Source organism: Ambystoma mexicanum, chromosome 6q (genome assembly GCF_040938575.1).
Source record: "Ambystoma mexicanum isolate Mex_15411 chromosome 6q, UKY_AmexF1_1, whole genome shotgun sequence".
Classification (NCBI taxonomy): Eukaryota; Metazoa; Chordata; class Amphibia; order Caudata; family Ambystomatidae; genus Ambystoma; species Ambystoma mexicanum.
The window spans coordinates 591,911,722-592,055,900 of record NC_090937.1 but is presented as its reverse complement, the minus strand read 5'-3'; positions in this window follow the sequence as shown (position 1 = coordinate 592,055,900).

Genomic DNA, 144,179 nt, shown 5'->3' with positions numbered 1-144,179 from the left:
TTTTGCATGTGGGGACCAAATCACAACATACAGAAACTCAATGTCCTTTGGGGTGTAAGCTGAATTACCCAAAACCCGAAATGATGAAAACAATCCCAAATATACCAAATAATCAATGCACCATTTGCAAGGAAAACAAAATGTTATTACATGCAAAAAGTATCAGACAGTCCTGAAGAACCAAACAAACAGGGAGCTCGCCCCACCAAAAGGAGTTATATCTTTTATAGTGGAACACCACAAATTAAACTATATTTAATACAGATTCAATGAAAAAACGTTGTTAAAGGGACGTTATGGTTAAGTTGCACTAATAGAAACCTTTGAAATTCACTGAAAAAATGTTGTTAAAGGGACATTATGGTTAAGTTGGACTAATAAAAACCTATGAAATTCCCCCAAAAAAAAACCTTTGTTAAAGGGACATTATGGTTTCAAGTAAAACCGAAACCCCCCAGAAATTTGCCAGTAATTTTAAGCTAAACAACCATAACTCGCTCCACCACCTTGCACTGCTCAGACTAACACCCAGGACATCAAAGATGACATCACAAATGTCATTGATGACATCACAAATGACATCACATATCTGGGCCACTTGTATTTGTTCATTGACACCCGTTTTTTGCTTCTTGCAGCCATATCCCATCCCATCCTCATCACCCCTCACCTCCCCAGAGTTTATTTGATAAGTTTGACAAGTGCAATGTTGTATTTTTTCATATGTTTTTACCGCAAAGTCTGGGGACACTGGCTGATGTCTGCGAATCCAAGATGGCGGGCATTTCCAAAAATCTGACGCACTTCACGCTCTTCACAATCCAATCTGCGAACACATTGCATGTCCGCGGACATGACGCAAGCCGATTAACCAATCAGTGTCCTGTCCACGCAGCAAACAGGGAAGTGTGTCTGCAAAGCGGACATAGATATCACTAATTTTCTTTTTACATACTTTTTGGTCATTTAAAAAAAATAAACTACTGGACAGATTTTCACCAAATTTACTAAAGCACGCTTTCGGGACCAAGCTGCTGCTCCTGATGCAAATTTGGTGAAAATCCGTCCAGCGGTTTGGGCTGTAGGCGTGAGAAAAGTTTTTTCCCCATTCAGTCTATGGGAAAAAATACATTTTGGGACCCCCTATAACTTTGCCCCCCCTGGACCAAACCTTACCAATCTTTGCAGACAAATTCAAAGTGGGCAATACACTTTTTTGCAAAGGTTGGTGAGGATTCATCCAGGGGGAGCGAAGTTATAAACCGCCCAAAAAGTGCTCTTCCTATGGGATTAGCAATTTAACCATAACTACACGGCCACTACCGTGGGCCGTGTAATTAGAACATGATCCGGCACTTCCCAAGGCATATCACACATTATCTAAAACACATTCCCCCAAACAGGTGACCTGCTACGTCGTCATTGTGAAATTTAGGAGTTGAGTGACTACACACATTGTTACCATAATACATTTCTTTAACGAGAAAATATTTCGGACAATCAAGTGATGTGCACCCCTCTGTCGAAGCACGATCAAAGTGTGAAGAGCAGATCAACTATGCTTTGATAAAACAATGGGCATCCTCATTATACCAGACACTGTGGCATGCAAAGAGAGCTCCCTGCCTTTGTAGATACATTTATTGGTATCACCTTTGCTCCTCCCATCCCACATCATAGTACAGCTCTAGCCCATCTCCCCTTTATCTCTCTGGGAACCCAAGTGCCAATGAATGATGTGATCAATGCACCATTCTTATGCTTGGATTTATATTATTTATTAATCTCTAGATTGCTGTGCCTGCAGTGCAAATAGGATGACCGGTCTTCGGTAAGTGAAGTAGGGCTCTAAATGTTCACCAGGTCTCTTGGCATCACAGAACCCCATGCCCGGCTCCCATGAATTCAACCTTGTAAAGATGTATCCCTACCCTTCCTCCCTAGATGCCACATTCTTTAACCAGCTCCTCTGAGCTCAGCAGCTGGACTCAATTAACGGTTATCAGCAAAGCCTGTGGTCTTGACAGCATACATTCTACCTGATAGGATGCAAGTTTGACTTGTCTCAGGATCAACTGTACAGAGCCGCATCTGCACATTAGGCCTGTTTCTCATACTTTCACAAACTACATCCTGTAACAGTACTAAAATCCAACATGGCAGAACTCCTGCTACCTTAGTCCTTATAGCTTGCCTTACCACAGCACTTCTCGGACTCCTTCTCACATGCCTACCTATGTATGCTACCTACTTACACATCCTTTAAAATATAAAACTGTATAGTACTGCTAAATGCAAAATATATCACCTCATCTTTAACCTCTGCATCTGCAACGTGAATACATTTTTGATTTGTCTGTGTGACTATATGGTGTTTCTAATATGTCTCAAAGCTAACTACAAATGGACGAATGCACATTCTGCCGCACCCGAAATGTACTGCTAGCACCAGGCCGCCTGCTAGTATGTTTTGCCCAGTCTAAATCTCTCAAATCACAAGTTCAGGCCAATGGGGGCAATGAAACCTAAACTGTCCACTCATTCTAACTCTCTAAAAACAATGCAGACAGATCCTCCTTGATATCTCTGTTGCATTAAAAAATATCAGACAATACAATGGGCCTCATTACGAGGTTGCCGGTCGGACCGGTAACAACGGTACACGTATGCTTGCCGGTAACGTTGTTAATGGACCGGCAAACTCTGAGTTGTGCTCGCAGGGACCTTTAACTTTAATTCCGCCAGCTCTCCCCTGGTGGAATGAAAGGCACCCGCAAGCACAGCAAGCCTTTAGCACCGGCACCATTATGAACAGTGCCGGTGCTACAGGCATTCACCATTCCCATTGAGTCCTATGGGGCTGAAATGGGAATGTGGATATACCGGCACCGGCACCTGCAAAAGGGCAATTAGCGGGTCCAGCGGGGCCGGAATACCATGTCAATTTCCCATTCGTCGGTGCTGGATTTTCATGCCGGTATGGAGGTAGCCTTGCCGGTCGAACCGGCAAGGCTACCTCCAACCTTGTAATGAGGCCCATCGTTTTTAGTAAGAATGTTGTCACTGAAAGCATATAAAGCACTTGGCCCGGGGTGCAAAATATTAAATGTGTAGACGTTCCAGTCACTGTTAATGCAGTTAACACTACAACTGGTTCATACTCAGCCACCACAGATCAGGGCCCAACTGAAATCCACAGAACATTCAAACATGTTGTCCCTCATTCAAATGCATCAGCATTCTACCGCCATGCATAGGGACTCAGCCTGACAAAGACAGCAGACAACCAATCCATGCATTCACCCAAACATAGGACACTACAACCCTCCCTCATTTTTAGGCTTCAAAAATTGAGTCATATTCACATCTGGGGCCAGATTACAGAAACCTATCACCGGTGCAATTCAACACTTGCACAGTTTAGCGTTAGGGTAAAGTTTGCTCTATTTCTTCAAACACTGGCACATATTAGAACACCATTGCACCATGACAAGTGCAGTTTGGCATGGTATAAGCACCAAGGCAAAAATTGCCCTAGTGCAAAAAAGATACATTTATGATTAATTTTTGCAACAAGGACACATGTTCCCTAGTGCTAATACCATTCCGTATTATCCCTAGTGCTAACTTTGCCCTGGTGCAAAAATGCAGTGAATATGTATCGTTTTTGCACTAGGGAAATGTGTGCCATGGTGGTTATAACATGCCAAACTGCACTTGTCATGGTGCAATGGTTTTCTAATATTGTCCATGGTTTTAAAAATAGGGAAAACCTTTCCCTTGTGCTAATACCATGCCACTTTGCCCTTGCACCGGTGCAAAGTTACTGTAATTTGGCCCCTGATGTCCATAATAAATTGCACCTTTATATGACAACCAGCCTCTTAGCACGGCATCAGGATTAGAACCTGTGACTCTCTGCATCGTCTTGCTTCCAATTTTATACCAAAGGGGGCACTCGGATGTGGAACCTTCTGCACGTGTTGAAATAATAAACAGTAAAGAACTTTGATTAACACAAGAAAATCTGCTGCAGGTGATTATGCTGCTTGTATCCCTATGCACACTCGGGACACTGCAGCCTATTGAGTTAAATTAATGCACTATCACACTGCACTGATTAACATAAACGTGTTTATATATCAAAATGCACAGCCACAAACGACACGAGTTTCCATCTCACAATCTTTTTCCAGGCTGGATTACAAATACAACAATTTGAACCACAGTTTAAAGCAAAATTAATAACATGAATAACACTATATATAACATGCATAATTATATCAGGTTTGTGGCCAAAAATGGCCAATGACATTAACAACAAGAATGTATTAACCAATAAAAATTAATTAGATATGAAAAACCATGTTCATGCAATGGCAATGTTATGAACAAAATATAATGGAACCAGGACATACAATTCAGTTCGGTTCCAGAATGAGCAACCCAATAAAAAATGAAAAAAGAAGACATTTGAATAGAAATATATTACCACATGTGGGATGAAGAAGAGAAAACATGTTAAACATAGGGCACGTGACACACGCAATGATACAAAGACACAAACATGAAAAAAGGACAAGAAACACAAAAAGCAGCATTATTATGGCTCCATGGAAATTCATACATTCCTAGTTCCACTTCAAAAGGACCATCTGCCTTCCGGTTTATTGCCATACCCTTACGTGTCCATGCAGTTACATGATGTGTGTACCAAGGTACCTTACACCACCACTCAGTGCCTAGTGCCAACCCACTGAATTGACCCCGCTAAACTATATGTGTGCAACATAGTGTATATATAGTGAGCCAAACCCTGTTGCCAATCTGTTACAAAGAAACCTTTGGGACCAACCTCTACAATTACGTTACTAATAGCTTCCCAAAATACTTTAATTTTCATTATTCCGCAGTCTCCAAGTCTTCCATGACAAATGTGTTACCCCATACAATCATATGGCAGCACGCCCACACCACAACTATACTCAGTGTAGGGGTGAAATTAAGCACTGAGGAAAAAGATGGTGGGAGAGCGGGGGCAGTTCCTCACTGTCTTTCTGGGCACGCAGGGCCCCTTCTCTCCATCGCCATTGTTGGGGGCTCTGTACCACCAGGCCCCGGTCCCATATGCACCCATGCGCTGGGGCGGACCAGAGGGAGCACCCTCTGGTATCCGGATCACCAGATGCAATATTACCACATTACACGGCCGCGGGCGGCACCCCACGGGCTCCGCAGCTCGGGACACCAGAGCTGGTGAACCGCCAGCCCCGGTCCTGGGGGCACCCAGGCCGGGGCGCCACATTCGCCATGATCACGCGGCTCCATTAGTCACCAGAGACGGTGTTGCCCAGCAGGGGCACGGTCCTTGCGCCGGGCCACGTGGTGGGCCCAGGCACGCTGCGCAGCTCCAGCATGGTGCATGGATACACAGGAGTCAGGATGGCATCGACTGACTAGCCGGAAACGGCCAGTCTGTTTTATTAGGTTGGTCACGTGGCTACTGCCACGTGACCCATTACAACATCCTGGGAGCTACCATGCTCCTAGGAGGGGTGCCATGCAACAGTATTGAACATGGCTGTATTCGGGTTATGCTATCATATGTGTGAGTATTAGAACTGCATGAACAATTGCGCCATTTATACTCATGGGCATTTGGGAGAAAGGGGTAATCATAGGGAATCTAGTTAATAAGGGGTGACATATCCAGCGGGCGATTCATGGAAATAATGTGTGCTGAAATTTTCGGCGCAAGTGTGCGAAAGCGTGCGAATAGCAGTGCCAGTGCGAAAATCGCAGCAAAACCCGCGCACAGCGATTCATGGATGTCCATGCGCGAGGAAATTCCAGGATATGCGCCAAAATACTGCGTGGCGCACGCTGGCGCACACGTCTTCAAACCGTGTGCGCTAAGCGCACAGCGAAAGCGCACATAGCGCGGCGCACACAAATAAAGTAGGCATAACACGGGGCATGACACGCGGAATGGGGAACAACGCTAACAAAAAGGACATATATACAGCCATGATGAATGTCCCATACTGTGGCCCTCTAGGACAAATGACGTGCAAAGGGGTACGTGACAAACACTGACACCCGCTGTGTGAAAAATAGCGTGTGCGTTCATTTCTGGGGTGCGCGGGAAGTTTCACATGCGATAGGCCTTGGGCGAGCGGGGTCCGTGTATTTCAGGGGTTCGCATGAAGTTTCACACGCGATAGGCCTTGGGCGAGCAGGGTACGTGTATTTCAGGGGTTCGCGTGAAGTTTCACACGCGATTGGCCTTGGGCGAGCGGGGTATGTGTAAATCTGGGGTGCGTGGGAAGTTTCACACGCGATTGGCCTGGGTACGTGTATTTCAGGGGTGCGCGGGAAGTTTGAAACACAATTTTGCTGTCAGAGCGGGGAACGTGTATTTCGGGGGTGCGCAGGGAGTCCTACACGTGAATTGGCAGTGTGGGTCCCCCCAGGTGTCCCCTCTACCCTCTCCACGACCCCTGCAGGCAGCCCACACCACAGGGGACTACCCTGCACCCCTGGTCATGTCCCACAGGCAGCCCATCCACCATGGGCATGCCCCCCAGCCAAGGCACATGTCACCTTGCAATAGGATCAACAACTTATATCCCCCTGCACCCCCAACCCCCAGCAGTCAGGGGCACCTGTAAGCAGGCCCCCACTCATGTCCCCCTGCACCCCCACCCCCCAGCAGTCAGGAGCACCTACCAGCAGGCCCCCACTCATGTCCCACTCATGTCCCCCTGCACCCCCACCCCCCAGCAGTCAGGGGCACCTGCCAGCAGGCCCCCACTCATGTCGCACTCATGTCCCCCTGCACCCCCACCCCCTAGCACGGCAGGGCACCTGCCAGCAGGCCCCCACTCATGTCCCCCAGCACCCCCACGCCCCAGCAGTCAGGGGCACCTGCCAGCAGACCCCCAATCATGTCCCCTTGCACCCCACCCCCCAGAAGTCAGGGGCACCTGCCAGCAGGCCCCCATTCATGTCCCACTCATGTCCCCCTGCACTCCCACCCCCCAGCAGTCAGGCGCACCTGCCAGCAGGCCCCAACTCATGTCCCCTTGCACCCCCACCCCCCAGCAGTCAGAGGCCCCTGCCAGCAGGCCCCCACTCATGTCCCACTCACGTCCCCCTGCACCCTCACCCGCCAGCAGTGCAGGGGCACCATGTCCCCCAGCACCCCCACCCCCAGCAGTCAGGGGCACCTGCCAGCAGGCCCCCACTCATGTCCCCTTGCACCCCCACCCCCCAGCAGTCAGGGGCACCTGCTGTCAGGCCCCCACTCATGTCCCACTCATGTCCCCCTGCACCCCACCCCCCAGCAGTCAGGGGCACCTGCCAGCAGGCCCCCACTCATGTCCCCTTGCACCCCCACCCTCCAGCAGTCAGGGGCCCCTGCCAGCAGGCCCCCACTCATGTCCCCTTGCACCCCCACCCCCCAGCAGTCAGGGGCCCCTGGCAGCAGGCCCCCACTCATGTCCGACTCATGTCCCCCAGCACCCCCACCCCCCAGCAGTCAGGGGCCCCTGCCAGCAGGCCCCCAATCATGTCCCACTCATTTCCCCCTGCACCCCCACCCCCCAGCAGTCAGGGGCACCTGCCAGCAGGCCCCCACTTATGTCCCCTTGCACCCCCACCCCCCAGCAATCAGGGCCCCTGGCAGCAGGCCCCCACTCATGTCCCACTCATGTCTCCCTGCACCCCCACCCCCCAGCAGTCAGGGGCACCTGCCAGCAGGCCCCCACTCATTTCCCACTCATGTCCCCCTGCACCTCCACCCCCCAGCAGTGCAGGACCCCTGGCAGCAGGCCCCCACTCATGTCCCACTCATGTCCCCCTGCACCCCCACCCCCCAGCAGTCAGGGGCACCTGCCAGCAGGCCCCCACTCATGTCCCCTTGCACCCCCACCCCCTAGCAGTGAGGGGCACCTGCCAGCAGGCCCCAATCATGTCCCACTCATGTCCCCCTGCACCCCCATCCCCCAGCAGTCAGGGGCCCCTGCCAGCAGGCCCCCAATCATGTCCACTTGCACCCCCACACCCCAGCAGTCAGGGGCCCCTGCCAGCAGGCCCCACTCCTGTCCCCTTGCACCCCCACCCCCCAGCAGTCAGGGGCCCCTGGCAGCAGGCCCCCACTCATGTCCCACTCATGCCCCCAGCACCCACACCCCCCAGCAGTCAGGGGGCCCTGCCAGCAGGCCCCAACTCATGTCCCCTGCACCCCCACCCCCCAGCAGTCAGGGGCACCTGCCAGCAGGCCCCCACTCATGTCCCACTCATGTCGCCCTGCACCCCCAACCCCCAGCAGTGCAGGGCCCCTGGCAGCAGGCCCCCACTCATGTCCCACTCATGCCCCCAGCACCCACACCCCCCAGCAGTCAGGGGGCCCTGCCAGCAGGCCCAAACTCATGCCCCACTCATGTCCCCCTGCACCCCCACCCCCCAGCAGTCAGGGGCACCTGCCAGCAGGCCCCCACTCATGTCCCACTCATGTCGCCCTGCACCCCCACCCCCCAGCAGTGCAGGGCCCCTGGCAGCAGGCCCCCACTCATGTCCCACTCATGTCCCCCTGCATCGCCACCCCCCAGCAGTCAGGGGCACCTGGCAGCAGGCCCCCACTCATGTCCCACTCATGTCCCCCTGCACCCCACCCCCCAGCAGTCAGGGGCACCTGTCAGCAGGCCCCCACTCATGTCCCACTCATGTCCCCCTGCACCCGCACCCCCAGCAGTCAGGGGCACCTGCCAGCAGGCCCCCACTCATGTCCCAGTCATGTTCACCTCTACCCCCACCCCCCAGCAGTGCAGGGCCCCTGGCAGCAGGCCCCCACTCATGTCCCACTCATGTCGCCCTGCACCCCCACCCCCCAGCAGTGCAGGGCCCCTGGCAGCAGGCCCCCACTCATGTCCCACTCATGTCCCCCTGCATCCCCACCCCCCAGCAGTCAGGGGCACCTGGCAGCAGGCCCCCACTCATGTCCCACTCATGTCCCCCTGCACCCCCACCCCCCAGCAGTGCAGGGCAGCTGCCAGCAGGCCCCACTCATGTCCCCTTGCACCCCACCCCCAGCAGTCAGGGGTCCCTGCCAGCAGGCCCCCACTCATGTCCCCTTGCACCCCCACCTCCCAGCAGTCAGGGGCACCTGCCAGCAGGCCCCCACTCATGTCCCCCAGCACCCCCACCCCCCAGCAGTCAGGGGCCCCTGCCAGCAGGCCCCCACTCATGTCCCACTCATGTCCCCCTGCACCCCCACACCCCAGCAGTCAGGGGCTCCTGGCAGCAGGCCCCCACTCATGTCCCACTCATGTCCCCCTGCACCCCTACCCCCCAGCAGTCAGGGGCACCTGAAAGCAGGCCCCCACTCATGTCCCACTCATGTCCCCCTGCACCCCCACCCCCCAGCAGTCAGGGGCACCTGCCAGCAGGCCCCCACTCATGTCCCACTCATGTCCCCCTTCACCCCCTCCCCCCAGCAGTCAGGGGCACCTGCCAGCAGGCCCCCACTCATGTCCCCTTGCACCCCCACCCCCCAGCAGTCAGGGGCCCCTGTCAGCAGTCCTCCAAACATGTCTCCTTGAGCCCCCACCCCCAGCAGTCAGGGGCCCTGCCAGCAGGCCCTCACTCATGTCCCCCAGCACCCTCACCCGCCAGCGGCCCCTGGCAGCAGGCCCCCACTCATGTCCCACTCATGTCCCCCAGCACCCCCACCCCCCAGCAGTCAGGGGCCCCTGCCAGCAGGCCCCCACTCATGTCCCCCTGCACCCCCACACCCCAGCAGTCAGGGGCACCTGCCAGCAGGCCCCCACTCATGTCCCACTCATGTCCCCCAGCATCCCCACCCCCAGCAGTCAGGGGCCCCTGCCAGCAGGGCCCCACTCATGTCCCCCAGCACCCCCACCCCCCAGCAGTCAGGGGCCCCTGGCAGCAGGTCCCCCACTCATCCTCCAGCACTCCCACCCCCCAGCAGTCAGGGGCCCCTGCCAGCAGGCCCCCACTCATGTCCCAATCATGTCCCCCTGCACCCCCACCCCCCAGCAGTCAGGGGCACCTGCCAGCAGGCCCCCACTCATGTCGCACTCATGTCCCCCTTCACCCCCACCCCCCAGCTGTCAGCGGCCCCTGCCAGCAGGCCCCCACTCATTTCCCACTCATGTCCCTTTGCACCCCCACCCCCCAGCAGTGCAGGGCACCTGCCAGCAGGCCTCCACTCATGTCCCCCTGCACCCCCACCCCCAAGCAGTCAGGGGCACCTCCCAGCAGGCCCCTAATCATGTCCCACTCATGTCCCCCTGCACCCCCACCCCCCAGCAGTCAGGGGCACCTGCCAGCAGGCCCCCAATCATGTCCCCTTGCACCCCCACCCCCAGCAGTCAGGGGCCCCTGGCAGCAGGCCCCCACTCATGTCCCACTCATGCCTCCAGCACCCATACCCCCCAGCAGTCAGGGGGCCCTGCCAGCAGGCCACAACTCATGTCCCACTCATGTCCCCCTGCACCTCCACCCCCCAGCAGTCAGGGGCACCTGCCAGCAGGCCCCCACTCATGTCCCACTCATGTCCCCCTGCACCCCCACCCCCCAGCAGTCAGGGGCACCTGCAAGCAGGTCCCCACTCATGTCCCACTCATGTCCCCCTGCACCCCCACCCCCCAGCAGTCAGGGGCACCTGCCAGCAGGCCCCCACTCATGTCCCCCTGTACCCCCACCCCCCAGCAGTGCAGGGCACCTGCCAGCAGGCCCCACTCATGTCCCCTTGCACCCCCACCCCCAGCAGTCAGGGGTCCCTGCCAGCAGGCCCACACTCATGTCCCCTTGCACCCCCACCCCCCAGCAGTCAGGGGGACCTGCCAGCAGGCCCCCACTCATGTCCCACAGCACCTCCACCCCCCAGCTGTCAGGGGCCCCTGCCAGCAGGCCCCCACTCATTTCCCACTCATGTCCCCTTGCACCCCCACCCCCCAGCAGTGCACGGCACCTGCCAGCAGGCCTCCACTCATGTCCCCCTGCATCCCCACCCCCCAGCAGTCAGGGGCACCTGCCAGCAGGCCCCCACTCATGTCCCCTTGCACCCCCACCACCCAGCAGTGAGGGGCACCTGCCAGCAGGCCCCCAATCATGTCCCACTCATGTCCCCCTGCACCCCCACCCCCCAGCAGTCAGGGGCACCTGCCAGCAGGCCCCCAATCATGTCCCCTTGCACCCCCACCCCCAGCGGTCAGGGGCCCCTGGCAGCAGGCCCCCACTCATGTCCCACTCATGCCTCCAGCACCCATACCCCCTGGCAGTCAGGGGGCCCTGCCAGCAGGCCCCAACTCATGCCCCACTCATGTCCCCCTGCACCCCCACCCCCCAGCAGTCAGGGGCACCTGCCAGCAGGCCCCCACTCATGTCCCACTCATGTCCACCTGCACCCCCACCCCCCAGCAGTCAGGGGCACCTGGCAGCAGGCCCCCACTCATGTCCCACTCATGTCCCCCTGCACCCCACCCCCCAGCAGTCAGGGGCACCTGCCAGCAGGCCCCCACTCATGTCCCACTCATGTCCCCCTGCACCCCCACCCCCCAGCAGTCAGGGGCACCTGCAAGCAGGCCCCCACTCATGTCCCACTCATGTCCCCCTGCACCCCCACCCCCCAGCAGTCAGGGGCACCTGCAAGCAGGCCCCCACTCATGTCCCCCTGCACCCCCACCCCCCAGCAGTGCAGGGCACCTGCCAGCAGGCCCCACTCATGTCCCCTTTCACCCCCACCCCAGCAGTCAGGGGTCCCTGCCAGCAGGCCCCCACTCATGTCCCCTTGCACCCCCACCCCCCAGCAGTCAGGGGGACCTGCCAGCAGGTCCCCACTCATGTCCCACAGCACCCCCACCCACCCACCAGCAGTCAGGGGCCCCTGCCAACAGGCCCCCACTCATGTCCCACTCATGTCCCCCTGCACCCCACCCCCCAGTAGTCAGGGGTACCTGGCAGCAGGCACCCACTCATGTCCCCCTGCACCCCTACCCCCCAGCAGTCAGGGGCACCTGAAAGCAGGCCCCCACTCATGTCCCACTCATGTCCACCTGCACCCCCACCCCCCAGCAGGCCCCCACTCATGTCCCACTCATGTCCCCCTTCACCCCCTCCCCCCATTAGTCAGGGGTCCCTGCCAGCAGGCCCACACTCATGTCCCCTTGCACCCCCACCCCCCAGCAGTCAGGGGGACCTGCCAGCAGGCCCCCACTCATGTCCCACAGCACCCCCACCCCCCAGCTGTCAGGGGCCCCTGCCAGCAGGCCCCCACTCATTTCCCACTCATGTCCCCTTGCACCCCCACCCCCCAGCAGTGCACGGCACCTGCCAGCAGGCCTCCACTCATGTCCCCCTGCATCCCCACCCCCCAGCAGTCAGGGGCACTTGCCAGCAGGCCCCCACTCATGTCCCCTTGCACCCCCACCACCCAGCAGTGAGGGGCACCTGCCAGCAGGCCCCCAATCATGTCCCACTCATGTCCCCCTGCACCCCCACCCCCCAGCAGTCAGGGGCACCTGCCAGCAGGCCCCCACTCATGTCCCCTTGCACCCCCACCCCCAGCGGTCAGGGGCCCCTGGCAGCAGGCCCCCACTCATGTCCCACTCATGCCTCCAGCACCCATACCCCCTGGCAGTCAGGGGGCCCTGCCAGCAGGCCCCAACTCATGTCCCACTCATGTCCCCCTGCACCCCCACCAGTCAGGGGCACCTGCCAGCAGGCCCCCACTCATGTCCCACTCATGTCCACCTGCACCCCCACCCCCCAGCAGTCAGGGGCACCTGGCAGCAGGCCCCCACTCATGTCCCACTCATGTCCCCCTGCACCCCACCCCCCATCAGTCAGGGGCACCTGCCAGCAGGCCCCCACTCATGTCCCACTCATGTCCCCCTGCACCCCCACCCCCCAGCAGTCAGGGGCACCTGCAAGCAGGCCCCCACTCATGTCCCACTCATGTCCCCCTGCACCCCCACCCCCCAGCAGTCAGGGGCACCTGCCAGCAGGCCCCCACTCATGTCCCCCTGCACCCCCACCCCCCAGCAGTGCAGGGCACCTGCCAGCAGGCCCCACTCATGTCCCCTTTCACCCCCACCCCCAGCAGTCAGGGGGACCTGCCAGCAGGTCCCCACTCATGTCCCACAGCACCCCCACCCACCCACCAGCAGTCAGGGGCCCCTGCCAACAGGCCCCCACTCATGTCCCACTCATGTCCCCCTGCACCCCACCCCCCAGTAGTCAGGGGTACCTGGCAGCAGGCACCCACTCATGTCCCCCTGCACCCCTACCCCCCAGCAGTCAGGGGCACCTGAAAGCAGGCCCCCACTCATGTCCCACTCATGTCCACCTGCACCCCCACCCCCCAGCAGGCCCCCACTCATGTCCCACTCATGTCCCCCTTCACCCCCTCCCCCCATTAGTCAGTTGCACCTGCCAGCAGGCCCCCACTCATGTCCCCTTGCACCCCCACCCCCCAGCAGTCAGGGGCCCCTGCCAGCAGGCCTCCAATCATGTCCCGTTGAACCCCCCTACCCCCAGCAGTCAGGGGCCCTGGCAGCAGGCCCTCACTCATGTCCCCCAGCACCCCCACCCGCCAGCAGTCAGGGGCCCCTGGCAGCAGGCCCCCACTCATGTCCCACTCATGTCCCCCAGCACCCCCACCCCCCAGCAGTCAGGGGCCCCTGCCAGCAGGCCCCCACTCATGTCCCCCTGCACCCCCACCCCCCAGCAGTCAGGGGCACCTGCCAGCAGGCCCCCACTCATGTCCCACTCATGTCCCCCAGCATCCCCACCCCCAGCAGTCAGAGGCCCCTGCCAGCAGGGCCCCACTCAGGTCCCCCAGCACCCCCACCCCCAGCAGTCAGGGGCCCCTGGCAGCAGGTCACCCACTCATCCCTCAGCATCCCCACCCCCCAGCAGTCAGGGGCCCTGCCAGCAGGCCCCCACTCATGTCCCACTCATGTCCCCCTGCACCCCCACCCCCCAGCAGTCAGGGGCACCTGCCAGCAGGCCCCCACTCATGTCCCACTCATGTCCCCCTTCACCCCCACCCCCCAGCTGTCAGGGCCCCCTGCCAGCAGGCCCCCACTCATGTCCCACTCATGTCCCCTTGCACCCCCACCCCCCAGCAGTGCAGGGCACCTGCCAGCAGGCCTCCACTCATGTCCCATAGCACCCCACAGCAGTCAGGGGCCCCTGCCAGCAGGCCCCCACTCATGTCCCCCAGCACCCCCACCCCCAGCAGTCAGGGGCACCTGCCAGCAGGCCCCCACTCATGTCCCCCAGCACCCCCACCCCCAGCAGTGAAATGGCGATTCCATGACACAAACCAAAAGTCAACTATGTACATCAACACATGTCCGCCACACGAAGGCAGGCGGTAGCGTCCCTGCGCATTAAAAAATGTGCGTTATCAAAAAGCACGTATATACAGCTCTGATGAATTTCCCATACTGTGGCCCTCCAGGACAAATGACGTGCAAAGGGGTACGCGACAAACACGGACACCCGCTGTGTCAACAATAGCGTGTATTTCGTGGGTGCACGGGAAATTTCACACGTGATTGTGCCTGGGCGAGCGGTTACGTGTACTTCAGGGGCTCGCGGGACGTTGGGATCGCGGGAAGTTTGGCTCGCGGGAAGTTGGGCTCGCGTGACGTTTTACACGTGATTGGGCCTGTGAGAGCGGGGTACGTGTAAATCTTGGGTGGGCGGGGAAGTACAGGAGGCAAATGTGCGGAACGCCCACACGCACGCACCAAAAAAGACGCGCTAATCCGGAAACACGTACGCCAGCAGGAAGCAGGCGTACGTGGCACCGCGCAGCATAAAAGTGCGCGCAAACAACAAGCAAGCTCATACGCCACGATGAACATACCGTTCCTAGCAGCAGTAGTCGTGGGATACCGCAGGATGAGGATGAGGATAGCCAGGCCCAGAATTTTCACACCCAGAACTTTTTTGGCATGCCTGATGACCAGGTGTATGGGAGGTACAGGTTTCCACCTCACATAATACTCGACCTGGTCAGTGAGTGGGAGGATGACCTCACATCACCCACCCTCTGCTCCCAAGCACTCAGCCCCCTGGAGAAGGGCCTCAATGTACTGCACTTTTTGGCCACCGGATCATTTCAGTGTACAAGTGCCATAGTGGGGGGGGTGTCACAGGCCACACAGTCACGCTGCCTACACCAGGTCTTGGCCATCATGACTGCACGCCCATCAGTGTGCAGGCACATATACCTGCCCAGAACACCTGCAGAAAGGCATGCTTTCGTCCAGGATTTCTAAGGGGTGGCACAATTCCCCAAAGTCCTAGGTGCCATTGATTGCACCCTTGAGGCCCTACGTCCCCCCAGGGCATCAGAGCCCATCCATAGAAACCGCAAGCACTGGCATTCCATCAACGTGCAGGTAGTATGTGATGCCAAGGGAATCATCACCTCAGTATATGCCAACTATCCAGGGTCCACCCACGACAGTTTCATTTACAGAATGTCAACCCTAAACCGGGACCTAGAAGCTGGGCGAAATGGCGATACATGGCTGCTTGGTGAGTATAAATGCCACAGCACATGCATGCATGCCAGATACTGAGTAATGTCACAACCCCACTAATGATACCCATCACCACCTCCCCAGGGGACAGTGCCTACCCTCTGAGCACCCACATGATGACGCCAATTCGGAAACCCACCACGCCACCTGAGGTAAGATACAACACAGCCCATATTGCAGCCCGGGGCATAGTGGAGCGCACATTCGGAGTGCTCAAGTCACGCTTTCGCTCCCTTGACCGTTCTGGTGGGCAGCTGTTATACGTTCCCCAGTAGTGTGCAGGATCATAGTGGCAGCATGTGTCCTGCACAATGTTGCAACACGCCGGGGCCTGACGGTGGACATGGTGGTGCCCCCACATCCCCAACCACATGCACGCCTGCTGCGCATGGGAGGGGAAAGGGCACGGGGTGAGGCAGCACGAACACAGCTGGTGGCTAATTACTTCACTTAGAACCACACCCCTGTGGAGTGCACACAGCCCTGCCACATACCAGCTGACAATCAATGATGATGACATGAGGGACAGTCAACTGTCAGAACCATACCATCCTGAGATTGGTCACTTGGAAGTGTCACAATGTGTGCATCCCTACCTACAGACACACCACCAAAGCTGTGTCATCAAAAGACACATATGCTGCTAAATGCATGACCCCCTTGCAAAATACAACATGAGAACAGTACCATGTCACCCAACCCCTCCCGAGCACCGGCACCCAACACACCATGGCATGTCATGCTATGTGAGAGCAAAAAAGCAATCCCAAAAACCTGACACATGTGTCACAAAGTACAGTGTCCCTAATGGAAACTGGCCACACACAATATGCTCCTAGTAATGTTGAACTAACAACACACATGACCAAATACTTACCAACTAAACAATGCATCTAGACAAGTTCAAATATTTCTAAAACATGACAGTACTAAGTTAAAGTAGTCGTAGTCATACAACCTGAATATGCCACCACATCGCCTCCTTCAAACTGTAGTCTTGCAGCCATCAAAACTGGTCTGTGTACTGCATACAACATGAACTCCATCTCCAAAGTAGACGGCTGGGGAGTGGGGGTGCAGGTAGATATGAGTGGGACATGAGTTGGTGAAGACATGAGGAATGAACCTGCAAATTCAGAGGGAGACATGGAAGCAAAATCATACATTAATACACCATGCAGTGTACAATACAACTACAATATACACAAGGAATGTCTACACAGTATTGACTACAGACTGCCCACACAGCTCATGGGAGCCCAACGTCACTGTGTACATCACTGTCACTTGGTCACACCCTTTGCAAGCCCATGGAAATGGGAAGCAGGAGGGGTGTGTGTCTCATGAACCCAAGCATCTAACCCAAACTCAGGACAAGTATGCATGTGCCCAGACGGAATACAGTGGATGCCCACGGGAGCCACACAAGGCAACACACTGTCAAATTATTTTTTAAAAAAATCAAAAATCAAAAATCAAAAATGGCCATGTGGGGGCCAGGGGGCGGGGGGGAGGCCACCCAGGAGGTCCGAGGACAGGGTGCGCACCAACAGCCACTTGTGTGGTTGTTGGGAAAAAAAACACCTCCATGGGCTCATGGCCTGCATGGCTATGCCAATGTGGGAGAACTGCTGTTAGGGAGAATTCTCTGTTTAGGCTGAATTTCCTAACCTAGTGAGTCCCCCAGCAGCTTTGCTGGATTCCTGGAGTTTGTTTTTTTCCATCCTGCCAAGAGTGAGACTCTTTTCTCCCACTCTTGGACATGATTTGTGGTAGATTTCTTTGAAAATCAATGGGCCTCATTACGAGTCCGGCGTTAACCGAGGCGGTAAAACCGCCTGGTTAACGCCGGACTCGTATTACCATTCCGCCTCCGTGATTCCTGGAATTACCGGGGCATTACAACCCCGGTTTTCCGGGAATCACGGAGGCGGAATGGTGTAAATCCCCATTCCCATTGAGTCCTATGGGACTCGATGGAAATGGGGATCATGGAAACACCGGCAGCATCTCGTAATGCTGCCGGTGTTTCCTCGTCCGCCTGCATGCGGGAGGTGTTAAACCCGCCAGGTCAGACCTGGCGGGAACATCACCTCCCGCCTGCAGGGGTCGGACTCAGGCGGTCCGAAAACAACGGTGGCGGCGGGTTTACCGCCACCGTTATTTCCGGACCGCCTGGGTCGTAATGAGGCCCAATGTGTTCTATGGGCTATGGGGTCTTTTACTACATAGGGCCTCATGTGTTTTGCTATGTGTGTTACACAGCACCCTCCATGCCTTAACACTGGGGTGTCCTAGAGGATCCCCACCATAGACTCCATACCCTGGGACTGACTACTGTCTCCCAGGGCATGTAAAGTCACCATTGGCTTTACTAGACCTAAATTTACTAACAGAACTAGTACAAACCATCCTATTGTGGAAGTACTTGTAGGGGTAATTCGATTACCCCTGGGTCTGTTGTTCGAGGGTGCACTGTCCCGTCCCCCCTCGTCGAGTTTTGGCTGGTGGCAGTGGAAACTACTTTTTATATTCGAGCCCGAATATATTCCCATGGGATTCTTCCCATTGTTGGAGGCTAATACTTTTTCACGTTAGTCTCTAACATACCGCCGGTTTATTTATCTTAAATGAATCTACCAGTTGGTATTTTCTGCCAGAACTCGGTTTTTAAAATGGCGTATGTGTTCGCCACTGTAGCTCCGAACCAAAGGTTGAGCCCTTTGTTCCACTTTTGGCGGGTTTCTGCACAGAAGCCCTCCAAAGTGGTGCCATTCTGTCTGGGTACCACAGGGGGTGTGGGAGGGGGTTTAGGCACCCTGGACTGAGTTGCCTTGCCAACTCAAGTCGCACTCTGGTGTGATTGGCCCAAGTGGTGAGCCTCCCAGCTCACCACTTAGCGTGTTTTGATTGACAGCTAGGCTGAATGAATGGGGGTTTTCTGCATAAAAGCAGGGCTTTTGGGACTGGATCTTCAGAAGTCGCCACAGGACCTAAGAATCCGACGAGGGTAAAGCTGAGCTGACCTGCAACGACGACACCTCCGGTGGAGCCCTGCTGAACCGACTCACCACTTCCCGACGACAGAGGAGATCTCCCTGCTGGAGAGTCTCTTCCCCTGACTGGTGGGAACAACCAGTCCCCTTTGATTTTTCTTCGCTCCAGGACGCAGTGGTCGAATTGCTCGTGCAGAGCACCCCGGCAACCAGATAGCCACTACCCCTGTACCGTGACCAAAAGGTGGTGCCTTGTGATGGAGCACTCCGCGGCTGGTCTCTTCCCTGGTGGTGCACCAGACTTCACTTTCCTTCGACGACGAGATCATCTCTACTCTTGGCAAAGACCTGACGTGCATCCACCACCAGGAACAACTGCCCCCGCCGGAGCTGTCTCTCCACAAACAAGGTACCGTGTCCACCTGGCTTCCCTTTCTGCCAGATAGATTGAGGTGTCTTAATCCTCGCTTTTCCATTGGGTCGCCTCCAAGCTTTCTTTAACTTGCTGTTCTGAACTGGTCCAATCTTTCCATAACAATTTGCGATAAAGACTCGATGAGCATTTCCACTGAGATACTTTTTGGGACATATCGCCTTGCATCTCTCCGAGTGGGCCTGGCCTCTGAACTTTGTGATCTGCAGTAGACCCTGCCTTACTTGCCTTGCATTTGTCCGTAAAGTATTGGTACCAAGTTGATTTCATAACCTGCCTTATTTTTCTCTCCCGTCCTAACGAATACTAGAGTGCCATCTAGGTTAAAGCATACACCTCTGTCTGTAAATAAGTGATGGTGGTGAACCTAGACTTTTCGAACTATTGTTAGGGGGATTGATCTTTTTCTTCGTATAAGTAATTGTGATTGAAGTTGTTTGCCGTATTAGTGCCAGAGTGTTTTCCATAGATGCGTTGTTATAAATAAATACCTTTATATCTTTACACCGAAGCCTTGTTCCGTGTTCACTTGTTCTACTGTGTAGATTGCCCTATTTTGTATACTCCACATACTGCCTAACTCTTCTTGAGGGAAGTCTGACTGCTCAGCCACAGCTACCAAGTGAATCTGTGTGGTACAGACTGCTACCAAGTGGGTTTACTGCCAAACACCTGTAGTCCTAAATCTTTTGCAGTGGTCCCAGAGGGAACTGCACAGGTTTCCGCCTAACACACGCAACCCCTCGTAGACCACGTGCATGGAAAAACGAACCCGCACTACGCTGTGGCACCCAGAAAGACAAAAATAAGCGTACATGTAATACACGCAGCCTACAATGACCTCTGAAGGGGAGTGCGACACACGGGGCAAGCACAGTTGCTAAGTAAGTGCAGAACTCACCGTCTGCCTGCAATAAGAACGTGAAAAATACGTGCATGTGCACGTTGGCAACACCCCCGCCAAAAGAAGAATTGTACGCTGTCTGAGGAGACAGGACAAAAGGAGAAGTGAACACTGTTTGAGGAAACAGGCCCAAAAAAAGTAGAAAAATGAAAGCTGTCAGAGGTAACAGGGAGTACGAACTCGAAACGCTGTGAAGTAATCGCATGTGAACCGACAAGAAGTACAGAATTCACCCACTCGCTCTCCACGAAAAGCACGTACAAGAAAATGGCGTTCTACACATACCTTTTAAACCGGCCCACACGTACACGTCACTTACGCGTGTATGCGTCCTTTCCTCCAATTACACGCGCTGACACTCGGACGTGCAGCTTTTCCATGTGTGCTCTGTCATCACGTGCTATGAGGGAAACACCCGCGCGTGTCACGTCACAGACACGCTTAAGCACTAAGGGCCTTTGGTCCAATGAAATTGCGTACGTGTGCTGACACGCTTACCCGCTAAGGGCCTTTCCTCGAATTACATGCTGACATGCAAGATTTTCACGTGCCAAATCACTCCGTATCAAGCTGGCCACGCGTTCACACACAGAAGACCACGCTCCTGCCCAGAAGGCCTAATTACTGCCCCCCAGAGCCCCGAGCACGCTCCCACCTGCCACCTGCTGCTGCCTGATTGCCTGCTGCCCATGTGCCCTGCCATTTGCTGCCTGCACGTCAGCCAGGGGTGCTGTTGCTGTGACCACCCCTGCTGGAACCGAAGACTCCCGACTGCTATTCCATCGCTCCACAGCCCAGCCCCAGGACCCAGTTGCCCACCCACACCTGCCTCTGGGGTTGCCATGTCGGGCATTACACCATCTGGCACCACTGGCAACCCCCAGCCAGAGAGGCAGAGGGCAACCAGCTTCACTGCCACCGAAGATGGTGTCCTAGTGGAGCAAGTCCTGGGACAGTATGATGTCCTCTTCGGAAGATCGGCCGCCGACAAGGAAGGACGGACTCAGATCTGGATGGACATCGTGACTGCCATCAACGCGGAGGGGGTGGCAGTCCGCGACTTCCAACATGTCAAGAAGCGCTGGGAGGACTTCAGGTCCAGGACCCTCAACAAGGCTCGGCGCCTCTTGAAGGCAGCGGATGCTAAGGGGTGCCGGGGCCACCTGTCGGAACATCAGATGAGGGTCCTGGAACGCATATGCCCAGCGCCCCACGTCCAGGTCCTTGAGAGGTAGACCCGTCTGGAGTCGAGCGGTAAGTGTACATGCATACTGATTGGAAGCTGTGCGTGTGGTAGTGTGCCAGTAGTGTGCAGGTTGTACATGTGGTTTTGTAGGGCCATGTATGGATGTGTATGTACAGGGCTGTGAGGCTGACACATGCAAGTCCTTTCATGTGTGAGACACATGGATGGTGTATGTCTGGGTAGGCATGCAGGCCAAATGCAGATGTGTGAGCACACATGTTTGGATTACTGTGTATGTAAGTTGTCAAGGTTGTGGTGTCACACATGGATGTTGGTTCCAGCTGCATGTATCTGCACCGTGTACATGTGCATGTGTGTGTATTTGACATGGGTGCAACCGTGATGCAACATGGATGCATGTGAGACTGATATGTAGAAGACTGATTGCCAGATGTGACATGGATGCCAATCTCATCACTGTGACAGTTGGCGGAGGTGTACACATGCATGTAAGTGTGGTGGCGTGTGTGCATGTCTAGTGCACTCCCTGTGTTTCATGTGATGTCTGGCTCACCTTTGGCTGCTCATGCTGTTGTATGTGTATGGATGGTGCTGGCTGTTGCAATATGGCTGTGGAATAGCTCATGTGTGTGAGTTGCAATGACATGTGTGTTGGGGAATGTGATGCCATGTCTGAAGTTTGACAATGCCACTCATGTACAACTGTCATGTGTGTATGAGTCCATTGTACAGCGCCCTGATGCCTGTCTCCTATCTCTCCCTGTCTGCAGCGTCAACTGATGAAGAGGGCGGAGAAGGTGCTGTGGAGCACAGCAGCAGGGAATGCACCGCCAGCCGGAGACGCAAGGCCCGGCTCCCCTCCCAGGTTGTCATCTCGTCGGGGAGTGAGGAGTCCGGTGCTGCGTCCCAGGTCGCAGCTGCCGATGGGAGGTCCAAGAGGCGGAGGTTGGAGTTGGACTCCTTGGCAGCCGAAGGGGCAGCTGAGACCCCACAGGGCCCGATGGAGGAAGATGGCACAGAGTCATCCAGGTTGGTGGGGGGTTTGGTGGAGGAGGAGGCCATGCAAGGGACAGAGACGGGGTCTGGAGGTGGGGATTCCACTGGTGCTAGTGGTGCAGTGCAGGGGCAGGGACAGGAGGCAGCACCTGCCGCCGCGGAGGTGCCTGTGTGTAATCCTGTCCCCGATCCTGTGACTGCATCATCTTGCACCAGCAGGGATACCTACGTCCAGACCCATTATCAGGGAGGGGATTGGCTTACACCATGAACTGGCCTTCATCTCCCTGCGGATGTGGCTATCCGGCACCGGGTTGAGCCTGTCCTGGGTGGGGTGGCGTTGCATCAACGTGCCATGCGAGCTGACCTGTAGTCTTTTCATGAGGAGACTGCACGTCTTCTCACATGGCTCGTTGACCGCGTTGACCCACTGGGACAGCTCACCAGGACCGGATTCCTCCGTTTTCTGGACCTTGTTCTGACCCCCTCCTCAACTGAACCCCCTATGCGCCAGTCGTCCTCCGTGCCATCTTATCACCCATGTGTCACCTGGGTGCCCTGTGGAGCTGCCTCTGACCCTGCGGGCCAGGCTGGTGGAGGACACATCCCTGCCACAGTCGGGAGTCGGACGTCCAGCAGGGGTGGCCACCTCAACAACCGCACCCCAGCTGGAGGAGGATGTGCAGGCAGCAGGAGCCAGGGCACAGGTCGCGGCACAGCAGCAGCAGCAACAAGGTGGGAGCCATGATGGCTCGGGGCCTTCATCATCGGAGGGGCAGGCATCGGCTGGAGGGCAGGAGGACCCTGGAAGGGAAGTGTCTTCCTTGTGGCAGCGCTTGGGCCATGCGATAGATGCAGAGCGGCAGCGGGCGGAAGAGGCACGGCTCATGATGGTCAGGGCGGAGAACTCCATGCGTAGGACCCTGAGTCGGGCCGAGTGCCTCGAGGCCATTCGCAGGGACGTGGAGTTCCAGATGTCATCGTCCCTGCGAATCCTCAGGGCCATGAAAGAGGACCACCTCCGGGACATCGAGTAGGAGTTCGATGATGCCTGGCCCGGGACATCAACATGTGAGCCGTTGGACTTGCCCGCTGCCCTTGTAAATATTTAGATAGTGTTAGGTTTCCTTTGGTGTGTGTGTGTGACGGACATGTGTTCATTTACATACTTGCCATTGGGGTTGTATCATGTAATTGACTTTTCTATGTTGGTGGATGCAATACTTGGTTGGGTCTTTGGGCTGGGGAGGCTGGCCATAAGGGCCATGATTGAGGATCGTCATGATATGGGGGCAGGGGGACATGAGTGGGGGCCTGCTGGCAGGTGCCCTGCACTGCTGGGGGGTGGGGGTGCAAGAGGACATGAGTGGGGGCCTGTAGGCAGGGGCCCCCGACTGCTGGGGGGTGGGGGTGCAAGGGGACATGGGTGGGACATGAGTAGGAGCCTCCTGGCAGGTGCCCCTCAGTGCTGGGGGGTGGGGTGCAAGGAGACATGAGTGGGGGCCTGCTGGCAGGTGCCCTGCACTGCTGGGGGGCGGGGGTGCAAGGGGACATCAGTGGGGGCCTGCTGGCAGGTGCCCTGCACTGCTGGGGGGCGGGGGTGCAAGGGGACATGAGTGGGGGCCTGCTGGCAGGTGCCCTGCACTACTGGGGGATGGGGGTGCAAGCGGACATGAGTGGGGGCCTGCTGGCAGATGCCCTGCACTGCTGGGGGGTGGGGGTGCTGGGGGACATGAGTGGGGGCCTGCTGGCAGGTGCCCTGCACTGCTGGGGGTTGGGGGTGCAACGGGACATGAGTGGGGGCCTGCTGGCAGGTGCCCTGCAATGCTGGGGCATGGGGGGTGCAAGGGGACATGAGTGGGACATGAGCGGGGGCCTGCTGGCAGGTGCCTCGCACTGCTGGGGGTTGGGTGTGCAAGGGGACATGAGTGGGGGCCTGCTGGCAGATGCCCTGCACTGCTGGAGGGTGGGGGTGCAAGGGGACATGAGTGGGGGCCTGCTGGCAGGTGCCCTGCACTGCTGGGGGTGGGGTTGCAAGGGGACATGAGAGGGACATGAGTGGGGGCCTGCTGGCAGGTGCCCCTCACTGCTGGGGGGTGGGTGTGCAAGGGGACATGAGTGGGGGCCTGCTGGCAGGTGCCCTGCACTGCTTGGGGGGTGGGGGTGCAGGGGGACATGAGTTGGTGATCAGTGGTGCAAGCGGACATGTGGCTTGGCTGGGGGGGCATGCCTATGGTGGATGGGCTGCCTGTGGGACATGACCATGGGTGCAGGGTAGTCCCCTGTGGTGTGGTCTGCCTGCAGGGGCCGTGGAGGGTGTAGAGGGAACACCTGGGAGGACCCACACTGCCAATTCACGTGTAGGACTCCCCTGCACCCCCGAAATACACGTACCCCACTCGCACAAGGCCTATCGCGTGTGAAACTTGCCCGCACCCCAGTAATAGATGTACCCTGCTGAAATCGCGTGTGGAACTTCCCGCGCAACCCAGTAATACACGTACCCTGCTGAAATCGCGTGTTAAACTTGCACGCACCCCAGAAATACACGTACCCTGCTGAAATTGTGTGTGGAACTTCCCGCGCACCCCTGTAATACACGTACCCTGCTGAAATTGCGTGTTAAACTTCCCCGCACCCCAGAAATACACATACCCTGCTGAAATCGCGTGTGGAACTTCCTGCGCACCCCTGTAATACACGTACCCTGCTGAAATTGCATATTAAACTTCTCCGCACCCCAGAAATACACTTACTCTGCTGAAATCGCGTGTGGAACTTCCCGCGCACCCCAGTAATACATGTACCCTGCTGAAATTGCGTGTTAAACTTCCCCGCACCCCAGAAATACACGTACCCTGCTGAAATCGCGTGTGGAACTTCCCGCGAACCCCTGTAATACACGTACCCTGCTGAAATCGCATGTTAAACTTCCCCGCACCCCAGAAATACACCTACCTTCCTGAAATTGCGTGTGGAACTTCCCGTGCACCCCTGTAATACATGTACCCTGCTGAAATCGTGTGTTAAACTTCCCCGCACCCCAGAAATACACGTACCCTGCTGAAATCGCGTGTGGAACTTCCCGCGCACCCCTGTAATACACGTACCCTGCTGAAATCGCGTGTTAAACTTCCCCGCATCCCAGAAATACACGTACCCTGCTGAAATCGCATGTGGAACTTCCCGCACACCCCTGTAATGCATGTACCCTGCTGAAATCGCGTGTTAAACTTCCCCACACCCCAGAAATACACATACCCTGCTGAAATCGCATGTGGAACTTCCTGCGCACCCCAGTAATACACGTTCCCCGCTCGGCGTTTGCTGTTTGGCAGCCCTGTATACTGGTCCAGGGTTAGCGCAGCCCTTTGCGCTGAATTGGGAATTTTGATGGCTTTTCCTTGCGCGAGAGCGTTCTTGGGAGCGTAACTGGCGCTGCTGCAGGGTCGCTGCGCCACTCTGCTCCACGGCTGGTTTTGGAGGCTAAAATCCATGAACACGCTGTGCGCGGATATCGATTTTAGCGCACGCGGCTGGCGCAGACATTCGCACGCGCACACTGTGCGCCAGCCGCGTGCGCCACTTTTGTGTGAAATTCTATGAATTACCCTGCAGGTTAATCTCACTTTTACAGGTAGTACCTATACAAAGCTTCTATGCTACATATGAGCTAACATGAGATACGTACTGATATGACAGGCTAAACAAGCATGAATGGATTAGAGATGTCCTAAACTGATGTGCTCTCATGAACCTGATGGATTTTAATTCAGGTGATTGTTACTAATGGTTTTACATTCATTTCAGAACCCCACGATCAAATGGTATGTACAGAATTGAACGTCTATGTATTTTTGCGAAATAAAGAATTTTGAATGACTGATTGACTAATAGAGATTTGCAAAATGAAGTTTGAACAACAAAATATGAATAACATTTGCTTGCTCACATTACTGTTGAACAAGTAAACATGCCTAACTTCTGGAGCCGTTTTTTTCTGAATGAAAAAGAGACAATAACAACCCATTAAAACAAGTGCCGACAAGACAATGGACCGTAACGAGAAAAGAGGGTCACTAGAAACATCTGTTGGTAAAGTAGTACAAACAGGAAGCACAGCAGCAGCAGCACTTCCTTGCACGTATGTTTTATCACTTGTTCTTGTTTATTTTTATTGTCTACATTGTGTGTTTTATTAGCATGTTTACTGTATGTTTTATGGAAGTGCAAAATAACAGAGCTCACCTACCAGGAACAACAAATTATTTGTCATTGTTTTTATTTTTTTTATTTGTGTTTTAGTTATACATCATACCATTCACAACAAACACCTTTTATCAGTACAGCAAATATAAAAAGAAATACAGATTTAATTCATGAGTATCAATGGGCATAGTGTACAAAATGTAACAGTCTCAACCATAAAATACTATAAAACGGTTCAGAGCAGGTTCAAAGTGAAAGGTTCGAATACAAAAGGATCAAATGAAATACCTTGGAACCAAAAGGTCCCCCCTGAACCCATGTTTTTTTGGGGAAATACCACTAATTTTTCCTATACGAAACCAAAAAAAAAAAAAGACATAAAAAAAAGACATTCAATGATTTTTTTTCGATCGTTTTGTTTCGAATATATTGCATTTTGAAACTTTGTATTCGTAACTTTGACTGGACACCCTATAAAACATCATTATCTCTCGTATTTATACATATTTCCTTTGCATATTTTCATTTAAAAGCAAAAGAGGAAACAAAAAGAAAAAGAAGAACAATGGTACATCCCTATTCTACTATTTGATCTATTGATTTAAAACTTTCTATTAAGAACCTTACTAATGCTAATATTAAGGACACTTGTGTTCCATTCATAAGGCTTTCCCAAAGAGCTTGAGAACAACAAATTGACAATCCAGGACAAACTTAGGTTAATTGACGCCAACCTGCAACATGTCTATGCACAACACACACCTCAAGACCCCAGAGAGAGCAGGCTGAATCAAATCAGTGTCATGTCCTTTTGCCTTAAAGTGGCCCCAGGGAGGCTAAGCAATCTGCATCCTAATGCAGAATGATATGACAAAAATGCACGTATGCAGCAACAACAGACTGGAACTCAAACGGTTCTGTCCAGTACTTAAATCTATAAGGGTCCTCAGTATTCCCACATTTCTCTACTCCACAACCAACCGATTCACTTTTAAATATTCTACCAACTTACTCTACACAAATGCATACCACCTTGCACATGACAGCTTTCATTAACCAGATTGAGCTACACTGACTCTGACATCTTTACCTCTATTGATCACCCCAAAGCCAACACTGTCATTAATTAAATACTGACCTCTCCCATCTGAATAAAACACTTACCTATGATTAACCACCATAAACCACATATAATAAAACCAGCATTCATTCATGACTCAGGGACGTCCTGCCTGCACACATCAATATCTCAGTTTACACACCTGCCCTCTTTCCCAATAGTACACTAACCGGTCGCATTTGCTTGCTGAGCCACACCCAAAGAGCTCTAATGTACAAGAAGACTTCACATTAGACACCAAGTCTTTCACAGATACAACCAGAGGTGGAACCCGAGCTTTCTGTGCCTATAGTCCTAAGATCCACTTTTATGAAGCTGCCTAATATGGCCGAACAATATCTCTGGGTTACTTGAGGTCTCTTGCAGAAGGGATATAACCTAGCATATCAATCTGGACTACCACTGTGTAGATTGGACCAAGCCTGATTAGCAAATGTTGTTTCCCCATTCTTTAATGGTACAGCAGTATAGAAGCAATGATATGGAGGATTCCCCAGATAAATACCAGTTGTTATGATGCATTCAAAACCTTCCATCCATCACTCTTTTGTGTTGGAAATGAAAACGTAGTCATGGACATTTTGAATGTTAAAATGCAGAAATACCATATACATGGAAAAGGTTGTGTTAGTTAGGTAAGTAAAACACAGCATATTGATAAAAAGAACTAGTTGTACATGCACATTGTGTTGGGGGAGAATCACATAGCAACCATGGCTTAGTGAATAAGTCAATGTTCCCATTTCTGTGTATCACAATGCTCTGCATGACTTTACTCCAAATGCAGATGTTTTCCTCATGTCCGTTTTCATTGTCTACTCGAGGCTGCTCCTTTGGCAACCTTTGTTGTGCCTATTTCAGGGTTCCCTTCTCCTCACCAGTCACCTTGCTCCATTTGGACAAATGAAAACATAGGTGACACCCTGATAGGTTGCAGGAGCTGCGTACATGTTTTTAGAGGCTACATTACTGCTGAACGCGGACAACCTGCTTGAATGATTGTGGCTGTAACGTCTCAAATTGTATGTCTTGTTATTGCATTTTTGATATTTTACCAAGTTTTACAATATGATGTATTTCTTTAAATCTGTATAGCTTTTGCGTGTTGTCTTTTATGAAGTCCATGTACTTTGAAATCAAGATTATTTGAATTCATTGCTCTGTGTACAAGCAATGCAAGTATGTATGACCTCAGTTGCATAATCAATACTTTAGGGAAGGAGTTGCGATGTTCTACCATTTACATTGTGCATTGTTTGAGTAAAGATGCAATTACCCTCAAAGACTAACTTTCGCAATTGCCCTTTTGTAAATGCAGTCCTATATTTTTATTTTGGCTATCAGACTCACAGTTGAACAACTTCTTTAATTTTGGAACCAATGTGTGCTAATTTAATTGGTCTGTTTTTTAATGTGTCTGTGGTTTACAGTCTTTGACTATCTCATCTTATTTTTCAAGCATTTTGTATGTGCATTGTTTCTTCGCTGGCCAAAACAATGCAGCGAGTAATGGGAGCAGAAAGAGCGCTGCATAAGAAGTAGATGCGTTCGGTGTAGGAAGTGACTATGCTTGCTGACCAATATACACATTGCTATTTGTAGTTGGATTAGTGAATGTTTGCCCCTCATCAGGTGAGATTTCATGGGATGATAATTACATCAATGAAAAGGATTTGATAATTGGTTTGAATTCCATGCTTAGTGTTATCCAATAAAAATATGTTAGTGAGAGAAGAGCAGTGTATGATTGGATATTTGATTGACTTTGAGTGATGTGTCTTTGTATGTATGTGGTGGTCTTGCGAGACTTGGTGGATCGAGCTGTGGGTTTAGGTGATGCTAAACATGGACCACCATTCGTCTTTGACTATGCCCACTCTGGTCCAGCCAAGCCCCAATGCCTCTGGAGACCCTTTCTACAAAATGACCCCCACTATTTTTAAATCAGTCTCCCTAACGCATGGTCAACCTACAGTAGGTGATGGTCCAAAGGGTGAGTAAATGTCAACTAGACATTAACTAAATAAAGTGCAAGCACACTGTCACACCAGGCGCCTCACAAACATATCAGAAATAAGAACTAACATTCGAGATAAGTCATTACGTATGTTTTTTATATTGGAGCCATGATGACAAATTAATAAGGTGCTTTACAACCTAATCAGTGAATTGGTGAGAGTGTAAGTACACAAATTAATGAAATGCTAACAAATAAATTGCTCAATAAAGCCCTAACAAATGAAATGGTGGCACTGAATAGGTGTGTCCTAAACAATGAGATTAGGAAATAGAAGTTTACTAATTGCCTCTATCAAATTTGTATGCCCATCCGACAGGTGTTTCGAGCGTCTGCTCTTCCTCAACAATGAAATGTTGAGTGTTTTCCCAAACTGAGAAAATGAATACCATTTAAACCATACATATTAGTCAGAAAAATTAATTTCTATTAGGTGCAGTCGTCTGTGCATTTGGGGTTCCACACCTCACTGCCATATAGGAGTATATATTTGATTACAGAGCCAAATTACTTCAACCATAGTTCCACAGGGTGTGTAAGGGGTCCGGATTCATGTCATAGAACACTTCTATGGTCTTTAATTTCAGGTGTTTCATGGCTTTGGTGTTCAAAAATCATTACATTGCTGATATATCTACAAGTACAGACGTTGGTATTCCACTTTATGTTTTCCAAGGTCATTTACCTTTCTATCTCTCCCCCTCTTTCTCCAACTCTCTCTTCCACTCACACTCATTTATTGTTTCTCTACCTCTCTGTATTGTTTGTCCATTTCTTTGCTTCTGTCTACTTTATGTTTGTTTCTCTTTATTAATAATTATATATGCTAGCACACACATCTTGTCAATTTAATTTTCTATTGGTCTTTGTTTTACTGTGTCTATGGGCCTCATTACACGGTAGGCGGTGAGCCATGGCGCTATTAGCGCCATGGCTCATGCCGGTAAAATACCGGCACCGCCTTGGCGGAAAGGGGATTTACCGCCCCATTCCAAGGTTGCAGGGGTGGTAAATCACCCTTCCACCATTGCCCTTCCCCATTCCCATTTCTGCCCCAAAGGGCTCTATGGGAATGGGGAAGGCGCTAATTACGGCACCGCAATTTTGCGGTGCCGTAATTAGCTCCGAGGTCCCTTCGTGGGTTGGATTTTAACGCCTGCAAAAAGCAGGCCCGAAGAGCAGCACACGCTTCGCGTTATTCTGCATCCAGCAGCGTAACGCTCACTGTGCCTGCAAGTCTGCATCCAGTCTTCTGCAATGCCCGCCTCGAGTCTGGAGCTCCTAGAAAAAGGGAGAAAGAAGGAGAAAAGGTTAGAACAAGAGCAATACCTTTGATCCTTACCTGAATTCCCGATCCATCGCGCCATCGAGCTGGAAGAAAGAAGTTATTTTATGCGCGTTGCCTCGCCTGCTGCTGCGCGCGCTGAACTCACCGGCCTTCGCAGCATCTTCACATTCCACTGCATCCTTCTGCATGTTCCCGCCACACTCCGGCACCTAAGGGGAAGACAAGAACAGCAAGGTGAGCCAAGGGAATACACAGATGCAATATTAGTTACCCCCATAGACTTACCTGATTTTACTACCGGGGGTACTATTCTCCTCTTCACGGGTCAGAGCAGCTTCCACTGCATCCTCGCCAAACACCGGCCCCTAAGGGGAAACAAAAGGACAGCAAGGTGAAACAAAGGGACAAACAAGGGGAGACCTCCTCACCCCAATAGACTCACCTGATTTTACAGCCGGAGGCATTATTCCCCGAGACTTCATACTTTCTCTCAGCGCATGAATAAAGGAGAAAGCAACAGGTTACATATTGACATTATTTTATCGAACTGTGTTGGATATCCTTACCTGAATATTACCGGTTGCCATGAGGAACTCTTCGCTAGGGTCAAGCTGCAACCTGCAAGGAATCGGACAGAGTGAAAGTCAGGCATTTGAACTCTTACGAACTACATACTTACAGCGTCTTGCCACAAATCTCAAGTCAATATTGTTCTGGAACTCACCAATTCCTTCGAGCCAGTGAAGCAACTGGTTATCTACGCGCCCTTGCGCTCAATGCAGGATGGAGAGCTCATCTGTCCAAACCATCAGAAGAATATTCCTACGGGCCAAGCAAACGAAGCTAGGTGGGCCAGTCCATTCCGTCATCTCGGCACTACGCGTCACATTGGTGGAGACTGCAGCTGTCCAGTTCAGATCGATGCCCCTGTGGGAGCCAGGTGAGCGTAACAGGAGGTATGTGACCTAGCAGTTTGGGCTGGACTGCCCGTTTTGGGGTGGAACCAAGCCTTATTTGCATATGGTCTTTCCCCTTCTGTAATGGGTTGGCAGGCGAAGAACAATTGGTTTGCCAAGAGCAATGCCAGTGGTTAAGATTTATTCTAAACCTTCCAGGCATCACCTCTTTGTTTTTGCTCACATACACACATGCACCACAAAGCACACAAAGACCATCCCATCACAGAATGCATGTGAACTCTTGCACTACATGTCGACTGAAGAACTGAACACTCGCTCATACTATGCATACAGCCATACCCTGTGCATAAGCCAACTACATAAACCAAATCACTCCCACTCATTACACAATGCCTTTACAAGTGCCACATCTGTTGTTTTTGACAATGATTATTTTCTGCATATTCAATGAGCTAGTTCCAAGCAGTTTCATAGTGTTTTCCTTGGAGCCGGACGTTTGTTGTTCTTTGTTCTGCTATGTGCATCTGTTTCTATTATTAAATTGAAAATTAGCAACTGGGAGCGACACTTGAGAGCCCATCCAAGATGATCACTTTGAGGTATGCAGTTTAATAATGCATTTATTTGTTCTGTGACATACATGAAGATAAATAAAATGCTTGCGAGGTGACAGCGTGCAGGATGTTCTGGCTTTAACTAGAATGAATGCCACCATTGCGGACGTGTGATGTAAGCGAAACTAAGTGCCATCGAAGAGTGTTGGCTGCAATTTCACTGAGGCTGTCAGACTCTTTAAGATATATTTGCTCTCTGGTGGAATGGTACACATTGTTCGGGCATTCTGCTGGTGGGCCCGGCCTTTGATCCCACAGACTAATCAGAACTTTGATGGACTGTGCTGCAACCCGTTGAACCTGGGTTTCAGCTAGGAGTGGTCCTGCTACCCCCAAATAGTCAAATGACCCTACGAGTTCTATGATGAATTCAGTGTTTTCACTGGGACAGAATGTTCCTAAGAAGCATGACAAACGGCCTAAGTGAAGGATCATGATAACTTATATTCTGATCCAACATTTCATGTGGATCTCAGCCACCATTTTGCTTTAGATGAGATAGTTTCTAACTACCACTCACCACATACAACATTTACATTCTACTCTAATCTGATGCAAAGCTGATAGCGATTATGTGTAAACGGCTGAGGAGCAATGTTGATGTTGACATGACCGTGGCTGTGGGCAGAGGACAACATATTTTACGCTATTTTAGTAGACTCTGAATGTAGGGATCATGACTTACCTTGACAAATACCCTGGTACACACGTGTGTGCTTCAGACACAATAAACAGCGAACTCACTGAAACACAACATGTGCTGATGTGTCAGGGAGACCAATCCAGTTCTATTTTGTTGTTGTTGTTGTATGTACATGAGCAACATGATGTTTAGGTATTAAATATCACACAATCAAAAAATAGAAAAGGAGAACAAGTAATCAAAAATGAATGATATAAAATGTATTAATAGGATTCCAGTTACTTTTGCATTTCATACCGCATTTTTACCGCAACCACAATCCTCCTCGACATGTCATTCATTACCTTTCATGATTTGTTGCCATGTTTGCTGACAGCATCATTGCCCTTGCGCACTCTGCATCCACATAATGGTTTCTTGAATCTTTCAGGACCTCACATTGCAATATAAGATGTTACACCCCAAGATGTATTTTGGTATTTCACCAGGCAAGGGTATGTGCAGTTTATAATACCATGCACGAGCTTTAACACTTAATTTGATCAGATTCTGTTGGTTGTCAAACTCAACAAATGAAGGAGTTAATATACTTTTAATATCCACAGCAGTACATTTAAGAGGATCCGCCTAGAATGGAATTGTCATCCCAAAATACCTTCAGCTATCCCTCCGCAAATAACTCCCCTCTCGAGCTCTTTGCTCCTCTACCCCCAACTCCCTCAAGGTCAGTCGTTTTTCAAAGAAACGAGCTGGGGGTAGATCTCTGTCTTCAGCTGGGGCCTCCCTCTGGAACAGCCTCCCTGCCACTATAAAACTTGAGGAGAACCATCTCCGGTTCCGGAAGCACCTCAAGACCTTCCTATTTTCTTCTGTCTACTCTCCCCCTCTCCCCTGCTGATCTATTCTCTCTTGACACCGTGTACCTGGTCACCCTCTGTCCTTCGGGCCCAGGTACCTGCTCACTGTTGGGTATTTTGAGTAGATTTGGGTCCTGGCGGTATTTTCTTACCGCCGAAAAATAATTTAGCAACAATCACTCCTTGTATTCAGATTGGGCCATGTACAACAATAATACAGTGGACATGCATTATTTCAGCACACAGACATGCGTGGTTGGTATTCGTGATTGGTGGTATTTTGGTGAGCATAATTCCTTTGTTTTATTTGTGGCCCCAATACCCAGAACCCCTTATTTTTGTTTAGATTTTTCGTGTAATCACTAGAGAGACCTCAGGCTTGCATTTCAGGAACACCACATTTTCATTTTTAGTGTGCCACCATGGGCAATTTCTCTCTGTCTTATCTACGGCAGCGAGCTATCATGTGGTATTTTTCACTATCTTATATACAGTAGTGAACTATGTCCTGGGCCTCCCTTTCTGCCTACTCATAGACCTCCGGCAGACTACAACACACACAGTTAGTTATAATTGCTCATACTGAATGACATTGTGCACACAGCTGCAGTTAAATCTTATTTTTAGCTACCTTAAAAATGACAATTGCACTGTCTAAACATCTCCCCACATCATCAGCACTGTATTGGTAAATATAAAACACACCACCCGTCTGCTTTCAGATATTTTTGTGTATTATAAAAGTTGCATTTAAACACGATCTCACTCTTTACAGAAATAAATGAAATAGCACAGTAACAGCATTATTTGTGATACACTGAAAAGATAGTGGCGGAGACAAGAATTCAATTTGCAACATTAAACACGTGGGTAAAGCACAGGAATCTCCTTTCCTACACTGACTGAATATTCTCGTGCACACTCAGCCCCCACACCTCAGCGAGATAATTACAAGGCTTATTCAGCATGTAACTTCTTTGGCTGTTCGCCTTCTGGAGGGGTTCACCAAGCAAGGACAAGCATCTGCTGTCACTCGAACTGGGACTTGTTGACTGGAAAAGCCAGTCTCTGCAACCAACTTGAATCTGCTTTAGGAATCAGGCATCCCCAGCTGTCAACCCCGTCGTTCCTCGAGCTGTGTCCAGATGTCGCTGCCTTTCTTCCCCCAGATTCTGCAGCAAAGCACTAGTCACAGCCTCTAACATGATGCTTGATGTGACGTGCTCCAATCAGAATCAATCATGTTCTATCCTCCTACTTTTAAATAATGGTTCTTCTTGTACAGTTGCAACTGTAACAAGCTGATTTCCTGCTTATTCGAAGTCTTTGCTTCCTGCAGTTACTGTGGACAGAGCACAGAAAGGCAAAGAAAATAAAACAAAAAAAAACTTGAATGTGTGTTTAAAACTGATTTTCAGAGTCTGCCTCTTTTTGCAGTGAAGACACATTCTTTTATTAATGAGTTATAATTATTAGTCTTGTTAGTGAGATTAGTTTGTTAATTACCAAATGTGTCTCTTGCAACATAGGCATTTCAGATGAGAAATGGTGTGCATTTTGAAGGTACAGATGTGTGCTTTTAACTGTGAAAATTGTATTTGCATTTTATATGTAAAAATCATTTTTGACTGAATAACCTGCCCTTACTTATATGTCCATGTTACACTGGCAACACATAGCTTGAAACAACTGCATCATAGCAATGCACCAAACCCATGCAGTGGCGCCGCATAAAAATGCTCAATAACACATGTCTTGCTGTACCACATTATATCAATGCACCAAACCCATGCAGTGGCGCTGCACTTAAAAAAAAAAAACATGCTATACATTGATCCTGTGCAGTGGTGCTGTACTCTGTGCTCCCAAAACACGCTAAACACTCCTACATCACCCTGCCACGTTCCTGCACTGCCTCCGGGCCACCCCTTGCACTGGGGTCTGTATCTGTACCCATACAGCCCCCCTTTTTCTTCCTGCACTTATCAGACCTACCCTGTCTGCTGCCTTAAACCTAGCACTTGCAAATTGCTGGCTGCATTACCACTGTTTGTTGCCTTTATTATTTATTTATTGTTATTTATCTGGTTCTCCTCTGCTTCGCACTTTCCACTTCTCCCCCTTTCCATGCACTTTTCCCCTCCCCCCTCTCCCATGCACTTGCGCGTTCTCAATGTCACTGGGCCTAGTAAGATCGCTGTTTTGTTCTCCCCTGTCTGTTCCCCTCCCTTGCCTTGTCGTGACCTGAAACACTTGTGTACGAGCGCGATAGAAATAAAATATCAATCAATCAATCAATCCCAGGATTGATTTTACAGAATTTTGCCAATGTAGTTGAAGACAAAATTGGAACTGGACCTGCTAATGTGTGGTTTACTTGACATTGCAATGTGCCAGTAGTGGTTGGCATCCTAAAAGAAGAAGAAGAAGAAGGAGAAGGAGAAGGAGAAGGAGAAGAAGAAGAAGAAGAAGAAGAAGAAGAAGAAGAAGAAGAAGAAGAAGAAGAAGAAGAAGAAGAAGAAGAAGAAGAAGAAGAAAAAGAAGGAGAAGGAGAAGGAGAAGGAGAAGAAGAAGAAGAAGAAGAAGAAGAAGAAGAAGAAGAAGAAGAAGAAGAAGAAGAAGAAGAAGAAGAAGAAGAAGTAATCATACGTTGTGATCCAGTTCGTGATTAAAAGCTTAGCTCTCCTCTAAGATATTCACCTGGTAAAATGGAAGGGAGGTCTAGCAGCGGTTTTAAACATTTGCTCTCCAACCTATCCATGGGATTCATACGTTTTGGGGGCCATACCTTGCCACCAGGAAGAATGACTGCAGAGAACTTGAGTTGATATGATAATCTATGAACTCAAACTGAACTCTCCATGTTGTCGTAAATAGTGTTTGAACATTGATAGAAGATGGGAGCATTATCTAGTAAGTTGCTTGCTATGAATATTCCAAGTTGATGCTTGTTCAGGGGTAACACCAAGGTAGACAAAATATGTTACCACCTCTGTCAATCCACTGAGTATACTTTGATTTTTTTCTGGATGTTAATGATCATTATTTTGTTTTTGCTGATTTGATCTGCAGTCCATTTTGAGTGGAATACGTTTGAAACTCATTTAGGAGAGTCAAACGGTCTGAGGGAGTGCTTTCCAATAGTTTAATGTCATCTATGTATCCCAGCCATTTCACATTATTAGTTCCTGAATTGGCAGGCAATGTGAAACAGCTGTCCAACACAGCTGTAATATCAGCCAAGTACAAGGTACACAGAAGGGGAGGTAACACGCATTCCTGCTACAGCCCTACTTCTTAAATTATGGTTTGCTAAAACGGTCCGTACAGTCTAAATGGAAAGCCACAAAGGTATTCTCAGACAGTGCCATGATCATCTTAAGAAGGCCATCAGGTGTACTCCAACTATACAGTTTTCTTCCTAAAGGATTCGGGTGGACAGTGTTGAATGCTGCTCAGTAGTCGATAGGTCTGGCATACGCTGGTCTATTGTATATATACTTGGTCTGGCACATCCAGTTGTGTAAAGTGGTAACCGTACACAAATTTGACCTACAGAAATATTTCTGGCCATCATATTTGTATCAAGGCATTTGCGCCTTTTAAACTTCGGACACACACATTAACTCCATTATTGCAGTAAGACCTCAGATGAGATTACACCGACTGCTACTGTAACTACTGAAGTAGTCTGAATTTGTGTAGAGGCTTTCACTTTTAAGTAACCAGACTGCAAAAGATTAGCAATGCAACAGAAGCTTCAGACAGAGCCTCCTATAATTTTGTCTTTTTAACATCCTGAAATTCCTTCTGCACGTTAGTATTGTACAAGCATAGGAGTAGTGATATAATGGTAAATTAGGGGGTTCAAGAAGCAACGTAGTCATTAGAACAGTTTGTGCATCTTTATTTTGAGTACAGCTAAGCCCCTGCAATGAAGCAACGGCATCACATCTGGCAGGCTTAGCTTTTCAACCGCCACTGATGGAACGTCAACATGTAACAACAATAACACGCCAGCATCCACTCAATCATATTTGCACGAGACCACCAAGACACATTACAACATTTCTCCTTCCGTTAGGCTCACAATACAATACGCTACAACACACTTCCCCCTGTAAACCTAACAAAAACCAAACCAGAACCAACCCACACTGCAAATTCCTTTCACGAAACGTGTGGCCAGCATGTACATGAACAAATGCCCCTGTCACTTGATGACCCGCACAACCAAATACCGGCGTCCCACAATCAAAACCAACCAACCAGAAAGGACTTAAACTCTAAACACGGACCCATAATCAGTAGAATCGGTAAAACTGCTCTCCCACAGGCATACAGGAGCACCACACAAACCGCAGCACCTCCACTTCCAAACAGACAGGCACCACACCACGATCCCGTCCGAACTCACAAACCACAACAAACGTACAACCAAAGCCCAAAGAACCCAGATAACAGAACCTAACACTCAGTCAGGACCCCAGGCCCTTCGAGAACTCAAAAAAAAAATGAAAAACCACCTACTCTGAGCCGCCTCTCGTAACTAAGCCTGCCAAACCTAATCCTACCACACATTGACCAACTAACTTACCTAATCCCTAAGTGCACAAACTCCTTCCGCCCCAGGCTGCTGCCCGGGGCCTCAAGCCTGCCACACTTGAGCACAATGCCGCAAGGACACCCCCTCAGCCCCACCCCCCCGCCAAAGACCCGAAGCTGTCAAGGAGAGAGAGTCACAGATAATTTGAAAAACACCTACGCTGATTGATAGAACACCCACTCTCAAGTCCAAGTCTGTGTCCCCATCCACTCGGAAGGCGCCCCCACCCTCAAGTCTGTCCAAAAAACAGTATCGCACTCACCCCACCCGCAAGTCCAAATCCACCTGAAAAATACTGAAAAATAAAAATTAAAAGTCATCATAGTTAAATACATCCTGAGCAACACTGGTAAACAATAGGTACACAACTGGCCACAACATGAGCACCCACTCTGACAGACACATCAAACAGGCTCAACAACAACAAAACACAAACCAAGGCCACTACATAAACACTGCACTGCATGCACGCTGGCCTCACGCGTCATATGTATTGCTAGACTTCCGCTAAGGTAAGGTCATCCATGCTTTCTACAAAATCAAAAAGATCCGGATCAAACTCTTTAAAATTTTGTAGGATAGTCCAGCAACTGTCACAATAGTTCTTGCAACCATCAACCTCGGCATCACAGAGAAGGCACACAGACAAACACGCCCACTTGCCCCTGGTAGATGGAGGGTAATCGTTTTCGCCCTGTGCTCCTCCTATCCTCCTCTTTGCTGCAATCCGCCTTCCTTCTACAACCAGAGAACACTTGGCACCCACCAGTATCGCCTCGCCTCTCTTTGTTGTCACGATGACGCCGTCCGGAAAAAATGCCAGATCCCCAGAAACTGTGCTGCGTTCTAATACAACGCTCACTGCGGCGCGTTCCAACCTGGCATGTCAGGACTCCGCCTCCGGAGCAGGCAGCAGCGTTATTACTGGTATTACCGGCACCACTGAAGGACCCTGTCCATCATGCACACTGCCAGGCTGTCGCAATTGCCCTTCCATATCGCTCCTTAGAGTGGATGTGGCAGCCGTGCTCCCCGATAACCTGACGCGCACTTGCACATATCCATAATATAGCAGCACCTGAGCCTCCTGGCTGCCACTGCCGATTTAAAATCCCAGGAGCAGTCCTCAAACAGTTCACCCTCAGCAAACATTCGCCAACAGTCGTCACTTTCCGGCAGCCGATTCGCCAGCAGTTGTCACTCGCCGGCAGCCATCAGCTCCGCTGTCACTGTCCACCGTCCACAGGCACCACACTCGTCCTCAGTGCCACACTGTCGTAGTGGCCCAGCAAGCCCACGCAACTTCAATTGCTGGCCACCAAGGCACCCTATGAGGCTGGCAGCCCCATGCCCCGCCATATGGAACAGCGCACTGGAGGGCGGTGTCCTTGCTCGTGCTGTCGCACACTCAGCAGCGGCTCTGAATCCTTGTCGCCAGTGGTATAAGGGTAGATTATGGTGTTAAACTGTATTCATATAATACCACCTTGTTATGAATATTGGCCTAAGCCCATTCGCGTTGCACAGAAAACCACGCTCCAAATGCTTCGATTTCTGATCAATTTCGCCACCATTTTAAGAATCATCTGCCATTTTTATTTTGACTGCTGCTTTGTTTTCTAAAATGGTGGACTGTGTTTTCAACTTGCAGCCAAGCCGATCGACTTCTGAGTTTTGTTAATGTTTAGGCTGACCGAGAGCAGACTGTTTGTTCATTGCAAAGAAACCTTGTGACTCTAATGAACTGCAATCCAAGTGTTGTCTATGCTCACAAGCCTCATTCTCATATAAACAATGAGACAATGTAGAACAACCTCAGATTGTGTGCTTTTGCTGAACTGAATTGTAGTGACTCTTGAAACAAGGCTTACTGAGGATCAGAAACCAACAGCATCATTGTAACTTCATGGACATACAAACTTGTTTAATCCGTTGTACAATATTATAATATTTTACATGTGAACTGGGCACGAACCCTAGCATGTAACTTATTAGTTTGGAGAGAGGCTGGACAATGTTTGAAAAACTGTATAAAAGTGTCCGTGTTAAGATGTCCAGCACTCTCACCCCTCACTGTGTCTGCTGGTAAACACTGCGAGGTGTTGGGAGCCAGATAGCTATCTGTTTGCTTTGAAATCTGTACAGAATAAAAGATACTTGTATCTGTTCGACCCGTGATTGGCGTATTTCCTTTAATGGTACTAAGCCTTTATATTTCTTTGGTCTTTCAAGGGGTTCAAGAAGCACCGGAGCCATTAGTACAGTTTGTGAATCTTTATTCTGAGTACAGCTAAGTCCTGGCAAGGAAGAACTGGCATCCCATCCAGCAGGCTAAGCTTTACAACCACCACTGATTGAATGCCAACACATCACAACAATAACTCCCCTTATGCATGCAATGGTCCAACCTTCAATTGAGTCCACCAGTGATGGATTACAAAAAGATTTGAGGTTTTGATACAAGATCAGAGATGTCAAACAGAAGGTTACCTTGGTTCAAGCTCTGAATCTAAGGATCACAAAGATTAACAGTGGCCTGACAGAAACCTAGATGCACAAAAGGGATGACCTTAGCTGCAAAGCCAGCCTCGGGGAACCAAAGTTTAGCATGTAGTATCTTTCTTGTCCACCTTTTTTACCATAGTTGTTGGACTTCAAATTCATTACTACACAGAGTATGAAGAGAAGTCTAGCCTTCATACTCTTCTGCAAGCCTTTTACTTTGCCGGTGCTATGAGGTTTGATTAAAGGTTTTTTTTTACAAGAAGTGCTTACAAGTGCAAAAGAGTAGTGGCATTTCATGTGGAATTACAATAATATCTTCCTATTTTATGATATATAAAGATCGATGACAGATTTGAGGTGAGAGCACCTCTTGATAAAACCAGCATTGGAGTAGCAGAAAATTATTGTTTCCATTCATGTTTTTTCAGACCTGCATATAACAGCAAAACACTTGCTGCTACAATAAAAGTAACCAGTGATTCAATAAACAGTAGAAAGCGTGAAAAAATGAAGGCTAGAGCATTCAGGGATGTCTTTTCACCAAAATGCCTGGGGTAGCGGAAGTGACATCACATGACCCTTGACCGCTGATGACATCACAGGAAGTGATGTCATTTGACCCCCCCCTGAAGTGACATCACGGGAAGTGATGTAGCACAACCTTTCACCCCTTAACAAAACAGGAAGTGGCTTCACAGAGCATTGTTCCTAAATACACAAAGAAATATATGTTTACGATATCACTGTAATGTGATATACATGTCATACAAGAATGAATCACCATATATATCTTTAATACCAGTGTGTATAGGCCCATGTTACCAAATTACTGTGAATGTAAGCAATCGTCCAAGGCCAAATGATAAGGATGTGTTATTATGTAGCACTTACACTTAAGCGCTTTATATAGAACAAATATACATAAACTATCACCCAACCTGTGTTGGTAGTAATTTATAGACCTCAGAAGGATGAAAGGCTGAGTTGGCCTTGCTGGGATTTGAACCTGCAACCTACAGATCAGACACACATCGCAGCAGCGAGTGATCAACCCTCTGAGCTATCTTACCAGCTATAGCTATCTTACCAGCTATAGTAAAATGAGCAAATACAGGTCTGAATGTTCTCAAATTCAGAAAGTCAGAAAGCAAATTACACTCTGTAGTGGATACCAAGAAACTAGTAACTGAGATTTAAAAGCAGGCCAGTTCATCTGCAGGTGTGGTAAAAAGTTGGCCACATGTCAAGACTTCATGGATCTACTTTTCAGGCTTCAGAGGTTGGCAAAATACATACCATTGGGAGGGTTCATAACTGTCAATGAAAGAATGTATGGTAGCGCAGGAAAAGCAGTGCTCTCACGCGCATCCCGTACTCTGCGCACTTGTTACCTCATACATGCAAACAAACATCCTGAACAGCATGCCAGGGAGGTAGGAAAGATAGACATTACAACAAAGCATTAATTGTGGCACAATGAAATCAAGGGTCACATGATGTGCTATAGTTAAACATTTCTACATTGTACACAAGCGTTTAGGCATACGGATGTTATCAAGTGACTGAGGACACCGAGATGGAATGTCTTGAGATGATCATAACAGAGATGACAGCAGAAAAAAACATGCAATAACTGCAACTTGAAAAAAGCAAAATACATATAGTTGTTGTCTGCATTGTGAATTTGAGGTGTTAAGAACAGTCTAAATCAGGCTAAATCAGTGAATTGTGCCTAAAATAAACCTTTAATGAGTCTAGGAATTATTAACCAGAATTCCAGAATGACTATTTGTTATTCCTATTCTTTGTTATTTAGGGTCACTGCTCAAAGTGTTACACTTGTGGAACCCTCTGCATTTTTTAAGAGGCCTGAACAAGAAAGCCAGCCACTTGAGAAACAATGAGCCACATGGCTCTGGTTACAGCCCATGAGCTTCCATTAATAATAATAATAATAATAATAATAATAATAATAATAATAATAATACTAATAATAATAATAATAATAATAATAATAAACAATAAAGGGTTTTTTAGGGGTAGCAAGGGAGACCACAGGGGTAGCAAGAACCCTGGCAACTCCCAAATGAGGTCTGTGGGAGCATTGCAAGATAATAAGTGACTTTTTGTTGGTGACTGTTCTGATCATTTTGGGCCACCACATCAGAGGTTGATCTGCATGTACGTTGTCTTTGAGAGTCATTCTTATACTTGCTGATTATATTGTTAGAACATATTATCAATACTATAGAAAATGCGTACCAACAAAGTGGGCAGAATCCAACACATAATACAGACCATATATACTTTCTCACAATTTATTCCAGCTGTAGTTTTCTTTGTGAGGCCAGAATGTTCCACTCCCAGAGGCAGCTCATTTCTGGTATGTGGGCCTGTAATCTGGTAGTGCTGGAGCTGCAAATTATTTAAATTACCTCAATAGAATTGCTGTCTAGCCTCTCCAGTCATGCATCAAAACACCATATTGCGTTTATGGTGTACTGCTGAAATAAAGCAAAATGAATAAAATACAATTGAAGCAAGTAACATTTATAATTGTATGGGATGTAATGCTAGTAGGCAATACAACATAGTTTCTCCTTGTTCCCTAATTTCTTTGTTGATTACTTTGTTTTGATATTGTGTTTTGTCATATTAGAACTTTGTATTACTTTATTCTTCTCTCAGAGACAGTGTCCACCCTACTCTATTGTGTTGTGATTGTTGTAGCTCCAGTTACTCACCTAAAACAGCCAATTTACAAACCTGCGTGGTTTTATGAGGTATATAATGTTTATTAATTTGCTTTTTTCGCATCTGCACATGTTGCAATATCTTATTGATTACATCTTTGTGTCAAAGGCAATCCTTCTGGCTATAAAGAAATATGAAATTATTCCCATAGTAATATCCGGTCATGCATTTATCAGCACATCAATTGAACTCAAACACAGGCAGAAAGAGCTGAACAATTGGAGATTGACTAACGATTTAGTAGGTACTTCTATATACTCAGAGCTCGTGGGAAACACCAATAATTAGGTGTTTTTGTCTCAATGGTAGAGACAAGTCCCATAAACACATGGGAAACACATGGGAATAAGGCTTCACTGTGGGGAACCTCTATGCAATATGGGGATGAAAGGAAGTGGGGCATAGAGAGTGCAAGTACAGGTAAACTAAATTAAATCAAGAATTCTAAAGTTGAATACACCACAAACAGAAGTAGGAAGTTCCATATCTCTCTATGATGAAGGTCACGATGGAGTATAATATTCAGGCTACTGAGGGTGCTGGAAATACACTCTTCAATCTGAAGGGCAAGCATAATGGAGGGCCACTTATTCAGTAATTTCACATGGTTTGCAAGCAGGTATGCACAATTTATGCCATATTTCTAAAACTGCAGTACTTGAAATATTTATCCATTATAAAAATACTCACATAGAGTCTGCCCACTTAGATGCACAAAAATATGGTTTCCTAGCGGTTAAGGAAATAATAATATATAATACTATGCTATCTGCACTAGACAAGCCAACAACAGTAGACAATTTCAGGATTTATAGAAAGAAATGAAGCAAAGAGAAGTCCCCAGTGCAAAATGTTTTCTTTATCAATGTTTTCAAATACTTTGTTTAGGTTTTAGCAGCTCATCTGCTTATCCTTCATAACCATGTTCCTATGGTGCTTTCCTTGATGTGATGAACTCTATCCTACTAACATCTGGAAGGGATTCAAACTCTCTGAAAATTGTTATCTTCTAAGTCTTTAAAATAAAGTATATAGAATGTTTTTCAATACACTAGTTTTTCGAATGCAAGGAATAGTACAACCACTGTTCATTAAACCAGACCAGAGTGGGTTCATAATGTGGAGCCTTTGCTTCAGTGAATATGGGATTGTTTTGCTCAAAACTGTTTTAAGCTGAATTCGCTAACCAGAAGTGGGCACTAGTGGCATTTTGTCAATCTTAGACAAAAGTCTAGGGGGGTGTGGATCACTATGCCCCTCCCGCTCTTGTATCTCAGGGCCTTTGTGCACTGTGTTACTCCAAAATTATTCCTAAATTACTCCTATGGACACACTAACATAAGACACAAAGAAAACACATGAATTGATTCAACAATAGAAACACCTTTATTCATACATAGCAATGCATGATGCAAACACTGATATAATGCAAATCTCGAATTTGCACCTTTTATGCTTTTGGTGCAAATCTACTATCAATGCAATAACGATAAGCCTTACAGGCTCATAATGCAAGCAATCTAATAGCAACTCCAATCCACACCATTCCTCTTCATTCCACACCATACTTCACACTCTCTCTCTAAGACAAACTGTGTCTGATTACCCCATCTTAAATTGTCAGCCAAAACTCTGTGTGAGTGTCTGTTCTAACTCCCCATGCACGTGTCTTATCAACAATACTCCCCTTTTGCTCTGTGTTGCTTTGTCTCTCCTCTCCAGCTAACTCTGCAACCAGCCAGTCAATCAGGGCCTCTCCTTGGCCTCTCTCTGCCAGATCGATCTCATCAGCTCTCATCAGAATGCTTCCCCTTCTGCATACCAGCCAAATCCATCCAATTCTGCTGCATCCCAAAACCGCTTCCCGAAGTACATCCAATCACTCCCAAACGCCTCTCGAAGTCATCTCTCCTCTCTCAGAGTGTCAGTGTGTCATCTCCAACTCAAACTCCATCTCCAACAACTATCTTAGAACTAGCACCCAGAGAGCAGACCAGCAGTGAGCAGCAACCCAAATCTCAGAGCCTCACCTCTCATTATACTGTTCAATGACGTATTTACATGTCCATGGTTACATGTCTCTCTAAGCTAAAATGCCTCTGTCTCTGTCAGCATTTCTAAATGTGAGCAGTGCCTAAAAGTCTGTGATGCATGTCTTGTACTTTTCAATCACTGCATGTTCTGGTCAATCACTACGTGTTCTTGTCATCATGACATTTTCTACATATCTATACCATATCTTCTTCTGTCTGCTATACAAAACACCATCTCCTCATATTTCTCCATTTACTCCATTGAAATCCCTCTATCCTTGCATGTATCTGCGTGCGAAAGCACTCCCTCCATTGCCCCCACCTTCTTTCTGTCTCCAAAGCACAACTCAGGGCCTGATAATACCATGCCCTTCTCCATTCGGACAAGAGTTGCGTTATCTGTCTGCCAAGCAAATGTTTACGCATTCCTGGTTCACACTAACTCATAACAACTTTCGCACTCCGCAGCACTTCTGTGTGTCTCATTCAGGAAGTCTTAGGATCCAGCTACATGCTCTGTCTAGCGTTTACTCTTTCTCTCGCAAACCCAAGCGCTATCTATAATGCAGACTTAATGCATATTCTAAGTGCACACTCATGCATGTCTCTATATAATGCATACATAATACATAACAACATATCTCTACATGTGTCTACATGTCTCTACAAATATAACATGTGTCTCTACATGGCACTTCAAATATAACAGGCCTCACTCTATAGCAAATACAAATGCATACAAAGTGGCAGAATAATGTGGATAGTCTAATGTCACTACTCCATGTCACTACTAATCAGTACTAATCAGAATGAATGATGAATAACTGGATCCCTAAATGGGCAATGATTTTCAAACAAGGGGCAATGATTCCATACCAATGGGTAATGATTCTCTAATGATAACACACCAGGCTTCTTCATACAAACAGGCTTCACAATTTGGCACAGACCTAGAATGAGATCAATATATGAAAAGTTGTTTTGGCATCATTATTGTTCCTTGTAGGCCACTGTGTTTTTTCAACATATCTTGGATAATAAAAGGAGGCACCATACATAGCTATCTCCTTTCACCCTTACTATATCTATTTTTGCTGAAGCACCACTTAAAGGAAATATGAACTCTTGAAGGGTATTGTTTTAGGAAGGTACATCAAAGTTCATCATTTGAACATATGCTGACATATATATAAGCTGTCCCTATGACTTGGTGCCTTAATTCATAAATTCCACCAATATGTTAGAAGTGTAACGTCAAAAAGACAGAAGCCATGTCTATTTCCAAGCAAAGCACAAAGGAAGACTGTATACCAGCTGGGGTACTTTCACAACCAAATAAAATGTGGTGTCTCTGTAAATCCTTTGCTCTCTTTTGTAGTTCACTATTAAACTCTATAAATCAACTCTATTAACAAAGAATAACTGTTGGTAACTGGTCCCCTGTGACAATGGCATGGCTGTGAAGATTGGAGGCTATCAAAATTATCCTGTCACCAGTAATACTTTACAATGTTGCCCAAACCCCACAGTGAGGGCTTTATTTTCATTAGTGCATCCTAAAATGACACATTGTTTTTAATATAAAGGACCTTCAATCACTGTCCGCAACTTAAAGCTGGAAAAAGAGGATGGGGGAGGTGCAATTTCCTTACTTCAAAACCTATCATAACGTCTTGACATCAAAACTAGCCATGCTGTGGTTTTGTTGCTCTTTATGTGACCCAATGTAGTGTGACTGGAGGTTGGGAGATTCCCATCTCTCCCTTTACATTCTTAGTAGCTTCCTATAGAGAGTTCTGCTCAAACTAGCTTGAAACAATGTTACACTGGTTTAACAAGGTTGCCTTTAAAACCAAACTTTAACTTTTTGTGGTACAATAAGGACAATAGGATTGGTAGTATGTTTTTTGTGGTAAATGTGGCGTGACAATGGAATTAGGTATGCTTAACAACTGATGAGTAATGTGTTGTTAGATTTCTTCAACTTGAATATTAAGAACTTCTGCATTATGTTCTGCTGAGGGAGGTTTTGAGTTTCATTCTGACTGACCTGGTGGTGGATGCTCCCCACCATCTACTCCTACACATAAATAAGAAGTTTTACTGGGTGGGGAAATAGGCAGTTGGCATCTATAAATCAATAAAGGTGTCCACATACAAGGCCAACATTAGCTCCTCTCAGACTGATTGGAGTGATATCTGAATATAAACTTTGATGACAGAACATGGCGACAGGTATGTCCACCTACAGGTCAACCTCTGGATCTCAAACTATTTTTCCCTACGAGAGATGATGATACACTCCAGCTCCATTGGTTTATAGTGGGTCTTTCTGGTATTGGAAAATGTTGTCTTCCATCTCCCTATACAGTTTTGTTCATTTTAGAGCCTGCATATGTTTTTATATTTGGCGAAGATGTGCACACGTCATAATGCATACTTGCTGCAAACCCCCTTCCAGCATCATCTGCATCTATTTTCTTAGTGGTGTGTGGCAGTGAATACATCTGACAAAAGTAGCTGTGCCAAACACCTTGATATTGTCACCTAACTTTGTATTATCACTAACTGGAAAAGCCTTTTGAAGGTTACCTTTCATTGTTTGTGGAACAGTATTTTCAATACAAATTATATATAAAGACATGCAGACACATTCCTAATGAATGACAAAAACACAATATAATTTGCTCTCCCTTGGTTACATGTTTGTACAGCTGTGGTACACTGTCAAAAACACTCGTTCCCTAGAATCAGAGGTTCCAATTTCCCTCTTTTCTTGTAGCTTACATTCTCTGTTAATTACCTTTAAACATAAAGTAATAAATATATTAACATTATACAATTATACTATATGTATGATCGGGCAAATTGTTTTTATGTAGGGTTTGTTTATACATTGTTGAATAAATGAATGAACGGACATGAACAATTATGTGGAACTTTCTCAGACATAACCAACTGAGAGCCCGATTCTGAGGTGCATGCACTATAGGAAGGTGCTCTTCCATGAATGATGAAGACTTTCCTTAAAAGCATCATATTCTCTTAAAGTGATAATGTGATGCATGCCATCAAAGCCACAATGTTTTGTATGCGCCTGATGTTCTGCTTGTCAACAGCCATAGCATCCATGAGGAATGTAGGGCAGGCAGGCACTGCACTGCAAGGGGAGGCTCCTTTGAAAAGCACTGTTTTAGCACGTCATAAAAGGAGTTAAACAACAGAACCAGTGAGGGGGCCAATACACTCTACAGAACATGTTTCCACTTGTTTTTATAAAAACAGCATTTCCTAGAGAGCAGCACCACTTTTCTAGTTTAAGGAAAGATTAAGAAAACTTTCTTAAATTAGAAAACTGCCAGTCTTTTAAGAAATGCTCACAGCAGTGCCACTGGTGCACATGTTTCTATCAAAATGATAGATTTAAGCAGTTTTGCAATTATTCCACCCATCTTAATATGGTGGTGCTGGAAACTAGAGGGGAGAATGTCTGCTTTGTTCTCTACTTTTAACACAAGCTTGTAATTGTGTCCACAGTCTTAAGAACAGCATTCATCCATTCTTCAAGATCATATCATTTACCAGAACAGACAACATATTTTTAGAGCACAGCAAGAGGAAAGCAGTTTTGGACCACACTAGATATAAGGAGGTGATACATCCAATTAGAAGTGACTTAGTTTCCAAATCTGATTCCTCCTAAAATATTTTAGCATGCATGGTTAAACAACAAGTAGGTTGGCTTCAACAGAGTGGAGTGTTGTGGCTGAGATGAAGATAGCCAGTGCTGATTTGTAAAGTCCTTTAACAGTAAGACAGGTTAATTTAAAGCAACCCTCTTGTAGTGCTCTCCAGAAGAGGGAAACATGTACCTCCTATGCTCAAACACTAGTTTGACTGCGGCATTTTGTACCACCTGAATCCTTTGAATGAGGTTGCAGGTGATCTGGCATGTAGACCTTTTCAGTAGTCCAATAGAGTGTTAATTAGAGTATCAACCACAATAGCCATGCTCTATTTTTCTTTTAAAAAAGAACTGAACTAGAATTGTCAACTAATGAAGTTAAATGAAAACAGATTTAGTGGTAATGGGCTCTTAAGAGTACATGTTTAGATGCATGGCCAGAATACGTCTGTAGTTCATGACCTTATCTTTGGGGAGAAGATACAAAAGGACAAATCAAAAAGAACACCCTTGCCTGGAATGGAGATCAGGAACCCTCTCCCCCAGATAAATCAACTCTGTTTTGCCAGCATTATGATGGATCCAGCAATGTCTCATCCAGTCTTAACTGCACCCAAGTAAGGCCCTGGATTATAGATTTGTTCAGGGTTCCTATCCATTCTAAGACCTATCTGTAAATCGTTAGATTATGAATGGTAATCTAGGTCATTAAGAGCTTTTCTACTGAGAATGACAATGATTCCAATAACCTACTTTGTGGGATGTATTCCACCCACAAGGGTCTATCCTTTTACTCCGATATAGCCACTCTGAAACGCAAGTGTAGAGTTGCTGAATGGAAGTGGCAGACCTCGGGCTCATTCTCTGACAAACTGCCCTACCGCATGCTCCAAAAGCAAAACCGTCTATCCATCCACTCCAAAAAGAGGGTCCACATAAAGGCGCGTATCTCTGGAGCTAAAAACAACACAGCTGAACTCTTCAACATCTCTTCAAAATCTGCAAGAAACTATCCAATCATTCTGCAATCTCTTATTTACCCCGTCCTTCCCAGGCCCTTTGCACTGCTCTGGCCACCCACTTCACCTCTAAAACTCAGGATATTGTGATTAAGGATAAAGCCACTACTTACCCTTTTAATCCTGCAGGGCAGAGGTCATTTCATCACATATCTATAACTAGTCAATCAAAACCATCTGCCGTCAGTCGCTAGAGCTTTGTCAAAAAATGTGCGCATTTTGTGGGATGTCAGTATTGATTGATGTAGTATGGTGACTGCAGGCTCTTGAGTGGGATGCAGAACGTCAACATTTTGCAATGTCTTGCCCATGCAAGAACATGTGTCTTCCTACAATCTTCTGTCTCCAAAGGTACTGGTCGTGGTGGTGTCACTGGTGCTGTGACTGCAACATTCATATATTCTCCACTTTGACATCTGACAGGCTGTCTTTGAAAGATCAGATACAGTCCTCCCCACCTATCTGTGTATCTCTTATTTTCATAATACTTATTTCATCTGTAACACTGGTTTTCAAAGTCATGGGCAGAGTATTGGTCTTAGATGGCTTCAACTTTAACTTGGTAATACTCAACATTATCCTCTGGCTCATCATCAGGGCATGTGGTTGTGGAGGGAGAAGACACGGAACATCCAACAACTATCACCTCAACAATTGTTTCTCACGGCTGATTAGTGGATTCAATCTACAGGACCAGTACCTGACACTATTCGTGGAACCTCCATAGGATGGAAGTGCAGAATCTGGAAGGACTCACCATGTCCTAGAGCCCCCTGCATTGGGTCTCACAGCATCCTGAGTGCCAGAACAACCAGGATACCTCTTTTCACCACATTGAAACCATTGAGATGCATTCAAGTTGTGTTCTTTGCATTCAAACCACTCAATTTTACTTTGTGAATTATATTGTGTATTGTTAATATGAAAACATATACATAAAAGGGAATTCATGTTTACAGTTTCTCCTCCTCTTAGTCCATTATATCGTCACAATGTGTAGCAGAAAACTGAGTAAGAACTGTGCCATTTTTTATATTAATTTCATTACGTAGTATGATTTTAGGCTTGCAAAAATGTATTAGACTTAACATACAAAATCATTTAAACCCTTAGCATTCCCTTGTATCTTTCAGCTTCACATAGCCTTTCTTAAAATGTGTACTCCCCCCTTTGATTTGGGCCATGTTAACTTCTACATTCTAGTTTCCCATATATATATATATATATATATATATATATATATATATATATATATATATATATATATATATATATATATATATATATACACACTATCAAACAACGAAACAGGGAGACCGGATAACACAAAACTAAAGCTGTAAATAAATATCACACAATGTGTATTGACTTATACATTGAACTTGATTGGTCAATTAACCGCTCTAGGTGTGGACGATACAATTCCGTCAAATCGGCACTTAAGAAACTACTTCAGAAGAAAGATTGGGTGGATAATTTCAATTATATGAGCAAATTGCACAACTTTCAATATATTGAAGGAATAGTCTATACTTTCCTTTCAACCTAGACGTTCCTGTTACGTTCTCCAAACCCGATGGTACGAAGGTTTCGCCTCTTGATGAGGCTAAACCAACTGCCAGTGAGAGCCATACGTGCCACACTGTGGCAGTTATCAGTAAACAAACGATACTGTTGAATTTGTAAAAACAGGGCAAACCTGGAAACAGCTCAACACATTTTAACAGCATGTCCTTCCCTTGAATGTTACATATGAATATACATAGTCTCTATGCTTACCAGTCCACTTTCATAACACAAAACGTACTATCACCTCATGACTCAACTACAGTAATTAGCAAAACATACAAGTCTCAGTAGATCACTGATTTTACCATCGTCATGAAAACCCATAAAGGATCCCACCTTCTATTCACTTCTCTGTAGAGCTAGTGCTGCATTGTATTTGTGGAAAATAGCCTCCCCCCCTCTTGGTTATCCATATCCTATCTCTAATCTCTCTTACCCCAGTTTATCTCTAGGGATTTTCCCCAGGTCACTGCAAAATAAACCTCTATGTCCAATACCCTATATAATATTCTCTCATAGCTCGCCATTCATACCATGTCCTGATCTCAGGCCCTAGCTTGTGGTTCCTTAGCCGAGCCCCATAATCCTAGTATCCCCAATTTTAATAGCAGCAATGCTGTGGCCACCTACGTTACGTCTTGGTTGGCTATGCCTATTGGGTTGGATGTGTCATAGAGTATGAAAGTATTTGGTTCTTCAGATAGGTGTCTGGCCATTTCCATTGGAATCCCACCTAACTCGTTCAACCAACATCTCTTGAGCATTAGGCATGCTCAACGAACGTGAAGGATGTCACATGGTGAGGTCCGGCACCTCCAGCAAAGAGCATTCTATATTAAATTTGTATTGTGCATTTTCTTGGGTGGTCCAATACAACCGTACCCAAATTTAAAATGCAGCAGTCTAAGCCTATGTGATGTAGCTTTGTGTTCATAATTTACCGAGATGCTATCCATGGAGTAATCTGTTAAGGATTCCTCCAGGAGTATTTGCCATCTACCGCTTACTACCTCCTTTGTTTGTTCTTTGTATAGTGAGTTTATTATGGTGGCATATAGCTTCCCAACTAATTCTCTCCTATTTCCCCATGTTTGTGTAGCCTTGGTCAGTGGGGAGCTGGTGATTTGATTCCTAGATGTGTGTTGTACTGTGCAATTCTCCCTGGCATGTCTCCTTAATTTTTAACCATACCTGTGTTTTATGGACTAATTTCAGAATGACTTTCTTCAGTTGTGCAGCTAATATTTGTTCTAAACATTTGATATCTGAATTTATTAGAGTATTGAATGATAGCTGCTTCATAGGAGCGGGTCTCTCCAGGATTAAGGGATGACTGTGATAATTGCTCTATTGAATAAAGCCTGTATTCGCATTTCCTTATCAGCTTCATTAAACAGCTTTGTTAGCATTCCCACCACTTTGTTACCCCCTGATTTCCATCATGCTTATCTCGCTGATGTTTTTTTGGACCTCTTCCTCCTGGATGGTGCTCCCTTACATTTGATTTTTTTCTATCCCTAGTGTGGGAAATTGTAGTTTGCTCATAAAGGAGTTTTCTTCGACCTATTCCCTGGTTCTGTCCGAGTTATATAATGTTTCATAAAAGCTGCTAGACTCTTGTGCAGTAGCAACTGTGTCAATTATGTAAATGTCTGCCATTTTGCACTTGAACTTTGAAATTCCACCACAATCCACTCTCTGCTTCAATTGGGCAGCCAGCAGAAGGCCCACCTCTGTCCCTGCTCATATTGTGCAGTCTTTAATCTAAAAAATGCATACTCTGGCTTCTTTGAGAGGAATGCACTAAACTCAAATTTCACTTTCCTAAGTTACATTAAGTTGTGCTTACTCAGGCCTTGCTCGTATAAACACATCGGGTCTTAAACACACGTTTATAGCTCAGCCTGCAGTCTTCAATCTTCCCACTTGGTCTTGACTGACTTCTGAATTACAACCATCCCACTTACATATGCTTTACCCACTGCCCATAGAGCATCTTTTGTAGCAATTGGCCCCTTGTAGTTGGTCAGATGTTCTCCTATTGCTTGTGTAAGGTTCTCTTTGTCCTTGTGGTGCCTCAGGAGGCTGACATTCAACCTCCATCTGTTTGTTGCTGGCCACTTCAAGGAAATATGCAAATGTATGCCAATTGGACAGTGGTCTGATACCCCCCACCCCCAGAGTATCTCCCAGTGTGCAGCCGTATGTAGCAACAATCGGGATATCAGATAATAATATATGCATTATTCATTAATCTTTTGCAACACAGTTAATAATGGAGACCAGTCTCTAAGCATGGGATCTGGATTCAAACCTGTGTTGTTCTGCGTTGTCTTGTTCCAAGACATAATCATTGCTCCCAAGCTTTCCTCCCGGTCCATATATCCTTGTTTGCATTCCGTAGACACAGGAAGTGAACATGTATTCTCTATTTGTTGGGTTCATAAAACACTGTGGATCCACTAAACAAAAGTCCCCTGTCAAGTCTTTTAATATCTCTCGATCCCTTTTGTTCCCATCTATTAGCCTCCCTGATCTTTCTAAATATAGAAATATTGTCAGGTTCCTGTTCCCTTCCAAGATCATGGGCATTTTACGCATTTCTAACAAATCCTATTCATGTCTGAAAAGAAACATTGTTTATCACATGGAGCTGCATATAAGGAACCCACGTTGACCCATTCTTCACCCAATCCAAGTGTCACTGCCTCAAATCTCCCTTCTCCAGCTATCCATACCGTGCTCAACCTAACCGGCAGGAGTTTTCACAATAAAATGGCCACAACACATTTCTTACCATTTTACTGCACGACTATAATATCCCCTTCCTACCCAGTCCCCGTGCAGTTGAGCAGCTTTTTTGGAGATAGGTCTCTTGTGGTAGCACTAGGTCTGACTCTGTGAGGCAAGATATCACAGTATCTTCTTGCTCTTGAAAAAATGATTCAAGCCATTTACATTCATAGATAACACTTTGAATTCTAAAGTTGTTCTTCACTCTTCTGTGTATTCTCTATTTTGATACTCATCTTTTGTAGCCTTGTGCTACTGCTGCATTTCTTGCTAAATATGGTACTAAATATGATACCATAGAAGTACCTGAATCCAATGTTTTCGAGGAAGAAGTGATAAAATGTGTTTTTTATTTATTTACCCAAAAAAACCTTTTAAAATAAAATGTATGCTAGAGTGGGGTAAGGGATATAAATAAAGCTAGGGGGACGGAGAGGGTACTGTGGGGGCTATCCCCCCAATAAAAAAAAATCCTGTAATTTCAATCTTTTGAAAACATGGATTCAGTCAAATCACCCACATCCTACTAAAAGGCTGTTGGCCTCATCACGAGTTGGGCTCTAGCCCTTAAATACGGCAGTAATGCTTTTACTGCCGCATTCAATAGTCTGCCCAAACTAATTACGCTGAAAATGCCCCATGGGGAATGGGGAATGGGGAATACCCATTACCACCCAACCCTTGATCCGCCGCTAATAGCACTGGACCGGGTGGCAGTAATGGTATTAGCGGGGGTGGTAATCCGGCGGTAATACCACCGGGAGACCACCCAACTTGCGATGAGGCCCTGTAACCTTTTTGCCCTCTCCTTGGCGTGATTTTGTCTATGTGCTTGTTGTTCTTTAAAACCTTTTAACCAATGTAACCACCAACTCCTCCGCTCTCTCTGCCTCCCTCCTGCCAATTCCCCATTCTCTTATCTGAAGCCATTATCTTGCAATTAATTTATAAGCTCGGATCTCCAACTGGTGCTTTCTTGGGTGAAGTTCTATGGCTGCAGCCGTGTGCTGCTCTGCTATATTATCATTCATGACTCAGACTATGATCTCAGGCTCCTCCCCCATTGTCCAGAGCCATTCCTTTCCAATATTTTATATTGATATTGATTTTTCTAAGTGCCTTTCTGCCCCTTTCTCTTCTATTGCCATTACTTTCTTGTCCAGTATAAGTATGAGCAGGGAGTTGGGAGGGACGCCACCAGTGACATTTCACAGCCATTAGATCAGAGGGCCCCAGTGAATGACCTTTCCTTCCTAGATACACCCCCCATTTTTTTAGAAGGGGAAGTATCTGTCATGATGCCCGCTCCCGGGGAGCCGGTTCAAGCCCTGCGTCCCCGAAAGCGGACATCCAGTCCCCAAGGAAGGACCCAGTAACCCCATATAGGGGCCCTTTGGACAGTGTCCTGGTGCCTATTGCGCCAGGCTCATAAAAGACATCAGTCCTGGCGCCATAGGCGCCAGGCTCATTATGGAAGTGCTTGGGTGCACTTACCTGATGCAGACCATGCTGCAGGATCCCGGCCTCCTTGAGGCCTGAAAGGAACTACTTTACCTGTGGGACTAATTTACCATCCGGGCGTGGTCGGGGAAGGATACATACCTGATTGGAGGAAGGATACATACCTGGAACTTCTTCCAAGGCTATTTAAACCCCACCCGAACAGCCACACGTGCTTCGCGTTGTTCTGCATCTAGCAGCTGGACGCTCACCGTGTCTGCTCCTGCATCCTGACTTCTTCCACGCCTGCCAGTATCCTGGATCACCTGCAAAGGAAGAGAAGAAGAGAACAGAAGAAGGAAAAGTCCTTACCTGCTAAATCCGCATCCCAGAAACATCTCGCCGACAATCCTGAAAAGGAAGACTTTTATTTAAAAGCTCATCGCGTCGATCGCTGCAGCGCCGCATTCCACTCACCTTTACAGGGCGCCTCCATGTTCAGCAGCGATCATCCGGATTCACAGTCACGCCCCAGCGCCTAGGGAGAAAAAGACCAGAACAAAAGGTGAGAGAGAGAAGGGAATAAGGAAAGCTAAATCTCCATGTTAAGACTTACCTGTTGATTCATTCCCTCTTCATTTCGGGTCCGGGCCGCATCCTGGCATTTCCGGACCCCGGCCCCTAAGGGGAAAAAGAGACATCAGCGTTAATGAGCGAATGAAAAGACATTACCAAAAAACGCTCATTAAAGACTTACCTGATTTCTACAAGGATTTACCCTCTCATCTCGGGTCGGTGCCTGTTCCCCGGCATTCCGTACCCCGGCCCCTATGGGGAAAAAGACACTAGCATTAGTACATTAATGCATGGACACAAGGGGAACCTCTTATCAAAAAACGTACCTGGAAGCCAAGCAAGTTTGGTTCTCACCAATCCGAAAATCCAGTGAAGTAACTGGATACCAACACGCCCCTGCATCAGAAGCAGGATGGAGAGCTCGTCCTTCCAGACCCTAAGGTGAGACGCTACGAGGAATCACAGAAGGGTTTCGAGGAGGGTGAGAGGGGAAAGTGGGAGGCTGATTGCATTACCCCGCAGACAGTTAATCCCCTATTTTTGCCTACAGAAGGATACTTCTGCGAGCCAGACAAACCAGATTTGGGGGCCCGGTCCAGTCCGTCTTCCGAACCCTGCGCATCACCTTAGAAGAGGTCACAGCAGCACGAACCAGGCCAGCGCCTCCGAGGGAGTCTGGTGAGCGTTACAGTATCATTGCTAGCTATGTCCGAACATGTATTGTTGGAGTGGGGTGGAGGAAGCGGTTACATCAGCATAAACTCAATCAGCTCAGAGGGTGGTGGATGGGAGTGGTGGGGGATCCGGTTTGTTGGTTTCAATCAGAAATAAACTTACTGAACAAACTAAAAGTGTAAGAGCTATTATTATACTTTTGACAAACCTCCAGAGTCAGGGGCAAAGACAATCATGCGTATGCCGATTGTCCAGAGCCATTCCTTTCCAATATTTTATATTGATATTGATTTTTCTAAGTGCCTTTCTGCCCCTTTCTCTTCTATTAGTGCTGGGAAGATTCACTGCAATCACACGGTGAATGAACTGGGGCACAGCAATAGTCAACGCAGTTGCACTAATTAGATTCAATGTCAAAAAACATATGTTGTATGTATTCCTACTGAGATCATTCAAATAATTCAAACAATGTAGAGTAAACTTTCACTTTCTCAATTCATGTGAAGAACATATATGTGTATTTTACACCATACACAAGTTCAATTGATTCAACAAACTCTGTCAAAGATGAAAGATACAAACTTCTCCTTCACATGACAAATATACATTTGTATTCAACAACATCTTTTTCAATGAAAAAACTAATTCGTAACGAAATTCATGAAATGAGTCCCAATATTAGAGTTGACATAAATTGTTCGGTGTTAATGTGACAATTGTCCCCTCTTCTCAACTACATGTTTCAGGTGGTAAATGCCCTTCTTCAGGTTATAAATATTGGGTGATCGTTCTTTCTATCTCTCCTGCAATTAATTATAGAGAAAAATTCAATGAGTGTGGTAATTACAATTACGTGGATATCAGTACTGGATGACTTAAAGGTATATAGTGACACTAACCTTAGTGTTGGACCTGGAGTGTAGTCCAAATGTTTACATTCAGGTGGATTACGAAGTCACTGAAAAATATGTGTATATCAGTGTCAGACAAAAGTCAAAAGTCGTGTGGCTCAGGGGGAGAAAGCGCCAAAACCTAGCGCTTGGTCCCTCTGTCGCCACACGGAATTCAATTATATAGCAAGTAACTCAAAGAAAATAACCTGTTGCTTACCTAAAGTTACGTGACAGTAATCAGTCTGATTAAATCAGTAGTGAAGGCTCAGTAAAGTCCCGATGTACTGAGTAGTTATCCCATTCCCTTCCTGTAACATATATTATATGTATAATTCAGGGGTTGTTCATACTCAAAACTCAAATTCCAGGGCAGAAGAAAAGGGAATTTGACCCATAGAGAAAAACAGGCATTAGAACAACTTTGGCAAAATCCAGACATCATTCTGAAACCCGCTGACAAAGGGGGAGCCCTTGTCATTATGGACACCGAGAAATACAAGATGGAAGTATTACGTCAATTGGAAGACCACGATACTTACCTTGATATCTTTGAAGATCCAACGGAAAGAGTGAGAACAATAATTAACAGAACTTTGGATGAAGCTATGGAATCAGACATCATTACAGAAAAAACAAAAAGATTCTTGAATAATCTATATCCGATCCTGCCGGTGATTTATATATTACCAAAGATTCACAAGAACCTTTTAAACCCACCGGGCCGGCCTATCATTGCAGCAAACAACTGTCTTCTAGAACTGATTGCACAATACATAGACAAGGTTATTCAGCCATCTGTAGCACTTATATTCAAGACACCAATTATTTCCTAAGAAAATTGGAAACTGTTACCTTTAATCCAGAAACGACTTCAGAAAGGGTTGAAGTCCAGATCTGTGGTACCTACCGGTACAGCGTAGAAGCAGATAGCTTATGGTTACCAAATGCAAGAAGTACTGAAAGCTTGGTCTGTAGGCAATGTGGGCTGGGGGAATGTTGCTGGAGCGGTGGCATAGAGAGTCTCCTTCCAGTTCCGGACAAGGCCAGGCAGGGGCCTTAGTGAGGGCTTTGAGTTGGGCTGGCCCACACCTGCTGGCTCTCGATATCCTATAGGTACAGAGAGTGGCCAATCAGAGCATCAGCAGGGAGGGAAGTGGAGGTTCTTCTTTGCAGGACATGGCTGCGGCCATATTTGTATGATTACATTGAAGTTACCAGCCCTCAGCATTGCAGGGCTTCTCAGGAAGATGATCGTGTTGGATCACAGAGGAAAGCAACATTCATGCTTGTGGCAGTCCAGCTGCAAATGTTCCAGAAATCAGCATGAACGTGCTTGATATGAAAGTAAAAGCACTAAGCACATCAGTAAATTAAGCTTAAAGGAGGGCATTATACCTTCTAGTTCTGAAGGTGCTGATTTGGTCGTTTGCCTTGTGTCCCAGGAAAGAGATGCCTGCGACCATCAACAGTACATGCAGGGTGGGAGAATCAGGCTGAGGGGTCCTAGTGAGGGAGTTTGTGTTGGGCCGACCTAGGCCTGCTGGCTCCCAATACCCTGTAGGTGCAGAGATTGGCCAATCAGAGCATCAGCATGGCGGGAAGTGGAGGTTCTTCTTTGAGGGACATGGTGGCGGCCATATTTGGATGATTACAGCCACAAGAAGTTACCAGCCCTCAGTCAATGCAGGGCTTCTCATAAAAATGATCCTGTGTCGGATCACAGAAGAAAGCAATGTTGATGCTTGTGTCAGCCCAGCTGCAAATGTTCCGGCAATCAGAGCAAACTTGTTCCGGATGAAAGTAAAAGCACTAAGCACATCAATAAATGCAGTTGAAAGGAGGGTATTATACATTCTAGTTCTGAATTTGCTGGATTGGGCGTTTGCCTTGTGGTCCAGGAAAGAGATGCATGCAACCATCAGTAGTGCAAGCATGGTGGGAGAATGATGTAGAAGGAAGTGGCTCGAGGAGAAGGCGCTCATGGAATTCCTGCCAGCAGATAAGCCTCATGTAAGCATTCGGAGCGAGGGAAGAGGAGAAGCCTATCTGATGTCCAGAGTAGGAGGAACGCCAGCCACCCGCAACAACCAGAGAGAGCAAGCAGCGAAGACCGCAAGGAGCTCTGGAGTAACCGATCAAGGCCGGTGAGCCCATAGCAAGGAGCTGGGATACCGGGGTGCTTCAATCAGAGCATTGTGTAGAAAAGCAAATCACTAAGCAAGTGAGAGAAGAGGAGGGTGCCGCTCAGGATTTTGAGTCAGGTGCGATGCATGAAGGGGAAGAAGCAGACTCTCACATAGTCCGTGATGCCATCTGTGTGGGTGAGCCTGCTGATGCTTCCCTCACCATAACTGAAGCAATAAAACAGAAAGGGAAATAGAACGGCAATAAGAAAAGAAATAATAAAAGAAATGATTTTGGTGTTGAAGTTCTAATACCTATGAAGGGTGTGCCCTTGTACAACCTCTTTACTAAAAATCAAGAAAAGGAGCGGCTATTTAGGGACAAGGGAGACTCTCTTAATATATAACCTAATAAATGAAGCAATAAAATGTCAGGTCATTTTGGGAGAACTCCCGTCATTATTGTGGTCGAGATTCCCAAAGTGATTGAATTGTCAACCCCCCCAGTGTGTTGACAGGACTGGATCCCATCACTCAATGCCAGACATTGGTGGCTCAAAAAACGAGCTGACTGCTGGTGAGTTTCTTCCGACAATGGGACTGGCTCATGGAGTCAATCAGCAAATCGAACAACTTGATGGAGATTATCCTAAAAATAATTTGTTTCTAGAATCCATGCTAAGGAAGACACTCACAGACTTATTGGGGTTGCAACCTAAGCTCCCCACATTAGCGAGCATAGGTGTCATGACCCCGTATCAGTGCTGGTCATGGTTGTGCTGTTGGGGTGTGCGCCGTGTATCCTACCTGCAGTGATACCCTCCCAAGATGGCCGCCCATCCTATCCATTCCTTCAGGACATTGCTAGCACACTTCATTGTCAATGTCTCGCCCTGGCTGATTTCGAGTGCAGAATGTCAGCAGTGTAAGCCTGCTGCTCTACGCGTCACTACTGATGTATCTGACGCTCCAGAGTTCGTGTCTAGGTATCTTCTTGTTTTACTATTACCCTTTCTTATTCCTTTGTTCTATGCTAACTGAGACTTATCACACACTTTTCACATGCTTCCCCGTCTTCAGGGTTTCAACCTTACCCTTCGGAACGGATCCGATATCACGTTATCGCAAGACTGCCTTTTCAAAGCTTTCTGTTTCCAAGTCTTTGCAGAAGTCTCATTTACACCTATGGAACAGTAAGCGTCCTCCGTGCAAGCCTTCCGAGCTCCTCCCGCAGTTAGATCTCTGCTTACTGTTTCCTTTCTTTCAGCCTCTGCCTTCTTCACGTGTGAGCGCTCGCAAGACCGCTTTCCTTCACTCTGAGAATTCACAGCTAACCCACACTGTGGAAGTAGTAAGCAGGGATCTGAGTGCTGGGAGGAACTCGGAAAGCTTGCGCAGAGGACGCTTGCCATTCCTATTACCATACCTATTCTAAATGAGGGAGATCGGCCACAGAGTATTAGTAACCTCCCCCCTTTGGCTTTAGGACCTAAAGAGCAGGAGGGTTGGGCTGTGGACCCAGTGACTGCGCAATGGGGGCGTAAGCCCTTAAGGGAAATTACTCATATTGGTGCGATTGGCATACATCATCCTGGAGGATTGGATGGTCTGGGGAAGGTAATAAATCAGGAAGGGAGCCACTCTGTGGGGGTAGGTGGGGGTCAGGGCCCATAAGTCGGTATTTGATAGCAATTTCAGTAGTGTGCCCTGGAGACATCCGTGCTTCCCTGTTGATCCTAGCATTATTATACATTACATGTTCAGTTATGGAGGCCCGGATTCCCACAATAGATGGAGGGTATTGGCACTATTAAATGAAATCACAAGTTTACGTTTATTCACCTCGGCTGATCTGAAATTGGTGGACTTCATTCATCCGGACAAATACGATCATGTTTATTTAATTTTGGATTCTCGTACAGTGTACAAACTGTTATTGAGGGAGGTCAATCAATGTAATAAACTAGGGTATGATATCTTAAATTTTAGCTCTGGGTTCCAGAGTCCCCAACTAGAGAGACATCCTGAGAAATCTGAAAGAGGGTATCAGGAAAGTGCCTTGAATAACAGGGGCATTGGTTCCCAAGTTGGGGTGGAACCAGACATGAACTGGAGGGGGTTGGCTTTGAGCTTGTGGGCTTCAATTACATAGCTGCAAACACTCAAGACCAACCTTTAGCCAGACAAAGACACTCTCGCTAATATCATGGAACTCTAGAGGCTTTTGGCATCTCAGTAACTCCTGGGAACTTTGCTCCATCATCATCAAATATTGTATCATTTGTATTCAGGAGATGTGGTTAACTTCTCCCTGCTTCCTCAGAGGTTTCAATGTTTGCACAATACCAGCTACCAAGGGTTTGAGAGGTAGGCCCTCTCGGGGCATGTTGGTCGCTATAAGTAATGGTGTCATCTAATAAAAAGAGAAATTGTAACTGTCTTGGGCTGTTTTTTAGTTGTTTTGCTTAAATCAAAAGAGAGCTTCTCATTCCTGCTCACCCTCCTTATTAATATGTATTGGAATCCGGAATTGAATTTGAAAGATATAATAGATTAAATAAATTTCAAAATAGAGCTTGTGAACATTTCAGGTATGCAGATCATTATTTTGGGAGATCTTAATGCTGAAATTCCAAGGGGAGGGTTGAATGGGGGTGCAGATGAAAAAGGTCTAGGGCTCCTAATTTCTGTATGTGAGCATAAAAAAAGTTTGATTGGGGGCGGCCCACCTGGATGTTCCAGGAAGAGGCTGCAAGGCCAGATATGGAATGATTTATTTCAGAGTTGGGGATTGTTCCGAGTGAATGATTTATTGAATCCCAATGTCGACCACGCTACCTCGACGGACGGTTTCCGTTCCTCGATGATTGATTATATCTCCATGTCAAAGTTAATAATAGACATGGTGTCAGACTCCAATTTGAGGCAATCCCTATGTAGTGACCATCTAATGTTGGAAACCACTCTTTCGCTGAGGATCTGAAAGTCGCATATTGCTGCAGACAGTAAACCACTGATGATTAATAATGCCAAAAGTAGAATTTCATGGCACAAGGGGAATGTGCAGAAATCAAACACTGTATTCCTATCTGATTTTAATGCTTATAAGTTGGAAACTAAACTATTACATTGCTCTCATCAGCAATTTGGCCAATATGTGGACATACTTATAGGTGAATCAGTCAAGGGGGCATCTACTGCACTCAGGAATTTTCAACTTACCCATACTTTCAACAGCCATGTCCAAGTCCATAAAAGGCAGACACTTAAATGGTGAATATTATACTAAAATCAATGCTCACATGGGTTGCAAAGCTGCAAGAAGACAGAAAGGTGAACAATCTATCAAGAATGTGGGTAAGGGGTTACCGTGCAATTTTATACCAAGCCGATAGTGAGCAAATGTGCAAGGTATTGAAAGATGGAACGTCCAGACAATTCTGGATTTTGATTAATGCCATGGAATCCTATCAACGCTCTATACAAACCATGGGGATTTCTGAAGAGGCGTGGAAGAGACACTTTAGTTATCGATATGAGGACATTCAACACAATGTATACTTGATTGTATAAAACACTATCCATGAGACTTCCATTTTTCCATATTGAAAAAAAAATCGTATTGAGAAATCCAGCCCATCTAGAGCTGCAGGTCCTAACCAACTCTCTAATGCAATTCTGAAAGATAACTCAGAGTTATGGGCAAAAGCCTTGTATATTTTGTTCACTGATATTATTCTTACTAGATCTATACCTACTTCCTGGCATACCTCCTATGTCGTTCACATCTATAAAAAGGGGGATCGTTCTTGTCCCACTAACTGTAGACCCATGGCGTTATTAGACGCTGACTCAAAAATGTTTGCAGGACTAATATTATGATATGTAGAGGAGTGGAGAAGTTTAATATTTTGATGCTGCAACAAATTGGGTTCAGGAAAGTGTGGGTACTGACGTAGGAGGTACAGTGTTGACAACCAGGCATGAGAAGGCCTAGAAGGAAAATAGTCCCCCATCGATATTGCGGCCATGGACCTTTCCTTGGCGTTTCATTTAGTTTATCGAAACCTTTTGTGGTTGAAATTGATTGATCTAGAGATCCCCTTAGGTCTTGGTTCAATTTTGTTCCATCTCCATGATGGTTCTCTAGTTCAAATTCGCCTTAATAGAGAAGTCTCCTTTCTTGTTCTATAACTATTTCAAATGGCCCTCTGACAAGGATGTATTTTTGCTCCTATGCTTTTTAATCTATACATGGCAGATGTGGGGAGATATTTAGAGAATGCCACTCTTGCGCCCCCCAAAATTAGATATTAAACTATCCTGAATAGCATATGCAGATGATTTTCTGCTTATGGATCACACCCCGAGAGGTCTGCAATGCTTGCTAATTGCTTTAGTGAATACATCTTGAAGAATGGTCTCGAAATAAATTTCAAGAAGTTGGCTAGAATGAGGCTAAGTAGGCGTACCACAGCTTTGGTCTATGCGTGGTTCTTGAAATTAGCAATTAGCAATTAGATCCTATATGAGATACTTGGGGTTTCCAATCTTTCAGAACTCAAAACAAATTGCATTACCGTCAGTTCTTAGAAGGGAAGGTGAGTAAAACATAACACAAATGAAAAAAGTGGATTGTAAATATGTGAAATTTTCATTCATCATCTTACTCCATTTTTAGAAAAATAAGATTATTACCCAATTATGTTATGGCCTAGAACTATTCCCACTCTGGGCAAGGTCAGAACTATGTAAGTATGAGGCAAAAATATACTACTGTTTGCCCAAGTCAGTTCCGTATACAGCTATCCTATACGAATTGGACCTACAGTCAGTGAGACGGCTTATAGATTGGAGAAGACTTTCCCTTTGTAGTAAACTCCTTGTAGGCCCTATCAACACTTTGAATGCAATTTTAGGGAAGGGCTTAGGACAAGGTGCCCCAGAGGCAGGCTATTTGTCCACTCTAAAAGAGGAATGCTGTAATACTTTGGGAAAATTGGGATTAACCCTAGATTCCTTTATCTGTAACCCATTAAAAGTTAAAAAGCTACTGCAGTATGATGACAGGGCTAAGACAATGGAGGCTGTGTTGAATACTCAATTATACGCTCAGCTAGTGTCATATTATAGACGAATGGGCTGTCCCAAACCCTACCTTGACAGTTTCCCAAGAAGAGACGTAGATGTGATTTTATGAGGTTTTGTTTTAATGTCCTTAAAACGGGGGGGGGATTAAGGACATTATAGGTGGGTTGGGCTCAGGCTCATCTAACTGTAGATTTTGCCATCTGACTGTCTGCAAAGAAACACTGCATCACTTGTTAATAGATTGCTCAGCTTTAGTACCGGAATGCTTCTGCTATTTTAGTAAATACTTGAGGAATGCCCAAAGAGTTGATTTAGATATTCTTTGGTGAAAGATGTTGCACAATGGTTCAGTTTCGCTACACCTAGCTGTGGTAAAATTGCTCACAGATATGTGTAAACTATTTGAATACATTTAATGTGCACTGTCAGCCTGTAAAAGGATTGATGAGTAGTTTTAGATCATAACATTTTTGTATGTAGTATTAATTTTAACTAATTGAATTAATGGTATGATTTACAGACACGTGTAAAATATTTGAATAAGCTTAATGTGCACTGCCAGCCTGTAAACGGGTTGATATGTAGTTTTAGATCATACAATTGTTGTATGTAGTATTAATTTTAACTAATGGAATGAATTGTATTAATGCATGTATTCGCATTTTTATCTTGCATTTGATATCCATGTGAATATATGTATCTTAATGTTTTACTCCTTTGTACTGTATTCTATTTATTCATGTTTTAACAGAATTTTGTAAAGGTTATATTATAACCCAAATAAATAAATAAATAAATACATAAATACATTTTGTGCTGTATTGTGCTTTTTGGGGAAATTTGAATTTAGTTGTGATTTTTTTTTTACCCCTGCTGGGCCGCCTGATGAATTTGTGTCATGTCTTGGGGGAATGCTCAAGGCATGACACACATTCCCTCCTTCTATACCTCTTTCTTCCACCTCCATGCCACTTGCCACCTCCCCATCTACTCTAACTGTTACTCTATAACCTATCCTAAAAAGTTAAAAAAAGATCTCTTGGCCTCTAATCCGGGCCTACCTATTGCAGACTCCTATGTCAGCGTTACTTCCAGACAGACTATCACTGATAGACTCTTCTCTGTCTCATCTCAAGACTCCTCATCTGATTTCTACTCTCTCTCCTTTTTCCTCCTCACCCAGTAATGGTGGTACTAGATGGGAAGTACTCTTGTCTCATTGCTCATCCTCTAGGTGCATCATCAATGTCTATCATAATGGCACTGTTGTGGCTCAGGGTTCTCAACTCAATCTTCTCCTTTTCGACTGGCGCCTGCTGGCCCTCATTCTGCATCTGCATTCTGGTCGTCTGCATAATTGGTATAGGAGACACCCAGAATATCCAATTTGTCAAACAACGGCTTTGTGAAGATATTATACATGCAAGGCAAGACGCATGAACTGTGTGGAATGCTGCACGTTATGGAAATTGTGTCTGCTGAGTCTGAGGGGGAGAAGACTTGCATGGTTCTAATATTAAGGAACGATTGGACCCAGGCTATTGCGTCCTTAGAGAAGTGAGCCGCCAAGGCAAGGTGATTACATAAAACGTCATGATCCACCAAGTTAAAGGCGGCTGACAGGTCAAGGAGGAGTAGCATGGCAGTTTTTCCTTTGCCCATAAACTCCTCAATTTGGGTCTTTAGGTCAATTACGGCAGATTCAGTACCATGTAATGGTCTGAAGGCTAATTGGCGGACGCCTCGGAGGTGGTTTGTTTCAAGGTATTGCTGTATCTGGAGATTCTCAATTTTGTGAACTATCTGCAGAAGGAAAGGTACACTCGTAATGGGCCTATGGTTAGTAGGAATGGATGGGTTTAGTGTTTGCTTTTTGAGTAAAGGTATTACCCAAGACTCTTTCAAATTATTTGGCACAATGTTAGTTGAGAAAGATGCATTAATGAGTTTGGAAATAAATGGAGCCAGGTCTCTGGCTGCGTCTTTCATTAATTGTGCTGGGCAATTGTCGCCCTGGCATCTTGAAGGTTTCAATGACGAGATGATTTTCTCTACTTCAAGGGTAGTAACATTCAAGAATTTGAATTGTACGGGTCTATTAATCGGGTCCTCAAGGACTGGAGTTTGAATGTCCTCTTTAGGTAAAGAGGATTTCTTATTGGCTATCTTTGAGGAGTACTATTTTGTTAGCTAGTGTATTCTGTATGTTGGTACACCAGATTTTGTCTTTGACTATATTGTCAGCTGGTGGGATTGGAGCCTCCATTTCTCATAGGATGGTGAATAGCTCCTTTGTGATGGATCTAGCTTTGGAAATCCTGTATTTGTATAGGTCTTTCTTTGTGCGCATTATTTCTTTTTTATAGCTATCAGAGAATTTTGCTAAAGTAATTTTGTTTTCTTCAGAAGGGGTATGGCGCCATATGGCTTCCAATTTCCTCTTTTCCTGTCTGAGGGCTTTTAAATGTGGGGTGAACCACACATTCAAGTGAGCCCGAGGTTTGCTTTTACGTAGCTTAAGAGGTGCAATATGGTCTAAAGCTTTGGACATAGTGTTGTATACTTCGACTAGGATGTCAGGATCGGTTGTGGATGAGACTGAGTTCAATGTGAGGAGGATGTGAGGGAGTAGTCTGTCACTAGTGATATTTTTTTTGTTTCTTGTGCGCTGTGGAGGGGCTCTGACCAGATTAGGTTGTGGCTGTTTATTTATTGCCATGGTAAAGGTGATCACTTGGAGGTCAGTCCACGGTAGTGGAGTTGAGGCATTAATGGATAAATCACAGTTCATGTCAGTCACCCAATCGAGGGTCCTGCCTTTACTGTTAGTTGGCTGGGTCACTTTTTGGGAGAGTCCCTGTTCTGTGAGCATAGTGGTAATAGCCTTGGTAACTTTGTCAGTTAGGTTGTTAAGACCAAGGTTAAAGTCCCCCAATAGGAGTACCTGTGAGGTTTCTTTAGTATCATTGGATAGAATACTTGAGATGTCGTCCTCGAAGGAGCCAATGGGTCCTGGTGGTCTGTACACTAGATAGATTGCTAGGGTGCTGGAATTCGAGATGGGTACTTTGGCTGTGAGGATTTCACAGGATGAGATTGGAGGTGAGGGTACTAGTCTAATTTCTAGATGAGATTTAGCAATGAGGGCAATGCCGCCTCCTCTTGCATCCGATCTGTCTGCTCTGATCATTTGGAAACCTTCCGGGACTGCTAGCGCAAGGGCTGGTCCCGCTGAAGGGTATAACCATGTCACAGTGACTGCTAGGATGTCAAGGTTATTCATGGCAATTAGGTTTGCTATTTCTAGGGCATGTGCCACTAGGGATCTAGCAGTTTTAATTATCAAGAACTGTCTGGAAAATGGGCATTTATGCATTCAGGTGCTCTAGATTTGGTCTTGGGTAGTTTCGTATGGGTCTGTTTCTGTGTTGTTGGTGAGGATGCCTTGTTAAGGTAGTACTCTGGATTAATTTTGGAACGGTTGTTATTAAGAAATTGGCTGTGATTAGGTAGGTGGCTAGTTCGTGTTTCGTATAGGCACGGTAGTCTAGCTCGGAGTTTGTGATTTCTTGCAATGAGAGGACATATAGGGACAAGGAGTTATCTATAGTTGGTGAAGGTGAGCCTAACTGGAATCAGGCAATAAGGCAATTTGAAGCAGATGACTGTTGGAGAATCGTTGCTAGGGTGATTAGTATGATTCTGCTAGTCATATTGCAACGTGGCAAGAGTTAGGGTCAGCTAGCTTAATACAAATAAGTTGAGCAATCTTAGCGGCCTCAGTTAAGCACAATTACAGTTATATCAATCCAGATAGAATGTATGAGCAGCATTCGATTCGGAATACATTTCATGAAATGGTTCATTCAGTGTTCTACCATCTGGTCCAACTCACTCTGCCGGCTACACCTTGGATGATCTCATCTCTTCAGGCATCCCCTTCTCTAATCCTGTCACTACTCCTCTCTGCTCGACTGACCACTTCCTTCTCTCTTCTCAGTTGAAACTTCTTGTTCCTTTGTTAAAGGCCCTCCCAGCAATGCCACCTTCCTTCACGATCATTCGACCTATGAAGCGAGTGTCAGCGTTGCCTTTGCCTCCCCCTTCTCCCCTCCACCTTCTCCTGCGGCTGACACCCATCATGACACAGCCCTTTCCAAACTTCACCTTTCCATCTCTAAGACTCTGCATATCCGTGCCCCTTTTATGAGTATCTGCCTGAAGCCTACCACAAAGTGCAACTATTGGTATGAATCTGATTTCGTTTCAGTGAAGCACAAGTGCAGAGTAGCTGAGCAGAAGTGCCAAACTTCAGGTGCACCCTCTGACAAACTGGCCTGTCACCTGCTCCAAAGGCAATACAGACTCTCCATCTTCTCTAAGAAGAGAGTCCACATTGAAGCCTGCATATCTGTGACTTCTAACAAAAAAGCCATCCTTTTAAAATCTGCAAGGAGCTGGCCAATCCTACTGCAGTATTCCCCTCCTCTACACTCACCCAAGCCCTCTACATGGCTCTAGCTTCTCATGTCACAAATAAAACCCAGGACATCATGTCTGCACTATCTACCCCTTCTCCTTTATCTCCACCCACCCCTCTCAGGCCTGCCTTGGCCGCCACACTTCCTCTCATTCTCCCCTCCTTCTCTCCTGTACACCGGAAGATGTTTCCAGAAAAGTCTGGTCGATGAAAGCCTCATCTAAACAGGTGACCCCTGCTACTCCAGAACCATCAATGACAACATTGGTTCTCTCGCTCCAGAATTGGCCGATTTATGTAATCACTCCTTCGCCACTGGCACTTTCCCCTCTCTTCTCAAGCAGTCCCTTGTGCACCCCCTACTAAAAACACCTTCTGCTGACCCCTCCATTCCAGCAAACTATAACCTGATCTCTATCACTCCTTTCCTGAGCAAACTTCTGGAGAAGTTGGCTATCTCCCAGCTAACCCTCCACACTGAAATTGTTGGTTGTCTCCATGACCATCAGTATCGCTTCAGAGCAGCCAGAGGCATGGAAACTGCACTCCTGAGCACCTGTGAAGATCTGCTCTCATATCTCGATTTTAGCTCTCCTTCTGTCCACATTTTCCTCAAACTTTCTTCTGCTTTTGACAACATCCTGATTACTCATCTCCAGAAGACTCTTGGCATCACAGATCAGGCTCTGTCTTGGCTGACCTCCTTCCACTTGGACCGACCCTCCCATGTCCAGCTTAGTTATTTTTTTCCACCCCCTCTCTCGCTATGTGTGGTGTTCCTCAGGGCTCCATCCTCTCCCCCTGGGTCTTCAATATCTATCTGGCCCCTTTGGCCCTCCTGATCTCCACCTTCACCTCTAACTTGCAGTGTCATCCAGATGACAAGCAGCTCTCTTTAAGGCTACCCTCAGGCTCCTCCTCACTCATCCCTCACTGTCTATATGCTAATCAGTCATGGTGCACCTCTAACGATCTCTGACTGAATGCCAGCAAGACTGAGATCCTTCTCATTGCGACCCCTGCTCCCACTTTCCCTCTCTCACTCTGGCCACCCTCCTTGGGCCCTCTGCCCTCACCCTCTGGTGAGGCAAAAAAACCTTGTAGTAATCTTGGACTCCACACTCTCCTTCTCTCCACACATCACAGACCTTGCTCAAAACGCCCACTTCCAGCTGTACCTCCTCAAAGGTATTCTCCCTTTTCTCACCTTCCTCCAGAAGTTCACTGTCTCCGGAGCTCTGGTTTTCTCTAGGCTGGACTACTGCAACAGCCTCCTTCTTAATCTTCCTAACTTTACTCTTTGCCCTTTCCAACTCAGCCAGAACAGGACCGCAAGACTTATCCTTGAAGGTCTGCACTTGCACGATCTCAATGTCACCGGACCTAGCAGGATCGCTGTCTCTGTCTTCCCTCTGTTTCCCATCCCTTGCCTAGTTGCTACTTGAAACATTTGAGTATAGGCACGTTATAAATGCCATATCATATCATATCATATCCTTTGCCTCAAGCCCTTGGACCTCATCTCTGATCAAGTTTAAGACCCTCTCCATCGTCCACAAAGCTTTTTGGACAGTGGCCCTTGTAAACTTCAACTATCTCTTCCTAAGTATCTTCCTTCTAGAGGCCTTCACTCATCGACCTCTAACTCTCTGCGGGTGAGTGACTTCTCCAAGCAGAGATTAAATGGTAGAACTCTCTCCTCTGCAGGTGCCTCCCTCTAGAATGACCTCCCTGCTTCTCTCTGCCTTGAGATGGACCTCCTTAAGTTCTTGAAACTCAACAGAAGCTACCTTTTCTCCTCTTCTTTCTTGCTCCCTCTACCCTGCTAACCTTCCCTTGTTCCTGCTCCGTCTGCTGACTGGCTGCCTGGTTGTCTCTGAGGTTTGCAGGATAGCAGCCCCCAGCCCCTGACCAGTGCCTGCACTTTCTGCATTGCCCTACTTGCACTGCTTCCTGGCTAACCTTGCACTACCAGGCTGGGATTTCCCCTTGGAGTCCCAGCCTCCCAGCACTTAACTCAGGGCCCTGCTGCTTTTGGTGCACTTCTCCCTATAATAGTATACCCGGGGATGGGGGGTTGTTTCTATCAATAATTTAACAGGTCAGCAGATTAAATAGACTCTTCGTGCCAGCAATAATGGAGAACCCAGCCATACGTAGAATACACTGGTGTGCCTGGTGGTTGGCCAAACAGCGAGTTGCATCTCGCGTTTCTCATCCTTCAGGTTGCCATGCACATAGGGGACATGAGGGCCATTCCAGGGACCCTCTTTTCAGTTCCCCATTTGGTCGGCTTGTCGACCACGTCTCCAAACCTATTCACTTTCAACTTCCCCTAGATGCCCATAGATTCCTGCATGGTCATCCAAACTCATTGTCACGTAACAACAATCTCCTTCTGGGTTGAACCAACCAATTTTCCACAATATTCTTTGGAGTCGTCTGGGTCATCGAACACTACACCAGTCGGGAACAGTGAACACCCTGTTATCTGTGCTCTTAGGGTAACTCGAGCTACTAGTATCTTGTCATCTTCAAATGTCGTTTCTACCAGTACCTTCATGCCTATAGTTTTTTCTGTCGTTTTTGCCATTGTGTGATGCATATTCTGATGATGCATAGTGTTAGCAGCACTAGTACCAATGCTGTCATTAAAACTTTGAGCCTGTTGGCCATCCATGTTGATATCCATGAGAAGATGTATAATAGCAATCCTTCATCCTTCCCTGCATCTTTTGCTTCCATTCCATTTTGGCATGCATTTGCGATAATTGGTGACTACTTCAATTAGTGTCCTATTTGCTTCGTCATTTGCTGGAAAAAATGTACAGCAAGAAGACCTGATCTTGGCACATACTCCTCCTCTATTTCTGTGAGAAGGTCCACAACATATCTATTCTGGAAGGCCATTAGCATTACTGCTCAGAGTTCTTCTTTTATGGCGTTGAAGCCATTTACAGTCAAGTTTATTGTTTGTATCAGTTCTCATCTCGTGATCTGGAGTCATTTGGCGTTTGTGTATGTCTGGACTGCTGGAACAATGGATGCAAGGAATATTTCTGTCCTGCTGAACAATTGATGCTTGGGTGGTATGTTGTCTACGGATTCTTCCATTGTTGACGATATGTAGTTTCCTCTTTTCACCCTAGTTAGCTCTACAGATCTCTTCTTCTTTCTGTAAGTGTTCATTTTGGGAAATTTGCACATGGTGATGTCCTTTTGTGGCACTAATAATGCTGGTGTGTTGATGCGTACAAGTGAGCACACTCCTCCCCAGTTGAGTGGTAGTTTCTAGTATACCTTGGATCCGCAAGCCCAAAGGTGATCCATTAGTACTGCTGTTCCATCTTTCATGTCAGGAGCTTTTACTGTCTGCTTCCATTCCTTCTTCTCTCAAACCTTTACTGCTCTGTTGTTCTGGAAACATAATGCTGCTCCTTTCAGTGGTTTTATGGGAATGGGCCTGGCCTCTTTGTCTAGCCATGTTAGTAACTTTGCACTTGCTTCCCATTCTTATAGGCATGTGTCATTTTCTTCTTGTACTATAAAACTGGAACTGTTAGGAGTGTATGTGCTCTGCTCCCTACAACTCCTTCTTTCCATCCTTCAGCTGTGTATACTTCGCCATATACAAGCTTCTGTGTGTCTTTCCCAGCATCCTGGCTCTCCTCCTATTTCTGCTGGCCCCTTCTTGGGACAGGGTAACTCCTTTAATGTTATTGTCCTTGTCTCTTCCCTTTGCGGACCTTCAGTTATGTATTGTATAGCCTGGTCTTTTTTTTGAGTAATTGTCCATCACGTCTTGTTTTTCTAAATAGTTGTCTTCATAGGGGAAGGTTGTCTTAGACATCCATCTCAAGGTTGCCGTCTTCCCTTGGAACCTCCCTCGGGTAGTGCATATTGATAGGTACATAAGGCATTGTGCTCTTTCTTCTGGTATTTCAGTTGCCACAAACATTCTGGAGGAACTCATGGCGTAGGGGATGATAGAGTAGACTTAGCAGCTCTCTCCAGTGACTAGTTTTGTACCATATGTTATTGGATACTCGAGCAGTATCTGTAAGATAGGGATCAACCCCTCCTATATGTACATCAGCACTGTGTCTTCCTCTCCTGGCAGTGCCTACCTCCCGACCTGACATAGCAGCCCCACCTGCTGGAATTGGTGTTGTGTTAGTAGTGGTCACAGCTTTGTTTTTTTAATAGCAAGTGAAATCCGACAAAAAATTATGACAAATATAACTAGTGGGAAAAGAACACAAGTCAACATTATTACACTTTCAATAATGGCATTCATAATATACCCTGCTTCGGAACCCTGTGTGGCTTTTGAAGAAGTTGATGAACCGCCTGAAATGCGCTAGAAATGAGTTATTATGGTGTTAGTACATATTAGTTCAAGCTCCGTGGTCACAATGTTGTTTGCCTGCAATAAGGAATAATTGTTCCCACACATTGCGTATTCTAGGGTCACGAAGAACTTCAATTACTGAGGGACTTCCTCTATGAAGTCGTGACTATGTTTGGGACAAATAGACCAGGAAAACACAAACAAAAAAAATGGGAGAGGGCCTTCTTGCACGGTTGTGCCTCCAACCAAAATGGACAAATTGGCCTTGAATGGTCGTGGATTGAGGGTCTTGTGGATGCATAGGAAAGTGGAGAAATCACAGTCGCTACTTTCACGATGAATGCTGTCAGTGTTTGCGAAAAGAAACATATAAACAAACAGTGTATCCTCACTCAGTATGTGTAGGAATGCCTTTCCCTATCTCTCTTGCTCGGGAGCAAGTAATCATGGGCTGGCCTCTGTTGTGCTTTAGGGTGAAGTTCCGGAGGAGTACAGCATCTCCAGGGTAGAGTTGTGGTGGTTTGAGTTGTTCTTCATTTGTTTCTGTATCATTGCATTCTTCCTTTCGTTTGGGCCTCTCTGTCATGCCTCTCCATCATTAAGGCAGCGGTGTAATCATACATTTCCTGTCCTAAAACATTAGGCACTGTTTCTGAGTCTGTCAAAGCCCTAACGGAAGAAGCCAGGGGAAGTTGCATGCACCGCCCAGTTACCACCTCATGTGGGGTTAAGTGGTGGTCGCACCCTGGTTTGTTAGGTAATGCATATAATGCTAAAGGCAGACAGTGGAGCCAACTTTTATTTAAGGTTAATTTTATCTTGGTGATAGAGTCATTGAGCAGCCCGTTGAAATGGTTGAAGCTCCATTTGCCTGTGGGTTCTATGCACAAGAGAATTTGTGTTGAATTCCTAGCAAAGCTGCGATTTGATGTGACATCTCATTGGAGAGGGAAGGGCCGTTGTCAGACCGCAGGACCTCACTTACGCCCCACGTTGGGAACATTTCTCTAACCAGAAATGTTGCTGCGCAAAGGGCATCAGGATGGGAACAGGGAGCAGCTTCAATCCATCAGGAGAACGGGCATACAACCACTATCATGTAGCGGTAGCCCTGACATACTTGGAGCATGTCAACATAATCGACATGGAGGTATTGAAATGGACCCAGTGAGCGAGGTGTGGCTCCTCCCACTACCCTTAAAGTAAGACCTGCTGTAAAGCTTCAGCAAACAAGGCAGTTAGACATAAGCTCTGCCACATGCTCTGCCAGGTTGGGACAGAGACAATATTCTCCAATGTGAGCAGCACGTACATCCTTCCCCATATTTGTAGGATGGTGTAGTTGTGACAGTGCTTTGTGTAACAATGATAATGGCATTACTACCTTACCAGTGCTTTCCTTCCACCATAGGCCGTCTGAAGGTGATATAGAACACCCCCTTTTTATCCATAATTCCTTCTCCTCCTTGGCGCACTTCCCTGTAATTCCATTATTTTTGTCACTGGTAATATACTGTAGCCTTTCTTCAGTACCATTGTGCGTGCATAATTGCGTGCCCAAGAAGGGGTATCAATATCTAGGCTGTCCTCAGAATATTCTGGGCGTTTTGCTTCTGGTCTGCTGCCTCATTGCCCCTGGAGACGGATCCTCCCCCTTCATATGGGCCTGACATTTCACGACTGCTGTGGTTATTGGGAATTGGAGCACTTCTATCAGCCTGTCCAATAAGAGCATGTGTGGAACTGGCAAGTCATCAGCATTTGGAAGACCCTTCTTAGCCAGCGTGACAGTCTGCAGTACACTGTAGACATCACATTTGCAGAATCTGAATACACCGTCACTCCCTGGTTCTTGCTCTGTTCTAGTGCCAGTATGGGCCACTAGTTCTGCAGCTTGTGCTGAAAATCTTGATGGTAAGTGTGTGCTTAGTACCAGATCGCTCATCCCATACTCTCTTTTCTCACTACTGCTCTCCCAGTATGTCTTTTCTCTGTGGTCTGGTCTATAGTTGATGAACCATCAATGTAAAGTACCTTTCCCCCCTCACGTGCATTCTCTCTCACTCTCAGGATGATGTCATAGCTTTCAATATTTGTAGTGCAGTCGTGTACATAATCTCCCTCCTCTATGTGCTCGGTGACGAATATCTCCGGGTTCACTAAGGGCCTCTTGCTACTTCGATGGCTGGATTTGATAGTATCACCTCGTACCCTGAAGCCCTTTGTGTAGTCAGTGTACTTTTGGGTCATTCTAGTATTGCGAAGAGAGCATGCTCCACAAAAAGTGTGGTGCTGCATCCCATGGTAATACCTGATGATTTTTCCACTGCAAATGTGGCAGCAGCTAGTGCCTGCTCGCAAGAGTAGTGTCATCTCATTACTGGGTCTAGTTTCCCGCTGTAGTAAGCTAATGGATTTTGACCTTGTGACCCATGGTTGTCTTCTGTGTCAGTACTGCGGTCATTACTACACCGTTGGAGTGTGAGAATAAGTACAATTTGTCCTTATAGTCTGGGATTCCTAACACTGGAGCTGTGCATATTGCTATCATCAGCTCCTCAAATGCCCCTGTCATTTCTTTTGCCCATTGTAATGGGCCCTTCCTTCTTTGTGCTTCTTTTAGTGCGCTTAACAGAGGTCTTGTATATGTTTTCTAGTCGAAAACCCATGCTCCGCAGTAATTGCAGAGGCCTAGAAACTGCTGTATTTGTTTTATGGTCATGGGTTTTGGAGTCTTGTGAAATGCCTCTGCCCTTTCTGGTTTCATTTTTCGTCCCTCTTGTGATAATGACAATATTGTGGTTTGGCTTTGTCTACCTTATACCCCTTTTCTGCAAGCACAGTTAACATGTGTACTGAGTCATGTCTGCATTGCATTTATGTTTTACTGCAGATCAAGATGTTGTCTATGTACTGTATCACAGTACTTTCCAAGTGTGCATTGCCAAAGTCCATCTGGAGTTGAATATGGTAGGGGACTTGCAGTACCCTTGTGGGAGCCTACAGTGTTTTCACTTATTATTTTATATAGAATGAAGTCAAATCTTGTGAGTCTGGGTGGTGTGGTATAGAGAAGAAGGCATTCTCAGATCTATAACTGTGAAGTGGGTAGATTCTGTTGGAAAGCTACACAGAATTGTCACTGGATCTGGGACTAAAGGAAACTCTGCCTCGAAAATGTGTTTAAAAGGGTTTAAATCCCGTATAAAATGCCAAGACCCCCCGTTTGCCTCCTTCACAGGGTACACCACCGTTTTGCAGTGTGATTCTGACGGTATAAGGCTGCCTTGTTTAACTAGAGCCGGAATGGTCTCATAAATGCACTCATCTGCCTCCCTTGAGATAGGATATTGCTCCTGGTTTGAACTTTATCTTTACTGCTCCTATTCCCTTCAGAAGTCCCACGTCATAGATACTCATGGTCCATTGGTCCATAGGACACTGGGGACGTTGGCCAAATCTTCTTTGAGAAATGACAGCAGTGCTTGCAGCATCATCGCCATTCTATGTGGTACCTCCCTGTGGTGTATCTTCAACCAGTATGTAATACTATGTATATAATACTCATTTCAAGCACCATCTTGTGATCCAAGCAGTTCTTTCTGAACAATTCTTCATCAGTCATGGTAGTCAACCTGTAACCTTCCTCCCCTGCAATAACTATCCTTCATGCTCGTCCGGTGTCATCTGTCCCAAGCAAGGTTATCCTGTCTTCTCCCACTATTACTGCCTCTAGGTCTATCGGAATCACCATCCCTCTCGCTCTTCCAATGGTAACTCTAGTCTGAATATGTACTCATTTGGAAGATGCCATAGCTTCCACTGAATCCCCAGGAGCCAGGCTATTATAACTTCAACTCCATTCTGGAAAGTCTCCTCATCTGTGGGCATCCCTCTTTGTACTATGGGTCCGCAATAGGCCTAAATAATCTCCCTTATGTTTAGTAGGAGAATCCCAGGTGTGGAACACACTATCTCTTGGTCATTGAATGAGATGGTCATGATGAGTTTGCTCATAATGTCTCCCCAATAAATGTACTGGTGTCTGTTTGGAATACAATAATGGTACAGCTAAGTCATGTTCCCCTATATAAAGTGTAAGATCATCTGTAAAAGGAACCAAATATGCTGCCCCAGAAAATCCCTGTGCATTCATGGCATTGCCTGATATTGGATACTTTCCCTCCTTGATACAGGATCTAGTCTCCCCTGTGTCCACGAGAAAGGAAAATGTTGTATCACCTATTGTTACCCCTATACGTGGTTCCTATGCTGAGTTGGGTGTAATCAATAGGATGGAACACATCAGGTCCAGCTGTGGGCTGTCCTATTGTGGGTACAATGATATTCCGTTGCCTGTGAACGGGTTGCCCCCACCACAGTCACTCCTCCCAACTTCCGAATGGGAGGTATGTCCATAGAATCTGTGCATGCCAGTGTCCCGTCATGTTGTTCTGCTGCATCCAGTGACTGTATGTTACTCTGCATTTGCAGTGCAGGTGGTGTCTGTGAGTATGATTGTGCGGGCCCCTGCATCTGGGGTGTCTGTATCATGGGTTGGTATACCTGCGCGTGTGAGTACGGGCATGCCCTTGTTGCTGTATTTGGTCTTGATAATAATAATCAGTCTGTTCTCCCTGATATGTGGGCTGGTACTGCATTCCCCCATTCTGTTGCATCCCTCCCCTAATTATACACACTCATGAGATGTGACCCCTCTGTCCACAGACCCAGCAATGCGGTGGTCCTCCCATTGATCTCTGATAGCCCACCAAGAACACCTCTTGGACTTGCAGCATCTGACACCCATACCCTCTTCCTCTAGGTGCCCCCCTCTTCCTCTAAACCTGTGGTACGTGTCACCATGACCCATAAAACTTCCTCCCATGGGTGGATGTCTGTACTGCACATGTGGGGTACCTGATCCTTCCATGCTTGTTAACATCCCCCTTCCATTGTATACTTTGACAACTTCTTCTGCACTAACTTCGCCTCTTCCTGCTTTTTTCCTCAGGCTTTTTTCTTACGTTATCTTGCATTAGCCTACAATAGTCCACAATAGTGAGTTGGATTTCAGACCACGGTTTAGTCTCCATTCTCACCAAATTCTTCAGCTGCTTTTGCACCTGCTCCGGCAACCCTTGACATAATATATGATAAAGCAACCCCACTGTTTTGTCCCAAGGTTCTCGCATTTCAAGTCTCCATTTCTCTTGAGTAGCCTAGATATACTGCAAGGGGTCTTTGTCTTCCCTGCTTTTGCATGCCATAATCGCCATGATGTCTGAGGTGTCTGTGTACTGCATGCCACACGGCCACTCAACAGTTGTTAAACAGTGAAACATTGTGCGCAGTTACTCCTGGGTAGTCAAACCTTTTCCATACATTGGCGGAATTCTCCCCAAGAATGGCCAAAATACGCTTTTGATGTGATCCACCACTAATGTCATGCCTGCCATTAATCTTTCCACCTCATATATACAAATCCCAGCTCCCGCAGTCAACAAGGGCAACTTACGTCTCAAGTTGACTTTGCCAATATATTGCCATGGTATGTATTGAGGTCGCCCCCTCTCCCTTCTATAATAGTGGACATTTAGTCAGTCCAGTCTTCCTACTCTGTCTCCCTGTCTCTTTGGTGGCGGTAAACACCCTCAGCAATTCTCCCTTCCTTCGTGCTTGGAGGTCCCTGGTCCTTTCTTGTATGGTGTAACGCTGTCTGCACGATAGATCCATAGAGTGCTGTGATACTTCACCCCTGTTCTCCCTTAGTCCGTCCGTGCCCTTATCCTCTCCCCACACTATGTCTCGTCCCTGCTCTTCACTCATCCTCACTCTCTACTAAGTCATCATCGGATCCTATACCTCCAACTTCACTGTCAAAGTTGTCTTGGAAGCAAAGCCTCCTTAATTAACACTGCGCCTTCCTATCACCCGTCTTCTATGTTATTCACACTTCTGCATTCTACCCTCACAGAGGACACAATGTCTTCTCTACCTAGTTGCGGGGCCGCCCTGCTATGTCTCCTGCCTTTGGTTTGCTCTCGCCTGCCCTGTTCCTTTCCTTTTTCGTTGTTGCTAAAACGTGCTAAACTTAACTTCTTACAGCATGCTTATGTTCTTCCCTGCGCTGTCACTCTCTAAGGAGCCGCACCACTTCCAACTTCCTCTTGTTCTTCTTTATTTTCACTTGCCTTTCCCTTTCTTCTTCTGCCCTCCTTCTCGCCATATTTTCGAGCTCTGTCCTTCTCCGTGCCTCTCGCTCCTTGCGCTCTTGTGCTTCAGCCCTGTGTTTCTCTTTCACACTCCTCCTTTTCCTCTTTCTCTCACCTCTCTACTTCTTCAATTATCCCTCCCCATGCCATTGCTTCACTCGTGTCCTTGCAACCCATTACTTCTCAGGTAGGGTCTCCCATTTCTCCTGCTACCTTCACGCCTAGTTTGAGCAATATTTATCCCTCTACCCACTTGTTTATAATAATATTCTCTCTTCCCTCCTCTCTTCCCTCTATCCCGATGTCATTCTCTTTTAGGCATACATGTATCTCCCTGCGCTCTCTCTTTTTGCCTCCTGCACTTTCAGCACCCTCAAACACTTGTCTGGTTTTGTCCTACCCCTCCGTCTTGCTTTATGCTGGAGGTGCAAATATTGGATTTGTATACCCTGCTGCTGCTCTTAATTCCCTAACTTGATATAATCCCTGAACACCTGCTATTGTGCCACCGCTCTCGTGTTTGGGGTGAGGAGGGGTTGGGCCAAGGGTGTTTAGCCTGGGACGTCCTGTTGTTTCAGCATCCAGTGATGCTGTGCGCCATCCCCTCTGTCGTCCTCGAACATTTTCCACAACTCGAATATAGCCATTCACGTGCTCAACTTCTTCCCCTTGTAAGTCTTGTGTATAATGGTTGCTGCACACATTTGGAGAAGTCCCTCCTTTTGGTAATGGCTTATTCAGTTTAGTCTGTGCTTTGTGTCCATTCCACACTATATTTACAAATCCTGTCCTTATTGCGCGGAAGGGACTTGCACATGTGCTGTAGGAGTGTGGCCTCAAAGATGTTGCCACAATACATTTACTTGACCCCACGCCAGGGTTTTCAACACTTCTGCTGTAATCAAACAAGTTCACTTTATTTTTCCTCAATACAAAATGTTCAAATAACAGTTCAAGCCGCAAAAATCACAAGCCTTTACCAGTTCTCGATCGATGCCCTGGGAGTGCTCCGTGCACCACCCTTCTACAACTCTCCGTCTTCCTAGCCACATCCGCCAATCTTGTACATGCGCCTTCCATGCACTGCCACAAAACACAACAATTCTTTTAAACCTATATCGGTGCAAAGAAATGTGCACATCTCGTGCTCTCCAGGTCCTATACACAAACCTTACTGGTGATGTCACCTCTATACTTCATAAAAAGGAAGAAAGGATTGTCAACACCCACCCTCGCACAACATCATTTAGAACATTTCCCAAGTAGATCAGCACCCCAACAAGGATAAAGATGAAGAGGGAGTTGGGGCCCTAGTACTACCACTCCCCATACCAAGTTCATGACAAGACGGAGGTCCAGAAAACCCTGCAAACACCCACTCTATTTCAGACGAATCCCAAATACACCAATGATCGACAAATACCCTCTCAGTCAGCCATACAGCCCAAGTGCGGTACAAATCTACCCATATTTGGGAGAAGAACCAGAGGCTATGGTTAGAGACACCTATATGGACAGCCTGGACTAGACAACAAGGAGCCATGTTACTGGTGTCATTATAGACACTATGACATAGTAGCGTTAGACATGAAGCACATGTGCAGTACGCACTGCACCAAACAAACACACACCCGAATACACAAAAACATGAGTTCACAGTTATATTGTTAGAGGACAGATACATGTTCATAATTTCATTGCTTTTAGTATTTTTGTTTCATTAGCCAAATGCAGTAACACAGAAACCGCAAGGCACGAGAGATCCTGAGGGAGCTTGCTGATGCTTAAAGCCAATAATCACGTGGACATACAGGAGTTTACACAGAGCCTGATCAAACCATGTATTGCTAACCCATGGGGAATGTAGTATAACATGGAAAATGTAGAAACCGCAATATAAGGTTTAGGAAAATTACAGCAGGCCCCAAATCATTGTGCAGAAGATGAGGTGAGCCAATTCAGGCTGGACAGAGAGCAAGACTCGTGAGACAGGGCTCACAGCCAAGGTCAAGATATATAGAGAGACATTCTAATGCCCAGACGATAAAGGGACCTGCTGCAGAGAAACAGAAAGAAATCTCATAATTAGGAGCTGCAGAGCTCGATTTTGTGGTCTCTAAACATGTGGTACAGCCGAAGAGAACAATGGACATCCTTCCATGGTGAGAAAGAGAAGCCAGTCCCCAGAGGCAGATGGCTACAAGTGTTGCTATCATTAGGAGAATATTCCCATAAGGCAAAGGTGATGTACACAAGTTATAATAGAGACACATAATCGTTCACTTTACCTGGAAGAGGTGCATAATGAGCTGAGAACTTGTTTGAGTCCCAGGGCTGGGCGGATCAGCTCTATCCAATCACTGTTTAGTATTCTAGTGGTGGGTAGCAACAAACAAGAACTAATGGTAAGCCCACTACTCTGCAACAATGTTATAGAATTGGGGATGGGACAGGCAAGCCACCTGACATGTAAGAGCCAGTAAAATAACACATATAAGTGATCATATAGGTTATTAGACTCCCGATGGCCAATCCGATACACTGATAGATTTTTGGAGAAAGGCCCAAGTAATGACAGACTAGTGATGTAGATTTAGAATAAAACTGGCCTGGAAGCCAGGAGACACTGAGACGTACTGGAATACACTTGTGTTCTTAAATCGATCCCTGTTGGTTTTATTTGCAATAAACCGCAGTTTAAACTTGCCATTGACTGAGTACTCCATGTATACTATGGACCGATAATTATTTGGTGACATGTTCACTTTTAGCAGTCCGAGGGCAGCCTAAAACTTTGCCTGGCAGGATTTGGCGGCGTTGTTGGCGCACCGTTAATTTACAGGACTTTACTTCCTCTGTTAGAGCAAAGTGTATATCATCCACCCCGCCTTCACTTTCACTCTTGCCTGCTGCTTTTTAGGAAGCTGCTGATGTTGTGGCTCCTCTCTGATGCTTTCAACCTCGTAGGCTTCCATCAGATCCTTGGTTTTCAGAACAGTTGGAATCTGCCAGACTAAAACTCAGACAGTCGGGATGCAAATGGCGTATTAATTATGATCCTATGGATAAGACTCAGTATAAGGCCCGTCTAGCAGCTTACACAGCTGCTATTCTAGTGGCAGAAAAATCATATTTTGCTCAAAAAATTTAATCTGCCTTGCATCAGTCTAAAGCTCTTTTCTCAGTTGTTAAATCTCTTTCCTCTGCTACCAGATGTGCTCTTAGCGTTCAACCTACCGAGGAGCTGTGTGACTCCCTATCACCGTTTTTTTATAAAAAAAGATTGAGACCATCCGTGCAAAAATTCTACCCCCTTTGCTCCTATACTCAGTGATGCGATTGCCCATTATGTCAATGACGCGAGTGGCTGTCACTCTTGTTGGTCCTCCTACCCTCTTTTTTCTGAGGATGCGGTCCAAAATGCCTTGCTTCAGATTAAGTCTAGTACTCCTTCGGACGTGGTACCACTGGGAATTATGAAAGAGATTTCTGTTGACCTTCTAGGGGAGATTACGGCTGCTGTAAATTCCTCCTGCCAGTCTGGCTGTATACCCTCAGAGCTTAAGGCTGCTACTGTTATCCCACTTCTGAAGAAACCGTCATTGGATCCCTCATTACTATCTAATGTCTGACCTATTTCTCTTCTTCCCTTTCTGATGAAACTCTGGGAATCACTGGTCTCCCCTATTCTGTCTGTCTGTCTTCTTTTCTTGAATCCTCCGATCTTCTTGACCCAGTACAGTCAGGTTTTCTTCCTGGCAGGGGCACGGAGAGTGTCCTAGTTTCTGTCCAGGATGAAATGGCCAGGCTGGTGGACAGGGGTGGGGTCGGTGATTTTATTAGATCTGTCAGCGGCCTTTGACACTGTGTACCACCCTACCCTGCTCACCCACCTTGCTCAGACTGCTATATCGGGTCAGGTACTGACCTGCTTCTCTTCCATTCTGGCTGATAGGTCCCAATCTCTTTCTTTTCCTCCTTCCACATCTAATTCTTGTCACCTTAGTTGTGGTGTCCCACAGGGCTCCGCTCTGTCCCCTATTCTTTTCAGAATTTACATTTTTATGTTGTTGCATCTCATCCACTCCTTCGGCGTCAAGTGCTATTCTTATGCCGACGACACCCAGATCATGATCCGTTTACGTCTGGACACGTCCGAGGAGTTGTCGTGCCTGACGGCCGTTGGGAAATGGATGGGCCGCAACTGGTTGAAATTGAATGGAGACAAAGCGGAGGTGTTAGTGATTGGTCCCCCCCGACCCATCACTTTGGATTATTTCATTTTGGCCTGCTTCTTTGGGTTCTCTTCCGGTAACCTTGGCGAAGGTGAGGAACCTAGGGGTGATTATGTCTGCCACATTGTCTATGGGGGCCCATGTATCGGCTGTCTGCCAGTCTGGGCACTTCCATCTGAAAATCCTAAAAAAGGTCCTCCACCTGATCCCACTGGCATTACGTCTGCCGGTTGTGGCTGCTATGATATTAAGCCGGCTGGATTACTGTAACTCTCTTTATCTGACTCAGCCCAGGGGTCTGGTTAGCCAACTTCAGCGGCTTCAAAATCTGGCCACTCAGGTGGCAACAGGGTCCCCTTTTGGGGCCCATAATTCTCCAGTGTTGCTTTCCTCCAGTGGCTTCCAGTGGCTCGGCGTATACAATTTAAAGCACTGTGTACTGTCCACCGGGCACTACGTGTTCGGGGAGCAGAGTATCTTCGTACTAAGTTTGTTCGTTACTTCCCCAACCCCCACTGCATTCCACATCTGCTGGTCTGCTTTGTGTGCCTTCCTTCCAGCTTGCCCGTGTTGGCGGATGGGCTTTCTCCATCGCTGCAGCACAGCTGTGGAATGGTATCCCGCTTGAAATGAAAAATATGAAAAATCATTGGGTTTTTCGTAAAGCTCTAAAACATATCTATTTTGCTTATGCAGTTGATTGGCTTTGGCCTCTGTCACCTGGCTGTTTAGTTATTTGCTTCTCCAGCACCATGATGCCTTTGGGTGATCCTGCCCTATACTGCCCCCTCCCCAGTATGTTATACCATAACATACTGGGGAGGGAGTTGGGCTCTCCAAGTCCGCAGACTTCCAGCATTGCTCTAGAATGCCGGGAGTTTGTCCCAACAAGTTGGCAGCAGAGTTGATGGTTGGCTGTGCCAGCCCGGCACAAGGTCATCTCCTCTGCCACTGAATCTGAGAGCCTACAGGACCCTCGCATGTTCTGAGAAGATGGCGATGTGTACCTGCCGATAGGCTGTCAACTTGGGAATGATCCTGCCCGAAGTCAGAGAGGAGTCCAGGCAGACCATGTCGGTGAGTGGGCACTTTCTGGAGGACACAGCAGCCGAGCAGCGCCAACAGACCACAGAATGTAAGTATTGACCCAGTCGAGCTGCAACTGTGTGTGCGAAGGAGTGATGCAGAGTATTGTGGAGTATTGTTTTTTATCATCTAGTATTGTCAAAGTATTGTTTAGCATTGTCAAGGTTAGTAGGGACAGGAGCGGAGGCAGATGTCCTTTTTCTATGTTTAGGAAAGGGACAGAATAGGCATAGAGGCCTGGGGGGCGGCAGTAGATATGAGTTGAGGGATATCGACCTCTGCCTGAAACCTAACACAGACATGGCAACTAGGAGACTAAGTTTTGTAGATGACTTTTGCAGCAATATGGGCTCAGGGTCCGACGATAAAGGCCGGAACAGTGGCAACGAGAGGGGGGAGCCATGTCAGCTCCAGTCCACTGGGAAAGGGGCAGACAAGCAGGTGACATAGGAGCATGGCACACATTCAGAGGGAGCAGAAAGAGGAATCTGGCACAAAAAGGCACAGCTGGCGACTGACTTACACACCCACAATGACATCACTACATATGTGCACAGGCTTAGAGACCTCCCAGAATGAAGGAAGGGGGAGATAGCCATAGTTTGCTCAAGGGGAAGGGTAACGGGAGAACATGACGACAGTGTCCGGATACCCATACCAGAAACGATAGATGTGTACGTAGGCATCAAAAGCGAGAACAGGCAGGTCAGACTGACTAGAAGCACACCTGGGGAGGAAGGGTTTACACAGATGCCCTTACTGGAGAGGGAAGGGTGCAACCTCAATATATACCATGGAAACATGCTGACAAGGAGAACATGAGGTGTAGGTTGCCATCATTGAGTGCAGGTGCTGGGAAGTGGATTTATGAAATGGAAAGAATGACAGTGGACAGAGGTTTGCAGTGGGAGACGTAAAGGGGCTACTAGTGGCAATACTCTGGGATGCTGCTGATGATGTATGGAAGAGGCTGGGGTTCCCTATGCTGACAATCAAATACACAGTGCATGATGGTTTGCAAACTGCATAGCAGCATAGCAGCAGTTGGTGAGCATTAAGAACACAATACCCAGAAATATCAGACATTGGGTCAATTATGTCCAGGAAAATGAGGAAAGACGAAGACCCCCTACAGTACATTCAGGAGATTGAAGAGCTTTGGCGCCTTGAAATTCGACAGCCTTGGGATAAAACAGTGGCAATATTCTATCACATACTATGCAATGTGCTGCCAGAGCCCGTTCAGAAACACCTAAGGAAGTTGATAGGCATGGATGCAAAAGGTTGGCCTGAAATACAATTCATGGTAGTTCATTGTTGTAGGTAATGGCAGGAGAAGCTCATGAAAAAGGCAGAAGACAGAAAGATAGACGAAGCGAAACAAGTGCAGAAAAAACAGACTAAGTACGCAATGGAAGGGACGGTATAAACCAGCCCCACCACACAGGGGACGCAACAGCAGCAACAGCTGCAGCAGTTCACACCACCCCCGGGGGAGGGCTCATGGGGCAAGGGAACACACAGCAAGGATTTAAAGGAAGAGGGGGCAAACGAGAGGACACGGGTTCAGACCACAGTTGCATCACAACCAGGAGGGTTTTGGGGGTATGGGCAGCAGGTGCAGCAGGGCCCATGGGATTTTTCAGGGTTTTCCCAGGACAAGTCAAGGAATGACCCCAATGCTGGACGTGTGGGCAGATAGGACACATTTTGAGAGTGTGTAGGAACAGGGGGGTGTAGCAGAATTGGGGAACACAAAGCCAGCAGCCAAACCAAGGGGATCAGGACAACTACTACACACAAGACCAGCAGCAGCAAGTGCAGATCCAGGGCACACACCAACAGATGCCACAAGTGCAGGTACAAGCACCGCCGATGCAACCGCCAATACCACAGATGCAAGCCCCATTACCACAGTATTTGCAAGCACCACAGGCTTGTGGGAACACACAGCAATTGCCAAAGATACAGAGCAATGGCGCAGCAACACACATGGACTCCATGGCAATGGTTCCTATTAGACAAATGGGAGCAGTTACCATGGTGGAGAATGACCCCTTTACTGGGAATGGGATGTTGCTATACCCTCATTAGGACAGCACACAGATGTACTTGATGTGCCCCATCCTGTTGATCACACCCAACCCTGAGGAGGAACCTCGCATAGGGGTGGCGATAGGTAACAAGACATTTTCCTCTATAGTAGACACAGGGGTGACTAGGTCCTGCATTCGGGAAGGAGCATTCACATTGTCAGATTATGCCATGAACACTCAAGGATTCTCTGGGGCTCAGGAAGTTGTTCCTTTCACAGACAATATCTCACTTTCCATAGGAGAACATTATCTATCTCTGCCTTTACTTTACTATCGACAGACACCTGTAAATATGCTGGGACTAGACATTATGAGAAGACTAAACATGACAATGTCATTCACAGACAGGGGAATAGTGTGTTCCACTCCAGGAATACACAGAATATGATTTTATATGATATGGTATTTATAACAGGCCTATACACAAGTGTTTCAAAGGCTGTTTTAAGCAAGATTGTTCAAGCTTATTGTGGACGAAGGGTATAGAGGGGGGTGCCAGTAGACGAGGAGATGCTCCAGTACAGGTTTGACATAGCTATTGTATGGTTCCCAAGGATTGCAGGGAAAATGACGACTTCCAAACGAGTACCTATTCAGACCTACTATACCATTGGACAAGGAAGAGGGAACCATAGAGCCAATAGAAATTGAGGTAGTGGTAGCAAGAGAGGACTGGATAGCCGTACATGGAATGGACAAAACAGGATGAGCACAGAGAGCAGTGATCGCAGTGGCAGAAGGGTGAAGGTTGACCAGAGTGACAGACAAAGAGCTATTCAGGGAAGAGAGGTTTGAGACAGAGATGGTCTTCGAGATGAGTGTGACTTAATGGTTGAGGATACACTATAGGGAGGTACCACAGAGGATGGCAATGGCACCGAAGGCACCACCCCCATTCTGTGAGGAGGATCTGGCAAAGGTGCCCAGCACCCTATGGAAAACAAGTCCCTATGATGTGGGGCTCTTGAATAGCATAAGGGAAGTGAAGATAAAACTGAAACCAGGAACAATTTTACCACGGGTGAAACAGTTCCCACTCACAAAAGAGGCATATGTGGCCATTTATGAGACCATTACAGCACTGATAGAGATAGGCATTCTGGTGCCATCATAGTCCCCATGTAACACAGTGGTGTATCCAAAGAGAAAGGCAAAAGGGTGGTTGTGGCATTTTATCCAGGATTTAAGTCCTCTTAATCAAATTGTAGAAGCAGAGTATCCTCTGGTTGCAAATCCAGCGATAATCCGATGCAGCATTCCGGTGGAAGGTGCCTGTTTCTCAGTCATTGTGCATAATTACAAGTCTGGAAGTAACCCTGCCAGTTCTACCGGCGGGTTGCCGCCAGCCTTGCAATATTTACTGGCGCCTAGCTTGCCAGTAACACTGCAGCATTAGAACCCCAGCATTCCGGGAAGTCAGGCGCCGGTAAATTGTTAATACCCATTCCCATTTGAGTCCCATAGGACTCAATGGAAATGGGGACCACAGAAGCACTGGCACCGTTAATAATGGTGCCAGTGCTTCAGTGGTACTCTGCGGGTGGGTGCTGTTCTGCCTGCCAGGTCTGACCCTGGTGGGCGGGACGTCACCCGCCCGCAGAGTTGTACTGTGCCTGTCCGGTAACAACAGTGCTGGTAAGCCTTCCGGCACCATTGTTACCGGACCGGCACAGTCCTAATGAGGCCCATTGACTTGAAGAATGCATTCTTCTCAGTACCACTACACCCAAACTCACAAGATTTGACTTCCTTTATGTATAGAACTGGAAGTGGAAATATACAAGACTTCTTCAAGGGTACTGTGAGTCACCATCTATCTTTAACAGAGTGATACAGATGGACTTGTGCAACATACAGATGGAGAGCACAGTTTTACAGTACATAGATGACATTTTGATTTGCAGCAAGACAAAAGATCAGTGTAGGAAGGACTCAGTGCACATGTTGACTGTGTTAGCTGACAAAGGATACAAGGTGGACAAGGGCAAGCTACAATACTGTCAGAAAGTAGTGCTGTACATTGGACAGCAAATCTCACAAAATGGCTGACAGATTACCCCAGAAAGGGCAGAGACAATACACAAGACAGCTAAGCCCACGACAGTGAGAGAAATGCAGCAGTTCTTAGGGTTTTGTAACTACTGCATAGCATGGGTCTTTGACTACAGTACATACACAAGGCCTCTATTGGGCACCCTGAAGGAAGCACAGAAGGGACACAAGACACTAACATGGACCACAGAGATGACAGATGCATTTGATATCCTGAAGTAGGGAATATGCACCACACCCTTGTTAGGGATCCCAGACTACAAAAAGGAATGGTTCCTATTCTCAAACACTGACGGTGTGGTGATGAAAGCAGTACTGACACAGAAGACAAGCTTGGGACACAAACCCATAGTCTTCTACAGTGGGCAGCTTGATCCAGTAATGAGAGGGCATTATCAGTGCGAACAAGCTTTGTAAGCTGCCAAATTCACAGTGGAGAAGCCAGCAGCAATCACCATGGGGCGCACTGCCACTCTGTAAATGGAGCACGCCCTCTTTGCAATTGTGCAGAAGCCAAAGAGCACAATGATGACACAAAGAGCATCAGGGTAAGAAGTGATACTATCAAATGCCTCCCTGAAGATAGTGAGGTGCAGATTGGTCAACCCTGCAATTTTCTTAGCAGATGTCCCACAAGAAGGACACTATGCACACGACTGTGCAGAAAACATACAGGCATTCGATGAAACTTGCAAGGTAGTTGAGGATGAACTTGAGGGGGGAGACGTGTAGTATACTGACTGGTCAACCATTGAACAGACACATGGATTCAGGCATACAGGAACTGCACTAGTAAGGTTGAAAGAAGATGGGACGAGTGTGGTAGTGGCGCATGCACAACTACCATCCCATTATTCTGCACACGCAGCAGAACAGCGGGCCCTAATACTTGCATTGGAACATAGCAAAGACAAGTCAGTAGCAGTATACTCTGACTCTGCTTATGTGAGAGGCTTCAGAAGGGCAGATGGGACACCAGTACAGCATGCACTACTATTGGGGAAATTGATTGACGTCTTTCAGTACCCCACGGGGGTAGCAATAGTGAAGTGCACACTAGAGGGGAACATCCCATCTCAAGGGGAAACGAAGCAGCATATTTTGAGGCAAAAATTACTTAGGGGAGCTATTGGAAATGGAGACAGCTTCAAAGACTTGAGATTGTGCCAGGAACATGGTATTGAAGGAAGGGTACAATGCACTGCCAGAAACACAGATTATGGAATTGCAGGAAACAGAACACAGGGAAGGGAGGGAATTGTGAATTAAAAGGGAGTGTACAGTATCCCCAACAGATGCCCTATGGCGACAGAAACATACAGGTAAAGTAGTCATGCAACTAGCATTATTGGACAATGCATTGACACAGTTGCACTATCCAACACCCAAGGGAAAGTAGGTCATTGATGCCTGAATTGGAGAAACGTGGTTCTGTCCTAATTTGGCAGAACACATAGCTGAATGTGTAAGTAAGTTTGTGACTTGTAAGCAATATACAGCAGGGCATAGGTTGAGAGTTGTGAGAGGAGCCATACATCGACCAGTAGGCCCATTTCAGCATTTACATGTCATCTACATTGACATGATCCAAGTGTGTCAAGGATAGTGCTAGATGATAGTGGTTGTGTGCCCATTCTCTAGGTGGATTGAGGAAGGTCCCTGTTCATATCCTGATGCTCTCAGAGTGGCCAAATGTTTGGTCATGGAAATATTCCTAAAATGTGGCGTGGGTTTGGTCCTGCTGTCTGACAATAGCCCTCACTTCACCAACAAAATGTTCAAGCATGTCACCATGTTGCTGGGCATTCAACACAAATTTGCTTGAGGGTTCCACCGGCAAGCAAATAGGGTGTGTGAACACCTGAATGGTCTCCTGAAGGAGGCCATAGCCAGAGCACAGCAGAGAACAAAGCTAAGTTGGCTGCATTGTGTATGTCTTGCTTTGTTTGCATTGTGCAATTAGCCTGGGCCGGACCACCATTTAAGGCCCCATGAGGTAGTGACAGGATGCCGCATGCAACTCCCATTGGCTCCTCCCACAAGAGCACTGAAAGACTGTGAGAGTAGTGCAGACATGTTAGGACGAGAGATTAATGAATAAATTACCTCCTTGATTGCTAGTGCCTCTTGTATCTCTCGCCAGATGCAACGACACCGGGGGAGGGTGGGGGAGGGTGGGCCCAGAAGACAGCAGAAAGAGCAAGTGACAATGCGCCAAGAGACTCAGAACTCAAGAGACAAGTCAATGTGGGGGACATAGTGTTGTTGCAGAATTTTATCTGCCGCTGGAATGCACCAAGGTTCACTGGTCCTTACACCATGGAGAAGGTGGCAGACCATGCTGTAAGGCTCATGGGGAAAAATGTCTGGAACCACCTCTCAGACATCAAGCCCTACAATTCAGCAGCCTCACCTGGCAACGAGTTCAACAGGGACAACGATCAACAGCAAGGAGAACAACAAGCTTATTCTGAACTTACACTGCTGAGTGGCGGACAACCAATGGTTAATCGCTCACGTGCAGCAGAGTTAGGGACTGGACTCCTCATTGACTTAGAGTGAGGATACACTGTCTGTTTGTTATTTAATTCTCTACACACCTTCCACAAGAAAGCCAATGTAATTGTTGATGATTGTTCATGTTGCCCGCTGACCACCAGTCTACTACGTTCTCAAACTAGTTTGTCCACACTGTGAGAAGACCCAGTAGGTTCCGTGCAAAATCTACCAGAGTATATTATCTTGCCTGTATAGAATATTTGGCCCAAACATACCCACAACTTGAACACAGCAATCCTCCTATTCTCACCACAATGAGAGACCCCTCAGTGAGGGCAGTGTGGGAAGAAGTGTTTGTCTTCGCCATTAACGACTATTTAGTATGCGGGGCTTAAAGAGTTACTTACAATACTAAAAAAATAACACATTTCTTTGTGCATTTCAGGTGGGTGACTATATCTTCAGGCTGCACAATACCAGCAGCACAGGTAAAGATGTGTGAAATAATAAATAAATGTGATTATATTGTTGTGTCTCCTTATTCCGAGTTGAGCTGTTGTGTTTATATTTTGGAGGATTTCCTATGTTGCTAGTGCTACGGCAGTATCCTCTACGTACATTCCTCCAACCCAAGCAGGTGGAACGACCATATCAGGTGGACAGGAGAGCACTGCAGACAAGGTAAAGAGAGGTAGGCGAAGTGTTGACACAGACATGAAAGGGGTTAACATGTATCTCACTGACACTGCTCGAGTATCTAATAACTTGTGGTACAAACACATGCCCAAAGTAGGTAAGGAGGTCACTGAGGAGTCTGCTCATTCATCCCCTATGCCATGAGTGCCTCCAGAACATTCATAGCAACTGTAATACCAGCAGCAAGAGCTCAATGCCTGATGTAGCTGTCAATGGTAACAACATGAGGAGGATTTCAAGGGAAAACAGCAACATTGAGATGGATTTCCCAAGCAACGTTCATGTATGTAGATAATTACATAAAGACATTAAACATGATGAACAATTATTGGCAGTTAGATGAAGCTATACAGTACATAACTGACAGACCCAAGAAGGGAGAAACTAAGACTATAATACTGAAGGAATTGCCATGTCCATGTGCAAGAGTGAAAGAGATGGGAGGAGAGCCTGGATGCTGGGAAAGGCTGCAGATCCTTGTGTATGGCCAAGTATACCCAGAGGGTGGATGGAAGGATGGAGTGGTGGGAAGAAAAGCACTGACACTAGCACAATCACCAGTGAACAAGGTACAGGAAAAAAATGACAAGTGCTTGAAAGTGTGGGATGCGAGTGCAAAGTTGCTGACATGGGTGGAAAACGAAGCTGGACCAATGCCAATAACACCCCTGAAGAAACCAGCACTCTGTTACAGAATAATGGTGAAGTGGAATTTGGAGAGAATGTTGGATGCAGGAGCATAGAGATGAATGGAGCAATGAAGGCAGGCCCAGCAGCACTAATGGATCATTAGTGGGCGTGCAGATCAAAGGCATACGAGAAGCTGCCACCCAACTGTAGAGGAGTTTGCTCATTGGTACACATCAATATGCTGTCATTGGTCATGCTACGAAAAGATGTAAAGCTTGCTGAGTTCCCGAAATTGACACTAACAAAAGGAAGAAGAGGTCTGTGGAAGACGAACAACCAAGCAAGAGCGAGAAGCCAGCTGAATTGACAGAGTTGAGATAGGAGGTCATTACTTCTCAGAAGCATCAGAGACAGCACTAAATGAATTTCTGGCAGAACACAGATTGTTTAGCAGGACACAAATGTTCTTTGCAGCAATCAAGCAATCAAACTATCTTTACAGGCATACACAAATGCAAAGTGGCTACAAATTACCCATTGGGAGCTGATGGTGACAATCAACTCCACAGTAACTGGGTTTAATGCAATTAAAGAAGAGCTCCGAGCAGTGAGGTTGGTGACATTTCAGAATAGATGCATTCTGGATCTGCTCACAGCTATGGAAGGAGGTGTTTGCACACAAATTGGGAGTTCATGTTGCACATTAACACCCGACAATGACGAAGACAACAGTACCCTGTCAGATGCGGCATCTCAACTATCCCAGATGCATGCCAAAATGTAAGAAGAAGCGAAGGGGGCAGTAAATGACCAGACCCAGATAGCGTACATATGGTCATAGATGACGTCAGGGCTGTCAGACAGATTAAAGGTGATAATGGGCGCACTGATACTGGCATGGGTGTCAATGTGTCAAGTGAAGATTTGCATAGCAAAGTGCCAGAAGACGGCAGAGGAAGCTATCGGAATGCAGGTCCTCATCGATGTGAACATAGGAGGAGTGAAGGACCAGATTGTGGCAGAAAGAAACAAGCTGAGGGAGAGAATAGTCACCTGCAAATTGTTTGCACTTAGGGCGATGAAGCTGGACAACCCATTTGATGAAAAGTATTATGAAGGGAAGTCAGTGTGGTGCAACCTCAAAGGAGTATGCAGATATATGGAGTGGAATTTTGATGATCATGTCAATTACTATGGACACCTCAGAGGAATAATGGCAGCCAAGAGCTAAAGGTTTGATGTTTAAGGATGTGGTGGACAGGTCGACCAGATGAGGGGACTGAAGAGGGAGTCAGGATCCTAAAACCACCCCTCCCCCCTGCCAAGTTCAAGACAAGACGGCAGGCAAGCCCGCAACCACCCATTCTATTTCGGACAAATCCCTAATGTACCAATGATCAACAAATACAGTGAGAGGTACTCTTTCAGTTAGCCATACAGACCAAATGTGGTACACATCTATCCATGAGTGGGAGAAGAACCGGAGGCCACGGTCAGAGACACCTATATGGACAGCCTGGACTAGACACCAAGGAGCCATGTTACTGATGTCATTAGAGACACCACGACATCGCAGCGTTAGACATGAAGCACATATGCAGTCTGCACTGCACCACAAACACACACGAATACACAAAGAACACGAGTGCACAGTTCTAAAGTTAGAGGACAGATACATATACAAACTGTCATTGGCCCTCATTACGACCCTGGCGGAAATCGAAAAACGATGGCGGAAATGTAATACCGCCATCGAATACCGCTCGGTGCGATTATGACCCGTCACCGTAAAGTACGATGCCATCAGCAACACCGTGGTGAACGCCAACGCTAACTGCACCAAGTACGCGCATGCGCGCCATGCAAAACCGTAATTACCACCATGGCGCAACGGTACGCGAATTCTGACCCTAGCGGACATTTACTTAACGCCATCAAGCATGGCGGAAAGTACCATTCCGCCATGGTGAGAATTACGGCATCGTGAACCAATCGTAAATGGCCCTACTGAGTGCCTGTACACCACTCCCTGCCCACATTGCACAACTCCTCGTAGGTGCAATGAAGTTACACAATGCAACCAGTGAAATGTACAAGTCACCCATGCATGCCAACGAACAAATGAATGTAGGGGCTCCAAGTGCCTTGTGAGTGGCCATCCATATTTGGCATGGCACCATTGCCGTACTGATGCAGCACAGGCATGTGAAGGTTCAAGTACAGCAATATGAACTGAAACATGAGACAAAACAACAACAGGCCCCCATCGCTTGACACCAGTGTAAGGCAACATTCAAAGCAGTATCCTGAGGGAGACTGCACCAGCCCTGTACCCTTGCCAGTAAACAAACCAACCATCAGCATAAGCATGTACCACACAAGTTGGCAGAGTGACTGAGCAGCCAGGCTCATCTCAAGAGGGGCCAATGGGAGCTGCAGGGCACAGATGGCACGAATACAGAAGCTATTCCAATGGACATGACCTCAGTCTCCCTCCAAGAAACGCACGCAAACACAGGCACCTGTGACCAGCCATTTTCTGATAATCACATCATTCCACCAATCCACCTGGCTGACCGGCATCTGTTACACAAAAGCTAATCCCCCGCCCCTGAGCATGACATCATTAAAACAGTCATAATGGCAGCCCCCATCCCTGACCTTACTGGGCTTCGTAGGCAAACGCGGCCAGTACAGTACCACGCAACTATACTCAGAAGCCGGAACCCAATGCAGATCTTCTCACAATACATCGCTCCACAAATAGGAATATGCTACATTACTTGCAAAGAATAACGCTACACGGTTGATATCAGAATCAAATTTTAATGCACATCAAATTCACCAAGCCCATACAGCTATTAGGTCATAAACTCCAAAATATTTTTCATTACTGTGGGCTGCATCTGCAATAAATGACCAGCTTCTTCTTGTGTGACGCCCTGTTCCTTCATGGTACACAGGGGCTACATTCACGTCCAAAAAGGCAACATGGAAGCGCCTAGAACCGCAGGGCCGTCCCATTAGGTAGGCACTAGTCCAGCTGAAAGGTTGATATGTAGCTCCTAGCCACTAGTACTGCGTAAGGGCATGTGGCCCATTGGCGATCGTCCCATAAGATCGTAATGGTGCTCCACTGATTAACTCGAAGCAGCAGGTGTCGGGAGTAAAAGCCATCTGCAGGAGTGGCATACAGATGGCAGCGGCAAAAGGGGAGGAGATACCTGTCACCCAAATGAAATGAAAAAGAATAGTATGGGCATCAGAACTTCATTTGTATTACTCACTTCAATGATCACACTAAATCTACAGCCATATGCATGCTAGCCCACTCAAAAGGATTATTTCCACCCAAAAATCACTTGCGAATCATAACTATATAAATCGAGGTGAAAACACTATTACAAACGAGTGTTTGTGTGCATGCGTCTGTTAAGACAGAATCCATTAGATGGGATTAGTAACGTGCATAGACACAAGTGTTTGAAGGCGCGTCGAGACAGGGAGGGTTCAACAAGGGCAGATAGACGATGGTCCCACTATGGCAGCTCTGCATCACATAGCGCAGGGGAAGGGGATAGATTCCAAAAAGCCATGTACATGGCAAACTCTCAATTAAATCATCTGTCCATGCATCCATACATCATTCCCTCATCCCGGTATAAAAACGCCTGATTATTTACTCACATCACATTTGAAATTTCCATTGAGTCTGTGCGTAATGCAGTCTGCAAAATCCACTGTGCTCCAGCCCGGAATTCTAGTGTTGTGAAGTAACATGTATTTGGGAACGTCCTGCCTTATCGTCCACTACGCTATTGCGCATCCCATACTATTCATATCAATCATTGCATTCTCGCCATGGCCCCTGTCCCAAGGACATTAAACAATAGAACGTTATATTTGCAGTCAGACCTGTGGGCGTCTCCTCGCCGCTAGCTGAAAACCGAAAGCACTGTCCTTCGAATTCCTCATTTGCAACATCACGTCGAAAAGGCATCTGTGACCGCTTGAAATCACAAATTCATCCATGTAGTGCGGCAGTGTGTGAAAATGGCAACTGGCTTCACTCACAAATGGGACGCCCCGCCCGTCGGTGAACCTCGGTACAGTGCTGCATGAGGGTCCACCGTTAATCGAGTACTACATTCCACTGACCCTTCACAAGTTTGTTCGCGACTGCAAAGATAGTATGTGAAACAATGGGACCATAGCAGAATGAACATATAAACCAATATTTCACTGCCATCGGGATTAAATACATGATTGTAATAGCAAGATGCCATGCGTCACATTGCAGCGTTGTGTGCGGGACGTGCTCGCCCAAAGGGGATTGCAGCTGGCACAGGTGGAATGAATCACCACAGGTGGAGGCTATACAGCCTGAAAACACATAAATTGCACACCCAACCCCCTCCCACAACCACACACACTCCAAAATGCTACCGGCAGGACTAGCGATGTTGGCCCTGGGGGACCTGATAGCACTGCAAGTACTCCAACTTCAAGAATAAGATGAACACCAACTACTACAACAACCGGCCGCACAGAGGAGACGCAGGAGGAGGAGGAGGGCAAGGCAGGGCCCGCAAGGGCCACCAGCACAGCCACTACCACCACGCAGGCAGCCCGCAATCCCACGCCTCCGAGCTCATCCGTTCAACCTCACTGCTGAGCAGATCCACACCCTCTACCGTTTGGACGGGGACATCATAACCGCCATTGTGAACATGACACACGCTGACCTTGTCAGCATGATAGATAGCCCAACCGCCATCCCACCCCTACTGAAGGTGGTGTCTGTACTCCACTTCCTGGCCACAGGCACCTACCAGCACACAGTCGGACAGTTGCATGGCATTTCACAGCCACTGTTGTCATGGACACTATCGCAAGTGCTCGATGCCCTCCTGAAGCACGCAGACGACTACATCTCTTTACCACGCTCGGAGCAGGAGATTACAAACACAAAAGTGGGATTCCATGCACTGGCCGGCATACCGGGTTGCATTGGTGCCATCGACTGCACCCATGTGGAATTGGTTGTCCCACATGCCATGGAGGCCCAGTACCGCAACCGGAAACAATATCATTCTCTTAATGTACAGATGGTGTGTGACTCCAACAGGATCTTTACACATTGTTGTGCCCGATTTCCTGGATCAACCCATGATTCTATGGTCTTGAGGAACTCTACAATACCACGCTACATGGAGCGACACGCAGGGAACAGATCCTGGCTACTCGGTGAGTCTCATTTCATGCATGATAATGTGGGGTATGTGATGCGGCAATGACCTGGCAGGAAGGGGGGGGGGGATGCGTACGTAGCAATGTCATTCCACAAACATCCTTTATTGTCCATATACAGGTGATGCCGGGTATCCACTGAAGAGATGGCTCCTTACACCACTCCGGAACCCACAGAACCAGCATGAGGAGGACTACAACCATGCCCACTCACGTACCCGTGTAGTCATAGAACAGGCATTCGGCCTACTGAAGGGTCGTTTCCGCTGCCTCAGCAGGTCTGGCGGGGCACTCCTGTACCGCCATGAGAAGGTTGCAAAGATGGTCATGGCATGTGTCATGCTACACAACATGTGCGTACGTAGAAATGTGCCCATGCCCCCTGACGCAGAACTGCAAGCACCTGAAGATGGTCATGATGAGGGTGGGGATGTGGCAGCACCTCAAGGAGTCCGCGAGGCACAGGAGGCCCGTGAAATTCGTCAGAATATCATAGATTCATGCTTCTAGCACTCACGCCTGGTGGCTGATACATGGACACGGGACTTGTGGCACTGTGTGTGTCTGGAACATGCACAATGTGGACTGTACGCCAATAAAGGCCTCGTACACAAAGATCAATGTCCACACATCTCATTGGATGATTATGTAATGTTTATAGCATATGTGAAATTATATTACACACCCCATCGACCCGCCACCCAAGAAAGCCCAACACCCCCCCTCCACCCTCCTACCTCCCCCCCGAACACCAGTGTCCAAAGATGCTCATTGTCAGTGGGCAGACGCTATTGCAAGCCCCCTCTCCGGGTATCAGGGGCACCCCTGCCTGTGGAGCGCAGGTTCCTCCCAGATCTACATTGGGGGCTGCCCTGGACGGAACTTGCAACGGATGATGTCTCTGCCTGCTCACGTCCATGCATGTCCCTAAGGGTTTGTGAGAGCTCAGTGAGCACACGGCGCACAGCGGCAAGTTCACCACATACGTCTTTGGACGTCGCATGCAGTTCCCCCCTCAGGCTCTCGGTGCTTCTCTCCATTTGTACCCTTAGTGTCTCTGTACTTCTCTCCATTTGTGCCCTAAGTGTCTCAGTAGATGTTTCTATGACTGCCTTAGAACCCCCACATTCATCAGCATGCTCCTTGAGGAGCGTGGCCAGTTGCTGCTGTTGCACGATCACCTGGTCGAGGGACTGTTGCCTCTGCTGGGCCATGGCCATTTGCGGTGGTGTCACAGAGGGGCTGATCACCTCATGTTGCCTTGCCACAGGGCTTGTGGGGGATGGCCAGTCGTCGTCTTGTGGGTGCCCCTGCGTGGTATCCTCATGGTGTACGGGATGAAACAAACAGGGGGATTGAGACAGGTCATGGATGGGTCCTACATCGACAGCACCGTTTTCTGTGTCGGAGCATGCTGCCATTATTGCAGTGTCACCTATGGTGCTGCTGCCACCAGAAGCAGTGCCTTCTGTGGCATCCATTGGGGGGACCTGTGGTGCTGCTGTTGTGGGCATGCTGGCTGCTGGGGTGCCTGTTGAAGTCCCCTCCTGTGTGCTGCCACTTGATTTGTGCTGCTGCCGTGTCTTGATCCGTGCAGCTGAGGTGGAGGGTCTTTGGCCGTTGGTCTTGGCCCTCTTTGCAGTTGTGCTGGTAGGGGTGTCCTGGAGCTCGTCGTTTGAATCGGACCCTGTGGTGGAGTAAAGGAGGGCGAGCGTTATTTATGGGTCTGTGAAAATTGGAATGGCAATGTATCACATGCATTGGGGTGGTACCTGAGGGTGATTTGGCTCAGGGCCTTGGAGGTGGTTTCATTTTTGTGTGGATTGAGGATGCAGTTGTTTTGCAGCCTGCAGTTAGGGTGTGCATGCTGCACGTGTAGAGGGTGTTTTTAGGATTTTTGATTATTTATGTATTTAATGTGACTTTTAAAGTGCGCTATCAGGCCAATGTATGTGGACGTTCTCCTGGACATGTGTTTCTGTTGCACTATGTGGACACATGGTACTTCACATGATTGGACATTGTGGATTTAGCATTGTTTTATTTGGCCCACCTACCTGATTCTTCGGATGTCTGCACTCCTTTCTCCATCCCTCCGACTCCCTCTATACTCTCCATTCCAATGGTGGAGGCACAGATTTCTTCCCAGGGGGTCAACTTGATGGGTGATTCCGATCCTTCCTCGGTAGCTGTGGCAATGTTACGGTTGGCTGATAGTATGCTCCGTACGCGTATCCGCAAGTCGTCCCATCGCTTTCTGCATTGCTGTGGGTTGCGGGGTGCGGTCCCCACCGCACTTACCCGCTGTGCCACCAGGGCCCATATGGCCTTCTTGTTCGCAAGTGCCGTCCTGGTCATTTGCGTCGAGAAGACGACGGCAGCATTCTACTGGAGGGTCTCTGTGAGCACGGTGAGTTCCTCATGGGAGAAGTGGACCTGCCGCTTGCGGTCGCACGCTTTTTTAGCAACTTTTCCCATTTTGATTGTTTTGACTAGGGTGGCTAACGGGTTGGGATGTGTCTCAGGGTCGGATTTGTAATGGTTGTGTTGGGATTCTGATTTTGTAGGTGTACGGCGTGCTGTTTCCCGTTCCGGCCCCATGTTTTTACTTCCGTTTCCGTATATTTACGGTCACCGTATTTTGCGATTACCGCTCATTACGGTGACCGCTATGATGGGTGGCGGAATTGCACCTAGGGCGCCGTACGACGGCGGTGAGGGGCGTTTTGGGGACATTTCCGCCATCGCGGACTTTGCACTTCCGCCATGGCGTAATGCTCGTGCCCGATGGGTCAGAATTAGCCGCACTTTCCTCCATCGTGCAATGGCGGAAACGCTATTTACGCTATGGCGGTCAGGTCAGTTACTTTCCGCCAGGGTCGTAATGAGGGCCATTGTGTTTACTAGATTCTTTCATTAATCGCGTGGACATACAGCAGTATATATGTAGCCTGATCAAACCACGTATAGCTAACCCATTGGGAATGTAGTATAACATGGACAATGTAGAAACTGCATTATAAGGTTTAGGAAAATTACAGCAGGCCCCAAATCATTGAGAAGGAGACAAGCTGAGCCGATTCATGCTGGAAAGAGAGCAATGCATGTGGGACAGGGTGCACAGCCAAGGTCAAGAGATATGGAGAGACATTCTAATCCCCACACGACAAAGGGACCAGCTACAGAGTAACAGAATAAATTCTCATAATTAGGATCTGCAAAGCTTAATTGTGTGGTCTCTAAACACATTGTACAGCCAAAGGGAACAATGGACAGTCTTCCATGGTGGGAAAGAGGAGCCAGTCCCAGCAGACAGACGCAGATGATTACGAGTGTTGCCATCGTTAGGAGAATATTCTCATAAGGCAAAGGTGGTGTACACAAGTTACAATACAGACACATAATCATTCACATTACCTTGAAGAGGTACCCCATGAGCTGAGAACTCGTTTGAGTCCCAGGCCTGGGGGGATCAACTCTAGCCAATCACAATTTAGTATTTAAGGGGTGTGTAGCAACAGACAAGAACCAAATTTGAAGCCCACCACTCTGCAACAATGTTATATATAGTGAATTGGGGATGGGACAGGCCAGCCACCTGACATGTAAGAGCCAGTAGAATAACATGTATAAGTGATCAGATAGGTTATTATACTCCTGATGGCCAATCCCTTACACTGATAGGTTTTTGCAGAAAGGACCAAATATTGATGATGGAGTGATGTAGCAATTAGAGCTAGCTTCATTTGCTAAACCCTATACACAGGGATACCATCATCCATGACCCGACCTACACTCCCTAACCCACAGAAAATCCAATATTTACTTAGCTTTTATCATCCGTACCCTCGAGCCAATCATATAGGCCAACTGCCAACACTGGTCACCTCAAGATTGAATGTTCCCCAAACACAAACAATTAGCCTCCACCTCTGCTTCTTACCACCCCAAAGTATTCAACACCACCCCACACGAACATCAGTTCAACTCTTCCCCTGTTTGCTGTATGGCTGAGTCTATACTTACACTCCGTGATCATCTGACGTTGCTCGGCCACCTGCACTCCCCCAATTTGCCACTCCGCCATTCTAGTCTGTTGGGTGTCCCACGGACAGTGGACAGGTTTTCTCCAAGACGGCTCCTGGCAGCCTCTTCACGGGGAGCGCCTTCTGTGTGATTCTCACTGTCCGTGGGTCACCTCACAGCCATCCAGGCATTGCGACAGGAAGTGACAGTTTTCTGCCGATCGAGCGTAACCAACAGTTCTCTGTTACCGCTTTGTAATAGTATATCAGGGGACAGGAGGGTTGTTGGTGTCAATAATACGGGGAAAACTAAGGGGAACTCCATAGACACCAGGAACGAGAGGGAGCTATAGAACATAAACAACAACAAGGTGTTCCTGTGTATAATCGTTTCCAGTTAATTTATAAATGTATTCAACATTAATTAGTGTGATTTAATCACATTGTTCGTCATATACGTGATAAATATGCTGGTATATATTAAAGGGATATGTATAAATCAATAGACCACAGTTTTGAAAAGAGGGGTAAAAGAATAAAGAAAACATTGTTTAGAACTTATTTTATTAATGCACAATGCCATAAAAATGTGTGTATAAGCATTTAAGAATGAACCACAAAGTGAACAAGAACCACAAAGTGAAGAAGCAAAAATGACCATCTCAACTGAAAGCACAATCCTGGAACCAGTTTGTAAATTCATTGATAAGTACTTACAACCTATTGGCCAATCTATCACCACTTATTTACGTGACAGTACATCGGTTATTACACTATATGATGGCAAACACTTTGATCCAACAACAAGTCTTTGTTTTTTTTTCGATAAGTGGGGCTATATGCTAATATTCCTCAAGACAAGGCTATCAAATGTATTAGATTATCACTAACCCAATCAACAACAGAATTTAAGGCACTGACAGAAATCATTACTGCTAGCAACTTCACTATGACCGCTATCAACCAGCAAATACCATTTCTTGATTAATTTATACAACACTCGGACAATAAATTGATCTGTTCTCTGTACAAAAAACCTACAGATCGCAATACCCTTTTACATTTGCGAGTTTCTACCCACGGAGTCAAAAAGAAAGTCTACCCTACTCCGAATGTTTAAGATTAAGGGGCAACTGCATCCGGTTAACCGATTATGAGCTTCATGCCCAACAACTCACTGACAAATCGAAAGAACGCGGTTATCTGAAAAAATTGGTCTCCGACTCCTACAAAAGAGCAAGATTGACTCCTCAGGTAACCCTTTTTGAGCCTAAAAAAAGAGCTCACAGGATAAAATGATCTGCGCGCTTGCATACAGCCCAGACATTTTTTTGGTGAAAAAAACTATCAAAAAATTCTGCCCCGTGGTACAACTATCACTACCACACAAAGCACTACCCATGTATATGACGAACAATGTGATTAAAGCCCACTACTTAATGTTGAATAGATTTATAAATTAACTGGAAACAATTATACACAGAAACACTTTGTTGTTGTTTATGGTATCAATAATACCACAGGTCAGCAGAGTATCTAGGGCCCATCTGAATCCCCCTGCCCCCTCCCCCCTGGAAATAACAGGGAACTCAGCTATGGGGCAAATAAACCATATTTTTTCTTCAAAAGACAGGGATCATACAGAAACAACAAAATCTCTGGCACCTGGTTTTATGCCTTAGTGACGTCACAACCACCAACCCATCCGAAAAACCTAAGGAACCTCTCCATTGAGTAGCGCCAGAGATACCACCTATAGAAATCCCCTATGTGAGTTATTCCATTCTTCTTCCCAAGTTAGGTGGGTTTGCCTGAGTCTTCCCCAAAAAACGATCTATTACTTTGTTTCAGGGTCGCACGATGACCATTCGCCCCTGAAATATTATGCATCATCCCTGGGCTTGAGCGTCTGGATTGGCTGGCGCGGTTCTTCCCAGGCCTGGGACCCAGTTCTGTTTACAGTGCTTGTGTACCTTTTCAAGGTAATGGGAAAGACTGTGTGACCCCATTGTTGCGACTGATATAGCCACCTACCCTGGGAGAGTGCCTCCAGGTTGCAATGTTCGGTGGACAACACATGTATCAATCTTGCCTGCTTCGCTGGGAACAGCTCCTCTTCCCACTAGGAATAGATAGTCAGCTGGGTCACGTTGGCAAAGACCATGAAACTGAGCCTTTTTGGTCTGCAATTATTGAGGATTTTTTCTGTGTTTCGCAGGTGGCTCACTGCCTCAGAAATCAGGAATGTTCCACCCTCCCTTGTCCTTGGCTGTGAACACTGTCTCTGTGCTTCGCGAGTCTGCATCTCTTGTTCCATATTTTGAGGCCTATGGCTTCATGCGACTTCACTACAGTCCTTCTACGATTTCCCTATATGTTCTAATACTTCCTTTTTAGAGATTAGTATTGATTGAGCCCATAGAGGTTCCTTATATATCCCCGTAGCTCCTTATGGCTAGTTGCGATGAAGAAGTTGCAAGCTCAGTCCATGTATGCTTAGCTTTCTTGCATTTCTGCATTTAACTAGTGGAAAGGAAAAGTTTTTGATGGTATGTGTATGTATCTGTCCTCTATCTATAGAATGGTGTAAGCATGTGCTTTGTGTGTGCATGTGTGTCTGTGTAACTTTGTGCAGGAGTGCAAATTTACTTTGTGACTAACGCTGCTATGTCGTGTTATCACAAGTGACATCAGCACGGTTGGATTTTATTATCAGTCAACTTGATCCAGTGATAAGACACCTGTCTCGTCGAATCAGTCGATTGGATAGGGTTTGAACAGTCGTCTGAGAGAATGTCTCTTTCCATATGTAGAATACACTGATGCACATGGTGGTTGGCCGAACAGTGAGTTACATCTCATTTCTCATCCTTCAGGCTGCCAAGCGCATATGAGACATGAGGGCCATTCCAGGGACCCTCTCTTCATCCCTGTCCCCTTTCCCCTGATCTTCTTGTTTGGACACTTGCATGGTCACAATGACACAACGACAAGTAAGATCAGTGTCTTGTCCTCCATCTGTTTGCCCTTCCCTTGCCTTGTTGTGCCTTCAAACACTTGTGTATAGACGCATAATAAATAACAAATTAATCAATCAATCAATTTGTCATGTCATTTAACATAGCTAAAGACATTGTAGTACGAAGAACCGCAGCAGCAAGAACAAATGCATTTATTTCATATATGTAAAGTGTAAACATGCAGTTTAAGTTTCCCTAGTGTTGAACAAAGTGCAATATGAATAAGGTTTTTTGTGGCTAGTAGGGAAGTGCGATCAGGTGTGATAGGCCACCAATCTAGTCGTATTATAATGAAAAGGCCAACTAGTCATGAACAATCATGTAGCTAATGATGCTAACTCTAGAGGTAGGTAAACTAAAATCACTGGTTGAAGTACAGTGTTGTAAATCTACACTCAAGTGTTGGGGTATTCGTTTCGACAATGAGCCTAAAAGCACCACATCTTCTTCAGGGCCAAATTCCCAAACTAAAACATAATTGGGAAAACACACAATATCCCACTGTGGCATATGTAAATAGATAATGGATACAAATTGGGGAATCATTAATTTAGCTGGTCTATATGTACCTTTACAGCACCCATCCACTCTATCTCCACTCTCCATACCCCCACCAACCCTAGCTCCACTCGCTCTACCCCACCGACCCAACCTCCATTCTCTCTACAACCACCCCCCCAACTTACCTCTGCTCTTCCTACAAAATCTACTTTCTCTACACCCACCCTACCCCCATTCTCTCTACAACCCACCCATACACCCCACACTCCGCTTTCTAGTCTCACATCCTTCCACTCACACTCTCACTTTATTTCTTACCCTCTAACTCTTAACCTTTCTGACTCATAATACCTCTTGCTCATCATCAATGGCACCCTCTTTCAATCATTTCCTCCCTTGCTCTGTTCTCCTTCCTTCTCATTTTCTTGCACACTTTCACCCCTTACTGGATCCTCCTTTGTAACTTAGCACCCTCCTCCTCCTTGCACCCTGGTGACTATAAATGCAAAATGCAAAGAATATCAGTAAATGCCAAATCTATTGTTTGTTCTAATCTCTGCTTTTGCTTGGCCAACAGGTAGGCTAAAACACCACCAGTCGTTTCCTTTCTGGTACGGACTGTGGTTTGTCACCAAATCCTAGCTGTGCAGAGAGCCAGTGAAATGTGCATTTTATGGGGGTGATTAGGTCACATTTCCAAGAGCCAGTGGGGGCAAACCACTGCATATTGGTCTGTTTGGAGGGAGGGCAGATGAGTAGACTATATCCTTGTGAGGAGGGCACTATCCTCTTGATATTTAAGATCCCTAGTGCCTGTACCCCATTCAGAAGTCCTGAAGTGGGAGGAATGGCTTCATTTTAGCGAGTTGACAGATTGGATACCAAGCCATTTGAGCCTTTTTCACATTGTGTGGTTGGAAGAATAGAGTAATTTCCACAATTACATCTCTGGATTTTGCTGATTGGGTAAAATGAGTGTTGAAACTGCCCAAACGCATTTCACCCTTTCAACTTTGAGTGGGATCATGCTTGAACGGTGGCCCAGGAGTACAAACCCAGTCCTAGTGGGGTTAAGTGATGTAGGCACTTGTCATCCACATTGTAATGGTTGAAAGTCATGACCAAAGGCAATCCATATCTTACGGTCCCTACAGCTTTAGTTACAACTGTGTATAAACTGTGCAATGGTATATCATGATGTAGGGGGTCAGCTGGGAGTGAGCCCAGCGGTTACATGTTCAGGTTAAAGATGACAAGGGAGAGAAAAATACCCGTTGGAACTCCCCCATTGATGGGACAGTGATTGGACTAGTGGGAGCCCATCTGGTGTCTGCCAGATAGGTAGGATATGAATGATTTAAGCACAGTGCAGGAGAAGCACATCCAGTATGCAAGCAGGATGAGTAGTGTTTAATGTTTGACCTTGTACAATGCTGCTGAGAGGCCCAGGAGGACCAGCAGGCCCAACTGCATGTTGTCAAAAATGTGAAAGGCACTGTCAACCATAAGGATGTTGCCTACTTCAGTGCTGTGTTTGTGGCACAACCAGGATTGGAAATCACAGAGCAGACCAAGTTCCTCGATTTTTGTAAGTAGTTGGTTGGCAACTACCTTCTCAATAACTTTACTGATAAATGGGTGGGTTGTGATCAGCCAGTAGTTTGCTAGGCCTTCTTGATCAAGGGTGTTTTTTTTCAGGGGTGGGCATATAAGGCTTATTTTTCGTATGTCTGGGAATGTACCATTGTTGAGGGAGGTATTAACTCCCATAGGAAGAGCAGTAAGTGCAAATGTGGTAAAACATTTAAGAACCATGGGCAGGATAATGTTGTCAGTGTAGGAGGTTGGTTTTAAGGATGTAAGTGTGTACAAAATAAGTCCTTCGGTCAGACGGGACAGAAATCAGTCCATGGTCAAATGACTCTTGGGGAATTCCGGGAAGTACTCAGAGGACCTGGAACTATCAATTAGAACCAGATGGTATAAATTCTGTTGATAAAGATCGTATTGACAACCTCGCACCTTTGATTCTGTTACCACTGGATATGTTGTGTGGATTGAGCAGTGTTTCACTTCTGTAAAACGATGCCTTAATGATGGTGGTGTAATATGTTGTATTTTCCTCAGTTACCAGTGTCTTCCATTTTGAGCATAGGGCTTTGAGCGATAGAAGGTCTACTGATTTGTGGAACTTGTTCCAGCATTTCTCAGGATCTCTAAAGGACTGTTTATTGATAGCTCTTGAGTATACGATGGGGTGGGCTTTGTGTTTCTGGCATGGCTAATGTTTCTTGAGAAACTGTATCTGCAAACTCATTTGAGGTTTGACTAGAGGTTTTGCACGAGTGGGAGAGCTGGAGAAACTGTTATCTAGTGTCTTTACTGAAATCTTTGGAAGGAATGGCCCCTGTGGGCTGTCAGGATGTGTGATAGGGACAATGGTATGTCTGCATGGTAAGTACAGACAAGCATGATTGGGTCTGCACAGCTTAGAATGGGGGAAAGGGATACGATGAGGTCTAGGATATTACTCCTAATGTGCCCTTGTCCATGTATGCATTGGGTTATGCCCATCTGTTCTTCCAGGGACAGGAAAGCCCATCTGTTCTTTTTGTACTACAATCATAAATACTATATACACTTCATTTATATCATTCCACCATATTACAAATACTGTATAATCCCCTGACAGTACCTATAATTACTATCCACATATTACTAAAGAGCTTGTGGTGACTGTCTCCAGAGCTCTGGTTCTCTCTAGGGTGGACTACTGCAACAGCCTCTTTCTAAATCTGCCTTCCTCTACTCTCTGCCCTCTGCAACTCACCCAGAACAGGACTGCAAGACTTGTCCTTGGCTTCAAGCCCAGGGATTGTATCTCTCCAGGACTGAAATCTCTAAACTGGCTCCCAGTGGCTGTGAGGATCAAGTTCAAAATCCTCTGCATTGTCCACAAGGCCTTCTGGGGCATGGGTCCACAATACCTTCAACTCTCCCTTACTAAATATCTTCCTTCTCGAGCTCTTCGCTCATCCGCCTCCAACTCCATCAGGGTCAGTCGATTCTCCAAGCAACGAGTTGGTGGTAGATCTATATCTTCGGCTGGGGCTTTCCTCTGGAACAGCCTCCCTGTCTCCCTGAAACTTGAGGAGAACCATATCTGGTTCCGCAAGCACCTCAAAACCTTTCTCTTTGCTTCTGCCTCTCCCCTGCTGACCTCCTGGCTGAAACAGAATCTGTACTGGTTACCTGGCCACACTCTGATCCGAGCCCAGGTCCCTCCCCCGCCAGTCACACACACCTGCACTGCCTGCCTGGCATCCCCTGCACTTGGCGACTGTTTCTGTGTCCCTTCAGTCCCACTACCAGCACTTGACACCTGATGTCTGCACTTACCTCTGCACTTGCCTTCTGCAGGCCATTACTTTTACTTATTGTTATTATTTTATTCCCAAGTACTGCACTGTCCCTTTCCCCCTCCTCCCTGCACTTTCCCTCTTCCCCCATCCGATGCATTTGTGCAATCTGAATGACACCTGGCCGAGTATGATTGTTGTCTGTCCTCTCCTTGTTCCCCCTACCTTGCCTTGTCGCGCCTTGAACCACTTGTGTATAGGCACGTTATAAATGCCACATCATACCATATCATATCAATAATGCAACAAAACTAACAGGTCTCTTAACTTGGCTAGGCCTCTTAGGGTTCCCTTCCCAAGCTCAGGCCCCTTTCAGCTTTTAAACACTAACTCTCTTTTATCGAGATACTTTAGTGATAGGCCTCTCAGCGTTCCTTTTCCCCCCAATCCTTAGGCCTTTTCCAACTTTGAAAACACAACATATCATTTAACACAGTTCTTTCATGAGTTCACAGGGTGGCCTTCCGCCTGTTTTAGGCCCCTTTAATTCACCACACAAGTTCTGTTGGTCAGGATGTACCTTTTCTGATCAACAAATCTTTTTCACATACCATACTTTCAGGGGCTAGAATCAGAGGATTTTTGAAATGCAAGCTCTTCGCTTTTCCTAGGTGCGACCACTCTGACCCTTTTGCCCATCTCTTTGTTTTCTTGCTCTCACTTGTTTCTGACATCTGTTTGCTTCCTGTTTGCTTCCTTCGGATGCTTCTTGAAGCCCCTTTCTTCTGCTTTTTCTCCGTGCACGCTTACACCCTCTTTAACATGCTCTTGGCATCTTTCTCTATTTTTCTGTCTGCTTTTTTCTCCGTGCACACTTGCACCCTCTATAGCATGCCCCTCTCTTGTTACGTGCCACTCACTGTTCCTTTTCACTTTCTCTAGCTTTCTACTCGGTTCAGTATTTTCCTTACTTTTCTCTCTGATCTGCTTTTTTGCTTTTCTTTTGCTTTCCACATTGCTTTTTAGCCTTTTCTGCTTTCTGCTTTGCCCCTGTTTTTTAGCCGTACTTTCAGCCTTCATGCCTTCTGCCTCACTCCGGCTCTTCACTGTACTTTCAGACTTTTTGCTTTCTACTTTCACACTTTCCTTTATTTACTATTCCGTGCCAAATTCCTGTCTGTGCCTTTCTCCCGCTCCGCTCTCATTTAAACGCACACTCCCGAATTTCTCTTAACTTTTCTATGAAACCCACCGGGCTAGCATTGCATTGAGAGCTGGTTCTTCCAGCATTGTGGGTTTGAGGTCAGGGTCTCACCACTTGCCCCTCAGGCACCCTTGGGGCAAGAACTGACTTAATAACAAAGCACCCGCACCTCACTGAGAAATGTACTAGGTACACCTCTGAACATCCCATCAGGAAAGCCCAATCCTACAGCATTAGAATCCCAAACTTCAAACTGAAAAGAACAGGAGGCTCAAGCTTCCCAGTATTGGCTGCCAATTTATGGAACTCCATTCCGGACCCACTTAGAGCCATCCCCTCCTTTCACCTGTTCAAAACTAATGTTAAACTTTGGCTACAAACCAACAACTGCTGACTCCTCTCCTATGATCGACCTATCTCCTAGACACCTCTCCTCCTTCTTTACTCTCTATTAACTGTATATATTTATTAATATCCTGTATGCAACTTGTAAGATACGCCTGCAACTGTACATTAGAAAGATAATACAATTGTAACATAAGTAATATAAGGTTCGAAATGTAAGATATTCATGCAACACTATTTTGCATCTGTAACATAAGAAATGTAAGATATTTATGTAACTGTAACCTAAGATGACCACAAGCGCTCAGTTGCCTAACGGCCCGGCGCGCTCTATAAATAAATAAAAAATACAATACAATACTGGCCCCAAGGGAACGAGCACTTTGCTGGACCAAGCCGTCAGAATGCAGTCCGTGCTTCTCCGGCTTCCTGGAGGCATTGGCTCCCTCGCCATGCTGCAGCCCACACACACAACGGGCCAGTGTTTCCACACGCTGTCTTCCTCCTGCATGTAGCTCCTGTTTCTCTCTACTCCTGGGGTCCACCAGTCCAGACTGCATCCCCAGCTCATTCATTTCTCTGTGAATGACCACACCTTTTATAGTTGAACACACATTCAAGTTGAGTTAGATGTGAGTGGTTACCTAGAAGTGCCTAATAGTGGGACAGTGGTTTTCTCTAAAGTAGGTTGCCCTTACTTCCCCCACGTTATTCCTATGGGTAATCTGTATTGCTCTTAGTGGGATCCTCCTCGTTTCAGTATTTGTTGGAAATGGGGACGGGGAGATGGGGTGAAACCGTAAATAATCTTTATAGGTGGAATAATCATAGGGTGACTGACAGAGGAAAGAGGGCAATACTTTGGCCCTGTTATACCACTGGGTTGATTTCCTTCCTATTAAGTTATCGCTCACTCCTGGCCTCTGCCATAAAGGTAATGATCTTGAAAGCTTACCCTTGGGTCTGAAAAGTGGGGAGATAAATAGGTTCCTCTGGCTTTGTGTTCATTGAATGGAAGGGGTTCCTTTTCTGTCATACTACTTCCTATCTCTGTTGTTTTGTTGTAGATGTGTCGTCCTGATAATGTTCCCCATATTTTAGATGGATAAGAGTTGGATAGATATTAGTATTAAGCGCTTGTTTTGGTCCTATCTGGGTTTTCTTCTTTCCATCTCTGGGATACTGAACTATTTCCCTCTTTGCCTTTGGGTCATTGATGGTGAGATTGGATGGAGAGTGGGTGCATTCATGTACTGCATGAAAGCGTCTGGGACTTTTGCCTCCTTCTCGATTGACCCATTCGGATACCACGTCTCGCCTAGGGTATTCCCCCGAGGCAACCCCGGACTCCCCTACCCAGGTGTTCCTCCCTCGCTCATCCACCCCCAGGGTTAGGATCCAAAAGCGTTGGCCCTTCCCAGGCCACCTGTATAGAGGGTTCTCTGGCCATAAATGGGAGAATATTCCTAAGTTTCTCACAGGACATACATCTTGCAATGTAACACCTCTGGGGCAGCTCTCAAGGCAGCTTGGTGTCTGCTACCCCTACTGAGGGGTTGTGGGCCAGCACTGTGCCCATGCACTCACAGTGCCACACATACTGTACTTTCCTGTCTGTGGACAAAGGGACAAAAGTAAGCGCTAGAGGCCAATTGTGTTGGGGGACAGGGTGTGGAGTGGGTGATTGTGTTGATGGTCAGGGTGTGGGGTAGATGATTGTGTTGGAGATCGGGGTGTGGGGTTGGTGATTGTGTTGGGTGTCAGGGTGTGAGGTCTTTGATTGTGTTGGCGGTCAGGGTTGGTGGATAGGGAAATAAAACACAGTTAAGTCATGATCATTTGTAGTGTTTATTCCATGGTGTCGATACATTTGGATTCAGTGCATTTACAGTGATGTATGGGGTGAATATGTGCCAAGTCAGAAGTAATTGTTCATGAGGTCCTGGCAGACCATTTGTCCTTCCTCCACCTCCCTGCAATGTCTTCCTCATCTGAGCCTTGGGGGGAGAGGTCCTAACCTGTGGGCATTTCTATGTTCCTTCGTATTCACAAGTTGTGCAACATTGCACATATGACTACAAATTTGCCAACTTTATCGGGACTGTGCATGAGGGCACCACCTGTGTGGTATAGGCACCTGAATCTGTCTTTCAGCAATCAAATGTGTGCTCTATGCATGACCTGGTCCTCCTCTGGGCCTCATTATAGGCTGTCTCCTGTGATCTACCAGGGTTCCTCAGAGGTGTCATCAGCCATGGTAACTGAGTATAGCCTGCATCACCAGCAAAACATTATTAGACAATGTGAGGCATGGCGGTGTGTGGTACGGGGTACATGTATATGGGCCTGATATCATGTTGGCCAATGTTCGCACCAGCACATGTGGATGGTGTACTTTTATTCCAATGTGGTGGATGGAAATTGGCCTACATGGTACACTTGCAGTCATTTACAGTGTATGAGACATCACTCATCATGTCTTTGTCTATGCACTGACATCTCCATTGCCTAGTAGGGGGTACCAACGCCACATATGCACAATCCAATGTTGCTATGGTGTTGGAAAAATGGGCAATGGTGTAGAAACATGCCTTTGCTGTGTGCACCTGTTCCTGGGTTATGGGCATGGAGATGTACTGATGTGCATGCATCATAAACACATTCAGGAATTGGTCCTGCACTTGTGAGGAAGTCAGCTGGGACATCCCATGCAGTGCCCCAAAAGTGTGCTGAAATCCACCCGTGGCACAGAAGTGTATGAAAGACACAAGCTTCAGCAGGGGGGGTGGGCTGGCTGTTCTGATTGGAATGTCCCTCTGGAGATCAGCATGAATCAGGCTGAGCAGGTCTGTGATGGTTGGATGGTCAAAACATTAAAGGATCACTAATTGGCTGTCCATCAGTGCCCATGGGGATGTTATGCTAGGTTATGGGAGTTTCTAAAGCGCACGGCCACACAAAGGTATCATGGCACTGGAAAGGAGAAGCACTAAGCCACAGCCAATGCACCCCGTCAACTAAAACAGATATGTTTTTACAGCTTTTCTAATGGCCAAATGGTTAGATCATTTTTTTATGGCAGGCGGGAGCTCGTTGTTAGGCAAGATTGAATGCATTACCCTTTGGGTGCACTACAACAACTCTGACTACAGGTAATAGGAAACCTAACCTTTGGTATAAGCTTGTACTTCACAGTTTGGTAGCGTGTTGAGCAGCCAGGCCTATCTCAAGAGGGGTCAATGTGAGCTGTAGGGGAGTTACACAGAGATTCACAGTGACAGGTATTCAATTAAACACAAGGTTTCTTGAATATTACAATTATTAATTTATTTATCAGTCAGTTAGGTAAGCCATCTTCAGAAGGGAGCAATATAACAGTAACACTCAAATATACTTCACAAAAAACACACTCTTAATATTTCTAAATCAGTAAGTACCCTTTTGGGATGGCCCACAGACACAAACTACACCCTCAGGTGACTTCACTAACTAGGTTGCTGGGAACATTAATATATCACTGTTACATTTAGAATCATTTAGGAATAAGCCAAAGGAAAAGGTTATTAGAACATACAAGAGACCACAAATATTCTTAAGCAGACAAAAACTTTCAGATTGTTAGGCAAAGTTTGTATGCAGTACCTTTTGGGAACACTACAAACAGCTCTAAATACAGGTATAGGAAACCCAACCTTTGGTATAAGCTTGTATTAAACAGTTGTGGTAGTGTGTTGAGCAGCCAGGCTTATCTCAAGAGGGGTCAATGCGAGCTGTAGTGGAGTTACACAGAGAATTACAGTTACAGGTATTCAAATAAACTCTTACACTCAAAGTTTCATGAATAAACAATTATTAATTTATTTATCAGTCGGATAGAATAAACCTTCTTCAGAAGGGAGCAATATATTAGTAACACTCAAATACACTTCATGAAATACACACTATTAATATCTCTAAATCAGTAGCTACTCTTTTGAGATGGCCAACAGACACTACCTACACCCTCAGGTGACTTCAATTGCTAGGGTTCTTGGGACATTAATATATCCTGTTGCATTTAGGATCATATAGTAATAAGTCAAAGGAAAGGATTATTTAGAGCAAACAAGAAACCACAAATATTCTTAAGCAGGTAAACACTTTTGGATCCCTTCAAGAAGAGTAATTCAGTATAATAGATTAGGCCAAAGTCAATGGGCAAAAAGTCTTAAATAGGATGAAGCAATTCTGGTAGGTTCATGGAAAAGTCGTTGCACAATGTTTTAGAAGTCTTTGAAGAAAAGAAGAGTCAAATGTAAGGCCACAAGCTGATTAGACTTGTGAGTAGTAGAAGAGGCAAGCAACTCTACAGCAAAAGGTAAGTTAGTTCTCATAGACTTTGTACAGTATCTTTAGAATGAAGAAATGATGCAGCAGATGACTCCTGTTCCTGTGCAGCTCTGCAGATCTCACTGTTCCTGGGCCTCAGTCGTGGGAACAAGAGGGAGGACATCGGGGACTCCTGCACTGCACTGGGATGGTCAAAGCTCGCAACCAGCAAACTTCACTTTTAGTGGCTGTTCAGTGTTTCAGCTCCTCGCGTCTACCGCATATAGCAACACTGCGGTTCCTGGCTGTCGAGATGGACTTTCCTTGCGTCTGGGGTCCTGCACTCTGTTGAGGGGGCTCAGGCTTGGTCAGTCTTCTTCCTGGGAGTCCGGAGGATCTTCTTGAAGCTCTTGGCCAGATTAAAAGCAACGCACACAATCTGGTGTTCCTCTCCCTAGCTATAAGGTTTCCAGCAGCAACTCTGTGGAAATTGAACCAGCTCTGGGATGGATATCCAGGTGTCTTACTTTGGAGTTGATTGGTCCCACCAACTCAAGGGGAGAAGTCGTCCTTTAAGGGGCTTCTCTGTCGATACAAATTTGGAGTTTCAGCACAGCAGCAGGGCTTCACGGGGCAAACCAATGGTGCAGGATTTGCAGCAGGCGTCCTCTTCAAGTTCTTCTTCGGTTCCTTCATCAAGTGGTCGACTCTGCCTTCCAAGCCAAAAGACTCACCTTTTATTCAGTTCTCTCCCATTCGTTTCAGCCTAGCTGTCAGTCACCCAGCAGGGTGGCTGTCCTTGCTGGACAGTCAGCCGGCCTATCACCACAGAGTGCATTTGGGTCTCCTAGGAGTGTAAGCACAGGGAGTTTCGGGCACCTCCCTCACTTCCTGCCTACCCCAGACACCCTGGAGCCAGAGGCGGACTTCACTCCTGAACCCTGCCAAAGGCAAAACGTACAATGGGACGAAACCTGGTTTGACACGCAGAGTAAATCTCAAGAAGGAGCTTTCCACAAACAAATGGCAAAAAAAGAAGACCGGGCCATTTTTACAAAAATGGCAACCTTGGGTGCTTTACAGTTGCTGCGAACACAGCCCGTGGTAAATGCACATCACAGTAGGTAAAACAAAACCACTGCCACCAGCCATTCAGTGAGGAAAGGGTAATGTAAAAAATGTTACATGAGAAGCTAGACAAAGGTAACCCCTCCAGCACTCTATGGTAAGATATTGTGTGCTGGGTCTAGGAAGTTTACAAGTGTAAGTAAAGTCAATTTCACTTTACTGATCTGGGAAACAGTAGTTTATCCCAGAGAAGGTAGTAAACCTTTGGGAAATCTGAAAGACTTCCCCGTGCCACTGCACTGAAGGTACTGTGTGACACAATGTAAAAGATGATGCCTATGGAGTTAGTCAGGCTCCATAACCAAAAGAAACACAAAGCTCAGAAATCACATCAAAATACATGAGTGAGTTGGAAAAAGGGTCTCACTCTCTCCAGGTTGAAAAAATCAAATTCTCCCTAACACTCGCCTCCCCCACTCCCCAGACTAAATGACATGAGGATTTAATCCGCCCCTGGATCAAACTCCTTACTCCAGTTGGTCATACTTTCTGGAGAGACGATCAGCATTTTGGTAATTACTCCCTAAGCTGTGTTCAATGGTAAAATCAAACTCCTGTAGGCAGATTGACCATCTTAACAATTTAGGATTTTCCCCCTTTATCTGCCTTAACCGTCTCAAGGGTTGGTGGTCTGTTTGAATCACAAAAGTAGATCCATACAAGTATTGTCTAAACTTCTTCAAAGACCACACAATGGCAAAACATTTGTGTTGTATGGTTGACCACCTTGTCTCAGGTTCTGTCAGTTTCCTACTGATGAACCAGATTGGGTGTTCCCTGCCTTTTTCATCCAGCTGACTGCACCTATACCTGTATTGGAAGCATCTGTCTGTAAAATAAAGGATTGGTTGTAGTCAGGAGCTCTTATGACTGGAGTTTGACAAAGGGCTTGCTTAAATCCTTCAAATGCCTTACTGCACTCCTCATTCCACCTGACCTTTTAGGGGAATTTTGGTGAGGAGATCATATTCAAGGGAGAGGCTATGGACCCATAGTTCTCAATGAAGTTCCTATAGTAACCTGTGAGACCTAAAAGGGCCCTCACTTGGGTTGGAGTAGTAGGGGTGGCCCAGTTCCGTACAACCTGTACTTTGCCAGGTAATGGCCTTATTTCACCTCCTCCTACCTCATGTCCAAGGTAGACCACTTTACTCTGCCCAATTCGACATTTACTTGCCTTTATGGTCAGATGGGCCTGCTCAAGAGTCTGCAACACATATCCCAGGTGGTCAATATGTTCTTTCCAAGTAGGGCTGAACACTGCAATGTCATCCAAATACGCCATGCAGAGGTTCTCCATCCCATTCAGAACATAATTCACCATCCTTTGGAATGTAGTAGCTACATTCTTTAGCCCAAATGGCATAACCAAACACTGGTAGAGGCCTCCTGAGGTTGAAAATGCAGTTTTCTCCTTGGCATGGTCTGTCAGTGCTATTTGCCAATAGCCTGAGGTTAGGTCAAATGTACTGAGGTACTTGGCTGAACCAAGCTTGTCCACCAGCTCATCTGTCCTAGGCAACGTATGGGCATCAGTCGTGGTGACTGCATTAAGGGCTCTATAGTCCACCCAGAATCTCAACTCCTTGGATCCTGACTTTGGTACTAGAAAAACTGGACTAGACCATGGACCGGTATATGGATCTATTACCCGGAGATCAAGCATCGTGTGGACCTCTTCCTTTATGTGGGTTCGTACATGGTCTGACATTCTGTAACCACCACTTTTAACAGGTAAACAGTCATGAGTGAGAATCTCATGCTGGCCCCAAGGGGTCAAGCCTGGTGGTAGTGAAAATAGAGGGTCAAACTGATTTAACAGAGGTTTGCACTCCTCCTGTTGTTCCAGTGTCAGATCAGCAGATAGATTAACTCCTTCTATCTTCCCATCTAAAGGTTGTCCCCTGAGGAGTTCAGGTAGAGGTTCAATCACCCCCTCCTCTTGAGCAGAGGCTAGAAGCAAAGCTCCCAGTTCTGGTCTACAGACATATTATCTGAAGCTTCTGTCATCATGTGTGTCATTCTCCTTCAGAGACCCAACACATAGTCAGTGACTCTCACTGGCTTGTGGGAAGGAGCACTCTCTAACCCCTCCTTGATTAGGGCCAATGTACCTCTAACTGGATGACCATAGAGAAGCTCAAAGGGACTGAATCCAACCCCTTCCTGAGGGACTTCTCTACAAGCAAACAGAAGGCATGGCAGTAGAAGGTCCCACATTCTTCTAAGGGGTTCTGCTAAAGCACCTATCAAGCTCTTCACAGTTCTATTAAACTTCTCTACCAACCTGTTGGTCCGGGGATGGTCGACTGTTGATAACTTGTAGGTCACTCCACAGTTTTCCACATGGCTTGCATGTAGTGGGACATAAAGTTAGATCCCCTGTCACAGATAACCTCCTTAGGAAAACCTACTCTGGCAAAAAATACCAAGTAAGGCCTTAGCCACTGCTCGAGCTGTGACAGTCCTCATAGGTATGGCTTCAGAATACCTAGTAGCATGGTCTCCCACAAACAATATAAATCGGTTGCCTGAATATGTTGGAGGTCTAAGGGACCAACAATGTTGATTCCTACCCTCTCAAAATGGACTCCCACCACTGGGACGGGCACCAAAGGGGCCACATTCTTGGCTCCACTCTTGCCAGATGTCTGACGAGTATGACAGCTCCTACAGAATGTATCTACATCAGATCCCATCTGAGGCCAGTAGAAATAAAAATAAATCCTTTCCTTGGTCTTCTTAAAGCTTAAGTGACTAGCTAAAAGAATCTCATGGGATAACTGTAGAAACTGATGTCTCATCTCCTGGGGTACTACAAGTATTCTGTAGTCTCCTGGGGTAGACTCAATAGGTTCACTGTAGAGGAGGCCATCCTCCCAGTACAACCTGTGCTTCCCTGGCTCTTGCCCTTCCAGCTGGGAAGCTACCTGTTGGCGAAGTCTTTCAAGAGTAGGACACTATCTTTGACCTCTGCTGAAGTCTGCCCTATAGGGGCCAACTTCTGCCAGTAAAGACTGCAGCTCAGGATGGTCTTTAGGATCCAGATATCCAACAGGGAGAAGGTCTTCTTCCAGCTCTGTTTCCTCAGTAGATGACTCAACCTCTTCTGGTTGGACCTCACACTCAGCCTCAGCTGGTGGAGTAGTCACAGGTGTGACTTTGGACTGTCTGCTCGGGGATGTCCTGGTTTGATGCACAGGAGTGCTATCTTTCTTGTTTCCTGAGACCATGGGTTTCCCCTTTGTCTCTTTCTTCTTGGAAATAGAAGTTGGCTTTTCCTGTGGACTGGGTGTTATAGGTTCTTCTGTAACAACCCGCTGAGAGTCATTTAAAGTGAACTATCTGGCCTTCCTAGTCTGCTCCTGCTTCCTTTTACTGGGAGGCCTCGGGGTGCTTGAAGCAACTCCAAGAGTGTTTAAGTCATTCCCCAGCAGGACTCTCCCAGGTACCTCACTTTGTACACTGAAAGTTATTCTTACAGTCATATTATTGGACTGGATGAGAGCTGGTAGTATTGGCACCATCTGGATAGGGCCTCCAGCAAGCTTAGTGGGGCCTTTGGGTGACTTAGCAACATCCCCAGGTTTGCAAAAGGTTTCATCCACCACTGTGATGCTTGCCCCAGTGTCTCTAAAGGCAGGGGTCTCCTGACCATTTACAAGTACACTGTCCTTGTACTATGCTTTTGTGTTATCTGGTATAGAGTTATACACATTTACATGCTGTTGTTACCACAGACCGAGGGACACTAAAGAAACACTGGCAGAGACTCAAATGGGGTCTTCAGTCAATTGTTGAAAGTTTCCACTTGCCATATGTACTTATCCCTCAGGGATGAAGGCTAAGGAGGCAATATGGACCCCTGAAGGTTTACCCTTGCATCTGGAATCCCCTTTCACATGGTCAGTTGACCCACAAGCATACACTTTTCCAAATGTTTTGACAAATGAGGGCTTCTGCTGACCTCCCTCTGGTTTGGCGCCAGAGGTTTCACTAGACTGACCTGGTTTCCCATGTGGCTTACTCTTCTTATGTTTGTGGCCCTCTTTTGGATGGGAGGTTTTAGAATTATCTTTGTCATCTTTCTTGTGGTGCTTCCCCTCATCCTTTTTATGAGTGGCCATCAGAATACTTGTGAGTAGCCCTGTTGGCAACCCACACGTCAGCAGCTTTTGCTAGCTTCTGGGGGTCAATCTCTTTTGAGTCAGCCTAGTGCTGTCTCAGCTCAGGAGAGCAGGCATCAAAAATAGATTCCAACAAAAAAGGTTTCTCATTTCTTCGAAGGAGTTCACTCTGTAACCCATAACCCAACCATCTAGGTTTTTCAAACATTCACACACCTAGGTAGCCAAAGGGGTACCATCAATCTTTTTGAGGGTCCTGTACCTCCAAAGGTACTGGGAAGGGGTTTTCCCAAATCTAGCTATCAAAGCTAGCTTCACATTTTCATATTGTCCCGGGAGGATAGCTCAGCGACAACGGGTTCGCCTTGGAAGCAATACGATACGAAGCAACACATGTTCGATCCCCGGGTCCACGCTTAGAAACCTATGGGTATTTAAGCACGTTACAAATATGCAACAAAGAAAAGAAAAAAAAAATTACGCAACTAAAAAACAAACAATTCCTCTAAGAGCACCTCGATGCCTGCGAGCTGTGTGAGCGCTTTAAAAATGCAAAAAATAAATAAATAAATACTCCAATCTTTCAAGTTCCCCCACCTCCATTACAGCATCAGTTGAAACCTGGGGCAGCATAGACAAAGGCCAAGGAATCAACTGATTCCCTGTGAAACCCTGGATCCCATAGTTATATTCAAAAGCACCCAACCAATCCAAACTATCAAGTTTCACATCATACATACTCACTGCTTCTTCAGGCATGCAAGGTCTCTTTGGACTGGAAGACCTAGATGACTCTGGGATAGAAACATTTTCAAGACACAATTTCTTCATTTCAAGAGCATATTGCATTTCCATTTGCCTAAGTTTGATGTCCTGATGTTTGGTTTCAGCTTGGATCTGTAATCTTTTGAACTCTAACTCAAGTCTAATTTTTTCAAGAGACACAAATTCTGGACTCAGTGAAGGACCTTGTGGGGTCCCTGTGGCTAAAGGTTGAGACAAAAAGGCCTGTTGAGGTAAAGTGGGGCTCTCTTCCTGGACTCCTCTGACTCTTCTGACTCTTCAACAATATTACAGTTAGACTCTGAATTATCATCCTCATTATCATTTTCCACATTTCCTGGGATAGTAGGTGTGACAGACATACTACCGAGACTTTGATTATTCAACAATCTTGCAATTAGTTCATTTTTTCTTTCCTTTAACAGGGAGATTCCTGACCTTACACATTTCTTTCAGTTGCTCTACTGTTAAAATGATCAGGGCTTCCTGCCTGAAGTTATCCATATCTGGCATGTTACAATTGCTTTTCTAGTGGAGCTTACCCTTGTGAAGGTTTTTAGATTAACAAAAGTAAAGCAAATTCTTAGTGTAACAAGTCTACAATATATCCTCACCGCCTGCCACCAGTGTTAGGCAACGTTTGTATTCAGTACCCTCTCAGAACACTACAAACAACTCTGACTACAGGTAAAGGAAACCCAAACTTTGGTATAAGCTTGTACTACACAGTTTGGTAGCGTGTTGAGCAGCCAGGCCTATCTCAAGAGGGGTCAATGTGAGCTGTAGTGGAGTTACACAGAGATTTACAGCTACAAGTATTCAAATAAACTCTTACACTCAAGGTTTCTTAAAAAAAACAATTATTAATTTATCAGTCAGTTGGAATAAGCCTTCTTCAGAAGGGAGGAATATAATAGTAACACTCAAATACACTTCATGAAATACACACTCTTAATATATCTAAATCAGTAGATACCCTTTTGAGATGTCCCAAAGACATTACCTACACCCTCAGGTGACTTCAATTGCCAAGGTGCTGGGGCCGTTAATATATCCTGTTGCATGTAGGATCTTATGGGAAAGATTATTTAGAGCAAACAAGAGACCACAAATATTCTTAAGCAGGCAAACAACGTTTGTATCCCCTCAAGATGAGTCATTCAGAACAATAGGTTAGGCCAAAGTCAATGGGCAAAAAGTCTTAAATAGGATGAAGCACTTCTGGTAGGTTCATGGAAAAGTCGTTGCACAAAATTTTAGAAGTCTTTGAAGAAAAGAAGAATCAAATGTAGGGCCACAAGCTGATTAGACTTGTGAGTAGTAGAAGATGAAAGCAACTCTACAATGAGAGTCTAAGTTCTCTTAGACTTTGTACAGTACCTTTAGAATGAGGAAAATATGCAGCAGATGACTCCTGTTCCTGTGCAGCTCTGCAGATCTCACTGTTCTTGGGCCTCAGTCATGGGGACAAGAGGGAGGATGTCGGGGGACTCTTGCACTGCGTTGGGACGGTCAAAGTTTGCAAGCGGCAAACTTAATTTTCAGTGGCTGTTCAGTGTTTCAGCTCTTTGCTTCTACCGCAAATAGCAACACTGCGGTTCCTGGCTGTCGAGATGGACTTTCCTTGCTTCTTGGGTCCCGCACTCTGTTGAGGGGGCTCAGGCTCGGTCAGTCCTTCTTCCTGGGAGTCCGGAGGATCTTCGTGGAGCTCTTGGCCAGTTTAAGCGAAACAGACACAATCTGGTGTTCCTCTCCCTGGCTATACGGTTTCCAGCAGCAACTCTGTGGAAATTCAACCAGCTCCGAGATGGATGCCCTGGTGGCTTACTTTGGAGTTGATTGGTCCCACCAACTCAACAGAAGAAGTCGTCCTTGCAGGGTCTTCTTTGTTGATATGATTTTGGAGTTTCAGCACAGCAGCAGGGCTTCACCGGGAAAACAAAACGTCCAGGAGTTGCAGCAGGCATCCTCTTCAAGTTCTTTTTCGGTTCCTTCATCCAGTGGTCTACTCTGCCTTCCAAGCCAAAAGACTTGCCTTTTATTCAGTTCTCTCCCATTCACTCCAGCCTAGCTGTCAGTCACCCAGCAGGGTGGCTGTCCTTGCTGGAAAAGTCAGCCAGCCAATCACCACAGAATGCATTTGGGTCTCCAAGGAGACTAAGCACAGGGAGTTTCGGGCACTTACCTCACTTCCTGCTTACCCCAGACACACTGGAGCCAGAGGTGGGCTTCACTTGTGAACCGCGCCAAAGGCAAAACGCACAATGGGACCAAACCTGGTTTGGCGTGCAGAGTAATCTCAAGAAGGACCTTTCCACAAAGAAATGGCGAAAAAAGAATACCTGGGCCAGTTTGACAAAAATGGCACCCTTGGGTGCTATACTGCATCTGCGAACGCAGCCCGCAGTAAATGCACACCACAGTAGTTAAAATGAAACCACTGCCACCAGCTATTGAGTGAGGTAAGGGTACCATCAAAAATGTTAAATGAGAAGCTAGACAAAGGGGATAAGAGGTAACTCCTCCAGCACCCTATTGTAAGGTAGTGTGAGCTGGGTCTAGAAAGTTTACAAGTGTAAGTAAAGTCAAATTCACTTTACTGCTCTGGGAAACAGCAGTTTATCCAAGCAAGGTATTTAAATAGTTGGGAAATCTGAAAGACTTCCCTGTACCACTGCACTGAAGGTGCTTTGTGACTCAATGTTAAAGATGATGCCTATGGAGTTAGTCAGGCTCCATAACCAAAAGAAACACAAAGCTCAGAAATCACATTAAAATACATGAGAGAGTGGGGAAAAAGGGTCTCACTCTCTCCAGGTTGAACAAATCAAGTGCTCAAAATCCAGCAAAGTTGCTGGGGGTCTCTAAGGTGGAGGGAATTAGCACATTTCTGAGAATTCTCCCTAACACAGATCCCCTGATAAGAGTCATTCAGTAGAACAGGCAATGCCAAAGTCAATGGGCAAAGGTCTTTATGAGCTGAAGCACTTCTTTGCAGGTAAGTAAGAAAAGTCGTTGCACAATATTTTAGAAGTCTTAGAAGAAAAAGAAGAATCAATGTATGGCCACAAGCCGTTAGACTTGTGAGTTATAGAAGATGCAAACAACTCTACAGCAAGAGGTACGTTCTCTCAGACCTTTACAGTACCTTTGTATTGAAGAAAAAGTGCAGCAGTTGACTTCTGTTCCTGAGCAGCTCTGCAGATCTCACTGTTCCTGGGCCTCAGTCATGGGGATAATACAGAGGACTTCTGGAGACTCCTCCACTGCAATGGGACGGTCACCGCTCGCAACCGGCAATCTTCAAACCAGTGGCTGGTCGTTTTTTCAGCTCCTTGCATCTAACGCAAATAGCACCACAGCGTTTCCTGGCTGTCGAGATGGGCTTTCCTTGCTTCTGGGGTCCCGCACTCTGTTGAGGGGGCTCAGCCAGTCCTGCTTCCTGGGAGTCCAGAGGATCTTCTTGGAGCTCTTGGCCAGCTTAAAAGCGACGCACACAATCTGTTGCTCCTCCCCCTGGCGTTCCGGTTTCCAGCAGCAACTCTGTGGAAAGGAAACCAGCTCTGAGAGAATGTCCAGGTGGCTTACTTTGGAGTTCATTGGTCCCACCAACTTAAAGGGAGAAGTTGTCCTCGAAGGGGCTTCTGTCGATACATATTCGGAGTTTCAGCACAGCAGCAAAGCTTCACCGGGCAAACCAACAGTACAGGAGTTGCAGCAGGCGTCCTCTTCAAGTTCTTCTTTGGTTCCTTCCAAGCCAAAAGCCTCACCTTTTATTCAGTTCTCTCCCATTCATTCCAGCCTTGCTTTCAGTCCCCCAGACGGGTGGCTGTCCTTGCCCGACAGCCAGCCAGCCAATCACTACAGAGTGCATTTGGGTCTCTTAGGAGACTAAACTCAGGGAGTTTCGGGCACCTCCCTCACTTCCTGCCCACCCCAGACACCCTGGAGCCAGAGGTGGGCTTCACTCTTGAATCCCACCAAAGGCAAAGTGAACAAAGAGACCAAACCGGATTTGGCGCCCAGAATAAATCTCAAGAAGGACCTTTCCACAAAGAAATTGCGAAAAAAGAAGACCGGGGACATTTTGACAAAAATAGCACCCTTGGGTGCTTTACTGCAGCTGCAAATGCAGCCCGCGGTAAATCAACACCACGGTAGTTAAAAATAAACCACTGTCACCAGCCATTCATCGAGGAAAGGGTAACATAAAAATGTTACATGAGAAGCTAGACAAAGGGGATAAGAGGTACCCCTCCAGCACCCTATTGTAAAATAGTGTGTGATGTGTCTAGAAAGTTACAAATGTAAGTGAAGTAAATTTCACTTTACTGCTCTAGGAAACAGTAGTTTATCCCAGAGAAGGTATTTAAACTTTGGGAAATCTGAAAGACTTCCCTGTGTCACTGCACTGAATGTGGTTTGTGACACAATGTAAAAGATGATGGGCCTCATTCCGAGTATGGCGGTAAGGGATAGCGGCCACCGCTAACGAGAGCGGTGGCGGTAATCCCTTACCGCCATACTCCGAGTTCCCTTAGCGCCATGGTGCTTTTAACACCTGCTTTTAGCAGGCGTTAAATACCATGGCGCTAAGGGACCTTGATGTTAATTACGCCACCGTAATTTACGGTGGCGTAATTGACGCCTTCCCCACTCCCATTATGCCCTATGGGGCAAGAATGGGAATGGGGAAGGGTAAATGGGGATTGGGGAATTACCGCCCCGCCAACCTTGGAATGGGGCGGTAATTCCGCCAACCACCAAGGCGCTGCCGGTCCGGGTACGGCGTCAACCAAGGCGTTAATAGCGCCATTGGTTAGCGCCGTACTCGGAATGAGGCCCGATGCCTATGGAGTTTGTCAGACTCCACAACCAAAAGAAACCCAGTGTTCAAAAATCACGTTTAAATACATGAGAAGGTGTGAAAAGGGAGTCTCACTCTCTCCGTGTAAAATAAAATCAAGTCCCCAAGATCCAGCAAAGTTGCCGTGGGTCTTTAAGGTAGAGGGAATCAGCACATTTCTTAGAATTCTCCCTAACACTTGTTCCATAGCTGTGCCACCGCTTTTGAGAAGGCTCGACCCGCAATCCACACATGATGGAAGAGAGGCACACAGAGCAGATCAGCTGATGCCCATCGTAAACATAGCTTAGGGAAGTAGCGGGTGAACTTTGTACGAAGATATTCCACACCCTGATCAGGCAGCGCCCGATGGATGATACATAGCACCTTAAATCTAATGCGTTGAACCACTGGAAGCCAATGCAGGTCCCCTAAAACCAGTGAAATGTGAGCCCTGTAGGGCAAACCTGTGGCAACGTGAGCTGCTAGGTTTAGCAAGCGTTGAAGTTGTTGGACCAGCCCCTTAGGATGCGCCAGATAGAGGGAGTTGCAGTAGTCCAACTGGCTTAGCACCATAGCTGCAACCACCGGTGGACGAAGAGGGGCCTGTATCATAGAGAGCACTTTTTTCAGTATTTTTAGCTGAAAATGGCCAGCTTGGCAAACTGTCGCTACTTGGGCATCCATCGACAGGGACGCTGACAGGACCACGCACACGTTTTACACCTTCACCGGAGGAACCTGAAGGGGGCCAAGAGCAGAAGGACAGAAGGAGGACACCCAAAGTGAGGGATCAGGGGGAGAGCCTACCACTAGAACCTCTGTCTTGTCTCCATTCAATTTTAGCCAACTGTGGTCGCCAGGCACTGCTCAAGGCACAATGGGACTCATTACGACCCAGGCGGTAAGGGGTTTACGGCGCCGTAAACAGCGCCGACCCTTACCGCCTGAGTACGAGGTCCCTTAGCGCCATGGCGAATTTAACACCTGCTTTTAGCAGGTGTTAAAATCCATGGCGCTAAGGGACCATGGAGTTAATTACGCCACCGTAATTTACGGTGGCGTAATTAACGCCTTCCCCACTCCCATTATGCCCTATGGGGCAAAAATGGGAATGGGGAAGGGTAAATGGGGATTGGGGACTTACCGCCCCGCCAAGGTCGGAATGGGGCGGTAAGTCCGCCAACCACCATGGCGTAAACGTAGTTTACGCCATGGTGGTAAAGTCACGGCCCAGGCGGTAACTTACCGCCTGGGTCGTGATGAGGCCCAATGACACCACAGCCTGATCAAGATCTGAAGGGATCAGGATCTGGGTGTCATCGACATACGAATAGCACCTGACGTCAAAGGAGCAGCTGAGACACACAAGGGACCAGATGTAACTATTAAAGCAAATGGGAGACAAGGAGCAACGCTGTGGGATGGGCGGCCATGTGGCATGGGTGCTCTCCGCAGCACACATCTCCTGCGCCTTTGTGGTGCCTGCCTCCTTAGCTTTACTTTACTTTACTATATTTATTTATACCGCATGGCCAATAACCCAGAGGCTTATGGGCGCTAAACTAGACAGAACAAGTAGGACAAAGACATAACCATATAGAAAACTCGTAGGAGGAGAGCCGAAGATGCTATATCAAGATTGAAACAGACACGGGGTCCAATGTGCCACCATAAATAGTGCATGGCCAGTGAGAAGACAACAGAGCTAACTAAAAAGAAATGTCTTTAGTTTTTTCTTAAAGACCAAGATGGTTGAAGGTTTGTTCCAAACAGCCGGGGCTGCTACATAAAAGACACCTATCTTAAGCTGAGACAGCTTGCAGGCTTGAATTTTCAATTGAGTGGAGTTGTTTGATCTCAGATTGTGCATGCTGATTTTAGCAACCAATTCTTCTTTAAGATAGGCTGGGGCAGCACTTCTCAGGCATTTATGAGTGATTATCATAAGACAAAAAAGAATTCTGTCTTTGATTGGAAGCCAGTGTAGGTTTCTTCGGCCTCAGAGATAAGGTCCCTCTTCTTGCGCTCCAAAATAACTCTGACTGCATTATTTTGCATGACTTGTAATCGAGTGACCCCTGATTAAGGCAAGCAAATTAGGAGGCTACTACAGTAGTCAATTCTTGACCCCATCAGTGTTCTTGCCAGGATTTCTTGATACCTGCTGGGGTCTTGCATGCTGCTGTAGCTGGATGAATAGTAGGAGGTTTTGGATCCCATAATCAACATCTGTTTGCGGCTGCATGTCACATGGATGTTTGTGGGGGCAAGGTGTGGTCCGTTTATGCTCCTCAAGAGTGGATCTGATGCAGCTGTGCCTTCATTTCATATCTTTTTGGTGGAGGTAACTGTGCTGCTGTGATTTGTCTATTGACTATAACTGAGGGTCCATACGTTCGGTGAATGTGAATGTCAATTTGTTATGTATGTGACTACCAAGTGTGCATGTTGATTCTGTGTTGTCATTGTGCTTGTGGTTTAGCATTAGGCTTTGGGTGGCGCAAGGTGCATTCCAGGGTCCACACAGTAGCATAATGCTTCACTAGAATTCCCTCTAGATCAAGGTGAGGCATACATGACTCATACAGGACTCCTCCAGGAAGGGGAATGGATACTCAGGGCCTCAGGTGGGGGTAGGGGGTAAGTGTTTTTACCCTAGAGCATTGGGATGCTTGGAGAGTGGTTATGTCATGGAGGACAAGGTGGTATTGTTCTCTATCTATGGCTATGTATTACCACCATCAGGTTTATATCCAATATAAAAAATGTACACTGCAATAACCCAATTATTCACACAAGAGGAAATGTGATGAATGTATCTTTGACATATCTGACAATTGTTCAGGTAATTTGCATGTGACTGCCTGTTGTTCTGTTTTACAAGTAAAGTATAACAGAGCTCACAAATGTAGACAGTTGCCTTCAGGGTTGATGGACTATTTATAACACCAATTCCCCAGTTTCACTGCTACCAACAGAATACAGCCGAGAACCACTAAAAATGTTGTCCAGTTGTCACATAATTACTGACATAGCAGTCATCTCTGCACCTGAACACAATGCACTGCATGATGTTTATAATGTTTTAAACTAGTCATCTCTGTTAGTAATGTAATAGTCACAAAGTTCCAAATACTATTTGCATGCAATGTAATACCTTCTTTTTTCCATGTGTATAGTATGGTATGGTACTGTTTATTTGTAAAGTGCCATACACAAGGCAAGTGTTTCAAAGCGCTCAAGGAGGGAGGGAACAAGATGAAGAAAAAACACAACAGTCATTCAGAGCCCTTGAATTTCTGAATGATACAAGTCTGCACAGGCATAGTAAGTGCATATAGTACAGTTAACAATGTAGATAACAACAAATAGGTCTGACGACGATTCTGCAGTTTTTCCAAGTGCATTGAGGCGCAACCATGCAAGGAGGGCAGGCATGGAAGATAGATGGACGATCTTGAAAGGCATGGTACGTTCAGTCTGTGTAAGTGTACAGACGGTACAGGAGATGGGGGGAGAGAACTAGTGCAGGTGGGAGTCCAAGTGCACCCAGTCAGTCAGAATCTGGGCTAAGTGCTGAGAGATGCCACTCTCATGGGTCATTGACCAAGTGCATTAGTGATGAGGCAAGTGCAGGCCCTGAGGCAAGTACGAGAGGACTGGTGAGGGCGCTGGGGACCTGTGAGACTCTGAGGTACACCCAGCGGCCAGTCAGCAAGCTGTGTGGAAAAGGAGGGGGTGAGGTATAGAGCAAAGAGAGAGGTTAGCAGGGTAGAGGGAGAGAGAAGGAAGAGGAAAAAAGAAATGTCTTAAGGAATTTCTGGAAGTTAAGGAGATCAGGCTCGGGACGGAGAGTGGCACGGATGCTATTCCAGAGGGAGGCCCCTGCTGAGGATAAGGATCTCCCTCTGAATCTCTGCTTGGAGAACCGTCTCACTTGCAGAAGGTTGGAGGTTGATGAGTGGAGGGCTCAGGAAGGACAGTATTTATGTAGGCATTGTTGCAGATAGGTAGGTCCCAGGCCCTAGAACACCTTGTGGACAACGCAGAGGATCTTGAACTTGATCCTTACAGACACAGGGAGCCAGTGGAGGGTTTTCAGCCCAAGAGAGATGTGGTCCATGGGCTTGAGGCCAAGGATAAGTCTTGCGGTCCTATTCCAGATGTGTTGCAAAGGGCAAAAAGCAGAGACAGGGAGGTTGAGAAAGGGCTGTTACAGTAGTCCAGCCTTGAGAGAGCCAAGGCTCTGGAGACAGTGAGCCACTGGGGGAAGCTGAGAAAAGGAAGAGTACATCTGAGAAGGTGCAGCTGGTAGTTGGACTTTTTAGAAATGTCTGAAATGTGAGTGGAGAAGTAGAGAGTGGATTTGAAGATTAACCCAAGGTTTTTTGCCTCACAGGTGGGTGCAAGCGCAGGGCCAAGGGAGGACGGCCAGAGTGAGAGTGGGAAAGTGGGAGCAGGAGTCCCAATGCAAATTATCTCAGTCTTACTGGTGTTGAGGCAGAGGTCGTTTGCAGCACACCATGACTGAATTGCAGACAGACAGTCAGATATGAGCGAGGTAGAGTAGGTGGCTGAGGGTAGCCTAAAGGAGAGTTGCGTGTCATCCGCATAACACTGGGAGTTAGAGGAGAATGTGGCAATCACATGTGCCAGGGCAGCCATGTAGACATTGAAGACCCATAGGAATTAGGCTAGAGCCCTGGGGAACGCTGCAGGTTGAAAGAGTGATAGTAGAAAGAAAGGACCCAAGCTCCACCTGGGGTGGGCGGTTGGAAAGGAAGGAGGTTAACCATGCCAGAGCCTGACCTGTGATTCCCAGGGTGTCACAGAGATGGGTGATCAGGATGTTGTGCACAAACTATGGTCTTCCAGAGGTCCTTCATCCACCACAGCGCTTCAAAGCCATATCAATGGCAGTAGCGCTATATACATATCTCATAACATAACAACATGATTGCATTAACAAGTAAAAGGCCTAGAATAAAACTGAGGTGGTTTTGACCAGCCAAATGGCTCCTTTGTTCTTTGCTGGGAAGACTTGACACCTTCACAGATGAATAGGACAGGCCCCCAGTTCCCAGAGCCATTCTCTGTCTTAAAGATTGAGGCAGGGAGTCGGCCAGGAGGGGGAGACATAGTCTGATGAGGAGGAGAACATGAAGCATGAGGTGTGGAAGACAGTGGCTAAACAGTGCAAGCCATTGGGTGAGAAGGGGAAACACTGTTTGAGGAAGGGCAGATATTAGTTGAGGAGTGTTAGACAGAGCATAAGAAGGGGGGAGAGGGAGAATGAGGGTGACGATGATGTGGCTACCAATCTGAAGTTTTTATTCAAATGGCAGAGCCAGTTGATTAGTACTTACAGAAGGTGAGTGAGTAACTTGACCTTGTAGTTCTATAGGGGTGGAGTTAATCCAAGATCCGGCATGAGAGGTAACCACAGAGGATCATAGAGGAAAGGACGGAGGGGAGAGGAAGTAGTGGTACTGCAGGAGACTAAATAGCACCAGACAAAGAGCCACACATCATCCCCAAGCAGCAGGCTCATGGTGAGGACACTGGATCCATTTCAGCATTCACTGCCTGTGCAGAGGTGGCAAGGAGGGACCACACTTTCCTCAAGAGGTCGAATATAGGATGTTTTTTTAGCATCATAGATGTTTGAGAGTTAGTGTAGAGAGGTTGTTCATTGTTCAAATTAGCAATCACACTTATGTTTCAGGATGAATGTGGTTGTCACTGCATAGCCACAATGCATGTCACAGACACAGACTCGTCTGTCTCCTCCCCCCTCCCCTTACTTGTTTACCCCTGTACCTCCACTCTAGCACTATCTGAAATGTCATCAGGCATTGCACAGTAGTCGTTTGTTTTGTTCCTCCGCTCCCTTTCTGCACCCCCTCTACCTCACCTTTTGTTTTCTCCAGCTCTACCCAAAATGTCGTCAGGCCTAGCATGGTAGTCACCTGTCTGTTTCCTTTCCCTTCCTACTCTCCCCCTCCCATCTTTATCTATGTTTTAGCTCCTGCACTATCTGTAATGTCATCAGGCCGAGTACTATAGTTAATTTCACATACTTACTGTTTCTGGCCTGTAAAAATGTCATTGTATTTTCCCTTGTTCCCTCCCTTGCCTTGAAGCGCTTTGAAACACATTGTGTATAGGTGCTATATAAATAAACTATCATATATATCATATCACATCAATGAGGGCAATGAAGTGTCTGAATGCCTAGTTTTCTATAAAGGAATAGGACAGTAAATTGATTAGCAGCTAGCATTACTAAACATCATTGAAAAGATTGAGATTTGTGTCTAATGGTATTTTGTCACCCATTCAAAAGCCTCTACAATAGTGGGCTCGAACATCAAGGGCAACAACAACAACAAAAAGTTGTCTGTGTGTATTGGAATGTGCAGGCATGTATGGCGTTCTGACGGGCCTTTTGACGATCTGTGAATCAGCACAATTCTCCTATGCAGTGATGTGTGTCTGTGGTGCAAATTTGCCCATTTTCTGCAGTTGACGGCTACTGTGAGTGTTTTCATACTCTCCAACCAGCGAATGATGCTATCTCAAGTTGTCCCATGCAGGAGAGATGCCCAAAGGAGTACCGGGAGTCCTTAGCAAGAACTTTTTCTTGCATGTTTGCAAGGTGTGTTTGTTGTTTTTCAATCTATAATCATTGGACCATTTCTGATATCTTCGGAAGGCTGAAACAGACCCTTACCTCTCCTACTTCCTGTGGTCTGTTCAGTATAATTTACAGTGGATGCTGTCTAGTTGCACTTGACTGAAGAGGCAATGCTCTCATGTGACTGACACCAACTTTGATACTGTTACTCACATGTTTTTTTTAAACTTAAAAAAAATAATGTACACTGGCGCAAGGGTCCATAGCTTGCCGCCTGTGTGCCATGTCTGCCCTTGACAACTGCATATGTTTGTCAATGCATGTACCTTCTTCATCTGACTCTTTGACTAACTCATTATCAGTGGTATCATCAGGTTAGAGTCATCTGAATCTTAATCTTAAATCAGGGATGCATCATAGTATTTTTCATGATGTTCATTGTCATCTGTTTCCAATGGAAGTCTCGGGAGGATAGCTCAGGGGGAATGCGCTCGCCTTGGAAACAAGACGATGCAGAGCAACACAGGTTCGATTCCCCGGGTCGCGCTTAGAAACCTCTGGATATTAAGCACGTTATAAATAACCAATTATAAAGAGGCAGGCAATTGATCAGGAATCACCCCTCCCCCTCCTCATCATAAATTCATGTACTCCTCCTCACATCCATTCTCTGGCACCTGACACATGTACAATAGCTCTGTATGAACAAATATTTATTTTTCCTGGTTCCCCATAATGTTTCGAAACAGATCCCTCTGTTCCTTACAAAGAGATCTTCAGCTACTGACTGACTGCGTAGCTGGCAGAGGGGCCCACATATTATCCTGGATTCTTCAAAACTAACAGCTGCCGATGAAACAGGTGAAGAATTCCCATCATAAACTTTCCCCCCACCCTTACACCATCCCATACCACCTTTGGGTCCTACAATATATTCAGACATATTCATTTCATTCACACTTTCATTCAATAAATGCAGTTGTGCCTTGTTCTGTGCCAACTAAAGGACTGGGGGATTCTCAGTGGTTTGGAATTTCTCCTACATCGAGTAAATGAATGTGTGATTCTCATAGTGTTGCCCTTCATCTACCATTAATACATGCCAGTGGGGTTCTCAGTGCTTTGACCTTCTCCTACACCTACTAAATGTATTTGGATTTGTCAGTGCTTCAGTACCCACCACACACATTTATATTTGTGGTTCTCAGTGCTTTGCCCCCTCCTCCTACTATAAAATGCCTTCTCACCCACCTAACAAATGCATGTGGGATTCTCAATGCTTTGGCCTTTCCCTGTGCTAGGAAATGCACATGGGGATCTCATTTTGTGGGCATTCTATGTCTTATGAATGCACATGAGGTTCTCAATGCTGGTTGATTTCCTATGCCTAGTGAATGCACACTTGGTTCTCACTACTTTGGCCATCTCCCAAACCTAGAAAAAAGCACTTTGGGTTTTAAGTGCTTTGTCCTTCTGCTAGAAACTAGTAAATGCGCGTTGTGTTCAAAGTGCTGTGGCCTTCTCACTGCCTAATAAATGCGCATGGGGCTTTCAGTGCTTTGGTTTTCTACACCTGCAAAATGAATATGGATTGTACTGGACATCTATCCGCAATTCACCCACCAAGCTCCATATTGTTTGTCCCCATGTCCAATACTCTACTTAGGCTGTATTATCAATGTCATGCTACTGTGAGCTAACTGCCATATTACTCCCTTCCCTAAACAAACCTGAGCGCTCCTGCCTCTTCAAATGCCCACCGTCCAGTGTCCCAGGTTTCTACTCACTGGCCTTTATATAAACACACGTTTTAATCAAGTAGAACCTCACGTGTTGAACCTCAGGAAAAACCTGCAAAGTTCGATTTAAACAAACCCATGAAAATTCTCTGCGTTCAGGTTTTGCCCTAACTATCCCAGTCATGACCAGCAGTGGGAACAGAGATGAATTCTGCTTTTAATTTTGAAAAGAGGAACATGCGAGCCATCCACGCCATGCTCTGTGATTGCTGAAACATGCACTGCAGATGTCTGCATTCAATACAAACGCAATATGTGGCTTCCCCAGATGTTTTGCAAGAATTTTCCATTGTATGTGGTACATATGTTTAGCATACAATTTAAAACGTTGCACATCAATGTATGCCTTTTTGTAAAGTGGGTTGTAATATATCTAGCGACAGGTGGACATCAGTATGAAAACCATGTCACACAGTGGCTAAGAAAGCACACAAACAACAAGCCCTAATTGTGTTCTATTGTGCCAAACGAATATGAATTAATGACAGCAGATTCCAAGTGCTGAATGGAAAAAAGCGGATAAATATAGAACGAGTGAGGAGGATATAATGGTCTGTTCTTGAAGTAAGATGGGATATGTCAGCCAGCTGCAGGCACAGCTGCATCTCTGATCTACACTCATGTGTAGAGAACTCTACCAGATATGGTGACGGGAACCATTTTGGTCTTCCTGAATTCAAATGTCCTTTTTCTCCCCTGGCCGCAAACTGCCAAATACAATTCAAATGAAAATCTAGTCAATAAAAGATGCTTTGCCACAATAAACATTATTTTTTCTTAGCAAAGCATAATCACATTTGTGCCCAATTCTACACAACAAGATCTACCCTCTCCGAAATATAATATATTGTGTCTTTTGTTTTAAGTGTGACAGGGAATGGTAATTTTCTAAGTGGAAGGTTCTATGAGTGAACAGAGAGATTTGGAACACTTTTAATCGGATTCTGTAGGCTATTATTACATTCACACACATTGTTTGGACCACTTTGCCTAACAATAATGAGAGCGGAAACCTACGTTCATTTTAACACATATGACATTGCAATCAGATTCTTTCGGAAGCGGCTGCGTGAGCCTGTGAGTTGTGTGAGCAGAGGCACTGAGGCAGCGCAGCTAGATGGCAATGAAGCTCGTTCTTCTAATATTCTGAACGCTGTGTTGGTGTGTCGTTGAAGCAGCAGCGGAGTAGAAGCTGTGAAGGATAGGTGAACGCTGCGGTTGGCAAACAGCAGGCGGTTGTGGATGGTTTTTTGGTGGTTTTGAACGTGACCCGCAAAAATCGAGGAGGGAGAAGCGTTGACGGCCAAGAGTTGACAACAGAGGCTTTTTCACCCCTGCCTCCGTGTAAGTGATGTGCATGTGCACTCTGCTTTCTGCTTAGCACAGAGCAACAAGGGGTGTTGGAGGCAGCATAAACTAGGCTTTGTTGCCTAGCTCTGGGGTCCATGCCAATCCTGGAATGGGTGCATCTCGAACTGGGGAAGGCCCGCTCTTGATTAGTTCTATCCCCGTTTGGGGCTCCCCCTCACATTGTTTGCCCATAAATGATCCACCTAACCCATAAAGTAAGGAGAAACTGCCACAAGGCATATGGTGCATTGTCGTTAAGATACATGTAGGGTTATCAGGAAGCTGTTCTAATTTGGAAGTGGCTTGGATTTGTGCAGTGACTGTGGGTTTATACCTGTGTACCTCCGTCCTAGCAGGATACATCTATTCATCAGAGTGCTCTCTACACGCGGTTGCCAGTCTTTGTCAACTGCCAGTAAATTGATACTGAACTTTATCTCTTGCTGTACTATTTGCTGCACTACTGAATGGTGACACCTGTTTCCCCTAGGCAAGGGCGACATGTGTTTCTCCTGAGGGAGCCTGACTGCGTGTTTTACCTTTCAACATCCTCGTAGTAGAGTGGTGAACCAACTACGTGGTGTGAAGAGAAGAGGAATGTAAAGCTGTGTGAAAGTCTGAGGAAAACGTAATTTACTGCAACTTACTATCCTATTAAACCTTTGCTTTGTGTTATGACGAGCACTACTCGAATATGTGACCAACCTAAGAAGTGGTAAACATCTGTCTGGTGGAAAAGGAAAAGGAAAAACTTCTCACACTTGCTCTTCCACTATAAGTCAAAGCGAAAACCTCCCAGAGCTGCTGGTTATGTCTGGATCGCGCTTGATGAATGCATTCAATTTTTCGGGTGAAATTCCAGCTCATGTACTGGCTCAACACCAAACTTACGGGGGAACGTGGATGTAATAGAGGCTGACTGAGTTCTCTGGAGAAATTATGTCCAGAATTCCTGTCCCATGGCCTGGATGGAAACCTTGAACAGGTTGTCCAGCCGCTTAGTTCTGGTGTTGTTGTTTCAAAGCATTCCATCTTCTTACACAAGACCCATGCAAATAAGCTGAATATAATGTGAAAAACCTCTACATCAACTCCCAAAATTAACTCTCTAAACCTCAAAAAACCTTTAAAGGATAGCCTAATTTTACAATGAGGTGTTGAGGGGTAACATTGGTACAAGTAGTTTGAACAGTTCTAAATGCACAAATGAATGTTCAAGTCCATTGAGAGATGTATGATCAACAAGAGCACTTATTGCAAGCTGTTGGAAAGATAATTAGTCTGCCATGCCGTAAAGCATCTAAAAAGTGTAATATCTTTGACTCAAACATGGAGTCTGTGTGAAATGCATTCTGGGTACAGCATTGGACATTTGCTTCCAAGCTTCAATGAAGGCCTCATTTCTGAATACCGTCTGCATTTTCTTAATCTGTAGAAAAACATTTTGTTTTTGCTCAGGCCAGTCAAGGTTTGTTTTGATTTTCGCAGGAGGCGAAATCAGTTCTTTCGGCTCCCTTGAGAAACAGATAGTGTTTACTTATTACAGCATTCCACAGGGTACATCGGCCGAGTATCTCTGCAGTGCTATCAGCAGGTGACCTTTCTGGGAAAGTGCTGTTCTGTAGTTGTGTAAATCAGATTGAGGGGTATCAGATGAGGCAGGGAGAGAGAGAGAGAGAGAGAGAGAGAGAGACGCAAAATCTCTGCTGGGCTGGAGAAGGCAGGCGTATCTTGTATGTTCCATTCCCATTTGTAAGGGTCTTTCTATATGCCAACCAGGTCTGGGAAGTTGCCCAGTGAAGTTCTTGGCAGGGGTGAAGTGGTACACAACTATGCCAACGGTGATGTAACTTTTTTCAATTTCTTCATTTTATTTTGTTATGCATATTTGAGTTAATACATAGCAATGCAAGGGTCAGTTCTATAATCACTGAGAGAGAGTGAATTCTTGTGTTCCAGGAGTACATTGACTCACTTTTCAGTGTTTTGCAGACAATAATAAGATAGATATACTTCCGTGCACTGATATTTGGGAGCGCAAAACAAATTGGTCTCACAAAGCAGCTGCTCTGTGCTGTTTAATTGCTAGGCAGCCCGTAATCTGTGCTTGTGCTTTGAAACAGAGGATTTCTTTTTACACGTGTTTTCATTTTGCATTTGTTTTTTTCTTTCTTTTTGCAAGTGTGAATTTTGCTTTGTTGAACGCACTTTGCATGTGATTGTTTTGAGTTAGCTTTTTGAAGATACTGCAGTGATTTATTAATTGTATGTAGATTAGTGGGAAGATGGCGGCTATTAGGATATCCAAATATAAATATAGGAAATGCAGAGGATGTGTTGACAAGCACAAAGTGGCTGTAGTCATCGCCACTAATAATGGAAATTGGGATCCAGATTCTTTTAGTGCTGATGTGTGGTCTTTCACTTCCGATGGTACAGATTCTGATCCTGAAGTGAAAGCAGAATCCCCACTGAAAAAGGATCAGAAGAAAGTTACTGCTAACCCAGTTACTAGGTGGAGGGCAGGTCTGCATACACATAATCCAGGGGGTGGTGTTGTGGATTTAACCACTCTGAAGTAATACACTCAACAGGATGTGGGATAAATTATAACTTGGTTGAGGAAGAAGTCAGGTGAGCCCTTGCTCATCTGTATGGTGCATATCTGTGATGGAGGAGCTGGCTGCTTGTTAGTTGATTCCACTGACTCTACACGTTTTTTTGCCTTTGTCCACTGATACTAATATTCAGGAGGTGTTGCAAGCTGGACCACCACCAGATGCAAATGGGTAGGCCTCTCAGGTATCTTTATTACACCTGGCAGAGCAGAGATATAATAGGAAATATCCTATTACCACTGATTGGCTCACTGAAGAGAAAATGTGGTATACTTTGAAAGATGCTGTTCAAATGATCAGGGAACATGCTAGGAAGGAAGCAGTTCATGTAGATGAGCCAGTGCATATGGGAGTGGTGCCACTTTCAGTGTCAACCAGAAATGTGGTTATCAGAACTGCCCCACCCACATATCAAAGTCTCATCATGATTTTGCTAGTAGACATGACTGGTACGGCAACTGATGAAGTGGTATATGCAATACAGCAATTGTCAGATCTGGGTGAATGGGACAAAAGTGAAGACTAGCTTCAATAGAGGGAGGGGTGCAGTGAGAGGAGAACAGAGGAGGGAGACAAGACAGCAGAGATTCCCGGGTGTCAAGGACATGTTTTAGGCACTGTTGAAAGATGGTGTGCTACCGTAAGAAATTGATGGTTTTGAAAAAAAGGAAATGTATGAGTTGTACAGAAAGAGAGGGATTGCTGGGAAAGAGTGCTATACACAAGTCAAGAGAAAGGTGGTGTCCATGGAGAAGGGAGACACTTCACCTTCAGCACCTCTTGAGGAGAAACAGGGAGAAGGGACCATGTGGATCCCTTTCCAGTACCAGCCACCACATGCTGAGTTGGGATAAACAGTGAGTGCTATACTGGAGGCTGAGTCTGGGTACACTCATTCCAGCTTTGGATAGGATTATGGCCAAGTTCCGGCAGTGTCAGATAACATAACAATTGACAGATGACCTCATGTTAATGTTAAGATATTTTGGAATCTTGGTAACACACAAGAGGCCCAAGCTTTGATTGACACTGTGGTGGAGGCCTTATTGATTCATTGAAATCGTTCTAGATTTAAAGGTTGACATTTACCATTACTGGACTGGGTGGAAAAGAGACACGCGCAGGACAGTCAGGCGTGGAGATGAAGATAGGCAATTTGAAAAAGCAGAAATATCAAATATTGATTGTCAAAATACCTGAATACATTATTGGGTTTGACATTTTGGAAGGATTGTCTTCAGGGTTAGCTGGTAAAACTTATCCATTTGGTGTGAATGCATTGAATTGAACACCATTGGCCGCAAAGCGTGTGTCAATGAAGCATTACTGCATTCCCAGGGGACATAAGAACATTTCAGACACCATCAAAGAATATATAGAGGCAGGAGTATTGATGCCAGTCATTACTGCTTGGAATCATCCTATCTGGCCTCTTAAAAAAGGGATGGAAGCTGGAGGATGACTGTGACTATAGAGAGTTAAATAAACACTCTCCCCCTTTAGTTCCTGCAATGCCAGATACTGTTATTTTGATTTAGAACATACAGGAGTTTGAGGAAACCTGGTATGCTGTACTAAATTTGACAAATACATTTTTCACTGTGCCAATTGCTGAAGAGTGCCAGGAGCAGTTCTCATTTTCTAGGGGTGGGCATCAGTACACCTTCACTAGATTACCTATGGGGTACTTGCATAGACCAACCCTTTGTCACCGGCTGCTGGCAAAACACTTAGACAAGATACCATGTAGGCCTGACATACAAATCTCACATTACATTGATGATATTCTGATTCAGGGGAAAGATGAGAGAAGTGTGCAAAATCAATTGGAATCAATTATTATTATTTTATTTTTTGGAAGCAATCATTGATGGATTGAAATAGGAAGGCTGGGAAATTAACTCTAACAATATTCAAGGGCCAGTTGAGACTGTGATATTTTTGGGAATTCATTGGCACAATTGGCAAGACAAATAAAAGATACTTGAATGTACTACTCCAGTGAGCAAGAAACAAGCTTAGCAGCTCACAGGGCTGTTTGGATTTAGAAGACAGCATATACCACATTTAGGGCAAATCTTGACCCCACTTCACAAAGTGACACAAACTAAATATAAGTTTCAGTGGGGTTAAGAAGAGCAGAAAGCATTTGACTTGCCAAAAGAAAGCACAGCATTTGCTTGATTTGTGGTCATTGAAGTCTGGAGAAGTGGAGCTGAATGTACCTTTACAGGAACATTATGCTAACTGGAGTCTGTGGCAGAAGCAAGACAATGAGTGAGTCCCTCTGGTATTTTGGAGTCGCAAATTACTTGCGGCAGGTGATAAGTACACTCTATTTGAGAAGCAATTGCTAGTATGTTGTTTGGCTTATATTGATACCGAACAATTGACAGTGGGTCATGATGTACTGATTAGACACGAGATTCCAATTATGCAGTGGTGTTGAGCTCCCCTAAAACTCACAGGATAGGTCACACTTACGAGTCCAGTGTAATCAAATGGAAATTATACGTTCAAGACAGAGCCAAATCTGGAATGGGTGTGATGGCAAAATTACATGAGCAAGTGGCTAATATACCACTTGTAGATTACATACCACAAGAAGTGACTGAAGTACATGCATCTCCAGTAAAATGGGGAGTACCTTATGGAGATCTGACAGTGGAACAGACAGAGCATGCCTCGTTTACCAGTGGCTCTGCCTGCTATGTAGGACATGAGCACTATTGGAAAGCAGTGTCATATAATCCCAAGACAAGAAAATATCTTGACAACGTCTGGAGCAGTCAGTTTGCAGAACCATATGCAGTCTATCATGCGTTCAAAAAAAGAGACACCTGGTCAATGTCATTTGTATACAGATTCATGGTCAGTAGCCAGTGGGCTAGTTGTGTGACTGCCAACATGGCAAAATAATGGATGTTATATTCATTCAAAAGAATTGTGGGGAAAGGAACTGTGCAAGATATTGGAGAACTGCTATCACAAAGTGAAGTAACCGTGTATCATGTGGATGCACACTGTACTACTGACTCATTAGAACATTGGTTTAATTCTGTTACAGATGAACACACCAAGATTGCATTTGTGGACCCGGAGCCTCAGGAGGACGTAAAGGCAGTACAGGCTCCCAATATGCATGCACTATTGTGGATACTTTTTTAGGATATTTGACGGTGTGGCCATGCAAGAGGACCACACAATTGAACACCAACCAAGTTGTTAGACCAGATTATTTTGCATTATGGAGTGCCCTTGTAAATTCAGAGTGACAATGGCACACATTTCAAAGGCAAGTTAATTCAGAAGTTTTTTTCAGGCAATGTCGACTGGCTCTACCATGTCCCATACCATCCAGAAGGGGCAGCCCTAATTGAGAGAATGAATGGGTTGTTGAAAAAACAGTTGTGTGATTCAGGAAGTGGTAGCCTGGTAGGCTGGCATGAGCCTATGTTTGAAGCTGTAAAAGTGTTGAACAATGGGCCAGTGGCTGAGTGTGAGATGCCTTTGACATGCTTGTTAACACCTACTGTGCAAATGTAACTTAATTCAGCTACAGAAACCTTGTTGTATTGGGGGTTTATGTCCATACCGTGCAACTCCAGAAACAGCAGGAATAGACCTGCTTTCTCAGAGAGAAATCAGATTAGAACCCAGAGGTATAATAGTCATCGAGACAGGGATTGGAGTACAAATTCCTGCAGAACATAAGTGATTGATTCCACCTAGATCTGGATTAGCATTGGAGGACAGTCAAGTACTGGGAGGAGTGATAGATGCTGACTATCAAGGAGAAATCAAAGTCATGTTAATGAACAGTGGATATCACATATTGCCTATCCATGTAGAAGATAGGATAGCCCAATTGATTGTCATACCTGTTAAACTGTCCATGATCAGAAAGGGAGAGCCAGCTACAGTGTTAATTACTCGGGGAACTATGGTTTTAGTTCATCAGACCGCATGGCACTGGGTGCAAAAGTGTGGATGGAGAAGCCTACTGGCCCACCTGTACCCACAGATGTCACAGCATCAGGCAGCAACCAGGTGGTGTTAATAATGGAGCCTGGCAAGGAAAAATAGGACTATGTCCCTGCTGACAAATGTTATTTAAGAGAGTGATTATCAACACTGATATGCTTTTTCTGGTTTGTTTTACAGATTCTGTGCCTGGCTAGTGGAAGTGTAATTCTAAATAGTCTCCATTTGGTACAATAAAATTACACAGAGCTGAAGCAAATGTCAAATGTCACAGTTGTACAAACAACCAATTTGAAATTGACGAGGTTGGAGAATGAGCATTGTGGGCCACTTGATGCCTATGCTGACAGACCAGCCCATGCAGGCATGAAAAAACTGATTTCAAAGCTTGAGAATGCATCAAATACAAATTGCCCTAACAGAGAATATAAACTGCACAAAAAGAATACTAAACTTAAACCTTCTGTTTAGTCCAGCATTCCATCCCTTCACCTCAAGGGCCCAAACAAGAATCTAGATAAGATACCCTACGAAATAAAAGGAGAACTTATCAATGTCAGATCTTTAGTGGCACATGCCATTGACATTGCTGATATTATCACAACTAACCAGTTAGACTTCCTAGCTGTCACAGAGACCTGGCTCCACCCAGCGGCTGGCCCGGCACTTTCTTTAGCTATCCCAGAGAATTACACCATCCTCAGGTTAGATAGAGAAACTTCGAGAGGTGGGTTCATCGCATTCATCACTAAATCCAACCTGGGCTTGAGAATCATACATCACCTGCCAATACCCTCTGCTGAACTCCTCTCAGTCAAACTACCCCTATCAGCCTCATGGACTATCACCATGCAACTTGTTTATAGACCTCCTGTTCTGATTGCGTCATTTGAAGAAGACACAACCACCTTACTCAATACCAACACTAAACCTGGGTCACAAACTATAATACGGGGGGGACATCAACTTAGGTTTAAACAACACCAACAATGCCAACTCATC